The sequence below is a fragment of the Salvia splendens genome, chromosome 10 (assembly GCF_004379255.2).
Source record: "Salvia splendens isolate huo1 chromosome 10, SspV2, whole genome shotgun sequence".
NCBI lineage: Eukaryota > Viridiplantae > Streptophyta > Magnoliopsida > Lamiales > Lamiaceae > Salvia > Salvia splendens.
Genome location: NC_056041.1, coordinates 1,252,162 through 1,376,534, shown reverse-complemented (window position 1 = coordinate 1,376,534; position 124,373 = coordinate 1,252,162). Strand labels below are relative to the sequence as shown.

The window sequence follows — 124,373 nt, the reverse complement described above, 5'->3', positions numbered from 1 at the left end:
TTATGAGTGAAGATGCTATAAATGAGCTTTGGTTGAACTTCGTTAAATGTTTTTCGAAGAGATAAATGTTGAGGGGCAAATTGAATATTCGAATACATGTCGTTTTCTATAACTTACGAGCATATATGCAAGTTGCAATAATTATGAGTGTATAGATGGTTTGGACGCGTGTCAGTTTGTATAACTTACGATCACGTATACAAGTAGTATTAATTAGTCCATGAGTGAAGATGATATAAATGAACTTTGACTGAAGTTCGTTAAATGTTATCCGGAGAGATAAATATTGAGCATTACCACCAGACAAGTTGATTATTCCAATACGTGTTAGTTTTTATAACTTACGATCACGTATACATGTAGTATTAATTATGAGTGAAGATGGTTTAAGGTTCGGACGCGCGCCAATTTTTGTAAGTTGTGATTATATAAATGCTATAAAGTAGTAGGAACTATGAGTGAACAGATTGCTCGAGCACGTGTCAGTTAACATATAATAACGGTGAGCGAATAGATGATTCGACCACGTGTCAAATTCTCTTAACTTTTAGTAACATACATAAATGTTGATAAATATGAGCGAAGAGGTTGTTCGAGCACGTGTCGGTTTTATAACTTAGAACCGCATGCATAAATTCTAAACCCATGAGCCGATAAACGATTCGAGCACGCTTTCATAAGTTATAATCAATGCATATAGTATTACAACATCTAAGCATAATAGTAATCAGTTTATAATCACATTTTATCAAAATTTAAATATTTGTAAATTAGGTCATAACGTACGATTACATATACTAGTAAGTAATAATTACGTGAAGATGCTATAAATAAACTTTGATAAAAGTTCGTCGAATTTTTATGACGATATAAATGTTGAGCATTATGGAATGAATAGATTATTCGAGTACATGTTAGTTTTAATAACTTACGATCACATATACGAGTAGTGGTAATTATGAGTGAAGATGCTATAAATGAACTTTGATAGAATTTCAATATATATTTTTCGAAGAGATGAATGTTGAGCATTACGAGTGAATATTATGTGTTAGTTTTTATAACTTACAATCATTTATACGACCAGTGCTAATTATGAGTGAAGATGGTTTGGACGCATGTTAGTTTCTGTAACATATACTGATGTAGTGTAATAGCCGTGAATGAATAGATTTTTTTTAAATTGCGACAAATAATTATACGAGGACGGGGAGTGGGTGCTAGTGCAGCTAGTATCATGTGGCCGCCGGAAAACAACGACAAAAGTTTTTTTTTCCTTTTGTTCTTGTTTTTCGTCTCTCTAATTCTATGCATAATCCTTTCTTATGTATGCATATTTGGGAATTGAGTTTGGGTAAATGAACTATAGAGTATGGGTTATGTTATGTTAATTTTTTTATACAGAAAATATAACATCCCATCTCTATTAGTATTTTTATTCTTTTTTTTTCATTTCTCTGCTAAATATATTTTTTTCCTTAACCAAAAGAAACAAATCAAATAAGATGAGATTGATGGAGTTAATGAATAATTGATATATTGACACTTCTAGTATCTGCATTTCATAACGCACGTGGGCAAAATATATTATACTCCTTATAGTATTTTTTTTCCCACTAGATTCTTGTATATTTTATTACTCCTTATACTTGATGTGTCCAAATTAATAGTTAATGGACTTAATCCACTTTTTTTTAACCCATGTATTATTATTTGTTAGAAAAAAATATGTTTTTATTCTAATTAGAAATTTCATAAATTTTGCAAACACTTTTTTAACAAGAATCTTTCACGAAACTATTCTAGTAGTAGTAGTACATCTTTAATTCATCCTCTCACATTTCAACGTCGCACGGAAAAATCTAATTCTACAATTCTACAGTAGTTCAAATATCTAAATTAATTAGTTTTAATTAATTTAGTTAGTTGAAGGTTTAATATACTCCTTTAATAAAGGGATGGCTTGCCATTGATTAACAAAAAGATTAAATAATTTGTCAAAAAAGATGTTTTTTATAAGTAAATAGTGAAATAAAATTATTATCATACCAAAATTGGTGAAATGATTTTAGATTGTGATTTGTCAAAATAATTATCATACCAAAATAACGAAGGATTCTATTTGAATATTGGGACAGCTAATGTCCCGTTGTGAATTTTGAAATTGCAATTCTAGGTGGGATACACCTAATTAGATTTGTATTTTGCAGAATATTTATAGGTGAGTATAATATGTACGCTAGTCCAAAAAATAACGATTTAAGATGCTCAGGAGATGAATGGCAAATTGAAATTAAATGGGATGAGGTTGTTTGATTTGAAATGAATGGCAAAATGAAATAAATGGGATGAGATTGTTTTATTTTGAACATTTATGAAAAGTGGACTTTCAAATCATCCAAATAAGTTAGTTACAAGTGAGAATAATTTGTATTTTTTTGGGGAGATGAATGGCAAATTGGAATAAATGGGACGAGATTGTTTATTTTGAAAATTCCTTAGATGACTGGCAATTTGAAATAAAGGGGTTGAGATTGTTTTCTTTTAAACATTAAAAAAGGGGACTCTCAAAGAAGTTACTTATATGTTGTTTGGAGAGATAAATGATAGTATTACGAGTCGAATAGGTTATCCGAATACGTGTCAATTTTATAACTTATAATCATATATACGAGTAATAATAATTGTGAGAAAAGATGCTATTAATAAACCCTGATAAAGTTTGTTAAATTTTTTTGGAGAGATAAATGTTGACCATTACTGAGCGAGTAGATTATTCGAGTACGTGTCAATTTTTATAATTTACGATCATGTATATGAGTAGTAATAATTGTGATTGAAGATGCTATAAATGTGCTTTGATAGAAGTTCGTTAAATGTTTTCTGGAGAAATAAATGTTGGGCATTATGGGGCGAGATTATTTGAGTACGTGTCAATTTTTATAACTTACGATCACATATACAAGTAGTAATACCTATGAGTGAAGATGGTTCGGACGCGTGTCAATTTTTGAAAGTTATGATTGGGTATATAAATACCATATGAGCAAACAAATTGCTCGAGTACGTGTCAGATATGTAGCATGTATGATGCATAACTATGAGTGGATTGATGGCTCGAGCACATGTCAGATTATGTAACTTGTAATAGCATGCAATACATTACTATAAATATGAGCGAAGAGATTGTCCGAGCATGAGTCGGTTCTTATAAATTACAATCGCATACATATATTTAAAAGAGAAATATTGAACACTCCAACCATTTATATAAAGTGAACTTCGATAGAAGTTCGTTATATGGTTTTTGGAAACATAAATATTAAGAACTAAATGTCATTAGTTGGTTCCGAACGTGTCAATTTTTATGATTCACGATCGCATTCATGTACCAGCGGTAATAATTATGAGCGAATAAATGGTTCGAACGCGTGTCAATTGTTAGATGAATGGCAATGGGCAGAGATTGTTTTATTTGAAAATTCCAATCATTTACACAAAGTGGACTTTGAAAGTAGTTTGTTATATAATTTTTGGAGAGATAAATGTTATGGGGTGAATAGATTGTTCGAGTACGTGTCAATTTTCATAACTTACGATCACATATACACGTAGTATTAATTATAAGTAAAGATTCTATAAATGAACTTTGACAAAATTTGTTAAATGTTTTTTGGCTATGTTAATACTGAGCATCAGGGAGCGAATTGATTATTTGAGTACGTGTAAGTGTTTATAACTTACAATCATGTATACGAGTAGTAATAATTATGAGTGAAGATAGTTTGGACGCGTGTCATTTTTGTGTTATGACTGGGTAAGAATTAGGAAGTGGAGTAGGAATTATGAACGAACAGATTGTTCGAGCACATTTTGTTTCTATAACTTATATGAGTAGCAATACTTGTGAGTGAATAGATGATTAGTGCACGTGTCAAATTATATATAAATGCTATTAACTACTATGAAGCAAGAGATTTTAGAGCACGTATTGGTTTTATAACTTATAATTGCATGTATAGATGTTAAAACCACGAGCCGATAAATGGTTCGAGCACATGTTGGTTTTCATAAGTTATAATCAATACACAAGTTATTACAACCTCTAAGCATAATATTTAGTTTATAATCACTGATGGAGTACGTACTAAACAAGCCCAACAGCAGTAAAGCCCAAGAAAGAGTATCAGTTCGGCATGACTAAAGAGTTCAGTTCGGCACAACCAAAGAGTTCGGCCTCAGCCTACAGCTCGGTAAAAGCCAACCAATCAAACTCTGCTCTCAGGTCGGCATCAAGCTCTACTCTCAGATCGGCAAAAGCTGCTCGGCAATAATTCAGCAGTTCGGTCTCAGTATTCGACCGAACTGGGAGATAGTGGACTCATGCAGAACCTCCACGACCTCCACTACACCCACGATCTATTTAGTGGTGTCAAGCAGTCATTAACTCATGCAGGATAGTGGACCCATGCAAGATCGCCACGATCTCCACGACATCCACTACCTAGTAAATAGCTGCATGCCACGATCTTGGTCCTTTGTATAAATAGAACCCAGATCAGATAGATAGGGTTACATTCTCTCAATCTCTAGAGATAAAATACAAAATAGCAAGTCTGTATTGTAAGCTGTAGAAAGCAGATCAAGCAATACAACTCTGCCCTTTTTTCTTCCCGTGGACGTAGATTTACCTCAGTAAATCGAACCACGTAAATTCTCTGTGTCGTGATTTGCGTTTTTCCTGCATTCACTAACATCAAATTTTCGCCGAATCATCACTGGCGCCGTCTGTGGGAAACAGAGAACCAAATTTGTGATAAAAGCGAATTTTTGACCCTTTTTCCACCCCAAAAAAAAAAAAAAAATGCATACCAGATCACACACTACCTGTAATACCGTTCGTGATAACCGTGAGGAAGCTAGTCCAGCTCGCAGGTCTGAAAAACGGCCTCGGGAGACATCTACCTCCAGTTCTCACGAAGAAGGAACAAGCCCCTCCAGGAGTCATCGCACCGAGTCTTCCCAGCAGCCCGATTTAAATGAAGCTGTCAAGCTGTTCTTGGCCGAGAAGCAGGAGGAGTTCTTAACCTTCCTGCAGAAGAGCCAACAGCCGGAGAAGACAACGACGGATTCTCCCTCCTCATCTAGGCATGAAAGTCACTACCGCAGTAGTGACGTGTCTTCCAGGAGAAAGAATCCTCAACCCCGACATGTTCCTGTTCCTCCTCGGTACCGGAACCACAGGAGAACTCCATCTCCTCCGTACCGAAGAGATGTCGGGTTCGCCATGTACGGAGCATTAAAAACTCCGTTCTCGGACGATATCACCCGAACTCCTTTGCCGCGGAACTACCGAACTCCGTCGATAACCTACGACGGACTCGTGGATCCTCATGATTTCTTGGGACGCTATCAATATAACATGGCGAACCAGGGTCTCAACGAGGTCCACATGTGCAAGCTGTTCCCCGAGCTGCTCATCGGGAACGCCAGAAGGTGGTTCGACAGCCTTCCTCAAGGCAGCATTAGATCCTACCGAGATCTAATGGATGCTTTCCACAGGAGGTTCTTTCAGAAAGCGGAAGTCCGGATCACTTCGGCTCAGCTGCTTTCTATACGTCAAGGTCGCGACGAAAAGATCAGCGACTTCCTGACGAGATTCCACAAGGAATGCCTACAAGTAGATGATCTCAACGATCTACTTGTCATTTCGGCATTCCAAAATGGAATCCAGCCCGGAGCTCTCTACAGAAAGCTCGTGGAATGCAGTCCGCAAACAGCTCAAGAGATGTGGGACATTGCGGACCAGTACTCCCGGGCCGATGAGGCAGACCGTCGCAAACGGTCGTTAGACAGCTCATCGTCCCGAGGAGACAGAAGGAAGCCCGATCATAGCGATCAGGGGCATCCTCGCCGGACTCCATTTGAAAGAATTCAAAGGGCTCCGGTGCAAGACAGATTGGGACCCCGTCTCAATCCCGAGAAGCCGCCCGCTCAGTTCGTACCGCTGAACAAGTCAAGAGCGGAAATTTTCGAACTACATTCCGATATGTTCGAAAGACCAAAGCGGATGACGAAATCAGCCGCGCGGCGACCTCAGGATCAATATTGCTCCTTCCATCAAACCCACGGTCACGATACCGAGGAGTGCCGAGATTTGGCTGCAGGTATTGATGTTCTTGTGAAAACAGGAACGTTAAAAAAATACCAAAGCAAGCAGCCGAAAAAGAACAAAAGGCAGAGAGGTGCGAACTGCAATCCTCAGGATCCGAAAAGGCATGAGGATCCCGAAGACGACGACGAGCCGCAATATGATGGAGTAATCCTGACTATTGATGCTCTCCCTGCCGGGAAGACTAAGTCGTCCCTAAAAGCAGAACGCAGAGGTTCCAATCAAGAGGAGCCAACACATAAAAGGCTGAAGAAAGACGAAGTGATTACATTTTCAGATGCCGATCCCGTCCCAGCCATCTCTCCTCACCAAGACGCTATTGTCATTCAAGCCGGAGTGGCAAACAAACTGATCCACAGAGTATTTGTGGATACAGGAGCGTCAGTCAGCATTCTTTTTAAAGAATGTTTCGATAAAATGGAAGTGGATCCAGCTCGGCTCAGTCCGGCTCCACTTCCTCTGAAAAGTTTCGCCCAGGAGGACACCCGCCCTGAAGGTATTATCAGCCTTCCGATCACGGTGGGAAAAGCGCCTACAAGCTCCAATACGATGATCGAGTTCTTTGTGGTGAAAGCTCGGTCCCCGTACAACATCATCCTGGGGAGAGACTGGCTCAACACAGTTCGGGCCGTTTGCTCTACTTATCACCTCACCATCAAGATCCCCACTAAAGGTGGGATAGCGGTCATCCGAGGTGATCAAAAGAGAGCAAAAGAATGTCTGCAGATTGCGCTTAAAAATGCCGAGCAATCAGTTCGGCACCATCAAGCATAGCAATCACAGCAACCGGAGTCAAAGGCAAGCGAGATGACCGAAGTCACTTCAGAGCCGAACTCAATGACCGTTCAGTTATACGAAGATGATCCATCCAGAACGATCAAGATCGGCTTCGCAGGAACGCCTCTACTCCGGGAAAAAACCATCCAGCTCCTCAAGGAGTATAAAGACGTCTTTGCATGGTCTCCGTTGGACATGACCGGAGTGCCCCCCGAGGTAATCACTCATCGGTTAAATATTGATCCTTCAGTCCGGCCGATAAAACAGAAGCAAAGACTCTTTGCGGCAGAAAGAAGCCAAGTCATCCATGACGAAGTCCGCCAATTACTAAAAGCGGATGTACTATTCGAGGTGAAATATCCTTCCTGGGTGGCCAATCCTGTGATGATCAAGAAAAAAGAAGGAGGATGGCGGATGTGCATAGATTTTACCGATCTAAACAAGCACTGTCCTAAAGATTGCTATCCCCTTCCGAATATAGATAAAAAAGTAGAAGCTTTGATCGGCTTCGAAATTTTCTGTTTTCTTGATTTATACAAAGGATATCACCAAGTATTGATGGATGAGAGTGACGCTCCGAAAACAGCTTTCATTACCGATTTCGGCATTTTCGCTTATAAAAAGATGCCATTCGGTTTAAAGAATGCCGGAGCCACTTATCAAAGGATGGTAGACAAGCTTTTTCGGCACCTGATCGGAAAGGAGGTCGAAGTGTATGTTGACGATATCGTCGTCAAAAGCAAAAGCACTTTGGAGTACGAGCACAACCTCAAGTCCACTCTCAACGTGCTCAAGAAAGCCAACCTCAAACTTAATCCCCAAAAGTGTACCTTTTTGGTAGATTCGGGAAAGTTTCTGGGTTGTTGGGTTTCAAAGGACGGACTCAAGGCAAACCCCTCAAAAATTCAAGTCGTTCAGAACATGGCAATGCCAAAGTCCATACATGACGTGCAAAGGCTAACCGGATGTCTAGCCGCACTGAATCGATTCCTTTCCCAAGCAGCCGAAAAGCAACTGCCGTTCTTCAAGGTGTTGAAAAAGGCACCAAAGTTCGAGTGGGGAGCCGAGCAGAAAAAGGCCTTTGACGAGCTCAAAAGCTATCTAGCCGAGCTTCCTATTCTCTCTGCTCCAACCGAAGCCGAAGTAATATTCTTATACTTAGCGGCTTCAGATCAAACTATCAGCGCGGTGCTTGTACGAGAAGAAGGCCTAAAGCAGTTTCCCATCTACTTTACAAGCCGAGCATTAAGAGGTCCAGAAACAAGGTATCAACCTCTGAAAAAAATTGCTCTGGCGCTAGTAAATGCAGCAAGGAGACTGCGGCCATACTTCTATGCTCACAAGGTATGCGTCTTAACCGATCTGCCTCTTCGGCAAGTTTTGACCAAGCCAGAAGCATCAGGCAGAATCGCCAAATGGGCCATAGAGCTGGGAGAACACTCAATCGAGTACTTACCTCGGAAAGCCATCAAGGGACAAGCCTTGGCAGATTTTCTTACAGAGGCCAAGTTCGATCAAGCAATCCCTGTCATTGCCGAACAGAAAAATTCTGCCAATGCCGAACTAGCACAGCCCTTGGAATCCGAAGTAGAGCCGCCAGACTGCTGGAGCGGATTCGTAGATGGAGCTTCAAACAAGATAGGAAGTGGAGCTGGTATTTTACTCGTCGCTCCCGACGGACACGAGGTAACCTACTCACTTCGGTTCCTATTCCCCACTACTAATAATGAAGCCGAGTACGAAGCCCTCCTGGCCGGACTCCAGTTAGCGCAAAGTCTGCTCGTCAAATCTCTCAAAGTCCATTGTGATTCACAAGTCATAGTAAATCACATGTTGGGAACAAGTGAAGCCCGTGACGAGAGAATGAAGAAGTATTTGGACAAAGCGCAAAGCATCAGCCGAAGTTTCTCCTATTTTCGGATAATCCGCGTTCCCAGAGCGGAAAATAGCCGAGCAGATACCTTAAGTAAGTTGGCCTCAGATCCGAGCTCAAAGGCGGAAGAATTAATGCATCGAAGCATTGATGAAGCCGAGGTACATTCAGTATCCAGCTCGCCGAACTGGATGACGCCGATCTTGCAGTATCTGGATCAAGGACAATTACCCGAGGATAAGAGAGAAGCTCGGAAGATCACGTGCCGAGCACTTCGGTACGAACTTCATGAAGGAGTCCTCTTTAGAAAGTCTTACCTCCAGCCGTTATTGCGGTGCGTAGGACCAGAAGAGACGGACTACATCCTCAGAGAAGTTCATGAAGGATCGTGCGGCAGCCACATCGGAGCTAGAGCTTTAGCTAAAAAAGTTCTAAGATGGGGATATTATTGGCCAACCTTGGTACAAGAAGCAATGCAGCTCGTCAAGACATGCCCGAAGTGCCAAATCCATGCAAATATCCCAAGGATGCCGCAGACCGATCTATCCACTATGCAAAGCCCTTGGCCTTTCATGCAATGGGGCATAGACATAGTGGGACCACTTCCTCAAGCTCCTCGGCAAATGAAATTCCTAATCGTTGCCGTGGACTACTTTACGAAGTGGGTGGAAGCTGAACCATTAGCTACGATAACGAGCTCGAAGGCATTGGATTTCGTCTGGAAGAACATAGTGTGCCGATTTGGCATACCCCACATCCTCATCTCGGATAACGGGACTCAGTTCACCGACAAGACGTTCAAGAATTGGTGCCAAGAGCTGAATATTCAACAGCGGTTCACTTCGGTCTCTCATCCACAAGCAAACGGACAAACGGAGGTAACAAATCGTATCCTGGTGAAAGGGTTAAAAGCTCGGTTAGAACAAGCCAAAGGACAATGGGTAGAAAATCTCCCTCAAGTCCTATGGTCCTACCGAACTACACCTACAACCTCCAATGGTGAAACTCCGTACAGTCTGGTGTACGGCACTGAAGCCGTAATTCCGGTGGAGATCGGCGTACCCAGTCCCCGAACTCTAAATTTCTCCTCAGAAATGAATGACGACGGACTGAGAGCCGAGCTAGATCTTACCGAAGAAAGAAGAGAATTGGCATGCATAAAAGCAGCCAAGTACAAGGAGCAAGTAGCCCGGTATTACAACCAAAGGGTGAAGAAGCTGCAATTTCAAGTGGGAGATCTCGTCCTGAGAAACAACGAAGTAAGCCGAGTAGAAAAGCTGGGCAAGCTCGAACCCACATGGGAAGGTCCGTATCGGGTGTCAGAAGTCCTCGGCAAAGGGTCTTACAAATTGGCTCACATGTCAGGAGAACAGGTACCCCGAACATGGCACATTTCCAACCTCAAAAAGTTCCATTTGTAAGAGACAGTCCGGTCAGTCAGTCTTGAGTCTTGTTTGCTCAATGTGCTTTATTTTGGTTTACTTGGTCTTTATTTGTCTCTGAGCGTTTTGTTTGTGTTTTTTATCTGTCTCTGTGCGTGTTGTCTCTTACAAATGTTACTGAGGTATCTTGTTCTTCGAAGGCTGATCCCCTTCTTAGAACATATACAAGCTAAACGATTGTGAGTCAAAGCTTCTACAGAAGATACAAGACCACAATTCAGCTTAAACAAGCAGTTCGTCTGAAACGAGCTGCAACAAGCCAACGATTGTGAGTCAAAGCTTCTACAGAAGATACAAGACCACAATTCAGCTTAAACAAGCAGTTCGTCTGAAACGAGCTGCAACAAGCCAACGATTGTGAAGTCAAAGCTTCTAAAGAGGATACAAGACCACAATTCGGCTTAAAAATCAAGCACTTCGTCTGAAACGAACTGCAACGAAAGTCCGATTCTCGCGATAAAACTTGCCTGAATTAGGACAAGGGAAAGTCCGATCCACGCGATAAAACTCGCCGAATTAGGACAAGGGAAAGTCCGATCCCCAAATTAGGACAACGGAAAGTTCGATCCGAGCGATAAACCTCGCCAAATTAGGACGCAAACCAAGTCCGGTCAAAGAAGAGTTCACTTCATCAGACCGAGGACAAACATCAACTTACCCCGTACCTTTATCCAGAATGCCGAAGTGATTCACTTCGCTTTCCGAGGGGGGTAGTGATGGAGTACGTACTAAACAAGCCCAACAGCAGTAAAGCCCAAGAAAGAGTATCAGTTCGGCATGACTAAAGAGTTCAGTTCGGCACAACCAAAGAGTTCGGCCCCAGCCTACAGCTCGGTAAAAGCCAACCAATCAAACTCTGCTCTCAGGTCGGCATCAAGCTTTACTCTCAGATCGGCAAAAGCTGCTCGGCAATAATTCAGCAGTTCGGTCTCAGTATTCGACCGAACTGGGAGATAGTGGACTCATGCAGAACCTCCACGACCTCCACTACACCCACGATCTATTTAGTGGTGTCAAGCAGTCATTAACTCATGCAGGATAGTGGACCCATGCAAGATCGCCACGATCTCCACGACATCCACTACCTAGTAAATAGCTGCATGCCACGATCTTGGTCCTTTGTATAAATAGAACCCAGAGCAGTAAAGCCCAAGAAAGAGTATCAGTTCGGCATGACTAAAGAGTTCAGTTCGGCACAACCAAAGAGTTCGGCCTCAGCCTACAGCTCGGTAAAAGCCAACCAATCAAACTCTGCTCTCAGGTCGGCATCAAGCTTTACTCTCAGATCGGCAAAAGCTGCTCGGCAATAATTCAGCAGTTCGGTCTCAGTATTCGACCGAACTGGGAGATAGTGGACTCATGCAGAACCTCCACGACCTCCACTACACCCACGATCTATTTAGTGGTGTCAAGCAGTCATTAACTCATGCAGGATAGTGGACCCATGCAAGATCGCCACGATCTCCACGACATCCACTACCTAGTAAATAGCTGCATGCCACGATCTTGGTCCTTTGTATAAATAGAACCTAGATCAGATAGATAGGGTTACATTCTCTCAATCTCTAGAGATAAAATACAAAATAGCAAGTCTGTATTGTAAGCTGTAGAAAGCAGATCAAGCAATACAACTCTGCCCTTTTTTCTTCCCGTGGACGTAGATTTACCTCAGTAAATCGAACCACGTAAATTCTCTGTGTCGTGATTTGCGTTTTTCCTGCATTCACTAACATCAAATTTTCGCCGAATCATCAATCACCTTTTATCAAAAACTTAAATACTTATATTAAGTCAAACTCAATATAACGAAGGAATGTTCTCATTACTTTTATTCATAGTTGGATCCATGAAATTATGATTTACCACTGTACAAATAAATACAAATCCAATTTTTGTCGAGTATATTGTCGTTGTGACGGTATATAGAAATTTTCATTTAGAGTTACTACAAATAATTAAACTAGGATCATGAGGCGATGCTAGTAGAGCTACTAGCATAGTGTGGCCGCCAACATCACTTTGGATCACCTACTTCATCCCCTACTCCACCCCTCACAAACATACAATATGATGGTGGGCCCCACACTTATGTTTGTGAGGGGTAGAGTAGGGGATGGAGCGTTTTTTTTTTCTCTTGTTCTCGCATTTAGCCTCTCTCATTTTATGCATAATCTTCTCTTGTGTATGGATATTAGATAATGAGTTATGTTATGTTAATTATTTAAGTCATTTTTCATTTTTCTCTCACTTCATTCTTTAATTTTTCTTTCTATTTTATTTATTTTTCACTTAATATAGCTTTTCAAAATCTTGTACCTAAAATATACAATTCAAATAAAATGAGAACGATGGAGTAATCAGTTATTGAATAATTGGTATATTCACATCAAATATTTGCATTTCAACACATGGGCAATATACATTATAAAGTCCTTGTACTCTCCTTTTTTCCCACTAGCTTCTTGTACTGTACTGGACCTTTATACTCCATTTTATATGTCCAATTTAATTGTTAATGGGCTTAATTCACTTTTTTTAAAAAAATATATGTCCAAATTAAAAGTTAATGGGCTTAATTCACCTTTTTCAATATATGTCCCAATTAAAAGTTAATGGGCTTAATTCACTTTTTTTAATATATGTCCAAATTAAAAGTTAATGGGTTTAATTCACCTTTTTAACCCATGCCACCCATCTATTATGGAGTGACTAAAATATTCCATATAGAAATTTCATAAATTTTGCACACACTTTTTTCACAAGAATCTTCCGCAAACTTTCCTAGTATTTCTTTAAATTCATCCTCTCACTTTCAACGTTGCACGGGAAAAATCTAATTCTACGTTAGTTCAATTACCTGAATTAATTAATTTTAATTTATTTTGTTAATTGAAGGTTTAATAATATATTAACAAAAAGGATGACAAGTCAAGGATTAACAAAAAGATTAAATAATTTATCAAAAAATATGTTTTTCATAAGGACCTAGTGAAATAAAATAATATAAATACCAGAAAGACATAATGTGCTTTGCCATAAAATAATTGTCATACCAAAATTAGAGAGCTCACATGCATCCCACTCTACTTCAACTATATTAAGATAGAATTTTAGAGTAATTTATTGCAAAATCTAATAATTGTAGTACTTGATGACAAATTAATTGCATAAGTGGAACTACTTGTTAATGAGAGCAAAATATGTTTGTTTATAGTCCAATTGTGTAACCAATTTTAGAGATGCAAGTTTTTCTAATCCAAAAGGTTGCTCTCTCTTCATAATGAGACTCATGTGGATGAGAATGGGGGAGGACATAGAGTGGGCCAAAATAAAGGACCATGTTTATTTCAAATAAATTTGTATAAATAGAAATAGGTGAGTATCATAAATGTTCATATGATTGAAATGTTAAAATATACTACTACTAATATTATTCGAATGTGACTGCAACTATAGCGTGTCACCATTGACTTATATTTGCATATGAATGTCGTGCCACTCGAAATTTATACTACATGCTTAGTTCTAGTCCATTAGGATTAGAGCAAATTTTTGTGCATACACTAAGAGCATGAAATTCCAATAATTAACATTGCAAACACAAAATCAAAACCGATGCCACTAACACTAGTACTACTAAATACTTATTTATCCATCCATCTAAGTCAAACTATGCAAAAACAAGTGCAACATACAAATGAAAAAACAACCTAAGTTAATCAAAATATTGCACAAAATCATCAAAAGGGCAAGCTTTTAGAAGTAGAAGTAGCAGTGAGCGACCTCAGATGTTGAGATGGAACAAAATCATGCGGCAGATTAGCCCTTTTCACCATCCTATTCATGTTGCTGTGCAAGCTCTGTTGCACCAGCTGCTTCACCGCCATGCTCTCCTGGCTCATTTCCATCGCCATCCTCTCCTCCTCAGCCGCCTCGGCCGAGTAGGCCGACAGCGGGGCTGAGGCGCTCCCCTTCCCCTTGAAGCTCTCCAGCATCCGCGACGCCCTCTTCTGCGCCAGCGTGCTCCCGAGCAGCGTGAGCTCGAGGAGGGCCGACATAATGCCGGCCTCAATCATCGCCTGCCGATCGATATACGACTTGTGCGCCATCACCATCAGAATGTAGCTCGATTTTTCTTGGCAGATTGGCGAATCGATCCAGTTGAATACGTCCATTAGGATCGGGAATGCGTCAGCGATTTGACTGATTCGCTTCCTCCCTTCGGAGGCAGAGGCTAGGTTGCCGAGGATGGAGAGGATCCGCTCGCTCATTTCCATTTCCCCAATTCTGGTGAAGAGGAACGGAATCAGGTCGGTTTCCGCCATTGCAGCGATGTTTGAAGGTGAGATTGAGAGATTGTACAGCGCTCTGAGCGAATCCTGCTGCGGTTGAGTCTGATTCGATTTCAGAGCCTCCACTAGAAGAGGAATCGCGCCAGAGCAGCCGATGATCGGTTTGTTCGAGTCCAGCGCGCTTAACCCTAGGAAATTCGCCACAACCGCTTCGACGACGGCGGAATCGCCGGATTCGCTCAGCTTCACCATTTTATCAACCGCACCTGCTTTCACAATCGCCGCCTTGTTCCTGAAAAATCAATTTCAACGAGATCTGCCTAAATCAGCCTCCGATTTCGGAAAAAACCTAGCTCAAATTTCAATTTAGGGAAAAGTACCGACGCGTCGTTTCCAATGGCGAGGTTGAGCAAAGCATACATCGCCGCGATCTGAGATCGGAAACACAGATCTCCGTCGTCAAACAGAGAAACAAGCGGCGGAATCACTCCGAGCAGCGCGAGGGTAGTGCGAGCGCCAGGATCGTCCTTGGTCAGCCTCCTTACATCCACCGCCCCCTCCACCATTGTCTCCTCCACCTGCAGCTTCCTCGCCACATTTTTCAAGCACTGCAGCGACTCCTCCTTCCTCCTCACATCCTCATCGCCCTCCCACCACTCCGGCTGCTTGAGCAGCTCCGACAGCTTCTCCGATCCCTTCCTATCGCCGGATTTCTTCCGCTGAAAACCTCCGCCGCCGCAGCGCACGCTGTCGAGGATGAGAGACCACAGGTTGAGAGGACGCTCGAGCGCGACCGATCCGGCTTCGCATTTGCCCATGGCGATGGTGATCACTCGCACTCACACTTGTGACAGCGCATTTATAAACGGTACGTTGATGCATTACAGTTACACACACAATGGTCTCCGTTTCTATCGTTTATTAATAAATACATTACAGAATAGTGGAGATGTGAGAGAGACTGACAGTGGAGAGAGAAGTTTTTTTTTTATCTGTGAGTTGCTCAAGGAGATGGAATTATTATATGCATAAGTCCGACACGATATTATATAATGTCTCCTTTACTTTATTTGTTTTGTCATTTTACCGTTTCTCTAAATATATTTTCTTATTATAACTTGTCAGAGTAAGCTTCTTTTCTTTTATATCATTATCTACCATTTTTCAAACTTCTCTATTAAATAAATAATGTGTGTCGGTAAAAATTAATTATCATTTTTTTTATTTATTCAACGTAAATTAATAATGTTCTAACAAGACATGTAGAGATGTGGAAGGCTAGTAGGCTCCAATATTAGTATATAGTTAGTTTAATTAATGATTATTAGCAGTCTTAATAATTCACAATACGTATTTTAAGTAGTACTATCAAACTGATACGGGATGTGGAAGGCTAGTAGGCTCCAATATTAGTATAAAGTAACACATCCAATTATTTCTTCTTTATCAAAGAAATGTCCCTTTATCGGTAAGTGCATGACCCAGTGATGCCCCAAATTCACCTTTTCTCATATACAAACTCACTCAAAACTTTTGCTTTGCATGTATATCCAGGTAACATGTTTTTCATGGTAGTAGGTTATTAAAGGAATAATATCTATTTAAATCACGAAAATTTTTGATCTGTCCTGTAAATTTTGAAACTCAAACTCAAAAATTTTGAAAATGAAATATAAAATTAAGAAGTTTTAATTTGTCTCAATTGTCTTATTCATGCATTAATCGACATATTTTTGTGATGTTAAAAAAGACATATTTGAATTTAATGAGAAAATGAAGGAATATAAACGAAAAAAAACTATTATTTTAATGAATCATGTTGTTTGAATATCGTTAAAAGACGACATTTTATGCATGGATTAAATTGAGAAAATTGAAAAAATTTTCGTGATTTAATATTTCAAATTCAAAATTTATGGGACAAACTAAAATTTGACCAAACTTCATGATTTAAATAACTATTAACCATTTTATAAAATCAAACAACTTTGTTTTTCAATATCTATGTCCCCACCTAAATATGCTGTTAAGATATTCAAATACCAAATTCAGAATCGTAACAAATTAATTAATTATGGGAATGTAACATCGAAGCGCATCTGGTGTAGTGGTATCATAGTACCCTCCCACGGTACTGACCAGGGTTCGATTCCCTGGATGCGCATTTTATTTTTTATTCTTTTCCTCTTTTAATTTAATCATTTTATTTAAAAGACTGCCCATTGCCCAACTTCATTTTAAAAGAGTACATTTCACAAGTTCAATTTGTAAGATTTTCATTTTAACGAGAAAAAACTCATCCTTATAATACTTGATTACGTAGTCACAAAGAGAATACTATTGAATATAGAATGAAATTAAGAAATAACTAATGCTCTGCCTCCCTACATGATTTTATCCACTTGATTCTTAAACAAGACAACATTACCGTTAATCCCAATGCCACTTCCACACTGTCTCTAACTTAGCTTTCTTCCTAAAAAAAATCTCAAACAAAAACAAAACACCACAGGAAAAAGCTGAATTAGAAACAAACAAAAACAAATCCTCACTTGAATACAACATTACAAAAACCTAGAGATGGCATCCAAAGCAATTGCAAGTCTTGGGAGTGAAAGAGCAGAATCCAAAGGGCCTGTTTGGGATATTGCAATTAATCGCATAGCAGCATGGCGTCGCCAAACAGTAGCTTCTGCCTCCTCCGCCCCCGCCGCCGCCGCAGCAAGTGCACAGAGCACATGTCTGAAACCCCCCCAACTTCCTCCTCCCCATCATAATCTCCGCCACCGGCACCATCGTCTCCTCCACCGCCGCCGCCTGCAATTGAATCAACACCACGCCATTAATTTTTAGTAAAGATTCGATTTTTAATTAATGGGATCTACGAATTCGAAACTCACGTGGCGAAATCCGGTGATGGTGAGTGATAATGACAAGATTAAGAGCAGCCCACCAAGAATCGGACGCCGCATCTGCAGAGGCTCTTGTGAGAATTGGGATTATTTTGTGGGAGGAAATAAAAATGAGATCTTGAAAATGGTGAGGATGTTTGTCAACAAGGATTTATTTATTGGGAAATGGATTCTGCATTTCCATTTCTTGAATTCACATTTGGCCTTTCTGGAAATTGAGATTGGGAAAATGTGAATGTGGGGTGGATGACAACTGCCCCATAACTAGTCTTAGTTTTACAGTGGGAATAACAGTGATTTTTTTTACTGAAGTGTAAATTAGAATTAGTAAATGAGAAGAGAAAGAAGCCAAAAAAAATAAAATAAAAATCGAAGTAAAAGTAGCTTCATTGTAGTGACTTGCGAGTCCATAGCCATGTGTTTATGTATGACTTTTGCCTTCGTAGTAAATAGAAGTGTGAAAAAGAGAAATTTTGATAAATCAGTGAAAATGCTATAGTATGATTTTAGGAAATAAGGTAATAAACCAGTGGAATTGGGAAATTTGTTGTTGGCTAGGATTATGGAGTAGAGACTATACCGGTGATATTATAAGTAATAAACATATATAGAGCTAGCTAGGATTAGAGATACTATATCAGTGATATTAAATGTCAAAGATATTACTCCTAGTAAATTGCAAACACAAAAATAACTAAGGCTAGCCAATAAAATAATGTAGATTCAGTTTTTCACCACTAGTTTTAAATGTGGAAAAAAAATACATTAAGTTTTAAGAGTAAAGCAAATATTTCTCATGCTACAGTATTCCTGCAAAATGAAATCTAATGTAGACTTATTATAACGACATCAGTTTAGTAAATTATGGACAAAATGACATAAACATTCCGATACGCCGTATATGAGTGAAATTGGATTCAATGGGAAATTGGTTGCACTCTCAATGTTAATGTGTTTTCCACCACAGTTAATAATTAAAATTTGTGGTGAAGACCATAATTACGCTATAATTGGTGTATTTATTATTGGCTACTTATGAACTAAAAATTAAAATATATACATGGAATATGAGGTATTGATATAAAGAAACACATGAAGTAAGTTAAATTAAAATATGATTATTTGTAATAGTATGCAACAAATATATTTATAGTAACCATCCTTAAGAAGCGCCAACGAAACAACAAATTTACATTCAACCATTCCCCAAAAATTTGGGAGAAATTCAATCCATGTCACATTTTTCCAGTGTCTTATTTTCGTTTACTCTCTAATTTCCAAACAAAAGTTATCTTCAGAAACATGATTGAATAAAACAAGGTTGATCGATCAAGAAAGCAGTGCAATGGCGTCGCTGACGAATCAGCCATCGAAGAAGGGTGGAAAAGGAGGCTCCTCCGGCGTGAAATTCGCGAGGCGAACCTCCAGCGGCAAGTACGTCAGCCTCTCCAAGGAGGAGATGGAGATGGAGGGCGGCGACCAGAGCAACTACACGGTCCACATTCCGGCAACGCCAGACAACCAGCCGGTGGCCGCGAAGGCAGAGGAGCAGTACGTGTCGAACTCCCTCTTCACGGGGGGTTTCAACAGCGCGACGCGGGCCCACCTCATGGACAAGGTGATCGACTCGCAGGTCTCTCATCCCCAGATGGCCGGCTGTAAGGGGTCGTCATGCGCCATGCCGGCGTGCGACGGCAAGGTGATCAAGGACGAGCGTGGCGAGGACGTCATCCCCTGTGAGTGCCAGTACAAGATCTGCCGCGATTGCTACATGGATGCGCAGAAGGACTCCGGCCTCTGCCCCGGGTGCAAGGAGCCGTATAAGACTGATTGTGACGATGAGATACCGAACTATGCTAGTGGGGCCCTTCCGCTCCCCGGCCCCGACAAGGATCCTACACAAATGTCAATGATGAAGAGGAACCAAAATGGGGAATTCGATCATAACAAATGGTTGTCCGAGACACAGGGGACTTACGGACATGGCAATGCCTATTGGCCTGAGGATGGGGATGAGAATGGAGGGATGCACCAGGGCATGCTCGAGTCGTCAGATAGACCATGGAGGCCTCTCAGCCGAGTCATCGATGTCCCCAATAGTATAATCAGCCCTTACAGGCTCCTCATTGTTCTTCGTTTTATTATTATGTGCTTCTTCTTAACGTGGAGAGTGCGTCATCCGAACGAGGACGCTGTTTGGCTCTGGTTTATGTCTGTCGTCTGCGAACTATGGTTTGCTTTCTCTTGGATTCTTGATCAGGTTCCCAAGATACACCCCATCAGCCGGAGCACGGATTTGCCTCTCTTAAGAGACAAGTTTGAAGCTCATTCCCCTGCGAACCCCACGGGAAGATCCGATCTTCCTGGGATGGACTTGTTTGTATCAACTGCTGATCCTGAGAAGGAACCCCCTCTTGTTACTGCAAACACCATTCTCTCCATTTTAGCTGTGGAGTACCCTGTGGAGAAACTGGCTTGCTATGTTTCTGATGATGGCGGCGCCTTGCTCAACTTCGAAGCAATGGCCGAGGCCTGCAGTTTTGCTGACCTGTGGGTGCCATTCTGTAAGAAACATGACATAGAGCCTCGGAACCCGGAGACTTACTTCAGTCTCAAGGGAGATCCAACCAAGAACAAGCGTAGAGTGGACTTTGTTAAGGATAGAAGGAGAGTGAAAAGGGAGTATGATGAGTTTAAAGTGAGAGTCAACGGCCTCGGAGATTCCATTAGGAGAAGATCAGAGGCTTTCAATGCTAGAGAAGAAATGAAAATGTTCAAGCACATGAGGGAGAGTGGGGCTGACACATTGGAGCCTGTCAAAGTTACTAAAGCTACATGGATGGCCGATGGCACTCACTGGCCGGGGACTTGGGCAGTTCCATCCCGCGAGCATGCCAAGGGTGACCATGCGGGGATTTTGCAGGTCATGTTGAAGCCTCCTAGCTCCGATCCACTTATGGGAACCTCTGAAGACAAGATTCTCGACTTCAGCGATGTGGACATACGTCTACCTATGTTTGTGTACATGTCTCGTGAGAAACGCCCTGGCTACGACCACAACAAGAAAGCCGGTGCCATGAACGCTCTTGTTCGAGCTTCAGCTATTTTGTCCAATGGGCCATTTATCCTCAACCTTGACTGTGATCACTACATCTACAACTGCAATGCCGTTCGGGAAGGAATGTGCTTCATGATGGACAGGGGTGGCGAGGACATTTGTTACATTCAGTTTCCACAAAGATTTGAAGGCATTGATCCATCAGATCGTTATGCTAACCACAATACTGTCTTCTTTGATAGTAACATGCGAGCTCTTGACGGCTTACAAGGTCCTGTTTATGTCGGGACAGGCTGCATGTTTCGCAGATTTGCTCTTTACGGATTCGAACCCCCTAAACTGGACAAACTTCCTCCCAATATAGACAAAACTGTGGAGCTCAAGGCCAGCGATTTTGACCCCGAACTCGATGTCGAATTACTACCTAAACGGTTTGGGAATTCCGCATTACTAGCGAAGTCCATACCCGTGGCTGAGTTTCAAGGCCGTCCGATTGCTGATCATCCGGCCGTCAAGTACGGACGCCCTCCAGGTATTCTCAGGGCTCCCCGCAAACCTCTTGACGCCACCACTGTTGCTGAAGCTGTGTCTGTCATATCATGTTGGTATGTTGTATATAAGTTAACACTTAGTGTAGTCGTTGCGAGCGAGGTTTACCACATTAATTATAAGCCAATGTTGGTTTAATTGTAGGTACGAGGACAAGACTGAATGGGGTGACCGGGTCGGATGGATCTACGGTTCGGTGACTGAAGACGTGGTGACAGGTTACAGAATGCACAACCGCGGGTGGCGCTCCGTCTACTGCGTGACAAAGCGTGATGCCTTCCGCGGCTCCGCACCCATCAATCTCACCGATCGCCTCCATCAGGTCCTGCGGTGGGCCACCGGCTCCGTCGAGATCTTCTTCTCACGAAACAACGCAATCCTAGCCTCGACTAAGCTCAACGTCCTCCAACGCCTCGCCTACATCAACGTCGGCGTCTACCCCTTCACCTCCATGTTCCTGATTGTCTACTGCTTCCTCCCAGCCCTCTCCCTCTTCTCCGGTTATTTCATCGTGCAAAACCTCGACATCACCTTCCTCGTCCTCCTCCTCAGCATGTCCCTCTGCCTCATCGGCCTAGCCATCCTCGAGGTCAAGTGGTCCGGGGTCGGCCTTGAGGAATGGTGGCGGAACGAGCAGTTCTGGCTCATTTCCGGCACCAGCGCGCACTTGGCCGCGGTGGTGCAGGGGCTACTGAAGGTGATCGCGGGGATCGAGATCTCGTTCACGCTCACCTCCAAGGCGGCCGGAGATGAAAATGAGGACATATATGCGGAGCTCTACCTGGTGAAGTGGACGTCCCTGATGATCCCACCAATCGTGATCGGAATGGTGAACATTATTGCGATAGTGGTGGCGTTCTCGAGGACGATATACGAGTCGGTGCCGCAGTGGAGCAAGTTCATCGGCGGCGCGTTCTTCAGCTTTTGGGTGCTGGCGCATTTGTATCCTTTTGCGAAGGGATTGATGGGGAGGAGAGGGAAGACGCCCACCATTGTGATTGTGTGGTCGGGACTTATTGCGATTACTCTATCTTTGTTGTGGGTTGCTATCAACCCCTCCGCCGGTGAGAGCCCGGCCGCCACTTCGGGCGGCGGCGGGTTCTCTTTCCCCTAACCGCTCTCTGTCCACTGCATTGTGTTTGTGGTTAATATACTATATATATATACATATATATATATATATATATATATGGGTGCATTATATATATATATATGTATATATGGGTGCATTACCCTCCTTATCACCCCTAGGCGGTACATTATGGTACTAGTTTCATACATTAAAGGACACTTTTGGAATCAATACATTAGGCGGTTCATTTTTATAAAACAACATTCACGAGATTTTTGGAAATTAATATAAGTGAAGATCCAATTCCCTTCCACACTCTCTCTCACCCTTACTTCCAACTTCTCTCTTCCCTCATTAATCGTCACTCACCAAAAACCCTAACCGCCGCACCATTCCACATCAGTTTTTCCTTCTCTCTTCTGGAGAATTGTCAGTTTTCAAACAGAAATCGGAGGTAACCTCTATCGGCGGTGTGATAGGTAAGGCCAAAAATGAAAACTTTGTTTCAAATTGTAGTCGATTCCGTCATGAGGAACCTGTATTTCATATCAATAGCTTCAGATTATATGATATATTTTCGTGCTACATCATGGTAACTTATCTGTACATCATTGGTTACTGCATTATTCTTTGATAAATGTACATTATTGTAAACCAAATCTGTTAATTTATTCATACTACCACTGTACATTTAGGGGTTGTATATGCACATCATTGGTTACTACATCATGGTAACTTATCTGTACATCATGGCAGTGTTTTGATTAAAAAGCTACATTTAGGGGTTGTATTTGTACATTATTTCAGTAGGAAACAATGCTACATTATATATGCATACTTGTAAATGACTTTAAAACATTATTTACTGTTACATAATACATCAATTGATGCTAATTTTATGCATCATGTTCTGTTACATCATGTAGCTAGATTGTACATCATGTTCTATTACACTATTTAGCCATGGATGTACATTAACTGATACTACATTGTATGTATTTTTGAATAGGTTCAACGAGTGCAAGATTCAATTCAATGACGATTTTGACGATGATATGCCCACTGCATTAACGCAACGATAAGCTTTAAAGATGTTAAATATGTGCAACATTATTATTGTGTTGTAGATTATAATGTGCAAAAATTATATTTTAATGTAGACTATAATAGTTGTTTGATGAGGGGCAGAAGTTATATCCATTCCCCAGGGGTTTAATAGTCCATGGGGCTAGGGTGTAGTACCAACCCAGCAGCACAACATTCACTAAGGGCAAGGAGCTAGAGTCATTCTTGTAGGATTCAATTATTTATTGTTTTGTGTAGTAGTCTTTGTTGTATTCTTACACTTATTAGGTACATTATTTAGGTTAATTGTTACATTATTTGCTACTAATGTACTGTACATTAAAACCATAAATATGTACATTACCAAAATGACTGAAACCAAATTGACGAAAAATATACATTAAACTACTAGATTCGTACATTATTCACTGTTAGACATATACATTATAAGACTATATTTGTACATTATTTCCTGTATAAAATCCAAAACACACATTAGAAAGTGAAATTTTATGCATGTGGTGGTATTATACCCTAGCCCCATGGATTGTTAAACCCTAGGGGAATGATTCAAACTCCCTATCCTTGGCGATTGTTTCATTTTGTAAGTGGGTACTACAACCTAGCCCCATGGATTGCTAAACCCAAAGGGTATGGATTCAAATCACACTAAACATTAAATCCAACCATAGGTACATCATTTAGTATGATGCATGTACATTAACGCCAATTTCCCTACATTATTTATGTTAGAATTTGTATACTAGAAATCAAATTTCAAGTGATTGAATATTGTAAAACTCTATATTTTACTTTCCAGTGGATGCAACATATTATTTTTGTCATAATGTTGTTATGTTTTACATTTAATGAATGTTATTGCATATTTAAATGTATAAGCAACGTAACAAAGTCTAAGTCATTGTTTTAGTAGACCGACTGTGAGCGTCGTCCACTTTAAGGTAATACGGCCAGTTCTGAACAAAGAAAAATAAGAATTTCACAACCTAGATAGGCCTAGACTACCTATCGTGAAAGGTTGCAATGTCAGTTCGCATATTTATAAGCCTTACTGAAATAAGATGACATTGGTGTGGTATAACACTAAATTAGATCTAACAGAGAGACAAGTCTTTGTGCTATCTACTGAAAGAAGAGGTCTTGATAATTAATTTCTTAATCAATGTACGTTAACATTGAGCATACGGTATTGATTATGCACTACCTTGACTTGCAAAATGCTACGGGTTTTTCACAACCCAAGAATCCTGGTATATTGGGTAGTGCTGATTAATATCTAGCGGTGCTAGGATTGCTATTATATTGAATCATGCGCGAGGTGAGTCTCGTGTGATAACGTCCACAAGAGGAGCTCGAAACAAGGTTTTATTATTCAGAACCTAACTAGTTGGAGTTTGATTACTCTATGAATAATAAATAAGTGTTTCTTGCTAAGTCCACTCTTGGAGTTAATAATATATTAATTAATTAAGTTTATAGCAAACATCAATTAATTAATGGAAGTTTCTATCTTAAGCACAAGAAATGAACGACAAACAAATGGAAACCCAGAATACTTGTAATTTCGGATTTGGATGGGCAGTGCAATATTACTTCTGTAGTGTCTGCTCGTAATATTACAATATAAGTTTATATTAAATTGTGGGCTCAATTTAATTAGTAAGAAGCCATTTGGGGGAGGCCATATCCAAATTCTTTCATAGATCCCTGACTGGACCCAATATGTGACTTAATATAAATAGGAGAATAAAGGAGACAGAAAAGAGACTCAATTATGATCATAATTTTCGTCCCCCCTTCTTTCTTCAAGAGAGACGATTTTTGAGTCATAGTATTCTGGTGAGATCAGCCCACACTGATATCAGTTTACAGTTCGGGAACCAGTCAGAAGATTTGTGGTTTAGTACTCAAGATCTTCACGTGGAGAAGTCGCTAGCCAACTTCGATTCTTTGGAGAATAAACGAGGTAAATTGGCTAACTCCGTAGTAAGCATGTTTTAGGTTTCAATTACGCTAAAACATTACGCTAAAACATGATTAAATTCAAGTTATGAGCATGATACATGTGATAATTACGCGAATAGATTTTGTCTAAATAATCTGCTAAATAGATCTGAATTATTATGTGATCAAATTGAATGCACGCTTTCACTGTCAACCCTTACAATTTACCCTTTGAAATCCTAAATACACATAAAAAACGAAATTCAATGCATGTGGTGGTACTATACCCCAACCCTATGGATTGCTAAACCCCTAGGGGAATGATTCAAACACCATACCCTTGGTGATGATTTCATTTTGTGAGTGGTTACTACAACCTAGCCTCATGGATCGCTAAACCCAAAGGGTATGGATTCAACTCCCACCAAACATTAAATCATTACATAAGTACATCATTTAGTATGATGCATTTACATTAAAGACCAATTTTCGTACATTATTTACTGTATGAAATCCTAAATATACATAAAAAACGAAATTCAATGCATGTGGTGGTACTATATACCCTAGCCCTATGGATTACCAAACCCCAATGGGAACGAAAGTTTAATTTATTCTCCAAGGGTTTAATAATCTATGGGGTTAGAGTGTAGTACCAACTTTGTAACGTTATATAAGTACATTACTCACTTATTCAATGTACATAAAAAACAAATTGAATTCATATTCTAGTCAGGGAACATAATTGTAAAATAGTATAAATATGTTCATTTTTAGATAATATTTAATAGTCAAGGAACATATCAAATATAAGAATAGTGGATTAAGGAGTTGATGATTAATTTAATATAATATGCGTTTATTTAGGGAATGAAAATAACTTCCAATGATTAATTTAATATAATAGGCGTTTATTTAGAGAATGAAAATAACGTCCAATATGTAATCTTCCTTTTCTGCCATTTTTAATATTTTTTTATTAATTTATATAATTCCAAGTGGCTCCATATCAACCATAAGATCGACCATAATCAATGGATGGGATTAGTTTTCTTTTTTAACCATTTTCAACTTATTAATATGATTACATCCATATATATATGACTCATGCTAATTTTGCAATCAAAAGTGTCACCCACAAGTGTACGGGATAAGTAGCACGTGACAATCTAAAATTATCGATCCACGAAAACTAAAAGCCGGTTTGAGTACTATGATGCAACTTTGAACACTATCTAGACTAATAAAAGGGGTTTTTGATTTTCTTAACTAAGATAAAAGAACAAATAAGCAATAAAGGCAAATTAACTAAGTAAAGCAAATAAAAGATTATTTTCACACAAATTGGTAAAGGTAGGGATATGGATCTGTCGGTATGGATCACGGGTGTCACCTAGGAATCATGCTCATCTATTGAGTCTCATGTGTGGCTAGGAAAGTCGAGAAGATTGGTTAGACCCCCCCTCGAGTGCATCAAACAGGTGGGTCAATCTCTAGTGTAGGAGTCTACTCCATACAATTCGAGATTGACTCCCTAAAACAACGGACCCAAGCCCCCTCTCTAGCTCATGCATCCCTCGATCACATGTAAGGCACAGAGTTGTTGATTACCTAACTATTCTAATAATGCATTTCTCAATGTCAACAATTAGAACAAGATATATCAAATTGGTAGCTAATCAATTGGATAATAAAAGCCCAATAACCAACAAAATCAACACAATGAGATAGATAAACATAAATCTAGGTTCAACCCAAGGATTCCATACAAACTTCACCAAATCCCTAAAGAAATCTAGCTACTCATGATCAAAGTCAAAACAAAAGGAAATACAAAGGAAATGGAAAAATAACATAATAGAAAGATAAACTTGGATTCCCTATAGGTGAGATTGATGGTGGGGAGTCTTCTCCTTCAATCTCTTGAGAGGAGAAGTTCCTTGGCCTTCAAATCCTCTTCATTCTCTTGTTTCAGTTCTTGATTTGGTAGTGTGGGAGTTAGAGCTCGAATGTGTGAAGTCTCTTTTATATTTGGAGTGAAAAATGGGCAAAATAAGGAAGTTGTCAAAAACACCCGACCGGGTGATTTGTGACTGTCAAAACACCCGACCGAGTGTTTTGTCTGGAACTAGCAACTCGCTTCAAAACACCTGGGCGGGCGTTTCTTCTGATGAAAACACCCGATCGGGCGAATTCTCTCTCCCTATGTGCATTTCCAGCCAGAACGCACGTTCAACTCCGTTTAAGCTCGTTTTAGACTTGTTTTTGCATCAAGACTTTGATACTATCGTTAGCTCTAAAAAATCTAATAAGTGGATGAAACCTAAACTTTATACCTCAAATTACTCAACAACTTGTGTTTATCACCCACCTAAACATCCTAAATTATGAGTTTGTCAATATATATAGGGGAGTGTTATATTGCTAACTCAATATTTAATTGTTAACTACAATTAAATAATAACCATTAGATATTTAAATCAAGGGCCTAGATCATCAGCCCCGGAATGTCAATAAGATCAACAAAAAACGTCAATAATGGTATTAAGGTCAATTTACAACAAATTAGTTATAACTAACTTTTGAAAAATATCTCATAACTTTAAAACACATATTAGTTTCTCGATTTAAATTATGTTTTCGCATAACATATATCAAATTACAGATAATTTCATAAGGATTCTAACGAGATCTCACTTGCATATGTTCCGATGTCAAAATTTGAAAAAAAAATAAAAAAATTTCAATTTTTTCGTACAGCAACAAATGTCAACATAGTATATAAAATATGTCAATATAATACATGTAGAATGTCAATATAAGCATTGTGTTGACATTCTCAAAGCATCGTGTTGACATTCTCAAAGCATTGTGTTGATATTTTCGAAACATCATATTGACATTTTCATCCAAAATCCTAATTTGGTATTTTTTTAATCTTTTTTATTTAATTAATAAAAATGAAAATTACACGTGACAAATTTTAGATCACAAGATTTCTAAAATTCTATGGTCTTAAATTAGTTGTAGTTAGGAATTAAATGATTAGTTAGCAATTGATCACTCCCCTATTATATATATGTAGTTTGGTTAATCGTGTTTTCTTTCTATCTGCATACATACTTTTTGTTTGTTCCTATCTCTCTCTATTGTTTGGTTAATCGTGTTTTCTTTCTATCTGCATACATACTTTTTGTTTGTTCCTATCTCTCTCTATTGTAATTAGCAGGAATTATTTGTTTATGAAGTAAATCTCAACATCTTGTGTAATTACAACCATGAATATCAAGTTATGTTATATTCATTTTATTTAATCTTTTATTAATAATAATTCTTCATATACATCGTAATGACTTGAAGTGATAACTTATACTCTGATATAATAATTGGATGATATAATAATTGGATGAGAAGTGTCTTGCCAATTATATTTCATTGTCATGTTATGTTATATTCAAAACATAGAAAAATATTGGTTGGAACTGTTATTAATTTTTCCTATTGTTTTAAGTTCACATCAACTAATTTTTACTGCTAAATTTCTTAGTTCTTTTATTTTTTGGAAATCTCTGTCAGATTTTATGAAATTTGTTTGTTCTTTAATTTTATTATAGAAAAAAAGTTGACATGAGTCTCTACAATCTTTGAATATCTGTCTTTATGAATAATTAATTGCAAATTGATATAATTCCGAGTTTATAATATTTTCATAATGAAGAATGAATTTTCTTAGGATTTAGGACGGTAATTACCACTCCAAACAAGAAGAAGAAATGTTTGACAAAAGAAGTCTACTCATAAATGTATTGGTAAGTGGTAACTTATATAAAAAGTTTTTGCAAAGAAGTACTAGCATATTCATAAAATATATGAATCCCTTATAAATTGTAAATTGTAGGTATTTGTTAAATGAGTCCTCGATTATAGTATCATAATCCAAAATTAAGATCAAATTTACACTTTTAGATTTTAAAATGAGTGGATAGGATCAAATCTTACGAATTTCAATAAATACAAGACAAAATATTAACAAAATGAGAAGATCGTCATTTTGTTATCATATCATTATTTTCGTGTTTTTTTATATCAATATAGTGTATTACAAATATCAACACAATGACATGCGTATTTCAACACAAGTACACGAAAATATGAACATAGTTTTATTGAGATTTTACATGCATTATATTGAGATTTTTTGATGTATTTGTTGATAAAAAAATATGCTTATCAACATATACGAAAACTGAAATAAAAATCATCAAATTTCATCATCCGAATGTCGTCGGACGTATGCAATTGAGATCTTGTTAGAATCTTTATAAAATTACCTTTAATTTGATATATTTTTTACGAAAAATAATTTAAATCGAAAGAGTTACGTAAATTTAAAGTTTTAGAATAATTTTAATAAGAGAGAATTGACATTACAATTTAATTTTATTTAATAATTATTTATATTTAAAATATAATTCACCTATCATTATATCAATTACTACATTATTTATTTTTTATAAATAAATTATATTGTTAATAAAGGACCGTGATCAATTACTAACTATTCATAATTAGCAATTTAAAATTAAGATAATAAAGGAATGTGATCAATTGCTAACTATTTATAATTAGCAATTTAAAATTAAAATTGCTAATTTTAAATTACTAATTATGAATAATTAGCAATTGATCACGTTCCTTTATTAATAATATAATTTATTCATAAAAAATAAATAATGTAGTACTAGTAATTAATAGTACAAAATTTTCCACAATAGAATAATTTCGAATGAAGTAAATTTCATCATTATTTTGTCGGTGATTTGCTTAATATTTAAGTGATGAGTCGAATTGAATTCACCGCGTAGTTATATGATGGCTCAAATCCTAATCGAAACCATAAAATGCCCATAAATTTTGACTCAGTGTAATGATTTTCGCACTCTCTCTCTAGCCTCATCGTTCGTTAATGCCGGCGCAGATCCCAACCTGCAATCACCCATTTCCGATCGAGATCCCCCCTAATTTAGCTGCGAGCTCTGAAATTGGCTTCTCGCCCATTCATCAGATCAAATCCAAAAACATGGGGGATTCGTTTCGAGGGAGATCGTTCGTTGTCGCATTTGTCCTATTCGTAACCCTCTCCGTTCCTCTAATTTCAGCTGAGGTACAATTTTTCGTAAATTTATGATTTCATTTATTCTGGATTGTGTGTAATTTGATTCTGATGCTTCGGATCTAATTTAGGAGAGTGGAATCGACGAGTCGGCTACTGGAATTAAGGATCTGGGCCGGCGTAGTAAAGTGAGTCAGTTTTGTTCCCTGATTCTGATGTTATTGCTTGATCAGATAGTTAAGCTTTTTGTAATTGTGAAGTAGCTTGATTGGAGAGGATATTATGTTATATGTTCCCTTTGTTGGTGGTACTTGTGATTTTTGTGATGATTCATTGATTGGCATGTTATCGGAATTTGTCTAAATTAGATGCATTGGATGGAGAAACTCAAGGCGGGTGACAGCGAAAACAACGATCCTGATTCTTATGGCGTGGATGTGGACTCTGGTCTTGGAGTCTTTGATGCTTTCTTTGCAAGTTTGTCGATGATACTCGTCAGTGAGGTTAGTGGATTCCTTTTTATTGCATTAGCTTTGCCAGATTTATCTTAACAAGCACTGTTAAATTTCACGTTGGTGTGTATTTTGATGGTATGTATTAATTGATTTATCATTCCGGGTCTTATTTGTTGAGTGATTGGTATTGTCTATCTGTTTTAACATCTTAGAGGTTGAATATCTAACTGTAAATGTGAATGAAGCACGTGCTACTTTTGCAACAAACTCTCATTAGGGATATAATTGTCGTTTTTTGTGATCACTTGGTGTCATATTGTAATACTTTTTTGTTCTGATGCTAGATTGGAGATGAAACGTTCATCATTGCAGCTCTCATGGCTATGCGGCACCCTAAGGCGATTGTTCTATCAGGTGCACTCAGTGCCTTGTTTGTGATGACGGTAAGTCAATATTCCTTCTCTTGCTTTGTTACATGGATTGAAAGTTATGGGCTCATGAAGGTACTTTTGATGGATCATACTAATTATGTTGATAACAACTCCTACCAGATACTTTCAACCGGTCTTGGTAGGATTGTTCCAAATCTGATATCGAGGAAGCATACCAATAGTGCAGCAACAGGTTTGTTTCTGTTTGTTTCAATAAATGTGACGAAAAGTTTGTTTTATTTATTTTACGGGGTGTAGTTAAAAAGGTTCGAATGTGTCTAAAGACTCTCCTTGAAATGGGTTATAGTCATTTACAGGACCTAGCTGATAGGAATGTTTTGTAGTACCTATGTAGGAACAGCATGCTCATTCGTGAGTGGTTTTCTTATGTGCAGGTTGTTTATAAATCTGACATGAAACCCTTATTGCAGTTCTTTATGCCTTTTTTGGTCTCCGATTACTTTACATTGCGTGGAAATCTGACCCAAAAGCTTCCCAGAAGAAAGAAATTGAGGAAGTATGTCGAACCTTCCAATTTTAATCTATTAGATACTGAGTATTTGATTTCTCTGCTTCTCTAAATCCTGTTGTACTCTGCTTCTCTAAATCTGTTGTACTATCCTGAAGATTTAGAATTGAAATTGGTATTGTAGTATTTCTTTACTGTAAAACTATTATGCTTGCCTTTATTGTAGTATGTATTTTTGCAGGTATCTTTAAGTGTTTTGCTGTTTATTTCTTTTATTTTTTAAAATATGGTGGTTAAGTAAATTTACTTCTCATACCTGCACTACTGGTGCTCTTTTTGTTTTCTTTAATTAAATTCTTCCCAGCTGGTTAATACACTATGTGCTGATTTTAAGACTGATTGCAACAGGTAGAAGAGAAACTTGAAGCTGGACAAGGGAAGACGACTTGGCGACGTTTCTTTTCTAGATTTTGTACACCAATCTATCTAGAGGTATAGCTTAATATTCTTTGATTTAGTTCCATATACCATCTTGATATCTTCTGCCAAAAATCTTAACAGTTTTTAGTAAGAGCACAAAACCGATCTCCACGTTGGACTGTTTTAGTTTTACATTCTAGACACTAATATTTTTTTCTCTCCTATGATTTCATTTGCAGTCATTTATATTGACATTTTTGGCAGAGTGGGGTGACCGCAGCCAGATAGCAACAATTGCTGTAAGTTTCTGTGTGTGTGTGTGTGTTATACTGCCAATGTTCTTACTCTCTTATCTCTATATTTGTCAAAGTTCAGACTAGCTGGAATTATGTTGTTACATGTCAGAATCTATTCAAAGGCCATTTTAAACCAAATAATCACTAAAGCTTTTAGTATTTATCTAGAGACTGAAGTAGCTAGAATAGCAGCACACCAGTAGCATGAGACTAGAACTTTGCGAATTTGCTGAATTACATAAACTTTGATCGAAAGATTCAGCGAGGGTAAAGCAAATTTACTTCTTTTTATGGGCATTGAGAGTGTATTTGTCTCTTCTTCCACTACATATGTATATCCATTACAAAGATCTCCCAGGGACAGTTTGACACATCTGGGGCTTCTGCCGCTGATACTCTTATAATTCATCATCCAATTCTTCTCAAACTTGACCACAGCAATGGGGTGATTGGTGTCCGGCTCTGCATAACAACTAACTAAAATAGGTTATCTTCTTCCTCTTTTACAGCTAGCAACACATAAGAATGCAGTGGGAGTTGCTGTAGGAGCTACCATAGGGCACACCATTTGTACGTCCGTAGCAGTGATTGGTGGAAGTATGCTGGCTTCGAGGATCTCACAGCGCACTGTTGCTACAGTCGGGGGCTTGCTTTTCCTGGGCTTTTCCGTGTCCTCATACTTCTACCCTCCTCTATGATACTGAAAGTTTTGTAGATTAACTTGATACTGCCCACATTGTGATCATTATTCAAGAAAATTCTAACAAAAAACATTGTTGGGCATATATATATTTTTTTGTATGGATTGGAAGTATATTTTTCCAATCTTTGACACAATTTCAAATCCATTATTAATACAATAGTTCACAAGTTGTCCAGGAAAATAGCAAATGACATCATCTACATTGGCGCACTTCTATAGAAACAAAAACTTTATTTCTTTCCTCATATTGTATCATTAAATTTTCAGTATTTCGTGTGAATCTTTGTTCAAAACAGCTCAATGAACATATACATATGATAATTATTATCTCAAAATTTTGAATGCCAATTTCAGAATATATAGCCCCCATTATCACAGTGAAAAATACGAATTTTAGAATATGCAATCCAACAGCTATGAATTCTACGGCGCCGGCGAAATCGCTCACCACCTTATATTCCAAAGTCAAACACTGCCGCAACTACTCTTCATTCCCTTCTCCTCCCTCCAATCCACGCCCATATCACTCCTCACTCATCAAGAGCGGCACTATCCATTTTCCCCACGTGGCCAACCATCTCCTAAAGCTCTACCTCAACCACCTCGATTTCGAGCATGCCCGCAACCTGTTCGACGAAATTCCCGAACGAGATGTCAGAACCTGGACCCTTCTCATCTCCGCCTTATCCAAATCCGGCCACCACAGCATTGCTTTGGATCACTTCGCCGCAATGCAAAGAGAGGGAGCCGTCGCCGCCAACGCCTTCACCTTGTCGAGCGTGCTCAAGTGCTGCGCCTCCCTTTGCCACGGCCTCCGGGCTGGCAAGGCAGTTCATGGCTGGATAATCACGAATGACATCGATGTGGACGTCGCGTTGGAAAATGCGGTTCTTGATTTTTACGCGAAGTTTCGTCTCTTTAGTTGGATGGAGAGATTCTTTGAATCCATGGATGAAAGAGATTCCACTTCTTGGAATATAGTCATGGCTGCGAAGATGAGCGAGGGTGAGGCGTGGGAGGCGCTTGATTTATTCCGGAGGGTGCCCGACAAGAGTTGCGCGAGCTGGAATACGGTCATTGATGGGCTTCTGCAGCAGGGGTTGAAGGGGGAAGCACTTGAGCTTTTGTACCAAATGGTTGAACTTAGATATCCTTTTAATGGAGTTACCTTCTCCATATCGTTGGCTCTGGCGTCTTCGTTGAAGAATTCGGAGATGGGGAGGCAGATCCATGGCCGGCTGGTTAGGGCCGGGATGGATCAAGATTCATTTGTAGGCATTTCACTTCTTGACATGTACTGTAAGTGTAGGGAGATGCACAGGGCTTCTGTGGTTTTTCGACGGAAGAGAGGCCGCGGTGATTCAATGGTTCGTTGGAGTACGATGATAGCTGGCTGTGTTCAAAATGGTATGACAGAAGATGCAATTAGTTATTTTAGATCCATGATTGTTGAGAAGCTCAAGATAGATCTGTTTACTCTGACTACCATCCTTACTGCCTCTGCTGACCGCGCTCTTTTGGAGCTTGGCCAGCAAATTCACGCACACACGCTGAAACTAGGGCACGGAGAAGATGTTTGCTTGTGTTCGTCCTTAATTGACATGTACGCCAAATGTGGGAAGTTAGGCAGCTCTTGGTCGTACTTCAGGGAGACGAAGACTAGAAACGTTGTGCTCTGGAGTGCAATGATATCAAGCTACGCAACACACGGATTGGGAAATGAAGCGATCCAGCTGTTTGAGTTGCTGCGAAAGGAAGGTATCAAACCGAATGAAGTGAGCTTTCTTGGCGTTCTCACTGCCTGCAGCCATGCTGGTTTGGTAGACGACGGCTGCAGGTATTTTAACATGATGAGAGACGCATGTGGGATCCGGCCGGGTGTTGAACATTTTGCTTGCGTGATAGATCTGTTAGGCAGAGCAGGACACCTTAAGGAGACGAAGGATTTTATTTATGAGAATAAAATTGATCATTTGAAAGAGGTGTGGAAAGCCTACCTATCTTGTTGCTGGCTTCACAAGAATGTTGAGATGGCGAATTGGGCGTCTGAGAAGCTGCTTGAGCTGGATCCGAGCCAACCCGAGCCTTACCTTCTCAGCTCGAATACTTACTCAGCTAACGAAGTGTGGGATAAGGCGGCTAAAGTTAGGGGTTTGATGCTGGAAAAGGAAGTGAGGAAACTTCCTGGTCAGTCTTGGATCTAGCGAAAAGCGTCATGACAGTGGCATAACGCTTTTCTGTGGCGGGATTTTGAAAAAAACGCCATAGCCATGGCTATTTGTGGCAGATTTTGATGGCGGCAGCCATGGGCGTGGCGCAAGATGTTTTCGGACTTCCTCCACATTTAAACACAAACCATGCTACCCTATCTATCCGCGCCCCGGCCCCGTAGCTCAGCGCCGTCTGGTCCCTTTGATGCGTGTGGTATTGTATGCGTTGATATAACGGAAATTCGATGGATGTAACATGATTGCGAAGGTGGGTTTGTGAAGTGTCCAACCCCAAAAACAAATGTTAAATTTTGTTTGATACGTCTGATATAATTACTTGACTGGGACACTATGCAACGAGATTCATTGCAACGAAAATTCAAGATGAATGCTCATGAACTATATATAATTATATATATGTGGAGACATAAATCCATTTTTACGAAATTTACAACGTCATCTATCTCCTAGTACAACATAACAATTACTTCCTCCGTCCCACATAATTTGGGACACTTTGATCGGACACGGGTTTTAAGAAATGTAATAAAAAGTGAGTTGAAAAAGTTAGTAGAATGTGGGTCCTACTTTTATATATTAGTTTTATAATTAAATGTGAGTAGGAATGAGTTAGTGGGATGTGGGGTCCACTACCAAAAATGGTAAAAGTGAAATGAGTCAAATTATGTGGGACGGTCTAAAATGAAAAACTGAGTCAAATTATGTGGGACGGTCCAAAATGGAAAACTGGGTCAAATTATGTGAGACGGAGGGAGTAACAAAGTAGTCTCCTAGTACTCCAACATAACAATTAACAAAGTATTTACTTGCTTCGTCCAACTCAAAGCGAAAATTTTATTTTTGGTAAGATTGTGTCGGATTAATTGATTGTATTTTTTTCGAGAGGCTTCAAATTAATTAACTCATTTTATTATTTTAGCAAAAATTAAATCTAATCTCACTCATATTTGAAGCACTAAATATCTTCCCTTTAATTCCTTATCTAAAAGGTATCAGTATTTAGTCGAGAAAGAATAAGATAAATAGATATACTTCAACAGTTCAACTAATCCACTATAATTAATAAATACTAAAATAATGATAAAATAGAATAATTTATTCCGTGGGATTTATATAATTGGATAATAGAAAAAGTAAATTTAAGGATTTAATGGTATAAATAGGCGAACAGAGAGAGGTAAACCGTAAACTAGGGCTAAATTTGTTGCGAATCGTTGAAGAAATCCCTTTCGCCCCCAAATCAAAAATCAGCACAAAAGTCCAGCTGCTGCTCTCGATTCTCCGCCATGACCGGAAAAGCCAAGCCGAAGAAGCACACCGCGAAGGAACTCGCCGCCAAACTCGACGCCGCCACCACCAACCGCGGCGGCGGAAAGGCCGGCCTCGCCGATCGCACCGGCAAAGAGAAAGGCGGCCACGCCAAGCTGGAGTGCCCCCTCTGCAAGGTCACCGCCCCCGATATCAAGTCTATGCAGATCCACCACGATGCTCGCCATCCTAAGATCCCCTTCGACGATACCAAGCTCAATAATCTCCACTCCACCGCCCCCGCCGCCGCCGCCGAGACCTCCAAGCCCAAGCCTGGCGTCCGCGGCAGCTTGAAGAAGTGAAATTTTCTTCTCTATCCCCTTTTCCCCTGCTTTTATGCTCTATTTTCACGTCAAACAGGGGAGAGAGAAAGGAGAGAGAAGAGGCCGCTGCCTGTTGTCTGTGGCTTATAGTAATAATTGTTTGGCTCCGTTGTTCCGTCTTGCTGTATTATCATGCTTGCTTATGACTTGTTACAGTTGTTTTGTATTGATACTTGCAGCTGCCTTAGTTGGATTCATGAATCCATCCTTCTAGTTGTGTGGTTTTTTGCTAATCGATGTCGCTTATATTTTTGCAAATCTGCTGTGTTAACTGTGCCATTGCCAATCCTGCTTTCTGATACTATACTTGTGTTAAACATGTAGAGCGCAGCTGTTGAGTTGAACTGAATTCTCTGTTTAAATAAGTTAATCAATGCCTAAGTGGTGTCTTTTGTCGATTTTGAGTTTCCATTTGTATTGGATGTACATGATATTTCTCTGATACTATATTTGTGGTAAGTATGTTTCACCTTATGTAGAGGGCAGCTGTTGTGTTGAACTGAATTCTATGTTTAAGGAAGTTAAGCAATTCCTAAATGGTGTCTTCTTCGATTTGAGTTTCCATTTGTATAGGATATGCATGAGATAATTCTCTCTCCAATGGTTGGTTGCTTGTTTTATAATATTTGTGGTATGATGCAATGTTGGTCGGATTATATACATACACATACGACTACATTCTTCCTAGTCTGGGATTTAGGATGTATGTGCTCTGGATATGGCATTTGGCTAAAACTATTCAAGAGTCTGCCCTGTCTGAGTCTGATTAGTGTGATTAGAATTTCTCAGTAAGAGTGGTGGTTGGAGCTGTTGAGGTGTGATTGTTGAATCCATGGACATGGATTATTTGAAGAGTCTGCCCTGTCTGCGTTTGATCAGTGTATTGCTGAAGCATTAGAATTTCTCAGTAAGAGTGGACATGGATTATAATAGAGTGATTTAATTGGGTGCACTTCTCTAGCATATGCTATAGAATATGGGCGCCTATGCTTTTTCTTCGCTGTCCCTTTTCATATCATTGCCTTTTTTCATAAAAAGTACTCCCTGGATATCATTTGAGCCCATTATTCCATGTCTGGTCACTTTGCCTTTATTTTATGTCAAGTAATTATGCCATGTAGCTTATTTATCTATGTCTCATATGCATATATCCACACAACTCACACAAAAGGTAACTAAAGGAGAATTGATTCCTCTGTTTGTATCCTCCATTCAGTGGTTGTATGAATTCGGTATTTAGTTCTAGTTCTAGTTCGTTTAAGAAAGGGTGTAGAATTACGGAGCTTCAGAGCTAGGTGTGGTTGGAGAGGGGATGTGGGTGAAGAATGAAGGTATGGATTGGTTAAGAGTGTAAGATGAAACTTGTTTTAACTATGCCCTTTTTATTGTCTTTTTCATCAAGTCTGCCTATTTAACTGTGTGATATTTTTTTGTGTTAGTCATGTTTTTCTTATTTTCCATCTATGTTCACAAATTTGTACTGATACAGAAGAAATTTGTGAAGGTAGTATGTTTCTTTCTGTTTCATATTTGAAGTTTGTACATAAAATAGGAGTTCCAAGTTTGTGATGCAGGGATAAATTAACTTGGGGTGGTTTTGATTTAAATGTAATGGGCATTGAAATTTTGTCGTACTTGCGATTTTATGGAATTGAATTTGAAGATTTTTGTGATGAGAAATGTCTTTTACTAATCAAGTTGCACTTCATCGTATCGTCAAATTACGTATCCATAGTTCTGTCCATATATATCACTAAGAATATACAACATCTAAACTAGGGTGACTGCTTCATGTTTAAGACACACAATCTAAACTAGAGTGGCTGCTTCATGTTTGAGACAAGAAAAGTGTTGAGGCAAATTAATTAGCATTAAAAGCATCCATTCAGTGTGGCGGCGTGTACAATTCACATACTCCTTATTTATAAGAGGCCACAATCCATATTGTGTTTGAGAGCTCAATTCAAGAAACATGTTTATGTCTATGTCTTCATCCTCAACCTTGATTCTCCACAATTCCTTGCCCGCATTAACTCCTCGTCTCCCCATGACCCGTCTCTGCCGTCAGGTCTACTCCTCTGCCATGGATGCCGTTCGTCTCCCCATGACCCGTCTCTGCCGCCAGGTCTACTCCTCTGCCATGGATGCCGTTCAAAGACGCCTCATGTTCGAAGATGAGTTTTTACTCTAACCTTCCCTCTCCAATCACAAACTTTGGTTTCAAGGCATCATCAACTAAGTTCATGCAAAAACACTTCTGCCTACCTTTGATGTTCATGCAAAAACACTTCTACAAGCAGTCATGTGCAAGCAAAAAATATATATTTTAAATACTACATACAATTTTAAAGTACAATTTATGACAAAATTAAAAAATTAATAGTTTCATTAAATAAAACAATTAAAAATTACATATATGAAATAAAAATAAAAATAAAATTTAAATAAAATTACATTTATAATTCAGATTTTAGGGAATTGCAGTAATAATTTCAATTTACCCAATTTTATGTAAGTTATTATTATGTAAAATCTCCCGTAATTTGCAATAAAATGATGAAAAGACAACCCCTACCAATCTTTTTTTTTCTGCATTCGCTCGTGATGATTCTTGTTTGCAGGTGTATTTTGGTTGATGAGAACGACGTCGTGGTCGGCCACGACACCAAATACAACTGTACAACCTCAAACCCCTTCAGAAAATCACTTCAAAATCAAGGTATGATAAATTTGTTGCAGGCCACTTGATGAAGAAGATCAATTCAGAAAATCTGCTGCACAGAGCATTCAGCGTGTTTCTCTTCAACTCAAACCACGAGCTACTGCTTCAGCAACGATCCGCAACGAAAGTGACCTTCCCTCTCGTCTGGACCAACACCTGCTGCAGCCACCGCGAACTGTCCGGGTAGCCGCCCAGAGAAAGCTCTCGGACGAACTTGGCATCGCCACGGACGAGGTCCCGGTCGACCATTTCGTCCCGTTGGGCGGTATACTCTACAAAGCCCCCTCCGATGGAATATGGGGAGAACACGAGCGTTAGTTTAATTTTTTAAAATTTATTCGATTTTATTTATCAATCTATCGTGTCTCTCATAGTAAATTAAATTTTGATTAAATTTAATTTTAAATATTGAATTTTTTGTTTTATTAATATATCATATGGCGAACATTTCCTACAGTGGACTATCTTTTGTTGATCGTCGGAGACGTTAGGGTCGATCCGAACCCCGGTGAAGTAGCGGGTGTGAGATATGTGGACCGCGAGCAATTGAAGGAGCTCGTGAGGAAGGCCAATGTCGGGTAAGATGGCGTTCGGGTGTCGCCATGGTTCGGATTAGTGGTGGACAAAATGGTGGGATCATGTCGACAATGGGACTCTCTCCCAAGCATCTAACATGAAAACTATTCACAAGTTAATCTAGTGATTTAAAGTTGACGACCTGCTTTAATATCAGTTGATTTTCATTTTAAAAATTCAATTGATTTTTGGAAGAGTAGCTCATGAAGTTCAAATTAGTAATTTTAGTTTTCTCGTTATATTAATATAGAATATTTATTGGTAAAACATTTTCACTCCAACTAATAAAAATGGTGTTTTTTTCACCGCAACTAAATAGATCGGAAATCGAGTATGAAACCACACCTAACTCAAATATTTTAAAATAAACCAAAATTAAATAGCTGTCTATCGTTGTTATTTTATTTGTGTTTGGAATAGTAATTAATTAGGTTGAAGATTAATTATTGGAACTATAATTTTAGTGTACGTAAGATTCCTATAAATAGCTTGTGCTCAAGTCACTTTATTGATCCCCCTAATTAGGATATTGATTCTTGGATCTCTTTCTTAAAATAGGATCAATAATGACTTCGTGAATGTTATTTTTCTTAAAATAAGATTCTTGGATTACTGGAACCCTAATTGTTACAGATGAATTAAAATTAGGATATGCTTAATTAACTTAAAACACAAAAAAAGATCACATACTATAAATTGTGTTTAGATTAACAAATCTACGATCTAGAAGGTCTTGTCAAACACGTGGCTCTAACATCCTTTGCCTTCCCCTACTAATACGGACCATAATTTATTGAGAAACCATGCATTCTAAACTTATTTTCTATACCTATTAGTAACGACGTTTTTCATGTTATATTATGGAGTAATTAAACATTTATGTATTTAATTATCTTGAAGATAATATTATCATATGGAGTATCTGTATTCACCAACCTAATCCTAACAAATTCCTCACCACTTGAGGTAAAATAAAACTTTTCATTCCAATTTGTTTCTATATAATTTATTTTGTTATCTTGAAGATAATATTATCATGATATATATTCACCAACCTAATCCTAACAAATTCCTCGTCACTTGAGGTAAAATAAAACTTTTATTCATTAATTAAGTACTCTATATGCTCCATAATGGATGGTACACTTTCTTATTAGTTTGTCCCACAACAAATTTCACATTTCATTTCCTTAAAAAAATTCTATGTCACATTTATATGAATATACTATTTTCTCTCTTCACTTAACACATAAAACAACATTACCTAAAATTTTATGTCATTACCAAGTGTGTCATCTATTATGAGACGGATGGACTAATACTTTCTTTTAGTGCAAATTGTCGGCAAAATCATAAAATTTGGTCAAATTTTTGTTCACCCCACAACTTTAATAATCAGATTGAAAAATACTCCCTCTGTCCACACAAAAATTGACAAAGTTATACATGGAACGAGTTTTAATTCACAACTGGTAAAATAAGGGAGATGGAGCATTAATGTGGTGGGAGTAGTGTTAGTGGGTTGTGAGGTCCACTTTTAGAATGACGTGTAAGATTAGTATTGGTTTAAAAGTTTTCATTTTTAGAATTAGTCTAATTTTGGTGGATAGCCAAAAATGGTAACGAAAACAACATTCCTCAGATTTTTTTTTCATTATGAGATAAAACCGAACAAATAAAAACAAAAACATAATGTTTGAATTTATTTATCGTAAAATCTGAACAAATCCAAAAAACTATGAACTTCAGATCTGAAATAAATAAAACGACATCATTAACTTGAAAAATGTACACGATCAAATAAATCCCAACAAATCTAAAATAAAATGTTTTTTGCAGCTAATATTTAAAGTTGCGAGAAAGTGACACGTGGTCCAATCTGGTTATATATAGCATGCGAAGGTGATGAGAGAGTGGAGTTGTTGAGCAACATTCACATTGGTTTAATCGGGTTTTTTTCCTTTCTGTCCAAGTCCGATCACCATGTCATGTACCACCCAGTATCAATCATATTTTTGAACAACTCGCTCGATTATTCCTAGATTGATACTGCGGGAATCATGAATCATCATTAATCTAACAAGTGCAGATCTATCTATATATTCATTCTGATTGATTGATCCACCGATCCATGGCTGCCAACCGGGGAGGCTCCTCCCCGTTCATTAAAAAGGAGAATTACGGCGTTTTCGATGACGCTTCGCCCCCGTCGTATATAACGTTGTCGCCCGGCCTCAGCCCGTCCGCGCTCTTCGATTTGGATCCTCCGCTCTTGCTACCGAATGATGAGGTGAATTGTTCATTTTTATACAAATATATTTTGATTTTGATATATATATATATGTATGTGTATATAGGCACAATTGTCTCCAACCACTGGAACATTTTATTCTGCGAATTTGAAGGATGCACTCAATATTTGTAGCAACGGGATGGAGATTTTCTCTGAGGAAAACAATTTAATGGCTGATGATGTTTATAAGGTATACATCTAAGACTTCCTAATATACATACTACTCTCTTCACCGGCAATAAGAGTCCCGTTTTTTCCATTTCGGTGTACTCTCTTTGCCGGGTCCTGTTTTTTTCCATTTTGGTCCACCTTATAAAATATGGTATTTTGGTGATCCTGATTGGATTTCAATAAGGGCACCTGCAACACCGGCCTAAAAATTGTACATGGCATGCAATGACGCAACACATTATTGCGGAGCTGTATTACACAGTGCTTTTGCACACACCGCGGACATCGTTGGCCCGGGATCTGAGAGCCAATCAGCGCCTCGTGTGCAGCACAAGCCCGCCATGAAATTTTAGGGCTTCTTTTTTTTTTGTATAATACTATCTTTTTATGAGATGAAAAAGAAATAAATTTATACTTTAATTATATGATCTTTATGTAATTTTATTTTAATTATGTAATTTTTGATTTTATTGGGAATTTTGTTTTTATTAACAATTGAAAATATATAAAGTTCGAAAAATAAAAAGGAATTGTACTTGTGAAACACAAGAGTACACTTTTGCGAAGTGTTTTATAGTGCTTGACTGTTGTCATTGCCCTAGTTGCTTATATACGTTAAGCACGGCAAAGCCAGCCTTTAAGCATAGGGGTATATGCCCCCCTCACCCTTCAAGTCTTATTTTTTTTTCTATCACTCACTCTACTACTTTATCAATTTCGTATTAATACATATTTGCACCTCGTGAAGTGAATTTTTGACGTTAGGTGCCATTACTTTGGTGTATCTTTCATCGTCATTATAGTTATATACAAATTTCTATACATATACAACTACACCAAAGAGTCCTTTCCAAGTAATACTATAGTATCGTAAAATGAATTTTGATGTTAATGCAATTACTTATGTGCAAAATAAAGCTAAAAACAGTTGTTGAGGATTGTAGGAATTTGAGTATCCAAAGGAATGTGTAGAGAGCAGTAGAGACGAAACGATGATGGACGATTCGAAAGCAAACATCGACTACGAGCAGCAAAAGGCGAAAGACACGACGAAAAACTCAGACGACGGATTCTACTGGCGAAAATACGGACAGAAGCACGTGAAAGGAAGCGAGTATCCGCGAAGCTACTACAAATGCACCAGCACAAAGTGCCCGGTAACGAAGAAGGTCGAGCGCTCCCATGAAGGCCACGTGGCGGAGATTGTGTACAAGGGCAGTCACAATCACCCCCAGCCTAAGCCGGTTCCTCAACCTTCGCTGCAAGATGCGGGATCATTATCCGTACATAATCACGACGCGTCTTTCAATGACTTCCCCGACCCCCCGGCTGCCTTCTCGGACAACGCCTGCTTTAACGAGGAGCTTGATGATGCTGAGTTCGAGACCGCTAGGAAACGGTGCTCCATTTCTTCCTCTAATATTTTTGAATTGATAAATAAACATAAATTTTTGGAAGGTCGGGTTAGTCTTATTAAGTTTTTGGTTTTGGTTATGGCTGTGTAGGAAGAGAGATATTGAGTCGGCCGCTGCGACGAGGTCGACCGGCCGGGAAGGTAACAAGGTGGTTGTCCAGCTAGAGAGCGAGGTCGACATTCTTGAAGATGGCTACAGATGGAGAAAATATGGCCAAAAAGTTGTCAAAGGAAATCCAAATCCCAGGTAAGATAAATAGGGCGAATTGTTAAATAAAACATGAACAAATGAGTCTCTCAAAAACTGAATTATAAATCATGAAGTTTTGTAATTTTCACAATTATTTTTTTCCCGGAAGAAATACGCGAATCTGTTTTAAATACGTGAAAATATTATGGCTATATAGGAATGTTGATTCGCTTCCTTATGGTGATATATGTCTATGTGGTTGGTAGCGTGTTTAAAATCGGCTACCACTACTAGATTACCACGTATTTTGGCGGAAATGAAATGGATGAGATAATTGCAAAAATTTGCAAACTTTCGTAATTAATAATTCAGTTTTTAAAAAGTGATATACTAGAATTTTACTTCTGTAATTTATTTGGCAATTTTTCGTCGTAATTACGTGTTTAAAGTAAATGATTGCGTTATGCAGAAGCTACTACAAGTGCACGGCACCGAATTGCACCGTGCGGAAGCACGTGGAGAGAGCTGCGGACGACATTAAGTCGGTGATCACGACCTACGATGGCAAGCACACCCACGCTGTTCCTTCGAGCAGAACTGGCGTCAACACTGAGGGTGCGGCCTCGGCCTCGCCAAAACCAGCCGTGAAACAGGTGGCTCAACAAGATCTGCCCTTGTACTTGGACAGAAAGCCAATGCCGTTCGACTACGCTAGCTTGGGCGGAGGAGATCTCGGCTTCGGAGGCCCTTCATCTTATACATTCAACATTCCTTCATTCCACTCCGTGCCTTATGCCTCCGTTGTCCCTATGAAGCCCAATTACTCGAATCTTTATCCCGAGTATATGCTAATGCCTATGCATATGCAAATGCCAATGCCAGTGGCGACGCCTGTCTCAATGCCAACGTCAATGTCGTCGTCCACTGCGTCAATATCGTCATCCACGTTATCATCGACCTTGTCTCATACGACTCACCAACTCCAACCAAAGGAGGAGATGCAGGATGTCCTCTATCGTAGTTGCCACATGCCCAAAGGAGGAGCTGCAGGATGAACTCTATTATTTTTTTTCCCACTAGAGATGGATCTAGGATACATTTGTAGCTAGCTAGAAAATTGGTTTTGTTCATTTACTTTTCATTTCTCCTTTGTTGCTATTTACTATATTCTTTTTTGCCCCCTAGAGATTGATCTAGGATTCATAACTAGTTATCTAGCTACTAGTTAGGGCAATTTACATTTATTCATTCTTCCTTCATGGCTTGGTGATTTTTCAACCACCAAAAGTTTATTAGTGAAAATCAATTGGTATGGCTTTGTATTAGTTATGTGAAGCAAAACAAAATAACAATCTCTAAAATATGCTTCATCAATCGGTTTGGTTTGACATTAGTTATGATGTCTTTTGTTTTGTTGAGTATTAGTGGTACTCCAGGATGGATTATAAAAACACATAAATAAAAATTTATTATACTTGACAAGGATATATGAAATATCAAATAAACGGCAAGTTGGTGACTTAGTGTACACTGCACAAGACCACACTGCAATACTCGGGGACACACCTCAAATCTCTCAATAACTATTATCTCACCAAACTTATTTGATGCAAATGAAGCCGAACGAGAAATAGACTGAACGGATAATTAATCAATGAAACCCTAGTTTCTGTGAAAAATGAAAATAATATTATTAATCAAAGTTTGTCTTTTAAGTTCAACAATAAAGCTTTTATATAGGCAAAAGGAAATCCTAAACTTATGGAAAATAAAACTTAAAGGAAAATAAACAAAAAATGAAAACCTAATTTGTAGAAAGAAAAATAATTAATGTTTAACTAGGAAATAAATAAAACCCAAAATATATCTTGCTTAGTCTCCAAGTCTTATCTTCCAATACTACATCATTATTTACTTAGCTTTTTCTCTACACACTTTCCACTCTTTTGCTCAACACTTCTTGCACAAGGCCTATTTACACAATTCAAGGCTGGATCATTGTCGAAATAGATCGATTAGATTTTTTAGCTAATTATGTTATACTGTACTAACGTAGACTTTGTAGTGAAATTTTCACTAAATTAGTTTTTTTTAAAGTTATGAGAAAATTTAGTTAGAAAAATCATGAACTCAGTCTAAGTTCCCCATGAGTTGGAGAAAAAAATTAAGTAAATTTTTTGAGAGATTCACTATAAAGCGCTATAAAGCATAAGTTTATAATATTTGGGAAAACTTTACCGATAGCTAAAATTTGTAATTTTATGTTAATAACTTCAATTATAGGGACCGAAAAATAAAATTAGACGCTACCTAGAAATCGTATTTCATAAAGTAGAGCTGTGGACCTTGAGGTCATGGGTTCAAACCCCATCACCCGCTGGAAGACTTTCGGCCTTAATAATTCGCAAGCCCGATCGAGCAGGCCCACCACCCGCTGGAAGACTTTCGGCCTTAATAATCCGCAAGCCCGGTCGAGCAGGATTAATCTGATTCCACCGCCCGAAGGCGATTCCGAACACCGGTGGTCAAACACAAAAAAAAATTAAAAACAAGTCCACATGCTAAACGAAAATAGGAGAGAGAGAGACTGAGAGAGAGGGCAGCAGATCTGAGAACTCAGCAGTGATTTGTGATTGATCATTCCCCCTGCGCAAAACCGTCTCAGATAATCGCTCGGTAAACTTGGTTTTCATCTTGTTCACATTCGTTCTAGATCTGAATTGTCTGGCATTTCGCCTTTATTTGTGATTTTATAAGCGCATCCAACAATTTCTTAGTTTGGTTACTTAATTATCGGGTCTATTCACCGATTTGGTTTCGTGTTTGTGCATTGTGTTTGGGTATGCCTGTTGATGCGTGAAAAAAACAATAATGGATCTATTCGATTAGGTTGATGGTTTTGTCTTCTGGATTTAATGCTATCTTGCGATATTCAATTTTCGTGTTGAAATGTTAGTGTGTCCTGATATGCTGATGGATTATGCATCTATGCAGTGTCTGTTAGTCAACTTTATTGTTTCAACGGTTTCCTGATTATGTTTTGTGTGTGTAATCTGATAAGTACTTGCCAAATTGCCAATATTTAGTTAATTCACAAGGCTGAAGGACCATTACACTTGAAAATACGCTTCATGCACAAAATCTTAGTAGTAAACTTGATTGGTTCAACAGTTTTGTGATTATGGTTTGTATGTGTAATATGATACAGCTTGTTAGCTTGGGCGATTAGCTTCCACTTTTTATATAGGTTGTAAATACTTTCAAATTGCCATTATTAAGTCAAAAGTATCGTTACATTTATATGTTTCGTGCACAAAATCTAGATGAAATGTCTTGTTAGATTAATTGAATAATTGAACTTGATTATACCAGATAGCCAGTGCCGAATGGAGAAGACATGCTCTCTGCTCGTACATTTTGACAAGGGCACCCCGGCCCTTGCGAATGAGATCAAGGAAGCACTTGAAGGGAATGATGTTCCAGCTAAGATTGATGGCATGAAAAATGCAATCATGCTTTTGCTAAATGGTGAAACCCTGCCTCAGCTTTTTATCACTATCGTGAGATATGTGCTGCCCTCGGAAGACCACACTGTTCAGAAACTGCTCCTGCTTTATTTGGAAATTATTGATAAGACTGATGGAAATGGACGTGTGTTACCAGAAATGATCTTAATCTGCCAGAATCTTAGGAACAATCTTATCCATCCCAATGAATATATCCGGGGTGTCACCCTGAGGTTCCTTTGCCGGCTCAATGAAGTGGAAATCATCGAACCATTGATACCCTCCATTCTCGCAAACTTGGAGCATAAACACCCTTATGTCAGGAGAAATGCCATTTCTGCTATATCGTCAATCTACAAACTCCCAAACGGTGAGCAGCTCTTGGTTGATGCACCAGAGACAATTGAGAAATTTCTCTCGTCAGAGCAGGATCAATCAACTAAGAGGAATGCATTTCTGATGCTTTTTAACTGTGCACAGGATCATGCTATTAACTACCTACTGGCCAATGTTGACAGAGTATCAGATTGGGGTGAGTTAATGCAGATGGTTGTCTTGGAGCTGATCCGGAAAGTTTGTAGGACTAACAAGGCTGAAAAGGGGAAATATATTAAGATCATTATATCTCTACTGAATGCTCCTTCTGCTGCCGTTGTCTATGAGTGTGCTGGAACCCTTGTCACTTTGTCTTCTGCTCCAACTGCTATTAAAGCTGCTGCCAACACATATGGCCAGCTTCTTCTTTCACAGAGTGATAATAATGTTAAGCTCATTCTGCTTGATCGCTTGAATGAGCTCAAATCTTCCCACCATGAGCTTATGGTTGACTTGATAATGGATGTCCTTAGGGCACTATCTAGCCCAAACCTCGATATCCGAAGGAAAACACTTGATATTGTTCTGGAACTGATTACACCTCGCAATGTCACTGAGGTGGTTCTTACTCTGAAGAAGGAAGTCATGAAAACTCAAAGTGGGGAGCTTGAGAAGAACGGGGAGTATCGGCAAATGCTCATTCAAGCAATCCATTCTTGTGCTATAAAGTTCCCTGAAGTGGCAAGCACAGTGGTCCACTTGTTGATGGATTTCTTGGGAGACAACAATATTGCCTCTGCAATGGATGTTGTTATTTTTGTTAGAGAGATAATTGAAACCAACCCTAAGTTAAGGGTTTCGATTGTCACCAGACTTCTGGATACTTTTTATCAAATTAGAGCAGCTAGAGTTTGCTCCTGTGCTCTTTGGATTATTGGAGAGTATTCTATATCTCTTTCTGAAGTTGAGAGTGCTATTTCAACTATAAAGCAGTGTCTTGGGGATTTACCATTTTTTTCAGTCTCCGAAAATGAGGAAGATGCTGATTCTTCAAAGAAACCCCAGCAGGCTTCCTCAATCACCGTTTCATCCAGAAGACCGGCTATCCTTGCTGATGGTACTTATGCAACTCAAAGTGCTGCCTCTGAGACTGCTTTCTCCGCTCCAGCTGTTGTTCAGGGATCTTTGACCACGGGAAACTTGAGATCTCTTCTTCTGACTGGTGACTTTTTTCTTGGGGCAGTTATTGCCTGCACCCTTGCAAAACTCTGTCTAAGATTGGAGGAGGTTCAACCATCAAAGGTTGAAGTGAATAAAGTTTCAAGCAATGCTTTGTTGATTATGGTCTCTATGATGCAGCTCGGGCAATCTTCGGTTCTGCCGCATCCAATTGACAATGATTCTTATGACAGGATTCTTCTTTGTGTAAGATTGCTGTGTAACACAGGGGCTGCTGCCAGGAAGATTTGGCTGAAGACTTGCCGCGAGAGTTTTGTCAAAATGCTCTCTGATAAACAGCTTCGTGAAACTGAAGAAAATAAGGCTAAGGCTCAGGTTACTCATTCACAACCTGATGACCTTATTGATTTCTACCATTTGAAGAGCAGAAAGGTAAAAGGCTGCATTTTTCACTCTTTGTTTGTTCTGCACCAGAGTTCTGTAGGCACACTTTGTTTTGTTACTCCAAATGCTTATTCTTTCTAAGTATTTCTCTGTCTCAATAGTCGATAGCCCATCGAATGTTTTTGACTTTCTAAACGTCGAATTTGGTTCTTTGGTTTGAAGTTGCTAACCACCTGGTATGAGATCATCCATAAGATCTCTTTATATTGGAAAAAAATCCATTCTCTCTTTTGTGATTGTTTTTATACCTGCTCTCAAGATTCTGAATGCTTATAAGTAAAAGTCTAATTAGTCTTTTAGAATGCTGTGATTTGGAAAGAGAGTAGATCTACCACTCTCTAAGACTGCTGCAATGTTGTATGTTTTGTGCACTGGATTTTAGATAAGCAGTTTATATTTATGTCTATCATTGTTGTTGAAATTCCAGGGTATGAGCCAGCTGGAGCTAGAGGATGAGGTTCAAGATGATTTAAAACGTGCTACTGGGGAATTCGTGAAGGATGCAGATGATGCAAATAAGCTCAATCGCATCATTCAACTCACAGGATTTAGTGATCCAGTATATGCTGAAGCTTATGTGACAGTTCATCATTATGATATTGTCCTGGATGTCACAATTATCAATAGAACAAAAGAGACCCTTCAGAACCTGTGTTTAGAGTTAGCAACTATGGGAGATCTAAAACTTGTTGAGCGCCCTCAGAATTATACTTTGGCTCCTGAATCAAGCAAGCAAATAAAAGCAAACATTAAGGTTTCCTCTACTGAAACTGGAGTGATATTTGGAAATATTGTCTATGAGACATCAAATGTGCTCGAGCGGACCGTTGTTGTCCTTAATGATATCCATATTGATATCATGGACTACATATCTCCTGCTGTTTGTAGCGACACTGCTTTTAGGACCATGTGGGCAGAATTTGAATGGGAAAACAAGGTATTCCTAACACATTTGGCACTCTGCAATCAGTGATAATCAATTGCTTGAACTTACTGTGAGCATTGTAGTTCTGTAAATTACATTCTTCTTTTTGCAGGTTGCTGTAAACACCACAATAACAAATGAAAAAGAATTCCTTGATCATATCATTAAGTCAACCAACATGAGATGCCTAACTCCATCGTAAGTAATTTTATGCTGTCTAGTTTATTTTCTGCTGCTTCAATGCAGGGAAAGCCTTCTGCTTTGTTTATGGGTTTAAAATGGAACTTAGGCTGTGATTGATATCGATAATGCTGAATCAGTAACTCTGTTGTGCTAGATATTTATATGGTTTAATAATAGCTTATGTCTTATGTGAGGTGCTGATCAATTAGATTGGCTTCTATTGAAATGGTGTGAGCATTATTATATCCATTTCTACCCGAAAATTTAGTCCTTTCATCTGATCCAGGAAGCATAAATCCAACTTAATTTCATATGCAACAGAGATCAATATGCTTTTAAGCTATTTTTATAGAACGATCAATATTTGTTCTATTGCTTATGTATGGAAGCAAGGCCAATAGAAAATAAGTAAATGAATGATTTTTTCAGCTAATCCATTCTTCACTTGCCAATTACTATGTTTTACTCTATTTCGTCTCGTGAAAATCTAACTGGTGGCTCATAATATGTTTATCCCCAGTTCTGCTTTAGAAGGTGACTGCGGATTCCTGGCTGCTAATTTGTATGCGAAGAGTGTATTTGGAGAGGATGCTTTGGTGAATATCAGTGTCGAGAAGCAGACAGATGAGAAGCTGAACGGATATATCAGGATAAGGAGCAAAACTCAGGGAATCGCACTCAGCTTGGGTGACAAAATCACTCTCAAGCAAAAGGGCGGAAGCTGATGGTAAATGCTATTGACTTTTTCTTAGGCGTGACTTTGCTACACAATGTATATTCAACTGATTCATACTCCGATAAGAGTGGTAAACAATGCTCATGCAACTTACCCTTTCCCAGCTATACTACTCCATATTAAAGAGTCCTTTTCTAGCATTGCTGTGTTTCTGTTTTTCTTGTTTTGTTTAACCAAGCCGTCTCTCGTATGATGTTCAGGTTCGTGCACCAAGTATCTCCGACTCATTGATGCTCGCTCCCTTCGGAAACCACCTTCGAGAGGATACTGAGTGTATACGTTTACCTTTGGTATTTACGCCTTGTCGTTTTTATGGGGGGATACTACACAATATGAGACAAATTGAACTGTATTTCAGAATTATTCTTTTTGTAGAGTTGAGAAATGATTTTTGTAATATCTACCTTTTTACGTCGCATCTGTGGCTGTTGGGCACTTGTCTGTTCAGAAAAGTGCTATATGAATGTCTCAACATTATCTTGTTCCTTTTAAATATTGACTAATATAATCAAATTCGATGGATTTGTGTATATAGGTGTGATCAAATACATACTCTTTTTTCATTAAAAATTACCAACAAAAAAAAACTACTAGTAAGTTAGTAAACTGCAGAAGCATATACTACTACAACTACTAATATATTACTGTATTCGGAGTATAAGTTACGTCGCTAATATCAACGTCGGTAAAATAATTACCAACAAAATTAGTGGCCTAATATAAAAGTATTGTGTTATACTTCACCATTCATGGTAGTTTTCATTCATGGATGACAGGGGTTTTAATATTACTCCATCCGTCACACATTAGGAGTAACACTTGCATTTCTGCATTCTTCTCTACATTGTTCTCCGTTTTGTCTTCGGAAAGGCAGAAGCCCCAGCCGCTTCCACCTCCGGTTCGCTCCGGTGTGGCGGCCCTTGTGGCTGTGTTAAGGATAGCCTTCCTTAATGTTCGAATTCCACACAATCAAGAAACACATGCCGAAGTCGTCAAGCGCCCAAAAGGTTTGGGTAGGCGATTACTTCCGGCAAAGGGGGTGCTAAGCGCGAGAGAGATTCTCGTCGGCAGCGATAGAGAGGTTTCTTGTTGCACAATTAATTGGGCCAAATAAATGATTTCATATATTGATTGATTGAATATTATGGAAGACTCCACACATATTATAAATATGCGTGGATACAAAAAAGATAAGATAATCCCTAAAATATCTCAACAAATTAAACAACTAAAGGCCCGTATCAACTCCCCACAGTTGAAATCCACCTTGTCCTCAAGGTGGGAACCATGGAACAACGGACAAAGTTGATGATAACAAAAGCATTGAGACTTTCCCTCCTGGATCGAACGCGACTACATACACCACCTCCAAATCTCGGCGCCCTTTCCCAGCCAAGAATCTCGGCAAAACAAAGTCAGCCCTTGTTTTGCCTGATGTGAATGGCTTAGGTTCCTTCAATTGCAAGAAACAAATAGCAGCATGTGATGCCCGGTAATTCAAGATGTCCTGTTTTATCATTTCTTTTGTATAGCTCTTGTAGAATCTCTGGATTCCATCCATCACATCCTTGAACCTAATCGTGTGATCAATTTTATGAAGCCTCAAATTTTCAATCATCTTAGGAGTTACAGAGTCCTCAGATATCGTTGGAAGACATCCGATTTCGCAGCTCTCGAGCTCCATAGTCATCGGTTGTACCAAATTATGTTGTTGGGACGAAACATCTACCCCATCAACGTCATCTTCATCATCTGAACCCCAACCCCTTTGTTGTGAACTATTATCAACACATGATGGTGATGACGATGAATCTCCCTCTCTCTCCAAATTCAAATCCACATCATCGCTCACCTTCACAAATTAATGCTCATCTCTATTAACTCACCATCATCAAAAGTGACCTTATTGTCATAATCATCATCTAATAGAGATGATTTTGATTTATCAACCTTATCAAGAAAACTACCCATCCGGTTCAAGGAATTATTTTTTTTCCACTTTGTAACGAGCATCCAATACTTGATCAAGGCTTGAAGAATGGTGGCTGGGAATCAATTCGGTTTCATAGCACCATTCTACATCTACTAATTTCATCCCGTTGAGCCGCAAGTCCCCTTGATTTAACACTTGTAAATCACCTTCAACTCCCAAGTGCATCTCTTCACAAGAAACAAGCTGCGTAGTCGGACGGGTGCTTGGTAGATGCGAGGAAGGAGGTGGGACAGCAGCAGAGGCCATCGGTGGTATTGCTGAGCGTTGGAGACTTGTCGGACTGAGCAGCGACTGCAGCACAACAGTGGGCTGCTCGTGGCAGGATCGGCTCTGGGTTGTGGCTTCCGGGGAATCCGCCGAGGCTGTACATGGCGGGGCTGAACTCCGGTAGGAAGGCAATCGCGGTGTCGGTGGATGCAGCGTTCGGTCAGGGAGAGGGAACCCTGGCTGCCACAAATTATACCGGGCAGATGAATTTCGTGGCTGCCCATATGAGTCCGTATATGGCAGATGAAGGGGCAGGTAGTTAGATTGCCTCACATAGTATTCGGCTTCGGGATTTTGCTGCGCCGCGTCTGAAAGCGTGCAGGTGTACGACGAATGCTCAAAGACTGGTGTTGGATTTGATTGATGTCGAGGTTGGGAATTGCTAAACCGATTGAGGGGCTCCATATGTGCAGCAACAAGTTCGTGTTGCTGCCTATAGGCGTGTGTCTGCTGCTGCTTCTCGTAGGCGTGCCGACGCCGCTGTGCGGGCCAGCAACTTGGGGGTGAGCGTTGCGGTGGCGGCCAGCCGGGAGGCTGTTCGTGGCAGGGGCGAAAACGAGTAGGTTGCTGATAGGGATCAGCATCGTAGTTGGAAGAGTAACGTCGATACGCTGCTTTTGATGTCTGTCATTTTGTCACACGTCGATCGATTGCTTCCCAACGTGATTCCAACATGGAGAAAGCGGTATCCAATTGATCGAACAGTTGTTCATAACGCCCCAATCCGATGTAGTTGCGTGACATGATGATGTTGAATGGCGACGGTGAAGCTCGGCAGTGGGAGGTGATCGGTGGTACTTTTTTTTTTGGTGAAGAAGATATATATATATTTTTTGGTTGATGAGATTTGGGTTATGGATGAAGAAGATGGAGGATGAGCTCGGGATGAAAGCACCAGTTGTTAAGGATAGTCATCCTTAACGTTCGAATTCCACACAATCAAGAAACACAGGCCGAAGTCGTCGAGAGCCCAAGAGGTTTGGGTCGGCGATTACTTCCGGCAAAGGGGGTGCTGAGTGCGAGAGAGATTCTCGTCGGCAGTGATAGAGAGGTTTCTTGTTGCACAATTAATTGGGCCAAATAAATGATTTCATATATTGATTGATTGAATATTATGGAAGACTCCACACATATTATAAATATGTGTGGATATAAAAAAGATAAGATAATCCCTAAAATATCTCGACAAATTAAACAACTAAATGCTCGTATCAGGCTGCCGTCTTCCTCCTCATCCTTTGTACGCTCTTCGTTTTCTTCACTTCGGACGATTTAGCCAGTTCGGAGAATCTGCTCTCAACTTTAAGTTTTGTTGCGGTTTTCGTGTTTTTGCTCTCGAGAAACAAGGGTTTAGTTAGCAGGAATGTCAATTTCTTCAAGCAAATCTGCGATGAGTATGGGAAGAGGTTAGGGTTTTTGCGTTTCGCTTTGAGAACTCACTCAAAGCCTGCGCAATGGTTCATCGGCGAGGCAGAATTGGAGGAATTGGAGAGTAGGAAGATTGTTCGGAAGATGTGGGGTTTTACAGCAATGGCGATTTCTACGAAGAGGAGTTTCATAAGGGGACATGTAACGGGAGCGGTGTGTACAATTACTTTGTGAATGAGAGGTATGAAGGGGATTGGATCGATGGGAAATACGACGAGTATGGGATCGCGAGCTGGGCGAGAGGGAGCAGGTACAGAGGGCAGTATCGCCATGGCTATGGAGTGTATAAGTTTTACACAGAGGATTCGTATGCTGTAGAGTGGTGCAATAGGCAGAGCCATGGTGTTGGAGCTCAGACTTGCGGCGATGGGAGCTGCTTCGTCGGCGAGTTCAAATGCGGGGTTAAGCATGGCTTTGGATGCTACCATTTGAGCTTACGACTTACTTCTATGGTGGATTGATTCGTGTGGTGGTTGTAAGTGATATAGATGAGTGGGGATTATATTTATGTTCTGTAAGGATAATCGGTGATGGCCGGCGGTGGACCGGCGGCGGCTGAGTAGCTATTGACTTGCGAATTTGGGGCGGTATATTGGCGGCGATCTTCCATTGCGGGAGTCAGCAGCATGGGAGAAAGTTTTTGATGTTTTTGTAAATTTTTTTAGAATAATATTTTTTTAATTAAAAAATCTAATAAAAATGCTTAACTTGGTCGAAATCGGCTAAACAGCAGTTGACCGTTATGACAAAAATCGTAAAATAAGGATCAATTTTGGCCTTTACTCATTTTCTAAAATACTATTACTAAAACATAAACAAATGATACTCACTTTTAGAGGCTTGTTCAATATATTAAAAAAAAAATGTTGTATTAGAGTTGAACAAAATTGGGTGATAATGGGCCTTAGAGGTAGCCCAAGTTCGTTTGGTGGACTGTCCAATAAACATTAAAAACTAGTGCTAGTAATCACATTGTGTTTCAGAAATTAGCTGCACAACACAAGCAAGAGAGAGGGGAGAGATATGTGGAGAGACAAGAGTCCAGGACTGAAGATCTTATGGCTGTGGACCTTCGGAACTGCCGCCGGTAATACTCACATTCCTCACCACCTCTACTCTCCCTCTCATCTTAATTGATCTACTGCATCTCTTTGAATTTGCATCAGTGCTGGTTACAAATGTTATGTTCACAAGAATGAGGGACATGGACCAGATCATTAACGCCCAACAACACCAAGACCCACCACGCGCCGACGGCTTTCACAACACCTCGTCGGAGTCCCTTCGAGAGGAATCTTGATTGATCGGTTCCTTTGTTTCTACAGTAGTCTGTTTTGCACACCACCTGTTTGATCAATAGCCTCACTCACTCAATCAAAACCTTCTTTTGCCTCTTTTATTTAATTTATTATACTTAAGTGGTCTTCTTCATTTGAGTGCAATAATTCACCTTTGATTTAACTTGATGTTGTAATTGATTTTGTTAAGAGTTTTAATAGTACTACATAAATAACCTATCAATCCTACCATGTTTTGAGGGCTATCTAACATTATAGTAACTATCAAGACACAACCAATGTATCCAAAATCCTTGGTCATTTGCCTCTCTTTGGATGTGCTTATAAATCAACAAGGAATTAGTCACTAAACTATAGGTTTATAACATTTGCCATAGAATTGAATAGTACATATAAATAGCATTAGATTTATACCTTTTGACTTAGAAATGACAAACATTCTTATGCGCGCACCACATAGTCTAATATAGGTTTAAATTTGCTATAGAATAAAACAAATACATAAAGATAGCACAAGGCTTATAGTACTACTACTTTTCTTCAAGTGTTTTAGGAATGAAGTCTCCTATGTTGCACATCCCATCCTCCACCCCTCACACGCTGCCTAACTAGAACCGACGTTTCAGCAACACACTCGCGTCGCCCTTCCCTTCTAGCCAGGGAAAGCACGGACGCAAATCGGGTTTGACCCCGCGCGCACGCACGCACGTGTATGATCAGAGGCTTATTTTAAAACAAAATTGAGTACAACTCAATGGGCTAAGCCTAATACATGGGCTTTTATGGGCAAATGAAGCCCATTTTCCAGATCAGACGCTTCGAAAATATCTTAGAGCTGATTTGGATTTATTTTTAATGTTATTAATTAAAGCTACACTATTTTCACCAATAAGTAAACTCTTTTAATCTTTTCCAGTGTGGAGCCCACCAACCACTATAAGGCCATCCACAATAGGCACCCAGCGACCGCCCAGCCGAGCGCCGGCGCTGGGCGGTTCGCTGGGCGATCTATTGCAGCCGCCCAGCGAGCGATTGGAGAGAGAAACCGCGCAGCGCTGAGCGGTCGCGTGGCGCTGGGCGGTGCGCTGGGCGGTCCGTTCGGCGCTATTGCAGCGCCCGGATCGCCCCGCGCACCGCCTAGCACGAAAAAATAAAAAAAAAATTTCGAAAAAATAAATTTTTTTTAAATTTTAATAGTATTATTAAACTTTTCCCGTATATGTCTCGTAAATTAAATTTCGCATATTGTGTGATTGTTAATTATTTCATTTTGTATATATTTGTTAATAGTGATGTGGATATTAGTGGCTAGGCTATGGCTGGGCTATTGCTAGGCTATTGCTAGGCTATTTGCTTGTTTTAATGATGTGGCAGGAGGATTTTTAGTACTGCTGATGTGGCAGTGGCTGGGCTATGGCTGGGCTATTGCTGGGCTATTCCTATTGTGGATGGCTAAGCAAATAGTCCTTCCACCGTATAGTCACTTGTGCTGTGTGCTGAACGACTTGTACTTTTCTATAATTACAGTATTTCTCATTTTCATTTCCGGTATAAATATTGTTTTCCTTGTGCCGCTCAACCCATTTCTCAATTCGGATTTGCATCACTTCTCTTCATCCTCTCTCTAATCTCTACACCTCTCTCTTTGCTTCGCGAGAGCCCTGCCCTCTATTTGATTCTCTTAATATCGGTTTATGAGGTAATAATCCCTCCAAGATCCTATCTTTTTATCACCTTCTCGTCGTTCAGTGTGTGTGTGTGTTTTTTATTCAGATCTGCCATTTTTTTGGATTTGTAATCGCCAATAGATTCGTTTTTTCTGGATTTTTTTTTTCTGTACTACGATTTCGGCTCAGACTATTTACTTTGCAGAAGGGTTTTCTTGCGCTTCTTTGTTAATTTTTTGAATTTAGGTGATTCAGGATCTTGACTAGGGCTTTTTTTTATGTTTTAGTTTTGATCATAATTTTAATCGACGGATTTGCTAATTATTTGTGTTTTTCTTGGCATGCAGCTCGAAGGAGAAACCCACTCTCGGGTAAGTTTTTGAACAACATCATTAGCTAGTACACAATTTAGCTGTTTTAGGCAGATTCTTTTCATTTACGGTTAATTATTTTTCAAAATATTTTTGGATACAAGGCAAAGTTTCTTCTTTTTGAGCACTTAAGCAGCTCGAATCTTGTTTTTTTTACTTTTTAGCCGAGCTCATCACTGAGAATCTTTATCTGCATATTATGTTTTGACGAGTGGCGTTGCTGAATTATTTATTTCAGTGGTACGCGGATTAAGACCCGCAAACGGAATATCGCCGCGCCTCTGGACCCTGCAGCATTCTCGGATGCAGTGGTCCAGATTTATTTGGATAATGCTGGTGATCTGGTACTTGTGTTGTCACTGTCAATTATTTCTCTTTCAGCTCAACCCTTGTTTGTCTTCTTTGGGATCTACTACTATGTTTATTGTTTTGCCAAGTGTCATAATTTGCATGATTTGGTAACTTGATGTTTGAGTGATAATCGATGGAAATGTCTGTTGTGGATGCAGGAACTTATTGCAAGGTGCATTGAATCTTCAGACCTTAATTTCTCAAGATACGGAGATACCTTCTTTGAGGTTGGTTTCTTAAGCCTTTCTCTGCTCCCTATGTTGTTTTCTAATTTTGAGGGTTTAGGGATTGAATAGTGGTGCATGATTTCTTTTCTCTGAATGATGAGTAAAAAATTGATTTATCAGTACATGTCATGCGAGTTAACTTCTCATATGCATATATGCAGTCTTGATTTACTTGAAAAACATTTGGCCATTACTTGGAGTATCTTTTACTGCTTAGATTTTGATTTGAATTATAGCTTTGTAAATGCTTAGATTTTGATTTGAATTACTTATTTGATATATAAGATTGTTTTGTGTGTTTCACTCATTATTTACTACAAACTTGTTAGTTGAGAGTTATTTTGGATTTTCGAAAATTGATGAATAATGTAATGTTGATTGGTTTTGATGACGAGTTTGCAAAACTCTTAAGTGGCTTTGACTGGTTTCTATGTTTTGTGGGGGGAACTAATGATTTTGTGAATGCAGGTTGTATTCAGGGGCACCCGTACACAACCTGGCACTATCAAGCTCGATGAGGGGGAGCGTCATCCATACTCTATATTTGACTGTGAACCAAGTCGTGAAGTGATTTTGCCGTCAGTGATATATATACAGAAGCTTTTGAGGAGAAGGCCTTTTCTCATAAAGAGTCTTGAAAATGTCATGCAAAAGTTCTTGCAATCTTTGGAACTATTCGAGCAGGATGAAAGGAAGAAGCTCGCTATTTTCACTGCACTTGCTTTTTCCCAGAAGTTGTCTGGTCTCCCCCCAGAGACCGTCTTCCAGCCATTGCTCAAGGATAACCTCATTGAGAAAGGGCTAGTTCTCTCATTCATCACTGATTTCTTCAAGGAATATCTGGTTGACAATAGTCTTGATGACCTCATTGCAATTCTGAAGCGGGCTAAAATCGAGGACAGCCTAATGGGCTTTTTCCCGTCTGCAAAGCGGACGCCTGAAGCTCTCTCTGAACATTTTACGTAAGTAACCTCCTTCCGCCCTTCTGGAAATATGTATTGAATTTCAGCTATCTTTAAATGATTCTGAGTTATCTTTGATATCTTCGTTTCTCAGCAAGGAAGGGCTTCTACTGTTGGTTGAGTACAATGACAAGAAGCTGTTTGAGGTCAAGCTTAAGGAGATGAAAACTGCGATAACAAATCAGATAAGTGAAGCAGCTGATGTAGCTGAGGTCATAGAAACAGTTAAACAACACGTGAAAGATGCTAAATTTCCGGACATTGAGGTTGTGCGGATTCTCTGGGATGTCCTCATGGACGCGGTGCAATGGTCTGGGAAAAACCAGCAGCAAAATGCTAATTCTGCTCTGCGTCAGGTATGGTCCGAATGCTATTAATGTTGTATGCAAAATCGTTATATGTTTCAATTTTCTTATGATGTCTGCTGCTGAATATTTATGATTCTGTTTTCAGGTGAAAACATGGGCTGCACTGCTGAGTGCCTTCTGCACCTCAGGAAAGCTCGAGCTCGAACTTATTTACAAAGTTCAGGTCCAGTGCTATGAAGATGCTAAACTGATGAAGCTATTTCCTGAAATAATAAGATCACTTTATGATCAGGATGTTCTTGCAGAAGATACAATTCTTCACTGGTTCCGCAAAGGAACCATCAGTAAGGGCAGGTAGGCTGCGTTTTCTAGTTCTGTGGAGGAACAAACGAAATCATTGGGTCTACTTGGTTGTGCAATTTCTTATTCATTATTGTTGTTTTCTTGGTGTTCCTAGGCAAACATTCGTGAAGTCGCTGGAGCCATTTGTGAAGTGGCTAGAGGAAGCCGAGGAAGAAGAGTAACTTGGGTGACGCAGTCAGCCTATCTGCACTGGCTGGTCCCGTTTATGTTTTATGCACGACTTCCTTGAATTTTTCTTGCTGGAGAGGGCTGTTCGTGTGAGATTCGATAATGGATGTCGTTTTATCGTAATGTTTCTGGATTCATGTTACGAAGACTTGTTACAATCTAGTTGTCTGTTTTCATATATTGACTCTTGCTTTTATGCCTCCTAGTTCATTTCATAGGGATGATCGTTAGTTGCAAGTAAGAAGCTTAATAAAAAAATAGAGAAAAATAAATTATCCCCACAAAAAATAGGGTATTAAATATGTGTGTAAGAGCGTCCACTATGGAGTGGACGCGGCGGACGCCGCGAAGGGGGCGGTAGGCGCGGCTATTATAGTGGAGGGGGTGTCTGCCGCGAGGGTGGACGCGGCTGGTGGGGGGGAGGGCGGCGGACGAGGCTTCGCCGCGAGTGGGGCGAGGACGCGGCGGTGGGTGTATAGGCGCGGCTATAGCCGCGGCTATTATAGTGGCGGATATCTGCCGCGGCTATAGCCGCATTTTTTGATTTTTTTTTTTCGTTTTTTTCATCTATAAATACCACTCCCCCTCCTCCCCCACTCTCATTTTCACAAAATTCATACACCTACTTTCTACAAAAACACTCTCTACAAAATGCACCGAGGAGACGACGAATCACCCGACACTGAGGAATCGGGATATGACAGCAATCCATCTCAGCCGTCGGCCCATCATTCGCCGCCATCGGGTATTGGCGGATATGCTTCTCAGTCGTCGGGATTTGGCGGATATGCGGCTCCGACACCGAGTAGACGGTGCCGGAGTTTTGTAGTAGTATTTTATTTTAATTATTCGTTGTATAATTTTACCGGTTTGCAATACAACGAATATTCTGGCTTAATTACCTCGTATTCTAGTTATTTATACTGCGATTATTTAAATTACACTTGATTGAAATTAAAAAATATTTAAAAATGAAAATTGATTATAAAATTTGGAGGCTATTGGAGTTGTCCACTATAGTGGCGGAAATAGAATTTTGGAGCTATGGACAACAAAATTGGGGCTATGGACAAAAACTGGGGCGGGGCTATTGGGCGTGTCCACCTTATAGTGGACACCCTAAGAGTATCTCCAATGAAGAAAGGTATATTGAGAAGATATATTTTTCATTTACCTTCTCAAAAAGGTTATTATACCTCCTTGAAAAGTAATGGACTCCAAGGAAAGAAGGGAAATTAAAAGGCAAACAAATTAACTAACTTTTTACCTTTTCTGTCAAAAAGAGGTAAAGATATTTTTCATAAGGTATAGCATGAAATTTGATAAAAAAAAAAGGTAAATATGATAGTTATTTCTCTTTACCTTTCTATTTAGCCTCTCCGTTGGAGATGCTCTAGTAGCAACAACAACTAGAACAAATGATAGACATCCATCCATTTCAATTCTTCTTCATCCGGTTTATACTTATACCATTTCTCTCTTTGCCTTTTTTTCCCCAACTTTTACTTCTCTTTCCACAATCTTGAGTTTCACATCTTGACCCAACCTTCATGTCACATCCTCGCCTCCTTCAAGCTACCATCTCCTAGATGAAACAATAAAATTGATTATGCATTTTTATTGTTTCATCTAAAAGCTTTTATAGGAGAATAAAATTCTTCTTAATCATCTTTTCTCGATTTATTGATAGATGATTGATTAGCAGCATTTTCACGCACGTGTCTTTATCAAATATTAAACCTTTTTATATTTAACTTGCAATTTTTTATAAAATGTATATTAAATTTCTTTTGAAAACCTTTTCATTTCCACATCCCTCCAATTTAAAAATAAAAAATAAAAAAATCACTTCCCTAAATGTTTATTCCATGCACCTTTTATATATGTATGTATGTATGTATTGATTGACATTGATTGCGAAGCAGTCATAAATTGAAGAATATGAAGCATCAATCGATAGTTTCAACAGTCAAAGTAGATAATGCGCCAAATAAGTAATGCATTTTGGGATATATGGAGGAAGAGTGTGACATCTCATCCATTTACACAACAATGTCAGTGGTGAAGGAAGAAAGCGGAATGATCAAGTTTCAAATCCAGATTCAGGAGGCTGGCTGGAACAGGTTGTTGATGCTTTGTATGATCAAATTGGTGGTGGGATCACCTTGTCTCCTTAGTCATCCATTTCTTTGTAATCCCATAATATATCTACCAATTAATTGAGTGTTGTTTTAAGTTAAATTTGTTACTTGTCAATGCTTTCTATGAACAAGTTTGGATATCATTTTGGGCGGAGCACCGCTACAGATGCTCTCAAAATAATTATTGATTGATATTATTATGATCTAATATGAAATTATTTTAGTAAATCAGCAAATTGGCGACTTAACTTTCCATGTGATGACATGTTATGGTGTTCCCTTGTCATAATGGCCATGTCATGCTTATGTGTTCTCCTTTTTTTTTATAATTATATTCCCATCTTATTCACATTTAAGGATATCCTGAGCGATGTCATTATACGTCCCTTAAAATACTATTTGCGGGTTCTACTGTACTTTTTTACTCCATCACTTTACTAAGGGACGGAACCTGCAACTCTCCGCCCCTTAAATTACTATTCATTCAATTTCATTTTTTTACTTTTTTTCCACCAAATTCAATTAATAAAAAACACATTTCATTAAAAATAAAATAACATTACAACATAAAATAAAAATACAGCTTAAAATTTTAAAAAATAAAAAGAGATATAATTAAAATCCTAAAAAAATAAAAATGACATAATTTAAAATACAATTTTATAGAAAATAAAAAAACTACTCTACCGGCGAATCATCCCCCGAAGGCGGTGGAGGTGCCCTGAGGCCACTCGGAGGTGGGATACCAAGTTGTGCCGCCATAAACAGAACTCCGTTAAGCCAGGCTTCGTATTGGGTGGGCGTAAAGCGGGAAGTGTCCGCCATTGTGGCGGTCATGTACATGGACATAAGTGAGTTCGAGGGTCCCCCCGAGCCCGCTTGGCTTGATTCGGCCGACGGCACCCACGGGAGGACCCCCCGACATCATCTGCCGGGGTCGTCTCCTCCTGCGAGGTAAACTCTTGTGGCCAGATGCCCGAACCGCCCTCACCAGACGAGTATTGGCCACTCGTCGTGTGCTTCGTGCGCTTCGAGGTCGAGCCCGAGCTGGACCGCACACCGCCGGCCCACCTTTCCTCGTCCCTGACGACCTCCCAAACATCGGCATATTTGAATTGTTTGCCGGCGTCTTCGTAGTAGACCCGCAAAGCCGACCTCAGAATGTCGGCTCCCGTGACTCCGCTTTAGTACTGAGCCGCTTCATTCTTGTAGATGCCGTAGAATCGTTTGACCTCTCTATCGACTCGGTCAAAGTGAGCGCGGAGCATCTTATATGTGCGGCGGAGGGTCTTTTTCGGCTTAATCTCGTGGTAGGCCTCGGTGACCTTTTCCCAGAAGCACTTCCGGGGTTGTTGATTCCCGACGATGGGATCGTACGAGACGCTGATCCAGGCGTTGTACACCGCCAGCGTTTCTTTGGGGCCGTACGGATGCCGGCCTAGATCCTCTTCCTCTTCCTCTTCCTTTTCCTCCTCCGCCTCCGCCCTGGAGCATCCCCCGCCTCGGCCTCCTCCCCCGCCTCGGCCTTCTTCCGGAGTGGGTTGAACCGGATAATCCTCCCGAATCTGAGATAATCCCTGCGAATACCGCGGGGCGGAGGGACGGGCTTATGCATCAACATCAAAATTGAGTGGTTGGTACCCCCCGGCGTGCCCGAACCCTGGGTGCCCGGCATCGACGAACCGGAACCACCCAATGTGTTGTACATGCTCCCCCAGTCGCCGAACGCGTTGAGATCCCACGCGCCGGAGCCGTCACCACCGGAGTTTCCGTCTCCGGAGATTTTGTGATTAGATGTTAGATGAAAATTGGAGAGGAAATGGAGATGAATTTGGAAGAATAGATGTGTAGTTGTGTGTGAAATGAGGGTGAATTATGAGTATTTATAGAATAAAAAATAAAAAAAAAAAACTAAATTTTTTTGAAAATGGCTCTTTTAAACGGTAACATTACCGTTTAACTTTTTAAAATTTTTTTATTTAATTCGATTTTTAAAAAAATAATTATTGCGTCAGCGTGACGCCCACTCGCTGGCCGGCGAGTGGGCGTCACGCGCGCGCCACGTCGCCGCGGCGCGTGGCGAGCTGTCCCGCATTACGTCCCGGCGGAACGGGTTTCGTGACGAGATGGTGACGAACTGGGGACGAGACGGGGCGCCGCAACGCATCGCGCTGCTGTCACGTCCCTGCGTGACAGGTTCCGGGCCACCCGCATGACAGCTATTATGCGGCTATTATCATTTTTAAAATTTCAATAGTTAAAAATTAATTTTTAATAAAAATTCATTTCTTTAGAAATCAAATACTTAAGGCTATAATTATGTAGTTTTTATTTTTCTAGATTTTACATTGCGTAACCATAATGACTCGTACAACACACTATAATAACTCATTCCACTCGCATTCCTTCACATTTCTTAAAATTCATGCCGATTCTAATTGGTCACTTAATGATGGACGTAGGGAGTAATAGCAAAATACGAGACGTGACACGAAAGCATATTGAGAAAATCTCACACAAGTCAATAGTCAATTTTCATGCCAATTTCTGAACTTGGTTTTCCTCTTTCTCGTTGTCTGCATTTGAAGCAGAATTCTCAGCCAGCAACTCAGATCTCAGCTGCATCAGCAGTCTCCCGAGATAGTTCAGCCCTTCTCCGTCCCGTCCGCCTCCCCAGAACAGGTCGTGTGGTGAAGCTTCAACGAGAACAGATCCAGCACTCGAGAGCAGCATGGAACTCAAGTAACGATAGGTCGTGAACTTACACTTCAACGCTCTATACATTACATCGATCTTCACAGAGTCCCAATCCGCCCTAACCTGCTCGTAACAAAACAAGAACTTCAAGAAAATGACTACCGAAGGACAAAAGTAGTATATCCATGTTCCACTAAACAAAACATGGAACGGGGTAGCATATCATCACGTATCAATTGAGGCGTTGAACTCATCTTCATACAAAACACAAAAGTAATTACGGATATAGCCAGCTATTTTACTATATAATTTTCATAAACTCAGTCGAGTAGAAGTAATACCAAATCTGGCCGTTGCCTCTGTGTTCGCCTTCCTAGACGAGCTGCTTTCTCTGGACTTCTCGCACTTTTTATCTCCTTCAAACACGTCTTCGCAGCAGGGTCTTCTGAACCCATGAACTTATTAGCCTGCACGGTGAAGAAGTTTAGAAACGAACGGGAAAGAAATATTCACAAAATCGGACCACGAAAGGACCTGGTAATAATGCTCCACACTTGGCCAGTGGTAATACTCTCCACTTTCATCATGCAATCGAATCGGATGCAAAGAGAAGTTTGAAAAGGCACCATAAGGATCCCATGTCTTGTAAAAGAAAATGATGCTCGACTCGTATGGAGAAACAGTAGGATCAATTGCAGAAGCTTCGTCAACTGATGGGATCACTGGCGACAAGTCAGGCACCGGCTGGAGAAATCCGGTCACGAGTATATCTGGACCGACCTGCGATTGGATGCTAAACAACGTTGGTTTTCAATAAATCAAGTGCGAATACTACTATATCAGCATATCAGTATTATTTTTAACCTGCTCGTAGTTTACATCGATCAGTTCCAGAGCTTGAGACATCTCCACCATCCCGAGTTCCCCCACGGGAGATGGTGCGTTTTTCCCACCAATAATTTTAGGGGCAACGAACGCATGTACCTGCAGCAACATAAGGTGTACAACTTATTATAATCACATCAACTAAACATTTTGTATCTCAAAAAAATCAATCAACCAAGTCCTTGAAGAAAAGCTGAGGTTTCACAACCGAACCCTGAAAACCAAAATCTGAACTATAAAAACTGATTTGAACCAAGAAACTGAAATTGCATAATAATATTCAAAAACCAGAAAAGCTGAGGTTTTCGATTTTTTTCTGGTTTTTATATATCCAAACTGAACTGAACCGAAATCCAAAAAAACTGGACCAAATTTTGAATTTGGTTTGGTAGATATTCGGTTTTTGGATATTTTGATCACCCCTATAAGTAAGCACAAATAGACAACGTCCATATACTCAACAAGACGTTAGGTCGTTGTTAATCACAATAATGGCCACATATACGATCCGACGAAACATACCTTGTGTATGATACCCGAAGAAATAGCAGAAGCAGCTAATGTACCTCCACACTCCCACAAAACCGAAAGACATCCACGATCATACAAGTAATCCATAACGACTTTGGGGTTCAAAATTTCAAACTCAACCACTTCAACGCCTTTTGACGCGAGGAATTTCTGGAAGCTTCTCTTTGCTCCTCTTTGTGTCATAACCAGGGTGGAAAACTCAGTAACATCCCACAAGTTTGCCACCTCGGGGAGATCAAGAGATTTAGACATTACAATCCGTTGAGGTGAATGCCCGCCTCCATGTCGTGCTGTGAGTAGAGGATCTACATTTCAACATCCAATTAGAATAGAATAAGACTAGTGTATATGAAAAAATAACATCCATTTGTGAATCATACTATCTCGGCGCACAGTGTTTCCTCCTACGATAATAGCGTCACTCCTGCCCCGTAGTTCAAAAACACGGGTTCTTGACTTTTTGCAGCTTATCCATGATGCATGTCCACTACTTGCAGCAATTTTTCCTATAGCACCAATACTACATCACTATTTTCTCAATTGGTGTGAAACTAGTTAACAAGATTATGAATCGGCTAAGCGAAAAACAACTACCATGTACTGACCATCGAGGGTCATTGCGTATTTGAGAACAGAAAATGGAACTTGACTAGCAGCTCTATATAGTAAAGGGGCATTGACAAGAAGACATGACTTCAAACTTTCCTACACGAAAGAGTCGAAACGGCAAGTTTGGTAATGAAAAATTCAACGAGAAAGACCGACACATCAAGAAGTTTTAATCAAGTTCTCATACCTCCATTGCTTTACACTGGAGATCCTCGCCAAGAACATCAACCAGCAGTCCTTTGCTTCGAAAAACACGAATAGCTTTGCCCCGAAGATGCTGCAAAGGATGTCTGATTCCAATGACAACTCTAGAAATTCCTGCCTAAAATCCGTAATAGGGAGCTTTTAGAGAGGAATCAATATGGAAGTATCATCAAACATAGTTTAACTAAGAAAACAAAGAACCAATATAGACTGAAAAATAATTGTATAAAGCTTAAATACAGATTGACTGTTAGGAACTAATCACAGAAGTAATCACGAATATACATGAACAAACACATAAATTGTTTACTTAGTTCGATACGATGTACTGCATCTGGGGACGATACCAAGCCTGACATTTCACTATATAATTTTCCGGATACAATAGGAATCGAGCGAATTGGGTCTTTATAGCTTTACAATTGCCACATTAAGCTATTCACTGCATTCGATCATATTTTTTGAAACACAACGAAAAAACTCTTTTCTAATTAAAAATCCTAATCCATCATTCACATAAAAGAAATAAATTATTTCCTACAAATTAAACTAAAAACATTGCAATTCAAAGGCACCTGAATCAAAGCAGAGACAGCAGCCTGATCGCCGAGGCAATGATCGGGCTCCATGTTGAGATAAGCGGTGGCGCCACGGCAGCGTTCTCTGGCGGCCTCCGCCGCCTCGACCTCCGGGGGAGAGGTGCCCTGGGCATACAAATACCCTTCTCCGACCACAACCTTTTCTCCATTACCTGAGCTAGCGGCAATGACGCAGCCATAGTTGGGGTGCGGCGCCGTGAATCCGGCGGATTTGTCGGCTAAATCGGCGGCGCGTTTGACGTAGGCGGCGTCGAAGGCGAGCGACGACGGCGGCGATGAGGATGAAGTTGCGAGAGATGCTCTGCAGGTGAGGCAAGAAGGGACTTTCACGGGTGCGAATGAGAATGCCATCACAGCCGGCGACGGCTTCCGCCTTTGATTGCCGGAATTATCTCGCCGGAAAAAGTGGTGGGAGTATAGCTAAATTTCACGAAAATGGAATTTGGGGTTTTGCGATACTAGTAAAATTTTAAGTATTTGAAATAATTTGTTTTTAATATTCCAATTTTGTTATGCATTATGTGAAACTTTATTTCATTTTATTTATTACTAATATTCAATGTCTAAATCACTAACTCCGCCCTTGAAATTATTATCCAATTTTTGACGCAAAATTTTATTTCGGTTAAGTAAATAGTAACCACATTCATCCAAAAATCATAACTTCCAAAATTTCCCAAATTTTCCATTTTATCAAATCCTGATTTTATATTTTAATTGTATTAAAATTAAATTGGAATTGTATATATAGTGATAAATAATGACTGCTTCGTAGTTTATTAATACATTGAATGAGATTTAGAATAAACGTGATGACTGAAACTTCTAAGCTATTGATTAAAGGAGAAGCGTCTTATCAAATGAGCTGCATTTGATCGTCTCTTTAGTTCAAAAGGTATGGCTCTTACAACTATAAGAGCAAGGAAAAATCTCACCCAATACGGAATTATTTAGGTGTTTTGATGATTTGTTGATGTCTATATCTTTTTCCCTTCCAACCAACTACTAAAGAAATGTAATGACTCTCTAGGCTTGTATTCAGGCACAGTATGTCCAGCTCCCTGCACCAATAAATTTCTTTCTAAACAAATCATTGTAATTATTTGCATTTGTTCCAAATTGAACAATTAGTAGATCATACCTTGACAGTGAGGAAAGTGAAGTCATTAGCATACTCTTGCACATATCTGCAACTTCACACACAACACACTATGAACAAACACATAATGATTCAAGATATTGACAAGATTCAAGATAGAGACCAACCCTGCAATTTGAGCATTAGACTTCCAAGGCCTCCACTCTTCAACTATGTCATATCCTAATGATTGAGTCCATGCTTGTGTTCCGGTAAACGGAACACACATATCATGGTCCCCGCTATATATCAGAGCCCGGTATCCAGCCAATGTTAGGTTCTTGTGGTACGCGATCATGCTCCCTGCATCGTGCGTGTAGTGCAGATCCTTGCACAAGCTCCAATGCCCGCTCTCCTGCGCAAAAACACACATAACTTCTTCAAAATTAGGCCGTTTCAGAAACCTTAAAAGGGGCAAAGTACGCACCGGATCAGCATGGATCGCCTTTCTAACGCCCTTGTCGTTCAGCCATTTAGTCGCTTGCACGTCATCCTGTGTGAAACAAGAATGTTAAAAAAAAGTTATCATTTTTTGGTTAGGTTGAGTGCTTGATTCTTACTATGCATGGGACTGTGACCTCTCTCATCAGCTGAGGCCACATCGGGATGACTCCGTCTGCTACTGGTGCGCGAAAAGGCCAAGCGCGCCCGAAGATCCTCTTTCTCACAGCAAGAGGCCTCTCAGTAGCTACCCCAAGCTGCTTGAAGCTCTCTGGTATGAGGCTTGTGGTGCTGTCGTTTTCCGCCCCTCTGTGGAAGCACGGCTCTAGGATGTCGTACCTGTTCAGACCCTCTAACGCCTGAAACGAAAAAATGTGTGAAATAGTCAAAGATTCAAGATTTTTCCATCACAAGAAGTGTCTTCTTACACTGTCAATCTTGTAGAGAATGTTCTGGCAATCAATGCTGAGGGGGTTGTGGTAGTTTCCTCCGCAGACGGCCTCAGCTTCCTGCATAACAAGGGCGCGTGTCGTTTACACTAAATGAATGCGGATGCAGCAGTATGTTACTATCTATACAGTAATGTCAAGAATTAAGATTACCTTATGCATCATATCAGATATTAGGCCCATCCCGTGGGCGAATGGAACGAGCGCGTTGCCATCAAAGTGGGAGTCACAGACCCCGTTTCCAACCATGTATCCCTGCAACAGATCTCAGATCTCAATCACTGAAAAGATAGAGGAGGGATTAGGAATGAACCTTGAAATTCATCTTTAAGTTGGTTCCACTTTTGATTCCTACAAAGCAAAATGATCATTGTACTGAAAAGTTCATTTTATGATTAAAGATCAAAACTTTATTGGATTTTGATACCATTGGCAACATGGGAAGCAAGAGTAGGGACATAAATGCCAGCATAAGACTCCCCAGAAATGTAAAATGGATTGGTAATAAACTCTTTGAATTCCTCAAACCACTGTAAGAATTAAAACAAGAATTGGACCAGTTTGATTACTAAATTGTCATTCTTGAATGTAATGAGATGAAGAGACCTTGAGAAGGAACTGATGAGTTTCGTCCGCAGTCTGAAGGTCTCCGTTTACATAATACGACGTGTTGGCAGAATACGAGAATCCAACGCCAACGGGTGAGTCCAGATAGATGATGCTTGCAACCTTAGTCCGCACAAGCATTAGCCTGTGTTAGATGGAAAACACAGGAAAAAAGAGGCGATTTTTGCAGAAAATCTCAACCTTAGACCAACTGTACGGATTGAGATGCAAAACCGGCAAGCCCCCGGCTTTTGATGCTTCGAAGTTGAAAGGCCCTGTTCATGAAAAGTACAGCTGATAAAGATGTCATGTTTTCTGCAGCAAACACACAAACAGGAGCCATTCGTTGTGGCACGAGACGTCTATTAGTCTCCTAGTGGAAGTGCTTTTCTAACTTCTCTTTTCTGTTTTTTTTATCAACAAGACTTATCAATCAGATGCAAGTACTCAATCAAGATGTCATGTTTTCTGCAGCAGCACGACAAACAGGAACCGTTCGTTGTGACACGAGACGTCTATTAGTCTCCCACAATATGCAGTGGAAGTGCTTTTTTCTAACTTCTTTTTGTCTGTTTTTATGCAAGAAGTCAACAGGAAGTGAAGTTTAGAGAAAGGTTGTACCATGTTCGTAGACAAAGCCATCAAAGCTCGAGCACCCGGGTCCTCCATTCAGCCACAGGACAACAGGATCGAGTGCAGGACTTCTCTCGGACACCACAAAGTAGTAGAAGAGGTTCTTTGGAGGGCTCCCTTCTAGTGTTACATACCTTCACATGGTGTCAAAATGAGAACATAAGAGCGATCCACGAAGATAAAGGTAGGCGAAAACAATCATACCCCGAGTAATGTTTCGAAGGGAAGGCTCCTTTGAATCCCGGAAGACTCCTCACCAGAGAAAGCTGAGGAGCTGCTTCAGCAAACTGCAACTGCAGAAAGATGCATACTAACATACTCACCGGAATCAGGCGTAGTTCGTTCCGGGCCATGGTGGCTCAGTCGTCTCACCGTGTGTGTGAGATAAGGGAGGGAAGGAGAGGGGGTGATGAGAGAGAGGTCTAGAATGCACTTGGTGTTTTGTGAAAAGCATTAAGATGGGGAAAGGTGGAGAAACAGAAAGATAAGACAAAGTTTGTGTGACATCATAGTCACTAGAGCCCACACTACTTTATATGGGAGTGGAAGAAGAGATAGATACATGAATAATAACCTTCAAAAGCATCTTTTTTTATCCCATTACAGAATTTCTTCTGAAAAAGACAGCTATTTTGGATTTGATTTGCAGTGAATGTTTACATAAGGACAAGATTAAGTTGGTTGCCAATCACTCTCTATCACTATATAAACTTTTTCATTATTTTTTTACTGTTAAAACTGAAACACTTTAGTCTAACTTAATAAGTACATGATGTTGAAGTTTCAAATCTGTCAAAAACAAGAAAATTAAGCATGATTGAACTGCCAGCCAGCACTAGCAAACAAATTAAGTTTCTTGAAAATAGGCAACATGAAAATGGCATGATTGAACTGCCTCCAACAAAATTTCTTCTACTAAATCCTTGACCAAAAAAATTGATTTTTTCTCTTACACACACTATATTATGAGAGCATCATTAAGTGGAATAGATAGATAGTAAATAAGATACAAAATGACATTGGCATTAACTAAATTAACTCCTTGAAGAACACTATTTTACAAGATATTGAGTGCACCATAACTATCATCTCCAAGCATGTTGTGCATAAGCCTCGAGCTGCTTCATTTGGTCATCCTCACCACACCGATGTTTCCCTCCGAGGTCTGGTACTTTAGGTTTATGCAGAAGCTTGTTCATTGATTGTAAGAAACTATCAGCTTATGTTGCAGTTGAAAATGAGAGGGAAGAAGCTTCTCCCAATGCAAGATCAGAGGCTGACAAGATAGATGTACGATGTTGAAATGGTTGCAGGACAGGATCCAGCTTCTTTGGCATGAACATAAAAATGTATCCAGTGCAAACAGTTTGTGATATTTAGGACCAATTTTAGAATTCGTAGGAAATACCAAAATTTGGCCAAAGTTTATGGTTTTAGAGACCAATATCCTCAAAGATAAATGATTCAACTGCATTAGGACAACCAAAAAAATACTATGATGGAACAAAGAGAGTACTTCTTGGAAAAATATCTCCAAACTACGACAATGTTTTCGACAACAAAATAAAACTATCTAAAAAGTATTCGATCTATCTAAAGTTACACAAATATAAAATGATAAATTCCGTGTGATCAAAACGACGTCGTTTTACACACCATTTGGAGGGCAGCTGCTAGAAGCAAAAGGAGTGTTGATTTGAAGAGAGTGAAAGAAGGAGCAGCAGATATAAGATGTGAGCCAACACCATAACCATTCCCAGTTGCTTCATCTCTCACTTTGATACTTGATGAACCTACAATCATCAACACAAAATTGATCAAAATTCAATTGTTTCATTCATTACCTTAATAGTTTGAAATAATTACTCACAGTTGTATTCTGTACATCCAATGGTCTGATTTTCCAGATCATACACAACAAGCATGTTTGATAATACTATATCTGCAAATTCAAAAAATGATGGGGAAAAAAAACCTAAGAAATCTACATGTAATTTGCTAATAAGATTCATTCTTTACTGAGGTAAGTAGTGAAAGGGGACAAAAGTCTTAGCATCAAGGCAAGTATCATAAAGGATGTTTCTAAATAATGATTTACTAATTGTTAAAAAGTCACAAGAGACAATAGTCGTTTAAATCATGAGGTTCAATACAGAATAGTAAATCACAAAGTCAATTTTTCACAATTGTACCATCCACGAATAAACGATGTCATTTGGTGATGTTCAATGAGGCATCGTTCCATTAAAATAACATTTTTTCTTTTCTTGTCATTTCATTTTTTTTTTCATGAAATAGTGGTATTTTCACCATATAAATTGTCATTTTGTACACGAATGAGACTATTGAGAGAAATTGAATTTTGTATTTGATATTCCGTTTTCAAACTAACTAGAATTTGACCAAACATCGTGAATAAAATGACTAACATCCATGTGAAGTGCACAACTTATGTAAACGAGCAGGCATGAAATATACCTCCCAACAAAAATATATCGCTTTCGGTGCTTGGCAGCATGCTACTATTATTTTTCCAGCCGATACAATATTCGTTATCCTGTAAAATTACATTCACACCATATATATGCATTACTTGGATGTTGGGGTGTTTTACAAAGACGAGCAAACGAATTGATGAAAACAGACAAAAGAATGGCTTACTTTGAATATAAAGAGATAACTGGGGGGATGAACTGGCAAAACGAGAGAGTTTTCGAAATGAAAATTTACTATTGGAAAGCCATCATCAACACGTGAAACGGCACATTAGTCATAATGTGTATAGCGTCAAAGACCTTCTACGAGCTCGCACACGAATGAACACATTCTTCAACAGTCACGAAACTTACGTTCCATTGTACTGAAAACATGTGAACCCTTTCTCTAAACGAGTCTGCAGACCTGGATGCTTCGTCATCATCTAGTTGCAGATATAAATATAGACAAATAATCAGGGAATCGTGGAGAAAGAGAGGCAAGAACAAAGAAAAAAATGCTATTCAAATTTCATACTTGGGATGAAGACATATGTTAGCATACCTTTTCCAAAACCTGTTGATAAACCTCAGATGGAAGAGGGGCCAATGATGAGCTGCTGTCGATTATAGTCCTTCTACTCGATCTCATTGCAGGCAAGTTTGTCGAAAGGTTTATAAGTTGGCCACCTACCTCCAGTAACTCCAAATTCACTCTGTAATGTGACCTAAGATAGTCCAAAAATGTCATAAAATTTAGTAAAACAAATGTCACTCCAGTTTTGTCCAAGATAAATAGAGCTAAACAAACAAATCACATACTCATTTGGGACCAAAGGTGTTCTATTGACTTTGGATCCATTACTTCTCCAATAGCAAAAATTCCACCTCCCCGGTTTCCGTCTAAGCAATGTGAAAAGACCTTTTTCACCTTTCCAGAGGAAGCAAGTTGTGCAAGAATGGTTTCATTTGCTCATCCAAGGCCAAGTAATCCATCAACGTCCTTAGTGGGGTCTTCAGACATTGAGCACCAATGAAGATGACAAAAAAAAAGTTCAAACAATGGAACGAGAACCCAGCAGAGACATAATAAGATCAAAATTGAATAACTACCCAAATGCTATGGAGCCATTCGTTGTTGACGTTTGAAGGTTTTCAGTCACTTGGTTGAATCCAAAATTATCTCTGACAAAGAATCCCGCAGTTTTGTCGCCATCTACATAAGCAACGGATTATTCACATTGCTTTCCGGATCCAGCTGGACAATTTTTATTTGAGCTGCTCGATGCAGCATGACAAAAGTCCTCATCGCAAGTGACATTCTTCCCAGTGGAAGAGGCCGCCAAGTCATACCGCTTGAATTCTACCTGGAAGATTCAAACAATAACATACACCAGTTGTTTTAGTGGTGCTCAGATTTCATTAAAGAAATGAAGGAAGAAACGAACATACACCAAATTTATTTTTCTTGAGACAGCTTTCACAGTCGTGGCAATTCACCCATAGTGTATTACTTCCCGTATCTATATGGACATGATAGTCCACCGGAGGAGTCCCAATCATAATATTGGTGAAATAGAGCCTGAATCAACCTAGCAAAATCAACATCAAGATTCACAAATACAGTGGGGCAGAACCAAAGAAATAGAAATTTCTGTAAAGCAAAATAAGCATTGAGATTTACATTATCAACTACAACAGCTTGTAACATTGCGTATAGAGCAATATATAAGTGTTTCCACCAGTATATCACAATCAAGAGCAAAATAGCCTTCCTTCATCAGGAGAATCCAGGTACAAAAAGGCTTAAAATGTTGCAACTCTACAAGGAGTCATATAGTCCCTTTGTCCCATAGTAGCTGAGTCGCTTTTTGGTCACCCCACTATATTTGAGTCGCTTCCCTTTTATGGCAACGTTTAATCTACTCCTCTACTTTATTACTTCCTCATTTATCTACTTTATTCTCTCAACCTAACTTACTAAACAACACTTTCTTAAATCTTATGCTTTAATATCCAGGGGACAATCCTTCACCACTATCCCAACACAACAAGACAAATCAACATATTGGAGATTCCTTTTTTTTTTCCTATAGTGGCATTTCAACATTAAGAAAGGAGGCAAACAGTTGATTTAATAACACAACAAAATCACTTACAAAAATAAAACCAGCAAAAGTAAACATTCACACAAGAAATTTGAAATGCAAATTCCAAGTCAATGTGAAACATACGAATGTAAAGCTGGGGAATAATGGCCGCCGAGCTGAAACTCAATGGCCGCAAGGTTTCTGCCATGGCGATGCAAATCGTGATCTCTCATAGCTCCCAAAACCGTCTCTCCCTCGCCATCAAACTTGTGATGAACTTCAAACACAAAATGCCCTACCACATAACACATCAACTCTACCAAAATCAACGAAACCAGCCACATTTTCCTGAAATCCATCGCCACCGGAAATAATTACTTGAGAAATTGAAGCTTTAAGCATACTGAAACAACAGCCAAAAACAGCCAGCATATATGAACGAATCTCCATCTCCATCTCGGGAGAAGACAAGATTGTTGATGATAAATAAATAAACAAAATGTGAATTCTGACAAGATTGTCGATTGTATCATTTCGATTGTATTTCCATTCAAAATCACCGTTTCTCGCTGAAGTTCAGTGAGTGATTCCATCGAGCAGTTGGTGGGCATACCCCGCAGCAGAGTCTTTGTCGCGCATTTGCACCTTTTCTAATTCGACAACTCATTTTGCTGAACGATTTCCAGTAGCGATGCTATCCCGCGCGGCGTCGCTCTCACCCAAAGCCTCTCATTTTCTCTCCCACTTATGTAAGAGCTCCAGTTCCCTTCTTCGCCATTCAAAACGTTTCACTTATTTCCCGCAGCGCTATGCATATTCAAAAATACCCATGTCAATGCAGAGAAAAGCTAGGCATTTTTCCTCCGCTTCCTGATACGATTCTGCGTGTGAATCTTGATCGCTGCTCGAAAAACGGAGACTTGGCCGAGGCCCTTCGCCTCTACGAGGAGGCGAAGGCCGACAGCGTTGAGTTCAATCAGCATCATTACAATGTGTTGCTTTACTTGTGTTCTTTAAATACTGAGGAGAGTGGAGAGAATTTTGATAGATTTGATAAAGGATTTGAGATTTTTAAGCAAATGGGAGTTGATAAAGTTGATCCAAATGAGGCAACATTCACAAACATGTCTAGGTTAGCAGCTTCAAAGGAGGATCCTGAATTAGGTTTTGGTTTAGTTAAAAGGATGAAGGATCATGTCTAGGTACTTAACCGTATTCCTCTATATACTCCAGCAGTCATGTGCGTTTGTGTGCTGTGCGTTATTAAATGCTTTGAATCGACCATTTGTGTGATTGTGTTTCGTTTCTTTTGTTACTTTCCTTAGGTATTGACTGTATGCTGCTGTGAGTTCAAAGTGTTTGCTTGTGACAAACGATGAGATGAGAGATCACTTGTTCAACCTTTTAGGCAATAGCTTCTTCCCCAGATGGAAAGAGAAGCACCAGGTAGTTTCTCTTCTTTTTTTCTGATTTATTTCAGTCATAGGATAATAGTCCTTCAAATTACGAAGTTTGTCAAAATATGATCAATCTTACAACAAGGTTTTGAAAACATAATGAAATTGATCATAATTTGAACAAACTTCATAATTAAAATGGTTATTATCTCTCTATTTGTTTCCCTAGATTATGCAAGGAGGCTAATTAGAACTATTTTATCAGGTCCGATTAAAATATTCCAGTGAAGATGGGCTTACACTGCACATGCCACCACCATATTCAATCGTTATCCAGGTTAGTTTTTTCAAGATGTTGAATGGAACTAACCTCATGTTACATCTCGGGTTTCGCTCAAATTCCACGAACATGATATCAGGAGTCGGAACAAGGCAGGTGGCACATACCAACTGTCACCGGAGATGATCTTGAGGCCCCGAGACAATGGATTTGCGCGACAAGGGCAAGACCGGACATATAGCTACATTCCGGCACTAGCAACTAGAATATTCTTTTAAGAAGATAGTAGCAAATACTACCATACATGTGGATTAATATATCAATGAGTTGCAGCTGTCTTTGATCTATTAACATTATATTACAATCTAATAACAATAACAGTAATCTAAGTGGATCTTACAGAATCTATGGCATGAATTAGATTGTCAATTTTGGCTCCTGTTACTTCTTTGACAATCTTGCTATCCTTCAAAATCTTGAACGTAGGAACCACCTTGATACCTAGCTCCTTTGCAAGTGGCTGCAAAGGAAATATATACACATCAGATCAAACTCCATATTCAAATACGAGTGTATATCAATGCAGAACTGAAAAACTAAATATCAGTCTCTTAGAATTTGTGAATCGGATGGCCCACCACGTGACATTCTAATTTAAGGGGATTATTGTCAATCAAATAATGGTCTAACTATGTATATAAATCGTCACTCGCCTTGTTTTCATCGTTGCAGTCGAGCTTCAAGAACAGGACATCGTTGTATTTTTCAGACAGCTCCTGATATCTGGGTGCAATTATCTTACACGGTCCACACCTGTACAAATCATATGTGAATTATTATTTCAAAACCACCAAAATCATTTACAAAGGTTATGGGTTATACTTATATGATCAAACAACTGAGAAGGTGCTTGGTTTGGTTCCATTCATTTGTTTGGTATGACTCTTTCTTAAGAATCATCGTTCCTACTATATCAGGCATCGTCATTCCTTCCTCAACATATGGAAATAGTCATTCTATTTCTCCCTCGTTCCATTCTACCTAAGTCCTCACTCACCAAAACCATCAACTAAGCACATTTGTGCAAATATGCGCCAAAACCGCAAAGGCCCGCCCTCATGTACATTTTCCTTTAAAACCAAAGGAAACGTATAGTTTCTTAATTGATAAGATATTCACCATTTCAGTGTAATATGAATCAAGCAAAATTATAACTCAAATGAGAGAAATTATCAATTGTCTTATGATATTTTAAAGTTTCAATACACCTCAAGGAAACAATGAGTTAGTTTATACTCAAATTCCTAAGCTAAAGGTCACAACCTTCATTTTCCTTCCTCAATCAATCAAAATTATGCTTCGTTGAATCCATTTCCCTCTAATCCTTTTTTACCTCATTGATATCTAATTTCATTAATCCAAACCAGCAAAACTCCTCACAATGCAGCAGTAAAAACGAGTCAAAAACTATTAAAAAACGCAAAGATGATAAGCTCACCACTGCGTGTACATATCAACGACGACAGTTTTATCGCCGGCGGCTTTCACGATCGGCCAAAAGGTATCCTTAGTAACAGCCGTCACCTTCCCCACCTCCGCCGATTGCGCAGCCACATCCAAGCTGCACCTCACTCCCGCGCTCAATCTCAGCCTCCTCTTCATCACCAGCTGTGGACAATCACCCCCCACAAATAGCTGCTTCTCCGCAACTCCAAGCACCGGAAAATTCTGCACCATTGAATTCCTCGGAGCTGCGCTGTACACTCGCAACGCCATTAATCGAAGTTTAATTTACTGTGTGAACAAAGTGTGTGTGTGTGTGTGGAGATGAGGATTGAGAATTGTGGAGTGGTATGGTATTTATCGGAGAGGGAGTTGGAATTTGGGGGGCGATGAAACTGGACCGTTAATTTCTTTGGGTGGTCCGGAATGACGAAATTACCCTCGAGATCTTTTAGTTTGTTGGAATATTTTGTGATTTGCCCCTAATTTTTGTGGCAATGATATTTGCATCACCAAGTTCCTAAATTCAGAATTTATGAGAATTTTGTGATTTACATGCAAAACCAAAATACAAATCATCAAACTGTCAATCATTTGATGAACACAAAAATACTGCACATAAATTTAACTGAGCTTTAACCAAACATAACTCTCCAAATTACAACCAAAATGGTGCATAGTTCAGCAAAATTATTCGACTGCGTGAACAACGTTATAAAGAGAAAGAAAGAGAGAGAAGAGGAAAATTAAATTAAAAAAAGGTGAGAAATTCATTATTCTAGCTGGCGGCCAGCAGCTTGAGCAACAATGGGCAAATACGGAGTCTTCCCAAGCACACTCGACACCAGCCCATAGACAAAGCAGGCCACCACAAACAAAAAAAGCCCAGAATAGGCCCACGCCGTGACCTTCAGCCCAAGCCCGGTCCGCCCGGGGGAAACTATCCTCTGCAGCAGCACGGGGAGCACGAGGAGCACGTCGAGCACGAGCGCCTGCAGCGCGTTGAACCTGGCGTAGCGGCTGAAGCTAGGGTTCCTGACGACGCCGAGGTAGAGGCCGAAGAAGGTGACGAAGCTGGCGTAGGGGACGGAGTGGTAGAGCGAGAGCAAGGGGATTAGGGGCTCGAAGGGGGCGGCGAGGAGCGGGTACTTGGCGAAGAGGAATCGCCCGTATTGGAGGCCGTTGAAGAAGGGGATGAAGTAGGACGCGGCGGAGATGAGGCGGTCGGTGGCCGGCGTTGGTGTGTAGGAGCATTTTGTTGTCGAATTGGGGATTGATTTGAGGCGGAATTGGGGGAGGGGTGTGCGGAGGGTTGATTTGAGGGGGTGGGGGAGGATGGGGGAGGGGCGATTGGGGAGGGAGAGGCGGAGGAGTGGGATGGAAGCCATGGATGTGGAGAGGAAGGGTTTTTTTAGGGGTTTTACTTTTTTTTGTTTGAAATGTCTGTGATTTCAGTCATTTCCAAATTTATATATAGACTTTAATTTGTTTTGGATATAGCAAAATTGATTTGCAGTCTTAATTCTAGTTTAATGAAGATCAAAAGTCAATTTTGATCTTAAATATAGGATCAAGATACGAATTTGATCCAAAATACTTTCTCCGTTTCATAATAAGAGTCACTTTTGTTATGGACACAGATTATAAAAAATGTAAAGAATAGTGGGTAGTAAAGAATAGTGGGTTGAAAAAGTTAGTGTAATATGAGACTCTTTTTATAATAATGTAATTGGAGTGAGTTAGTGGAGTGTGGAACCTACTTGCTATTTATGGTAAAAATGAAGTGTAACTCTTATTTGGAACGACCAAAAATAACAAAGTGTAACTCTTATTGTGGAACAGAGGGAGTACTCACTTTTTGAAAAACAGGTCAATAATAAATGAAAATGTTGTTGAAGTAGTTTTTTTACGGTTCCGTCAAAAAAATAACAGTCGACACTAATTGCACAGTGGCATGACAGTCTATTTTTTAAAAAGAGGATATTTTGGACAAAATTCGTATTTTTGTGGACCAAAATTGATCTTTACTCTTTAATAAAATGGGCTAAGAAATCTGAACAAAACAACACAAAAACAGCTCTATACAGACATAACACATGGATTAAATTATAGATTAATTATCATCAACTTTATACATCAATAATTTTTCAATATAACAATTCAAGAAACTATTAGGAACACCATACCTATATCAATACAAAGAAGGGGACAATGAAACAACAATTTGGAACCACTTTACTATTCATACAATCTCTTCACTAAGTTATCCTGCATCACTCAGTAAAATGGAAAATGGCTGCTTGCATTGTCAAGACAATGAACAAATCTGTAGATACGTAGGCCGGTAATTAGATCAAGGATCCATACCACAAGCATAGTAGTAACAACTCATTTCTCTCTTGGTTCAAGAAGCCGCTCTCTGTCCCTCATCTGTCACTCGCTCCATCTCCAAGTGGCCATGAAGATCCTGCAATGTCATACAATGAGTTTAGTACATAATCCTAAATTTTGCTTTTTGATATTGGCAACAGTACCAATATTGAAGATACCACAAAGAATCCACACAATCATCAACAAATACTAATCCAATGAGAATGAGTCCTACTTTGTGGTTCTACATAAGCATTAAAAACATTCTATCCGGGCAGTTTACAGACTATTTTTATACTTTACGTCCAGTAAAATGATTCCAATAAATAGGAGAATCGTGGATAGGAAACTATAATAACAGCTACACAATTTATTGTAGAAATTTGCAGACCAATGATTACATATGAATGCTACAATGAGTTATACCTCAGCTTTGTAGCACCATATAGATGCAAGCCAGGCTTCCCAACTACAATTTGCCGAAATAGAAGATAAACATAAACGCTAGATCACCAACTGATTCCAATACCAAATCCAATTGCAAATAATAGCAACCCAATCCAAACACTATATTCTCCATATACAACGGGAGAGAAAGCAAATCGCATCAAAATTTATTAATGTACCCTTAAATCAAGATCCAAATCTATTGCCCTACCACATTACAACAAGTCAAAAACAAGAAAACACGAGCACACAAATCAGCTAGTACATATACTACAACACAACATACTGTTTCAGCAAATCTTCATCTTGCAAGTCAAAGCAACTCGTCTTGAGACTATTGTTAACAAAATGTTGCATTCTAAACTGTTTATCATCCAAATCGTATCAAACCTAATCAATTTATCCTCAATTCCAAACCACAACAGACAGAGCAAATGCAGAAAATCAATTCCAAACGCTTATTCATAAAAATCGCAGCAAATTTACAAAAACACAAACCTCAACAGGACGAGTGGCAGCACCGCCTTTCTCAAACAGAAACACCGTCTCACCGTCGCCGAGGACAGCATTACACTCCTTCGGCGTCTCGAAGAACGACAAGGAGAACTGCTTGAACACCATGCCAACGTCGAAGTAAATCAGGCCGGAGCTGGGGATATCGACGCGAATGCTCTTCACCGGCAGCCACAGGAACAGATCCTGCGCGGCGACGCCGGAGATATCGGAAATCTGGCCATAACTCAGCCTGCCGGTGATGTTGCATTGGTATCGCAGCGGCGTCTCGAACTTGGCGTCGCACGGCGAAGCGGAGAGCATGCGGATCTCGAAGGCGCCGGAGAGAGGATCGACGGAATATTCCGATATGCCCTTGGGAAAAAGGCCCATCGGCAAACCGTTGGATTGCAGGACGTCGTAGAACGAGGTGTGGGAATCGGAATTTGCGGCGGCAGACGCTGTTAACAGGATTACTATCGTTAGGATTGCTGCGCGATTTGTGGAAGCCATTTTTGGGGGAAATTTGGACCTAAAATACAGAATTCTGAAGGTTAGGGATGGGTGTGTTTTTATATGTGTGAGAGAAAGGGGGAAAAGAAGGGGGGATTTTTTTCCGCTTTTGAAATGATTCTGTCTATATATAATTATATATACACATACCTTATTTCTCATTATTCAAACTGCTCCAATTTTATTACTACTATTATTTTTTAATTACAATTCACACGTTCAAATTCATGCATATCGAATGACTCAATCTGTAGTCTAATCTATTGATAAAATAACTTGTACGTATAACCGGAAGATATATCATAGAATCTTAATATATTAATGGAAGATATATCATAGAATCTTAATACCAAGACAAATGAAAAATAATCACTACTCGTTGAAAAAGAAATTAACGACGATGATGACTTAGTAGTATCATATAATCACTAATTGTTGAAAAAGAAATTAAAGACGATGATTACTTAGTAGTATCATCTTAAAGTTCATAATAAATATTAGTGAAATTTAGAAGAAATCACTCATACTACATCTTTAGGAGGCATTGTTTTTACAATTCTCAAAACTTTGTCAAGTTTGTCGATGGTTTGAGATGATTTTATACATTAAGAAAATCTCGTTTAATCTTTGGAGACAATACATCAACAAGCACTAGCTAGAGCATTTAGCCTTGTAGGACGACTATATGACTAGTGTTGGAGGGCTATTCCTTAAATGCAAACGATACACCTCTTGAATTGGAGTGTGTAAGCAAGAATTGGCAACCAACAACTGTGGACTTCTTCTTCCACATTTGCCTTCAAAAGGAGCATTGAGGAATGGTTTTGAGGCACACAAAATTCACAAAGCATTTGAAAGCTTGTATTCTCTATTCCTTTGTCTTCTCATTGTTTAGTCTTTCTAGTTCCTCTATCCTAAAATAGTGGTGTTAGCCTTTTTGTAATCATCTACACATTATTAGTGAAATTTCCTCCTCTGACCATTGACAGAACCACGTAAAAATTATGGAAAAATCTCAAGGAAACGTTAATTATTACAGTGAAAGAAATGAAACAAAATAAATGAAACGGAAATTACAGCATAAATAATGGAGTACTCCTAAAACAATTTATTGCAAGTCCGTCGAGGAAACTTATGAGCAAATAGCTGAAAAACTTTACCTAAATTTTTGTCTTAAACTTAAAACTCTCATTCAGTTAAAACCGTTTTAACTCGACTCAACTAATAACAGAAATATACTCGAACACGAATCCTTAGAATCTGACAACAGTTATAATAATAATAGCAACAATCAAACAGCCTAGCCTAGCCTTCACTTTCCAAATGGAGCAAAACTAGATTTTCTCCAAGCTTTACTGATGCAGAACAAGTGAAGTGTAACTCCACAGGTCCAGAGCTTGCTTGTAGACAGATAGTAGTAACTGGGCTTCCTTCTTTGTACAGCTAGTTCCGATCGCGACGCCTGCACGGAAAGGGGACAGTTAGAGATGCACACAGAGAGTGAAAGGAGATGAGATGAGGCATTAGATACAGAACCTGTTGCGGTCATAATCTCTTGACCGCTCTCTTGACCGAGAACGAGATCTTCGGTGACTCCTCGAATCGTAGTTACGAGAACTCTCCCTCTCTCTTACACGCTCGCGGTCACTACCACGGTTGCGATCATAATGCCTATCTCGGTCTCGGCTCCGACGATCATAATCCTTACGATCACCTCTATCAACTCTTTCTCGATCCTTGCTAGATCCTCTCTCATGCTCCAGGCTTTTCCTGAATAGATGTGTATAAAGTCAACAATCCCATCACTGAAGCAGAGAGTCCAAGGAGATAATAACAAAAAAAAATTACTTACCTTCTCTCTTCTTCAAGGGTTCTACGTTTCTTGTCTCGCTCTTCCTGATAATGATCCAAAATAAGATACATTTGAAATGACACATTATAGTTGATCCGAGTTAAAGTATAATCGAAATAAACAAACATATTCTTCCCCATGGGCCCACTGAAGGTGCAAACCAACTGAAGAAATTTTACTGCCCCTTGGTATATCTGTTTTATCTTACCAAGAAAATGTAAACTTATCAGTTTGAATCATTTTCTGGGTCTCTTATTTGTTAAGTATAAATCTCAAGACTGTTCCCTAGAGATACATGCTGTGCTGCTAAACCCGAGAGATAAAAACAGCATGTTTTCGTCAGAGATACCCTCGAGATTAATCAATCATTTGTGTACTATCAACTAAAAGTCAAATTGGTACCTTCTTAAAGGTAAGGCACAGTATGCCACAACAGTGATAAATTATCATATTCAATTGGCGTATCCAGCTAAGGTTAGAGCAGAAACAGCTAGTCGGTGCAGATTAAAAAGCAAATGTGAATCTACACTGGTTTGCAGAAAACTACAATAAGAATTGTGTCTGTTTCCTGACTAACAAACCTGATTTTCAAAGGCATCAAATGTACCCCTTTTCCCGCAGAAAAGGCAAATTACTGTCCCCTAAGCAGCATCTAGATACAGTAAAACATGATAAATTCATAATCTTTATCTAATCGGTCTTAATAACTCCAATCAGCTAAAGCCTCTCATTTTTATTTTCAAATTAGCTAATAAAATGATTTTCATCTGTTCGAATTCTACTTTAGAGAACTTCAAACGTCATACCAGGAAAACTTACAGATGGTCACCAGCTGTTACCTTACCCTTTTGTTTCCTGAGATCTCAAATATGGCCGGGATGAACAAGATTTTCATCAATAATCCAAATTGAAGTATTTATGAAACACACTTACACTAGGATAAGGAAAACTCACAGAGGACATATAAAGTGAGACTCTCTATAAGAAATTGAAAGATTATAGCAGCACCTGAATAAAAATATTACCAGCTTAGGAATTGAAAGAATTAAGTACTTTTAGATCAATTGAACAAACACAAAGCCATCAGATCACGCATAGTAGATTAAAGATAAACTTTGAACCCCAACAACATTAATAAATGGCAGATTGAGAATACATACTTACGTGCAAGCACAAACAACAATTTACAAAATTTCTACCTTTAGTTGTGCAATAACAAGCTAAAGACCTTATTAATTTGAAAGTGAAAGAGAAGAAGAGAGATAGTTGCGAGAGAGAATGATCATCCGTTGGTACCTGGAGTTCAACTAGCTTTTCACGGATTAGCATATACCCTAAATGGAGCTTTCCACCAAAATGATCAGCTAAACGGCGGTCGCTGAAAATCAAATTCACATAATCACTTTAACAACTAGCTCAAGACAACCATGAATTATTAATAAAGTGTAATACATCCTAATAAGAGTTCTCGTTACTACAGCATGACTACAAGCATAAAACATAAAATAACGCACATTCTTTAGCTGCAAAAGTTATCCTCGTAAAACTGGGCCCAAAAGCCTGCTGGTGACAAGGAGGTATAATTGCCAGGTCAAAAGATGAAGTATGCGAAGCTATAACTACTTTGTCATCCTAATTCTAGAAGTAGATCATAATTATAAGATCAACAAATAATGTACCTGTCATAAACACTGAGGAATGCTCCACAAATGTCACAGACACGAAGCTTCTGATCAGTCTGCAAGTACAAGATTAATTTATTAGATACAGCGCCAGTCTCTAATTTCATAGTACTATATAATTTGGGAAGCTTAATGTTAGAATAGACATCATCATGCATTTCCACTTCTAGAGTGCCGAAATTATTTCAGTGAAGTTGCTAAAACACTTTCTAGTCAACATTGTTGCTGATGGCAATCAAACTAAAATTGTCAGATAGAGAAATGGAGACTCACAATGCGCACATCAGCAGCTGTGTACTTTGAAGAATCCAGTACAGGTTCCTGTCGAGCTGGCAGCTGGATCAAATCATAGTAAGTTAGAAGATAGTACTCATATTCAGTAGAGTTAGCTCAACAGTAAAATGTTAAGTGTAATCTAACAAAGCAGATTGTAACCTTTTTTAGTGCTTCGGCCTCTTCTAATGCTTTCTGTGCTTCATCTACCATTCCTTGTTCACCTGTAAAATATACCAAAAGCACATTCAGTAATGTATTATGAATACACCTAAAAGCAAACACAGTACTGAAGTTTGAAGTTGAACACAATGTTTGAACAGAAATACAGAATCACTTCAGCATTTTCCATTTCATTATGACATGCACTCAATAGTCATTATTTAGAAATCATGTATATTTAGCATGATTATATTTATAACCAACGAATATCTGACCAAGTTCTTCAGCTTTCTTTAGCTTTTCATTGATCATCTCCTGAATGTGAGGATCTGGAACAGCTGCAGGCATAGGTGCACCCTGCGAAGCATTCGCCATAGGCTGAGGAAGAGATGCACGATCTTTGTTGAAGGCATCCAAAAGAAGCATAGACTACAATTAAAGAACAAACAACAGTTAGCCTTCCACTGCATCGTCTTTAGACATACTATAAAGGTAAATTTCAAAGCCTTTAAACCTGTTTATCTGCTCTTTGAGTTCTTAGCTCTTCAATCTCTTCCTGGACCCGCATCTTCATGTCCGTCTTGCCTTCAAGATCTATAATATCAAAAAATGGTCAGTAGCACCAAAGTTGAATATCAGATGTAGCCAGATTTAAGAGAATGCAGTTTACTGGAATAGATTATGTTCACGTCAAGATTATATAAAATGTTAAAATACTTGATCACGTTAGACTGGGATAAGTTCAAGCCAGTAGGACAGGATTGACACAGGCAACAGGAAAAAATCGATTATTTTAAGATTTTCTGTATTGTTTGGTTCCACAAGCCTATTTTTAGACTGCACAGCATACAAAAAGATTATTCAGAGTGAACCATAAATTTGAAGTAGAAAGGGAGAATAACACTTTACTTACCAAATTGATCGTGTTCATGCAATTTCTCCTTAATTTGCTTTGACATCTCATCAATCTCTGGTGTCTGCAATACCACAAGATTAACTAATACAATAGATGGCCAGAAATGGAAGACAGTGAGTTAAGAAGTCTACCAGGGTAACTTCCGATACAGAAATTGCAACAGCTGCTTTGGCATCCTCTTCATCGAGTCTCTTCAGAGCCCTTTCAATTTTACGATCACACTCAACAATAAGTCTGTCTATGTTATCCTCTAAATCCCTATCATAATTGTCAACACCCTTTGCTTTTGCATCCTCATATCTGAGATGAGTTAAGTGTAACAAGATAACTAAACTTTAAGGAGTGAGTACACACTACATATCCCACAACAATACTACCATTCACTTCATCTCCAAAACAGTACACTTTGCCAGACATCATAACATAGAAAAAAATTTATAAGCAACTCCAGTTACATAAAAACTTGCCCAGGCACTAACTGGCGACTTCTCTCATTACAGCAACCTATTTATGAAACAAAAATATCCAGCATCTAAGTGAAGCATTCTCTTGTTCAACATCATATACCTCCTTCCCTTTCAGTAACAAGCAACCAACCATCAAGGCCATAGGATATTTTACTAAGGATATAAGTAAGTTCTAAGATAGCATCAAAAATAATAGCAAGTTTCCCTTCTCAAGTAATAGCTTCTTCAAATTTTCGATCGTAATTAAATTTAGACTCGCCAAGAAACAAAACACAGCATAACCTTCAAACAAATTAACAAATTCTGGTGAAAAAAGGATACTCTTTCCTCAGCTGCAATGAATGCACCTTGGGGCATGGTCCCTTGTCCATTTTCTACACCAAAAACCAATAACTCAATTAGCAACCAACCACCAAAAATCTATATGTACAACAATTCGGTGAATCAATCAAACACCATTATCAATCCAAAAACCACATAATTCACAAGTTCAATACCATCAAACCTTCGAGATTTATACGCATTCGCATAGCAGCATAAATAATTGACAAATTACGCAGGCTCATTCATAAAACATATCAATTTCAAACTAGAAAACAAACATTAAACACAAAAAAACACGCACAGTGAGCTGGAAAAGCTCGTGCGGGCAAAGGCCGGCGAGGAAGAGGCGGCAGACGTCGCGATCGTAGTACTTGTGCGTCACCTCCTGCGCGTCGCCGTTGCGGTTGGCTCCCATCAGCACATCGAGCTGCTTCCTTAGCGCATCCATGGCTTCCGTTCCGAACGTGAGCGCGTTCGGTAGCAGCGAATTGTGAGTGTGTGACTGTGTGAGGGTTTGGTTTGGCCCTAGAATTGGGAAAATTGGTCGAATGAAAGGGAAAGCGTTGTTTATTTTGGGCGTTTTATTGATTTGTTAATATAATTAATTTTCTATGAAGTTTCTTATTTACCCCTCTGTATATAGAGGCTTGTTTGATTGGGGCTGCTGGTTGGTAGAGTTGATTGGGTGGCAAAAATAAATTGAATTAACAGTATAATTATAAGATTATTAATCAAGAAAAGTTTTATATTTGTCGTTTGAACTTTGATGCAGTACTATATAAGACAAAATCAGGATAAATGTGTTTGATAGATTAGTTTGTTTTGTAAATAAGATATAAAATGATTTTTTTTGCCCATATTACAATTACAAATACAAATACTACTCCATGTTTTATCTCGCTTTAAAAATGATTGATTTATTAATTAAAGAATTAAAATAAAATTAATGTGATATTGGTGCCAACAATGGTGAAAGATCAACCCATTTTAGGGGAGCACCGCCCTCTTCGACGACGGGACACCCATGTTAGGCGACTGAGAATCAAGTTGCAACACGAATAATCTATGGCAAAAAATTGAAAGGCATACAATATATGTGCACTATTTGTAGAAAAGGTAGTAGATCCGATAAATCAATGCATACATTAACAGTTAAAAAAATAAAAATAAACGCATTATGATCAGTGTAGAATTAATTCATTTTATTAATCGAGTAAAAATATATTTATATCCAAAATCAGAGTAATATATATTAAGTGCCATACCATTTTGTAGGTAATATTAATAAGGTATATCATTGAAATGTTATATATGATCACCGATATTACCTCTATTATCATTTTTAATTTCACATCATTCACCATCTGGATTTTTTATATATAAAGTAGCTTACACCCCAACCACATAAAATTCTTTTAATTTTTTTTTGTAATTTTAATTTTGTTAAAATTATTCAAAATCATCTCTAGCCCTTGCTAATTGACGCAAATGAAGACCAGTTTTCCGAGATTGTAAGATTAAGAAAGATTGAAATCAAAGAGGAAAAAAATAAGAAAAATATATACAAAAGATTGATTTGAGAAATGAATGAGATAGGTCTGTTTAGTGATTTTGTAAATTAGATAGGAAAAGCATGAAGTTTAATGTTGTTTGCGATGTCTCGCGTCGAAATATTCAGGTCGTCTATGTGGATATATTGTTGATGTGATATGTACGTGCTTCAACTGATGATGTGAGTGGATAGTATTTATGCATGTTATCAAATTGACTATTTATATGGTGAAATACCGAAAAAATTGTGAAGTATGGTCAAAATATTTTTTCGCTGGAAGAAAAAAATGGAGTTTAATGTTGCTTGTGATTATCCATGTTGAAGTATTCAGGTCGTTTATGTAGAATATATATTGTTGACGTGACATGTACATGTCTCAACATGATAATGTGGTTGAGTAGTAATTAAAATGTAAATGTAAAACCAAATATCAATTGGCACGTCAGATACGAAACAATTTCACACTAATTAGAGCCAGCGATGGTATAATTGTGAACACTTTTAAACTTCGTGATTTTTCATATCAATATTTTTAAATTTCAGATTGATCGCAATTTGACTAAACTTCATTAGTTTTGGTAATTTGCCTATTTTTATTTATTGTAATTAAGAATGGTTTATATATATTTTGTGTTGCTGTTAATTCTTTTTTCTTTTTCTTGTATAGCTTATGGATCATGCCAATATCCATGAATCCAACAATGGACGACTCTACGAACGAGTACACTAGAAATAAATTGGTGCTTTTTTACATATTTAGTTGGATGGAAATCAGCTTTTGATTGATGATAAAGCACAATAAAAGGGATTGTGGTTGACATATACTCATGTAAAAACAATAGTCAATTTAAAAGGTCTTCTATACATAAATGCAGGTATTTAATTGCATGAATGTGGTGATCGATGGTTGGACCATTTATTATTGTATGTAATAATTTCCCTAGTCAACTATAAAAAAAGGTCCATGAATAATTGTATTTATTCTATTTTCAGACTTTTTGTTACCATTTTTTTCAATTTTTGACTTTGAGAGCATTTTAGTCAATTTAAAAATATCCTGACCTTCATTTTTTTTTGCTCGATTCTATTTAAGCGTGCTGATAATATTTAATGCCTTTATATAGCTATGATAAATCATTTTTTTAGCAAAGCTATCTTACCATGCCTCCCGTAAAATATAGTAGTACATTTTATTAATACATGAAAATTATGGTCATTTCAGTATCTCTTTAAATATTCCAATTGTACACATACAAAAAGAAATGTTATGCATGAATTTATTTTCTGATCACTTCCAAAACATCGAACTAATTATAGTTAAATGTTTCCAACTTTTTATATACTCTCATATACCTTTTGAATTTTACATTTATTTTCCACCTAATATTATAGTATTCACTCTCTATATATAACATAAAAGTCTTAATACATCAACGAGTGGATTTTCATTGTTCAATTTTCATTTTCATCATGGAGAAAAATACTTACTAGTTGCTTCTCTCTTGTATATTAATAATTGTGTGTGGAGTAGATGGACGCAACGAAATAGTTGTCAAAGATGTAGTAAGTATACATTAAAAATCATATAATTTCATTTTTTTTATTTAGTGTTATAAATTTCTTTAGCAATTGATGAAATAAATTTGATTTTATTTAGGGGGTTGGTGCATCGCAAAATTAACTGTTGATCCAGAGAAGCTGCAAAAATTTACAGCTTACTACGGCAAATTAATGGACTTTTCAAGTATTGAAATAGGAGGTGAATGCTTTGATCCACCCCTCATTCCAGCCCATGCAAATTATGTCATCGATCTTGTCTACAGGCGTACTTCTGAATGCGATCCTGATATCGCCAATATTGTCTTAATCGATCCTTGTAAGTTCGCTCGTTTTAATTGTTGAAAAGTTATGAAATTTGGTTGAATTCTGGTTTGGCCCGCAACTTTAAAAATCAGTTGAAAAAAATATGAAGTTTAACATATTTCACAATCATCTCACCTCGAAATATTCGAGTGATTAGGTAGTTGTTAAGTGTTTTTTTTATCAACTTCCGGATATCATGTCAAAAGATACGATATCACTCAAATCAAGGCTCGCGAGACAATTGTGAATAATGCTAAACTTCACAATTTTTCCGGCCAAGTGCAAGTGGATCAGAATTTGATCAGTTTTTTTTTTGCAATTTTCCCCTATTTTTAATATACGTGTTTTATTTTTTGTAATTAAGAATTAATTATTAGAGCTAATTTTTGTTATTTTGATTAGGTAGTAAAGGTCATTAAATTTGTAAACCAAATAGTATATTTGAAATTGATCATTGATTTTTTTTAAAAAAAAACAATTTCGCTTCTCGCCTAGTTCATAACGTGAGAGAGTGCATTACATAATATAAATCAGATCATTTTTATATATAAGTAAGGCCATTAAATTTATAAATCAATGACATATTGAGATTGACATTTGAATCTTATAAGTAAGGCCTTTATATTTATTATTTAAAGATCATAAAGTTTAGATTTGGTGATTATGCATTAAGATTACTTTATTTATTATCATAAATATCAAGATAAAGGAGAATCCACCAAGAAAACCAAATATTAAATGTCCATAAAAAATGAATCAGATATATACATGCAGACAATAAAATTTAAAATTAAAATTAAAATCTGAAACTAAGTGACAAAAAATTTTAAACGTAATTAATGTGAATCTTCACCGGCTTGCTCTTTACAGATACGACTGAGCTACGCAAACACTATCTCAGTATTATTTCTGTAAGATTATGAATTAAGATTAATTTTCATTTTATCAAAACTCTCCTTATATATATAACCTAAGTCTTAATACATGAATACTTGGATCTCATTTCATTGTTCGATTTCCATTTTCATCATGGAGAAAAAGACTATCTATTTGCTTCTCTCATGTCTATTGATGATTGTATGTGCAGTAGATGGAAGGAACAAAATAGTTGTCAAAAATCAAGTATACATTTTTCATCTTCAATTAACATCAATAATAGTTTTATTTTGTTTTTTAATCAGTGTTATCTAATTTCTCTATAGTAATTGATGAAATAAATTTGATTTTATTTAGGGCTCTTGGTGCGTCTTGAAAGTAATGGTTGATCCAGACAGGCAACAAAAATTTGTAGATTATAATTGCAGATTTGAGGATTGTACAAGTATTAGAGAGGGAGGTGCATGCTATTTTCCACCTGTAATTTCAGCCCATGCTAATTATGTCGTCAATCTTGTCTACAGACTTACTAATGAATGCGATCCTGATATCGCCCATGTCGTTCCCGTCGATCCTTGTAAGTTCATTCATTCAATTGTCGGAAAAATCATGAAGTTTGGTTTGTTTTTGTTCCAGCTGAGAATTCTAAGAATCAACTGGAAAAACATGAAGTTTAACATTTTTTGCAAGTATCACAATTCCAAATATTCAGGCTGATTACACGTAATATATTGTTTTGTGACATATACGTGTTTTAACATGATGATGTTGTTGGGATGAAGATTATGAATATGAAGATATATATAAATTCAAATTTCGATTGTCACATCAGATATGAATATGATGTTTATGGTGACGCTGGTAATCTGCATTCTCCTTGTCACTTCATATATGAATATTAAGATATAACTTCGAATTTTTTAAAATTGTGAGTGTGATGGAACCGAAATTTGACCAACTTAATTATTTTCTTGAAATCTGCCCTTATTTTTAATACATGCATATTATATTTTTGTGATTAAGAATTGATTATTAGAGCTAATAATTAATAGTACTATATTTTTGGGTGTATATATATTCTTGAGTTGACGACCTTGTTTTTTTTCTTTTTTTTTGTAGCTTATGGCTCATGTCACTATGCGTGAATGGATGAACCTTCAAGGCTACAACAAGTACACTAGAAATAGATTATTTGAACTTGCTTTATATATTTTCGAATTAAGTGAGGATGATCAGTCCATTTTTTAATGGAAAAATATCCAGACACTAGAAACAAATTATTATTGTTTTATATATTTTCATGGTTCTTAGATACAAATTTTTAAATTGAGGATGAGCAGTGCTTTTCTATAATGAAAAAATGTTTAAAGCTAAAAAAATGACTAGTTAATTAAGCACATCAAGATCAGTGACAAATGACAATACATATATTAGCAACACCAATAAAATAACAAGAATAAATTAAAAGAATAACAAAAACAAACAAAGCTTTGCACAATAATGCGAATAGATATCGATCTTGCAGCATATAGTAACTTCTAGCAATGCTCATATGACCATCGAACATCGATACAAACTCGTTAAATCACAACTGAAAAATTAAATCAAATATATACATGAAGACAAGAGAAAATTAAAATTAAAATCTGAAAATAAGTGACAAAAAGTAACAATGTGAATCTTCACAAGCTTGCTTAATTGCTTTGTACAGATACGACTGAGCTACGCAAACACTTTTTTAGTACTATTTCTTTAAGATTATGAATTAAGATTAATTTTTATTTTATCAAAACTTTCCTTATATATATAACCTAAGTCTTAATACATAGATTTCATTGTTCGATTTTTATTTTCATCATGGAGTAAAAGACTATCTATTTGCTTCTCTCATGTCTATTGATGATTGTTTGTGCAGTAGATGGAAGGAACAAAATAGTTGTAAAAAATCAAGTATACATTTTTCATCTTCGATTAACATCAATAGTAGTTTTATTTTATTTTTTAATCAGTGTTATCTAATATCTCCGTAGTAATTGATGAAAGAAATTTGATTTTATATAGGGCTCTTGGTGCGTCTTGAAAATAACGATTGATCCAGACAAGATGCAAAAATTTGTAGATTATAATTGCAGATTTGAGAATTATACAAGCATTAGAGAGGGAGGTGCATGCTATTTTCCACTAATTGTAATTTCAGCCAATGCAAATTATTATGTCGTCAATCTTGTCTACATACGTACTATTACTATTGAATGCAATCCTAATTGTGCAACCTTTGCATGATATACATCAACAAATCATCCGGAAGTTCGGTCTATGGCGCCGCGACTGCGGGAATTAGAGGTTTGGATTTCTTTCCCATGCTCAGCTCAACGTTTTTCATTTTGAGAGTTCATTGTTTATGTAACACTCATATACAAGAAGCTCGCTTTTGAACTGTCTCATCATGGTGGGCGGGCCATCCGAATGAACTTGATAAGATACTCGACTCTGAGATGCACCAAAGCACTGTCAGTGACAGTGATGCATCCGAGCTCGGATCTAATCAAGTTATGATGAAACATTATTTAGTAAAATGAAAAGGACGGTCCCACCTCCATTGCGTATGGTAGGTTTTTTGTCTAACCTCCCATGTTCTTGGTTCCTTTCCAATTAATGGCTTTACACCATGTCTTCTCCCCAATTGCTCCATCATTGACAGCTTCTCACTCTGGTTTTCTCTTGTTTTATTGGATGAATGACAGGAGTTGGTGCCTGAATATCATGTTTTTTTTTCAGCGTACATCTCTTGCATTTTGGTCGTCTCACATAAAAAAGAGAAGTGGTCAGTCAATTTGTAAACACGATAGAATAAAATTTGATGTGCTTTTTACGTCCTATGAAGCGATTAACACAAATTCTACACCTTTGAAGCCTATAAGGTGGGAATACATGGTGAGATGATCAATATCCATTAATGCTGATTGGTTTTGATCCCATCTCATACTTTCTATGAAAGTAAGTTGATTACCTCTTTCTAGATTGTTTATGAAGGCCAAAGACTTTAAATTGTTTTTGCATTGAAACAATACTCTACCAGACATCGTGTCCTGCTCATGGGGCTCCTCTTTAGGTTAGCTGATTCCATCATGACAAATATTTAAGCATCCTATGTGATTTTTTTTTAAAAAAAACCCACTTTCTAGTGCAATACTGTGAAGAGAGTTAGTATTTTTGAATCCGCTTCTATTGTTATATTAGTATCTAGGTAGTGCTTGGTTAAATAAGCAGATAAACAATTGGAGATACATTTGTGTCTGTCCGAAAAGTTTTTAAGAACCTTACTGACTTAGAGTCCTAGGTTTTTGAGAAAAAAAGAATCACATGTTGTTAAGTACAGGTAAAACAAATCGATTGACATTTGACCAGAATGAGCAAAGGAGGTGACAAGCAAGCCGGAAACACAGATAGAATGTCAGAGAGCTAAATGAGCAAAAACCTCAGCAATTGTTTCAGAGACAAGATATCCAATTTCAAGGGAACAACAAAGACCTAATCAGAGGAATGCTATAGCACTTCAATTGATACAAAAGATATTGGAAATCATGACAAACCCCATGATTGTATGATGAAGCAAGTGCATAGCAGTGAATTCAAAAAACAAGATGCAATATTACTTGACTAAAGCCTGACATATTCATCAACATTTAGAGCTACATCTTCATGAGATCCACTTTTGCCACCCACATTTCACACATGCAATAATCAAATAAACAAAAAAAATCTTATTAGCAACCTATACAATCCACTTAACTAAAAAACAGTCAAGTCTCACATAAAATTTGAGCTGGTACCTAAGGAGGTGGGATATGGCCAAGCAGCTGCAGTAAATCGGGTCTGGTTTGTCCACCTAGGCATAGATTGGCAGGCTTGCAGCACCAGCCTAGTAAGGGTAATAATTCAAGAGCAAGCTCTTCCTTACTTACTAGTATATCCAAGACTTTGAAATGGAGTATACCCTGTGGATCTTATGCAATAACATCATCATCTTGGGGGCATGGGCATCCTCATAAGAGATCCTGACTGTTAAATGCACTTCTGCTGAGCTAAATTCTTCAAGAGCGTCCTCAAATTTGTGAACCATGATATCATGCCCTCTGCACACTCTATGTCTAAATTGCACATCCATACAACTGAACTTGTTTTGAAGTAATCAACTACATGATATCATGCCCTTTGGGTTAAGTTTCTTTTGCTAAAAAGTGTAAAATTCAGGACATTGCACGATGGATTTTCGTGCTGAGGTAAGCTTACTGAATTGAGCACTTATGGTGACATATTTGATGATTTGACTTTAAAATGCTCTAAAGTGGAGATATAGGCAACATAGAGAAAATTACTCAAGAAACCAAGACTCTTAGCCCAATTGGGAATATAAAATTGCAAAAAGCAGGCTGCACTATCTAGATCTCGTAGGTGTTGATAACCTAGAAAATATTTCTAGGTATGACCTTTGTGTTAAGTTTCCCTTCATTAAAAGTGTAGAAATTCAGGACATTCACTCCAGGTTTAACTGGGATGGTCTATCCATCTGTAGCTCCTCCTTGGAACAAGTTACTCTTAACTTGTTTGCAAGTCAACTCAGTCATGCCAAGTTTGAACTTCCCAACATTCAGGAATTCAAACTGGTGGCTAAAAGCTGGAGTGAATGTCCTGAATTTCTACACTTTTCAGCAGGGAAACTTAACCCAAAGGTCATACCTAAAAATATTTTCTAGGCTATCAACACCTACGAGATCTAGAGGGTGCAACCTGCTTTTTGCAATTTTATATTCCCAATTGGGGCTAAGAGTCTTGGTTTCTTGAGTAATTTTCTGTGTGTTGCCTATTTCTAAATTCTCCAGTTTAGAGCATTTTAAAACTAATTCATCAAATATGTCACCATAACTGCTCAATTCAGTAAGCTGAAGAAGTTGGAGGTCTAGACATTTTACCTTTGCACGAAAATCCATCGTGCAATGTCCCAAATTTCTACACTTTCCAGCACGGGAAACTTAACTCAATGGGCATGATATCATGGAGTTGATTACTTCAAAACAAGTTCAGTTGGATGGGTGTGCAATTTAGACATAGAGTGTGCAGAGGGCATGATATCATGGTTCACAAATTTGAGGACGCTCTTGAAGAAATTTAGCTCAGCAGAAGTGCATTTAACAGTCAGGATCTCTTATGAGGATGCCCCGCCCCCAAGATGATGATGTTATTGCACAAGATCTACAGGGTATACCCCATGTCAAAGTTCTGGATATCCTAGTAAGTAAGAAAGAGCTTGCTCTTGGATTACTACCCTTAGTGCTGCAAGCCTGCCAATCTATGCCTAGGTGGACAAACCAGGCCCGATTTACTGCAGCTGCTTGGCCATATCCCACCTCCTTAGGTACCAGCTCAAATTTTATGTGAGACTTGACTGTTTTTTAGTTAAGTGGATTGTATAGGTTGCTAATAAGATTTTTTTTGTTTATTTGATTATTGCATGTGTGAAATGTGGGTGGCAAAAGTGGATCTCATGAAGATGTAGCTCTAAATGTTGATGAATATGTCAGGCTTTAATCAAGTAGTATTGTATCTTGTTTTTTGAATTCACTGCTATGCACTTGCTTCATCATGCAATCATGAGGTTTGTCATGATTTCCAATATCTTTTGTATCAGTTGAATTGCTATAGCATTCCTCTGATTAGGTCTTTGTTGTTCCTTTGAAATTGGATACGTTGTTTCTGAAACAACGGCTGAGGTTTTTGCTCATTTAGCTCTCTGACATTCTATCTGTGTTTACGGCTTGCTTGTCACCTCCTTTGCTCATTCTAGTCAAATGTCAATCGACTTGTTTTGCCTGTACTTAACAACATGTGATTCTTTTTTTCTCAAAAACCTAGGACTCTAAGTCAGTAAGGTTTTAAAAAACTTTTCGGACAGACTCAAATGTATCTCCAGTTGTTTATCTGCTTATTTAACCAAGCACTACCTAGATACTAATATAACAACAGAATCAGATTAAAAAATAATAACTCTCTTTACAGTATTGCACTAGAAGGGGGTTTTTAGCCACCAGTTTGAACTCCTGAATGTTGGGAAGTTCAAACTTGGCATGACTGAGTTGACTTGCAAACAAGTTAAGAGTAACTTGTTCCAAGGAGGAGCTACAAATGGATAGACCATCCAGTTAAACATGGAAACTTAACACACAAAGGTCATACCTAGAAATATTTTCTAGGCTATCAACACCTACGAGATCTAGAGAGTGTAGCTTGCTTTTTGCAATTTTATATTCCCAATTGGGATTAAGAGTCTTGGTTTATTGAGTAATTTTATGTGTTTCCTATTTCTAATTTTTCCACTTTAGAGCATTTTAAAACCATAAGTGCTCAATTCTATAAGATGAAGATGTTGGAGGTCTAGACATTTTACCTCAGCACGAAAATCCATTGCGCAACCAACAACGCAGAGGGTCAAGAGCCCAGGCGACCCATGCAGAACTGCAAACTTGTGTGTGCCGTTAGGCCCCATGAAAATCGAAACGTCCCGTGCTCCTAAAATCATCGCGGCCCTAATACAGAAGCTGGCTGATTTTTTGACTCCACAATTTAAAACTCTCCTCTCCACCCTCAGATCATTTTTCAGGAACATTGAATTAGCCGTCAAAGCATGATTATCCCTAAACTCGACGTTCGAGGACAGATAGCGTCGACCTTGCACCATTTTGAGATAAGCGCGGATGGCGCTCCTTCTTTTTGGCCCAACACCGCTTCCACTCTCTGTATTATGTCGGTGGATAAGTGAGAGCTAGGGTTTTTGCTCTTTTTGGGGATGGTGAGTCTCCTGTTGATCTTTATGCGTATCATCGACATGCTCATCCATCTTAGAATTGTGGAGGCGATTTCCAAAACGTATGAGTGAGAGCTAGGGTTTTTGGGGATGGTGTTTTTGTTTTACGCGGCAACGTGGAATTGGGGGTTTATGCTTACATGGCATATAAAACAAAAAATTATACTGTACTAGCTAATTAAATAGGGATTTTATTTATTTTTCTTCTCACGAAGTATGTAGTAGTATATTTTATTACTCCACAGAAGGCTCTCACACGATACTACAAACTTACATTTGCAAATCGTAAATTTGCTATATCTCTTTCTTTCTTTCTTTTTTTATACTAGCATATTTTAAATATTTTTATTTAAGCACTAAAAAATAAACTAACTTTCAATGAAATATCTATGTATTCTAATTATAAATCAAAGATTATTCTTAAAATAAAAAAATTAGCTTTGAGGATAAATCCATTTTTTCTAATAAAATTTTACAGTTGTAGTCAGCCTGCACCAAAGTACATAAATTTCAAATATACTAGTACTATTTTGTAAATGCCAGTTGTAAACAGCTACTACTATAATTTTGGAAATGCAAGTTTCATAGTTTTATGAGAGCCACGTGTACTAGTTAAATATAGTATCCTCAGTAAAGTAGGGAGAAGAAAAAGAATTTGAATGCCACACTTTAAGTCCTGCGTTTCATTTTTCTATTGCTGCGTTTCATACTACTAGTTTAAAATAATGATGGAATTTTTTTATTAAAATGAAACAATAATCAAATTTTTTATATATTAGATTAACATTATCTAAACAAAAATTTGATATAATTAAGTAAATGTGATTTGATGTTTTATTTTTTGTCAAAAAAGAAATTACTCAATTTAGTTGGGACATCCCAAAATAGCATAAGACTCAACTTAATTGAGACGGAAGGAGTACAAAATTTCCGACATTGTAGAATTAAGATGGGCTAAAATGAAGAAAAATATATTACAAAAGATTAGTTCGAGAAGTGAATGGATATTGTCAGATTGGGCAAAAGAAAGTAAAATAAATAAGTGTTTAAATATATTATTTGTATGATATTTCATGCCATATACATATTCAACTCAACGGCGGACGCAGAAAAAAAATAAAAAACATTTGCGTCCACCGTTGTAAATGTTCGTCCATAAAAAGTAGGCTCAATAAAACCTATACTAAAGCCTATGCTTATATTTAATTAAAATTATTAATTCATATATTTATTATAAAAGAGTTCTAGGTGAGTTGGTTGCATAATTTTATTTTTATATGTATATAGCTATAGGACCAGAAACAACACATAAATTAATAATTTTGATTAAAATAATTTATTGATATTTAAAATTCTAAATTTTAAATTTATTTTTATAAAATTAAATCTAATATTGAAATAAAAAAAGTAAAGTGAAGGATGACGAAGGGATGAAGATAATTTTAAAATAATATCAGATTTAGTACATCTTGAAATAATATCATATTGAAAAAGTTAAAATGTGAAAAGACTAAATTACCCAAATGTTCAAAAGGGCATTTTCAGAACAAAAATAGTCAAAATGACCAATTTCAAAATAACCCTTAGTCCAGGGATGTCTGACGATATTTTTTAAGTTCAGGGACTATTGGCGAGATAAACCCATAATTAAGAGACCATTTTTATTGTTCACTCAAAAGTTAATAATATATGTAATGTACATCGCCAGCCGTTGTTAGTTCTATACTTACATGCCATACAAAACAAAAATTAAGTAGTATGGAACCGTTTTTTTACTAAAATGAAACAATTAATCAAATTTTTTATATTAGGTTAACATTATCTAATATGTATATATTTGATTCAGTATTAATACCGATACTTTGCTATTAATATCGATACATTGCTCTCGGATCTCACACATTACCCATTTTATGAACTTATAATCTACTGTTTTTTTTTGGTTATCTATTAGTATATATTAATGTTGCAATGCTATTCTTCTCATTTAATATATATTTAATTTATTTTATTTTACTCCAATTACATCCTAGGTATCGTTTGCCAAATATGAAATGTTTGATTTAGAATGAGTTGGGAGGAGTGCATTTTTCTTTTTGTTATTGTTTATATTTATTGTAATTAACACATTCTTAATTATAAACGTCATTATATTCTTATTATCATGTTTTTAATCTATCTATCTTATAATTTTTCTTCATTATTTGAAAATCGTTTGTCCCGTGCACAACGCGGGTGTTAACACTAGTTCTACTAAATGCAGTGTTTGAAGCTACCGAATACAGACAACCTGAACAAGAAGACTACTTGTTTAGGAATTGGAAGACTAATAACAATTCAACAAAGTGGCAATTACTCTCAAGAATCTCTTATCTTCCTTTGATTCCAATTTCCATTACACAAAATGGTACTCTTACACTTGAACGATTTCAGACAGAGAAGGCGGCCTATGAAATGATTTCACAGTTATGCACGAAGACGGCGTCTAGAGTTCATCCTGCCAAACATAACAAAAAACATAACTTTGAGTTTAGATTTTCAGATGGACATTGCAAAGGTCACTGATCAAACATCAAAAGGTAGATGCATTATTTGCTCACGGAGTCACGGCTTTAGATTCCTAACTAAGATATATATTCTTGAGCTGGTTCTAACATGTAGGTTGCTACAACAGAGCCTTTTTTCGTAAAAAAATATTACTCGCATCGTTGGGAATCCAATGCCATTATTGACAACTAGATGGTTCATGTAAGTTTAATAGTCATTTAGTAAAATAAAAAAAATACTTACGTGATAATCGTCATCCATGTAATCACGGTGCTGCAAAAGAAAAAAAAAATCCAGATTCAGACGTTGGGTGCTTCAAGAAAAACAATTGGCAGTAATTTGAGCAACAATGAATCATGAGCACTCTCTTCGAGCCTTGTCTTAACTATTATATTATGAATCTTAACCAAGCCAGGGTGTGTTAAAGGCTGCCATTTACCGATGCTAATCTTATCCATTATGAAAATGAATTATTTTTGGAAAAAAAGAAAACTTACCCTCCTGTATTTGTCCCTATACCGGTCCCGATGCCTTCTGTCATAACCCCTTTCCTTTCTCCTCCTTTCACCGTCTTCCCTTGCTCTCTGTGCTTCCTGCATATGAGATAAAAAAATTTATACGTCCATCTTTTCATGAGAAATGAAATAAGTCATTATTTAGTTAATGCGAAACCTCTTCCTCTCTAGCTTTCCTGATCTTCTCTGCTTCCTCAAAGGCTTCTTTTTCAAGCTAAAGTTCCAAAATACAGTATAGATTTAGAAGCTAGTTCATTATAATGAGCTTTTAAGACAGATAGGAGAAGATGCCAACCTCCCTATTAGCAAATACTTCCTCGACTACGCCCTTCGCATAGTCAGGATCGTCACAAATCAAAATGTTGTCAAAAACAGCACCTGCTTTGACCTGCAACCACACCAAAGTGAAACTCCAATTTCAGCTATGCTGAAAAAGGAAAATACATTAACGTAGCAATAGAACACGTAAACCCACCTGCCAAACTTCAATGCCAACATACTTTATGGGCTTCAGGACATATAAATCGGGATCATCTTCAAACTCTGAGAAAGACGAGAAGCATATAAAAGAATAAGTAGAATTCAAACAACCAGACATAACTGCTCAAACTCAAAAGCACTGAAATGAGAGTCAATGTTACAATGTGCTTTACCAGGATTATCAATCCAAGGGATCTTCCATTTTCCTTTGTAATTAGGATTCTTGATTCTCTGTGATAAGAAGAAATACCATCAATATGAGTTTAGTGCGAAAATGATCAGAGTCTCTGTAGGTGATGTCCTGAGCAGGTGGGTATACCTTAGGCTTCCATGGCCCTCTGTATTTTGGATTCGGAATTCTTGGTGGTCTCCATTTTCCATCTTCATCTTCATCCCAATCATGAGGCTGCTTGGAGTAATACAAATAATTAAGATCAGATTAAAAAAAGTTTTATGCCAAGAGAATTGATGACAACCATGCACAATCAAATTGCATGTGACGAGGTTATGATATTAGTAAACCGAACTAACCTGTTTTGCCTTTGGATCAGGTATTTCTCGTGGAATAGTATCATATCCCTACAATGTCATGCACCAGTAAAAATCTTGACCAAGAAGAGAAAAAACACACACATGCTGACAAAATCTTATGAAAACACCATTATAGATGTAAATTGTAATACCTCAGGCTTGACATCGTCAGGATCATTTATGTATTCTTTATCATCCCAGTCAGCAGGCTGTCATCATAGTTTCGGAAACAAATAAGTCATTTCATATATAATAGTTGATAGATGTGGTGAAGTAATACTGGCCTGCAAACTAAGGGCAATGAGAAAACATTATAGCCAGCTGGAAGATAAGAAGCAGATAACAACCTTTTTGGCATTCACAGCTTTAATTTTCCGGGGAGGCAGAATATCCCAATCCGTGTACATGCTTCCAGAATCTCTTTCTCGACCATCAATAAGAACGCTATATGATGCATCAGGCCGAAGAATGAAGGTGTAAAAATGTGTTAGCTTGTCCGTTTCACATTGCAAATCCTTCTTGATAGGGTAATTTTGACCCTGATAAGACAGTATGACATGCAGTTTCTTTGTCTGGGTGCCGCATATATCAGGTCCAAACATCATGCTGATGAAAAAGAGAGTTTCAAATAGGTTAGAAGCTTGAAAACTGGCGGACTTGAGATCCAACTAACTTTAGATGAAAAATCTAGTTGTAAGAGTTTATACACATATATCTAAGTAAAGGAAACACCAACAAAATAAAATATAACTACTGAATTGGTATATTATTGTTCCCTTACATGTACTTTTTGGCAGAAGGAAAGACTTACAAAAAAACACTTAAAACATGTGAACGACAACATGATAAAGTAAACAGCTTCGCATTCAATAAATGGAGAGATGTAGCTGAAATGCAAAGACTACATACCTGTAAGGCGTGTCACCACCAAATTTCTTTTGATTAACATAACCAGAGAGAAGTTTGATATAACCCCCGCCGCATTCAATGTCCTGTTCAAGCCTAATAGAATACTGAACAACCATTGTTCTATTTTTATTGCTGAACTCCGGGATTTTCGCTGATATGGCATAATGCCTAGCATCAGTGGTAGTCTGGATACCTGAGACCATATAATAACAAAATCACATTCCATTTCACGGACCTTTAACAAATCAAGGTATGCATCATCAGTTTACACAAAAGCATTATTCAGACAATTATAGCATCATGTATTGCTCCAAGCATCAATCATCATCGAATCAAAGAGTTGTACGCAAGGAAATCGAACCTCTGTCATCGGGATCACCATGCCACTTCCCTGCCGCGTGCTTAAATGTGCCGGCTTTACCCTCAGCCTTCTTCCAATCAGAGTGAACCCACCGGCTCCTCCATCCCTCTTTCCACACAGCAAACAAAAAATACACACACACATTAGTGTATACAACACACTGTCTCTCACCCCTAGAAAACACAATAATAACTAGTAATTGAAGAAAATACACTCTCTCAACAAGTTTTACAACTTTCACACACAAAAAGCTAACTCAAATCCAAAATCAGCCATCAGCATCACTTTAGATCCTCTTTCAAACAAGTTATCAAATCCATAAATTAACTCAAATAACCATTTAGCAGCTGAAAAGGGCAATAAATTCCATCATTATTATTCAGTGATTCACCCAGAAACACACAAAAACACTGAAAATTGCACTTTTTAGAACAGTGAAAAATTTAATAAGCTCAAACACACTCAAACTCTTACCCCTACAAAACACCATAATAACCAGCAATTGTAGAAAATACATTCTCTCAACAAGTTTACAACTTCCACACAAAAAAATCAGCTCAGTATTGCACAGAAGCTAACCACCTATAACCCACTACAATCGCCAAACAGCTAACTCAAATTAAAAATCAGTCAACAGCATCACTACAGATCCTATTTCAAACAAGTTAAAAAATCCATAAATTAACTCAAATAATCATTTATCAGCTGAAAAGGCGATAAATTCCATATTATTAAGTCAGTGCTTTAAATCAGCAACACACTGAACAATGAAAATTGCTCCTTCCAAAACAGTGAAAAAAAGTAAGCAACGTACCATCAAACCTCTCCTCGAATATAATCTCAGCGAACGAAGCGCGAAGCAGATGAAGTGAAACGATAAAAACAGATAACGATTGCAGCATTCTATGCTTAGATTTTCCCATTTTGAGTAAGAACGTTGGAAGTGGGTAACTATGATCTGGTTTGATTTAATTATAGAATTTGATTTTTATTTATGACCACTTATTTTCTGTTTATTACGATTGTGCCCCGGTTTGGAAAATTTAATTGACTTTGAAGTCCACTGTGGGCCCTATTACCACGTTAGTTCATCCAATAGGATTCCTTGAGTGACATTCTTTTGTCCATTAGAGTAGCATTACTTTTTTTTGCTTTTTATTGCTTCATTTTTTTGTGACTTTCCACTTCATAAATGACTTTTAGAGATGTGTGGATCACATGTAAATGTAATTTAAATTGAGTATTTAAAAAAAAATTCGGAGGAGGCACCCCAAAAACATTAAAGTGCGCATTAAAAAATAAAATAGATTTAAGACGAATGAAACATCTAAAAAAGTCCTGAGACGAATAGAGTAATATAAAAGTAACAATAGCTTGTTTCTAATATATTTGTTGGGTCATTAATATACTTATTCTATCAACGAGAAACAGTGTTAATGGTGAATGATATAAGTTTTATAATATGACTTTTAAAATATATGCATAAAAAATGTCTAAATTGGTGGACTATATAGGTATAAGTTGTAAATAAATAGATAATATATCGAAAGAAAATTTTCATAAATTATTAACTATTTTGATGAACTAATAAAAATGAAAAAAAAATGAAAAATTTTCATAGTAGTAGTGCTATTAATTTTCGTGCAAGTTGGTCGTGCCCTGCAAAATGGGTCAAGAAATGTGTTTTTCGTAATAATTAGGAAAACCGTGGCTATTGACGAAGTCTCGCAACTAGTAGAAAGACTTGATTTACCGAAGACTTTCACAATCACACTTCAAGTCAAAGTCTTCCTATTTGGAAAAGTATTCTATGTATGAAAATTACAAAACCATTTTTTTAGTAGTAGTAGTAGCATTTATGAAACAATTTACTTTTCCACTACCAATATCGTTGCAAAAATAGTGTGTTGTGAAAATTGTAGGCTACTACTATATGATTATTAATAATGGAGAAAATTAGATTAACTGAGTGTCTTGAGTTACGCTTCATCATAAAGTTGGGGTGAATTTTTTCCTATATTTCACAACATCTCTTACAAAACAAAAGAAATGGCGTAAAAATAAGTGAATGGCAATAGTAGAAAATAAACAGACATATTTATTACAGTGAAAAATCATTGCCAAAGTGTGGACAGTTATAATGAAGGAGAGATCTAACAGAGTTTTGATAATAAATGGAGTATCCCATCAACATTAATTATGAAGAACAAAGTAAAACCCAAATTACACATGGAATCTGGAGATAATGAGACATAATAGTAATAAAAAAATTATGGGGTGATAAAGAAAAATGAAAAAAGAAAAATTCAAACATCATCTCAGCAGAGCTTTTATGGGAAGGAAGAGAAGAAAATCAAGTCCATATCCCATTATTTTGCCTGGGGGTGGGATGAGATGAAGTCGACAGCGAGATTGAGCGATTGGATCTTGTCAGCTTCATTGTCAGGAATCTCGAAACGGAACTCTTCTTCGAGAGCCATCACAATTTCCACAGTATCTAAACTATCCAGTCCAAGATCTTCCTGGAAATGAGCGGATGGAGTAACCTGCAATAATCAAATTGTATCACCAAAGTCACTAGTCGAGTCGAATCAATGTCTTCCAAGAACAAAGAAAAAATAGAATGCGAAACCAGAATTCCAACACTGTGATGCATATGTTATAAGAGAGGAGAAGACAAGTTGTGAACTATGAATTTCTTGTGAAGATGACAGCAGCCCTAAATTTTGACTTAATGAAAACTATGAATGCTATGCATTTCATATCTGGTTTCCGCAACTATGAGGATAAATGTGAAACTACTGATTTAGCGGCTGAGCCAACCAAAAACCATATATAATACAGACGCATCTCTATTTCACCCATTCAAAAGTATTAGGATTAACCAATGCAAGTAACAATATATCTTTGATTGATCCCGAGGATTCTTTCATAGTAGTCTCTGGTGTCAGAGTTTCCGACTGAAGATTAGTCATTGACAACATTCAACAAGATCGCAGCTTCCAATAATCTTCTATCTGATTTGAGTTGGAAAACATACAGTACTAAGTTTTGGAAACAACAAAACAAACTATTTTAAGTAGCATATAAACTTTGATGCTAAAACAGACATTTCTTACAGTAGCAACATAGAAAGATACAACCTCTCAATTCTTTCACAACCTCAATCAATCAAGAAATTCAATACAATAGTCTGCCATTCCTAAACTAGTAGATGCTTCAAATTAACTATAATCATCTGAAACGGAATTAATTGTAACAAAGAGAATTGATCCCAGAATGCACCACCATCAATATTTATGATACGAGCCTATATTGATACTTCAATTTCAGAACATTACAGACAGTAAGCTACAATTGTCTTTACCATGAATACTCATCAATACAGTTAAAACTTAGAAAGCGACACAGTTAGCATACTTTGCTCACAATAGAGTGCCTTAACCTATCCTATCGAATTTTACTGCAATACACATTGTCAAATTATGAAATTACAAACCCTAATATCTGCAGCTTGATAAATACTAATCAATTCCAAAAACAGACGATCCTTAAGCCAATAAAACACTAAGGTACCTCAACACATTCCATATCCAAACAGTATACCTAATTATCAGCTCTCGACCTAAATTGATAACACTAAATGAAACAAAAACCAAAATAACCACGAAATAAACTTCACCTTAGACGGATCGACTTTCTGAAAGTTTTTGACGACGTTGAGAACCCGATCGGTAACCTCTGACTTCTCAAGGAAAGAGCCCCTCGGTTCATCGGAGAAATTGCGTCTGAACAGCTGAGACAGGCCGCCGGTAGGGTTTTGGAGCTGCGGCAAAGCCGTGGCGTTCACTCTGAGGTGCTTGAGTAGAGCGTTTCTCGCCGCCATTTCGATCGCGGAGGTGTGGAGATTGTGAGAAAACTGGGAATTTTCAGCTGCTGAGCAGATTTCAGAGTTCAATTTGGGTTTGGGTTTGGGTTTGGGTTTGGGCTTGGGTTTGGGCATCAATGTACAACTCCCAATCCAAATAGTACAGCTAAATCATTTTCACTAAAATAGTTTAAAATTTTAAAAATATTTTATAAGAAAATAGAAGTCGAAACTGTACCAGTCCGGCCTAGTCCTGCTCACAAAAGCCTAATTAAATAATCAAAGAAATTATCTTTAAAACTAATTTTTCTAGCATTTATGAAAATACTTTACTTTTCCACTACCAATAATGTTGCCAAAAAATTTCCTCCCACTACCAATATTGTTGCCAAAAATTGTGTGATGTGATCATGTGAATACTCTCCCTTCTTTAAATTAGAAACTATTTCTATTTCGATCCATCCCTTAAAATAAAAAATTTTCATTTCAAAAAACATTGTTCAGCTATTAAATTACTAACAATACTTCAATTAATTTTTATATCAATATCTCTATTACTTTAACAATTTTACATTAAAACTTCAAATATCTCTATTACTTTTAAAAGAAGGTTGTACTCTGAAAGTTTTGTTAACAGAGTCACACGCTTCATCGTCATAATCATCGAATTTGGGCCGAACTCTTCCTGTATTTCACAACAGAGAGAAGAAAAGAATCTAAACGTGATATCAAACAGTTTATTCATTACTTCCCTTGAAAACCAAAAAATTTGTTGTGGCAATGAAGCCAACTGTTTTTCAATTAGTACCACTATTACAATCTTATTACATTAAAAAAGTACACACCCGCCTCAACCTCAATTAGTCTACTCTCCCTCTCCCATTCTATATCCAATATGTAAAAATCATACTCCATTTCCAAGCAAAAATTTAATAAAAATCATTACCAGAAAGAGTGATTTCATCACGCCTTCACACTAGCAGCGTTTTTCCCATTCTTCTCATTCTCCTCAATAAACTTCTTGTTCTTCTCAATAGCATTGGCAACCTCAGCTGGCATATACTTCTCGTCGTGCTTCGCCAAAACTTCTGTCGCCGCAAAGTAGCACTCCAAGGTCCTCGCCTTCTCAGAAACCCCAAATTTGCTAGTGTTCTTCAACAGCGCCTTCTCCTTCTTCTTCATTTCCTCGTTGAGTGGCCTGATGAATCCCTCGACCACCGCAGAGTGCCCCTCGCGGAAGAGATCAGGTAGGCTACCCTCGTACTTGACTAGAATGTCGTTGATTAGGTCGGTGATGACGAACTGGATCTCCGGCGACGAGGGAATCTGCGCGACACTGTTCTCGAGGACGAGGCCGCCGAGGCGGAACTTGGATTTCTTTGGATCGGAGGTGTACTTGTCTAGGGCTTCCGTGGGGGTGACATAGAAGACCAATTGGTCCTGAAATTGGTTGAGCACGATGACTATGAATCCGGCAATGCAGCTGATAGTGAGGGCGTAGGTCCAGAGTCTGCGGTTCTGGAGCTGCCGGGCGCGGGCTCCGATGTCACGCTTTTTGGATCGGGTGGAGCGGCCGGGACGGGTCGATAGAAACCGGAGAGTTGGGTGTTGGTGGTGGTTGAAGAAGATGGTTGGGGTAACCTGCAATAATCAAACTGTATCACCAAAGTCACTAGTCGAATCAAATCAAAGTCATCCAATAATGAAGAAAAATGTATGAATAGAATAGAATAGAATGTGAAACCAGAATTCCAACAGTGTGATGCCCATGTTTCCATGAACCATGAACTTCTTATTAAGATCACAGCAGCCTTAAATTTTGACTCAATGAAATGTTTTACTGCTATTCATGGGGATAAATATGACACTGCCGAGTTAGCGGCTGAGCCAACAAAGTTCCTCTATAATTCAGAGGCATCTCAATTTCAACCACTCGAAAGCAGTAGGATTAACCAATGCAAGGATGAATCCTTTGGCTCTTAGATTGATCTCTGGGGACACTTTCTTAGTCTCTAGTATCAGAGTTTCTCATTGAAGATCAGTCTTTGACAATGTTCAATATGTTTGTAGCTACCAATAAACTTCTATTCAATATGACTAGCGAAACGACACAAATTATAAATAGCTTATAAATTTGGATGCATCTCAAGACATGCACTGTCAGAGAAGCTAAAACAGGCACTTCTTATAGCAACTTAGAAAGATACAACCTCTCAGTTCTTTGACAAACTCAATCAATCAAGAAATCCAATACAATAGCCCATCATTCCTAAACTAGTAGATGAAGTTAATCATAAGTGCATAACAAACGAATTCGCCACCCGAGATGCTTCAATTGACTAAAACCGATTGATTGTAACAAAGAGAACTGATCCCAGAATGCACCACCATAAATAGCCGAAAGCCGCTATTGATACTTCAATTTCAGAACATTACAGACAGTAAGCTATCATTGTCTTTACTAAAAACACTAACCAAATTAAAACAGTTAAACGCGACACAGTTAGCAAACTTTGCTCTGAATGCAGTGCCTTAGCCTATCCTATCGAATATTACTGCAATACACATTGTCAAATCATGAAATTACAAACCCTAAACCACAAAACCTAATCTTTTACCTATTTCCAACATCATAATATCTGCATCTTAATAAATACTAATCACATTCAAAAAGCAGACAATCCTTAAACCAATAAAACATTAAAACTACCGCAACCCAAATTAATTACACTAGATGAAACAAAAACCAAAAATAACCACGAAATAAAGTTCACCTTAGACGGATCGATTTTCTGAAAGTTTCGGAGCTGCGGCAAAGCGGTGGCGTACACTCTGAGGTGCTTGAGTAAAGCATTTCTCGCCGCCATTTCGATCGCGGAGGTGTGGAGATTGAGAGGAAACGGGGAATTTATTTTCAGCTGCTGAGCAGATTTCATAGCTCAATTTGGGTTTGGTGTTGGGCTTTTGCAAGCGAATCAATGTACAACTCTCAATCCAAATAGTACTGCTATATGATTATCATAGTCCTGCACTCTAAACTGGGCCTGCTCGCAAAAAGCCCAATTTAATAATCAAAGAAATTATCTATAAAAATGCATTTTAATATGATTTGAAGACTTGCATTCCATAAAGTATACTTCATTATTGTGAATAAATAAATGGTAGAAAAAGTTTGTGGAATGGGGTCATATTATTATATATTTGTTTTATAATAAAATTTTATGAGTAAAATGAGTTAGTGGAATATAAAATTTATTTATTAAAAGAAGAAGAGTTGTCATAAGATTCATAACAAACCCTATAAATATAGCTAGAGATAATTTCATAATTCGTGTTTACATATTGATGGTCCTAGTCATTAACAAATAAACTTAAATTTATTACTGGTATAGTCTATGCTGATAGCTTTTCACGAATATTCTAATTTTTATTCTATTTTGATAGTCCAAAAGTTTAAAATTTATGGAGTTCTCGAGAATTAGGGTAGAGAAATATGGTAGGAGTTGGTGATCTAAAACTATAGTTTATATCTACACACATTAATAAAAAAAATAAAGTTCGTTTTCAATATCCAATACTTGAGGTTTCTAGTCCATGATTCACATGAAGAAAATGACAAGTTTAAGCTGTAAATTTTGACACTTAAACTGTGGGCCCCAAACTTATGTTATAAAATGCGGATAATTCTTGATTAAGGAAAAAAAAAGTCCTAGAACTTGGGCTTCATTTCATTAATAATTTAATAGGATTGTCCAATTGATGTGCAAATGGATAAGAAAAGGATATAACTTTGTAAATTTATGAAATTTCGTTAAATTCTTGATTTGCACATAAAAATTTAAATTAGATTATAAATTGTTGAATTATTAATTTATGTTGTTTTTATATAATAACAACAATTATTTTGGTATTGATGTCACTTAAATACTCACTTGCGTGATACTGAACGTCAATTAAAATGACTTTACATTGTAGTTAACCACACAACATCATTATACGAATAATTTCATTTTATTTGTTATCACTTTCATCATATTTATCTGGTTTCTTATTTCAAATTAATTATTTCTTGAATGTCAATTTACAAGAATATTTTCAATGTGACATGCAAAATTAAAATTTAACAAACGTTACACTAATAAATATTTTTGGAACCATTTGCAATATAATACACTTGTATTTCATATTTTCTTCACCGTATCTACTAGATTCCTATCTCCACATTTTTCTAGTTTTAAATAAAGTCTCCACGTGTAAATCAAAGTCAACATAACTCCAAAACAAAATCCAGTTTCTTCAAGAACCGGCATTTTTTATTTTTATTTTGGAAAAGCAAAAAAGTGGATAAAAAGAAACGTGCTAAATGAGCTCTAGTCTTCCACCTGCCCATTCTAGCAACCTCCATTTTTTGCAGCCTCCAACTAATTCCAAACCCGACCCGAATACCTATCCGGGTCGCAATGTTTCGAGGCTTCCGCAGCTGCTTCCATGGATCCCGGAGCTCCGATTCGGCCAGTGTCGCCGACCGCGACCCGGTTCTGCTGGTGTCGGGTATAGCCGGCTCAATTCTCAACTCAAAATCCAAGAAAACCGGGTCCGAGACCCGGGTTTGGGTCCGGATCCTTTTAGCTGATTTGGAGTTCAGGAGGAAGCTGTGGTCCATTTACAATCCTGAAACAGGTTCTTTACTTTCTTGGTGTTTTTTTAGTTTGTGTGAAGTTTTATGCTTACTTTTCTTGAAAAAAGATTACATTTTTATGTTTGTTGCTTTCTGATTTTTTTTTTATTTGAGTGTGAAGATTTCATAGTTACTTTTCTTGAAAACAAGTTTGTTTTATGTCTTTTCTAGGCTCCTAACTTTCTGGGTCTTGAAAAAGATTACATTTTTATCATTGTTTTATGTATTTATAGGTTTGTTACTTTCTGGGTGCTTTTTAATTTGAGTGTGAAGGTTTTACAGTTAGTTTTCTTGAAAAAAAGTTACATTTTCATGTTTGTTTTATGTCTTTTTTAGGTTCATTATTTTCCGGGTGTTTATTTGTTTGAGTAGTGTGAAGGTTTTATAGTCTTTATTCTAAAAAAGATTGCATTTTTTAATGTTTTTTTAATGTGTATTTTTTTTCCTTTTTGTGCAGGATATACAGAATCATTGGATGATGACAGTGAAATAGTAGTGCCGCAAGATGATTATGGGCTTTATGCCATTGATATTTTGGACCCTTCAACTGTAAGCTTTTTTTTTCCTTGTTTTTTTGTCATTTTTAATTTTTTTTTATGCCTAACTTACACAAGAAAGATTTAATTTTCATTTTGTGCTCTGTTTAAATTTACTTCTGTTACTTAGCTATTTCCATTTTGCTCTGAATTTGATTGTGTTTGAGTATCTTTGTCAGCTTAATTCACTGAAGTGTGTGTTGTGTTTGTTTCTTGTCTTGCTCTCCAGTTTGTAAAGTGTCTTCATGTATCCGATTTGTACCATTTTCATGACATGATTGAGATGCTTGTTGGATGTGGGTATGAGAAAGGCACCACATTGTTCGGATATGGATACGATTTTCGACAAAGCAATAGGTAGACCATCATTTTACATGCTGATTTCCTCCATTGATGTGCTTTTATAATCAGTGGATTCACATTTAGATGAAATGTCATATGCCTTTATAGATATAGATACATATACGACGTTTTCTAGGCGAAATTGGTATACTTATTTGTTGTGTGGATGCAGAATTGGTCAGATAATGGATGGTCTTAAAGAGAGACTGGTGACAGCTTATAAAGCTTCGGGTGGAAGGAAAGTTAACTTGATTTCGCATTCAATGGGTGGATTGCTCGTCTCGTGCTTCATATCTCTTCATAATGATGTATGCCCTATTCATCTTCACTGAGTATCTTAGCCTTTACTAACTCTTCGATTGTTCATATATTCTCTGTTTCTGTATAAAGACATGCTTTAGTTTCATTGCAAATGGATGCTTGATTTGGTAATTTCCTTCAAACTGCAGGTGTTCTCCAAATATGTTAATAAATGGATTACTATTGCCACTCCTTTTCAAGGTAATCTTTTTGCTGCATTTTGTAACGATTTCGTGTGCCAATTTCAAGAATCGTGCTTACTGCTTCGTTTAAGGATGCCATTTTTCGAGATTAAAAGTGCGAGGCATAGAAGCAGAAGTCTTATTTGCTACATACTGTATTAAACAGGTGCTCCAGGATGCATCAACGACTCTATACTTACTGGAATGCAGTTCGTTGATGGTTTCGAAAGCTTCTTTTTCGTATCAAGATGGTCAATGCATCAACTTGTAATATCCTAATTATACAATTATACTTATATAATGAACGGCCCTCACAACCATTCCTTGCACGCATTTGAAAGTTGTGATATTTTTTAAGTTGTGTACTTATATATTATGATTCTTCGCTTTCTCTCATCATTCTACATGACCTTTTTCGGATTCATATGCATGTAGCTGGTAGAGTGCCCATCTGTTTACGAGATGTTACCAAATCCCGGTTTCAATTGGAAGAAAGAACCTGAGGTTCTTGTATGGAGATCAAACTCGAGTGATGGAGAAGCTACAGTCACACAGGAATCTTATGGCTGCAACGAATGTGTCTCTCTTTTCGCAGAAGCTTTAAAAAACAACGAGGTACTTGCTTTAGTCTTATCGTAAATTAGTTTTATAACACAGCTTCAATTAGGATTGTGAATCATGCCATTTTGCCTTTACAACCAAGGTTTCCAGTTACAGAATTTAACATCCAAATTATTTTGTTGTCTTTTACTCGATATTTGCTACTTTTGTTGCCCTGTCCTCATTATTGCATACGGATTCCTGCATATTCACAACCTTTATGCTCAAACGCGTGCCTTGTCTCGTTTCCTTTATACTGCAGCTAGACTATGACGGAGATACAGTACCTCTCCCTTTCAACTTTGCCATTCTTGAATGGGCTGCTGACACTCGGGAACTTCTTAATAAAACTGAAATCCCCACTGGTGTTTCGTTTTACAACATATACGGAACATCTTTTGAAACACCCTTTGATGTTTGGTAGGTCTCGAACATCACAACTTTACTATCCTCACACACATTGTCTCGTTCCATGTCATGCGATCTCTCTGAGCTTTTACCTTTAGCTCGTGTTTTTAGTACAAAAATATCAGTCTCTTTTCTGTGAATTGCTTTTGTTCACATAATCTCTCTCTTCTGCAGCTATGGCTCAGAATCATCTCCCATCAACGAGCTTTCTGAGATATGTCACTCAACGGTAAGCAGACACACTTCTTTCAGTCGTCTCTTATGTTCGATCTATAGTCTAAGTCTTAGTACATTTTTTTTCGTGGATGTCAAGTTTAAGAGCCGGGTATATTCTCTCATCCTCTGTGTATTTCCAATTGTTTCAGCCGGAATACTCTTATGTAGATGGAGACGGAACCGTCCCCTCTGAATCAGCAGTGGTACAATATCTTCTTCCGTTCCATTTCCATTTCGACAATTCTTGCACTTTCTAGTTACCAAAACGCATCCTCTGCGCTGTGCAGGCGGATAAATTTGAAGCTGTGGAACGAGTTGGGGTGTGTGCGACTCACCGGGGACTATTATGCGACGAGAATGTGTATAACCTCATCAAGAAATGGTTGGGAGTTTCTACAGAGGAAGTGAAGTCAAGGAAGTCCAAAACTTCAAAAGTGGTGCATGCAGATTTAGTATTTTCAAACCAATCTTGCAAGTAATTAAGCCATCATACTGTAAATTTGATTATCTCTATCTTTATCTCCAAATAAATCTTATGTGTATAACTTTAATAATTTACTGTGTAACGTAAACATACTAATTTGCTATCTTTATCTCCGAATGCACGTTTGTGAAATCAAGAAGTTTGTAGAGTTTCGCAGAGATCACAGTCATTTGCTACATGTTTTTTTTAAATCTTTTTCCCAGTAAGGATAGAATAACCGATTTGTGTGTGTGTGTGTGTGTGTGTGTGTGTGTGTGTGTGTGTGTGTTTTGGAATTCAGAAGTCGAAATTGAGACTATATAGGCATTATAAGAATAAATTTTTGCACACGTCCTTGGGAGTCCATACATTGCGAATTATATATGATAGTAAAACTAATGGTGTAATTCACTTATTTCAAAAGATACGAGAGTAAGCACAAAACAACTAAAATTTATGGTTTAAATGACAATATTTTCTCATTTATAAATTAGAATTCAATAAACACACATGCATTTTATTTTTATTTTTTTTGGTTTGACCACAGGTGTACCGAATCCGCCTTTAATGGAATTAGACTAATCCTGCTCGACCGGACTTGCGAATTAAGACCGAAAGTCTCCCAGCGGGTGGCTGGATTTGAACCCGTGACTGCAAGGTCACCACAACTTCGTGCTGCCAACTGCGCTACGACCCGTTGGTAACACATATACATTTTCTATGCATGCACCAAACAAGTACTATCAGCTAAGCCATAAATAGAAATAATTAATAAATCTACACATATATATACATACATACGCACACGACTTCTACTTTTAGGGTTTCAAGAACAAGACTTGTTTTGGCTTTGCATGTTTACATGTGATGATTTTATAAGTTCAAGAGCACTAGTTTGTTTTCTTCTACTACACATAGTATCTTATTCATCTCACTCACACGTCATTTTTTTCGAAATAGGACAAATATTTATCTTGGCCATGATTTTTCACTAAAAGCAAATCTTTAATTAAAATCATTTAGAAACATGATGCTTTAATAAAAGGTAAAAATATTAAAATCATGGCTAAAGTTCATGCAGAATCTTCTAACAAAAGTAATATCCTCGTGCAAATAGGCCATGCACGAGTAGGCGACACACACAATTTAGTACTCCCTCCGTCCCATATAATTTGGGACGCTTTGACCGGGCACGAGTTTTAAAAAATGTAATGAAAAATGAGTTGAAAAAGTTAGTGGAATGTGAGTCCTACTTTTATATATTAGTTTTATAATAAAATGTGAGTAGGAATGAGTTATAGAAATATGAGGTCTACTACCAAAAATGGTAAAAGTGAAATGAGACAAATTATGTGGGACGGACCGAAATGGAAAACTGGGATAAATTATGACACATGGAGTATTTACTTTATCATGTCATATAAAAATATATATTATAATAAGTATATAATATTATTTTATAGAGTGTGTGTATATATTGAAAGAAAGGAGGGATTGGGGAGGTGGTATTTTCAAGGGTGGTCCAGTCAAAAGAATAGGGTAGAGAATCCCAACAAGGTGTTTTTGAGTTTTGATCATCAAATCAACACACACACACACTCACAATATTCATCAAAACCAATGAATCTAAATGAGCATTCCCGTATTTGTGTCTACTAATACAAGAGGATATTTCCAACGGATTACTAGTTTTTTTACATTTTTTTATTTTCATTTTAGGGCAAAAAAGTGCACCAATATGATTGAATGTCATTGATATTTTCGAAAGATTTACTCTTCAATTCTTGGTTGGAAACTTGTGATTGAATAGTAAAAGAAAAAAAAGGTAGTAATTAGGGTTGGAACGGTACGGTATACCGTGCCAAAATTGCCATACTGAAAAAGTGTGGTATGACCAAAAACCTTACATTTATCGTACCGCTTTTTTCGGTATACCGCATACCGGTATACCGAAAAGTCGGTATACCAAAATTTAGATATCGTTACCTTACAGACATTTCAGTATACCGTATCGTGATTTCGGTATACCGCATATTGCGGTATACCGCGGTATATCTGCGGTATATACCGCCAATTACGGTATATACCGTATTTGCGGTATACCGTGTTATATCGGTATGTACCGTAAATTTACGGTATATACCGCAATTGCGGTATAACGCGGTATACCGCGGTATATACAAAATGCATACCTTTACCATACCTAAAACTGTCGGTACGGTATAATACCGTACCGAAAAGTACGGTATACCAAAAATTCGGTATTTTCAGTATTTTTTTCGGTACGGCAAGTGCGGTATTTCGGTATATTTTCTCAGCCCTAGTAGTACTAACAAAACTCGTAAAAGTGGAGCTTTGAAGGAGAAATTAACCAGTATGCACTTACAATGAAAGTAAAATTACTAAATTACGCCTAAAAAAGTAACTATAATTTGTACAATTTAGAACTTAAACAAACATGTAATAAAGTTTATTTAATAGTAAAACAGTTTGGAGTTCACAGTCAAGAACCATGGAATAAAGGTTAATTAATACAGTACTATAACTAATGTTTAGCCGTTTAATTTACCTCTTGAAGTTTTCTCATTTTTAGCCTTTCTCCATTAATTTATTATTCCTAAGATCAAGACAAATCTTGTGGTATGTTTCTAAATAGATGCACAAAATACAAACAACATTTTGGTACAACAACTACAGAAGCAAAAATAGGAAATAAGTAGTGAACATAATAATAGGAGTAGTACCATTTAGATATGGATCTAAGCTTTAGTAGAAAAAAGAAAAAGATATTTTCTTTGGTTTAATAAGGTACATTAATAAATGGAAATGGCGTGGGGCAAAGCCTCTTGGGCTCTCTAATTAATAAAGTGACACTTTTATCTTGGATTATGGTTTAGAAAGAGGGAGGATTGATATGCACTGAAGACTGTGCAAAGAATTGGCAATTAATAATGACTCAACTCAAATAAATCAAATAATAATAATAAGTGGGAATTATTTAATTTTGAGATAGTAATTGTTTCCGAGGAGGCACGGGTGCTCTCCGACGATTTCTCCAACACAATCCCACTTCCCACCACTTCCTCTCTCTCTGTCCAAATTTTATTTTACTAAAGCAAGTTAGACAAAATATTTGAATTAATAGCTCCAGGATGAATTTTTGGTAATGAAATTAATATGATGGTTATATATGATATATTAGTAGTATTTATGTTAGGAGTGGTGCTAAATGGTCATATTATGACTGATCATAATTAGATTTTTCCAACCAAATTTAATGCACTTGGAAAGTATCAAAAATTTCAAGATTAATCTACCCTTCCTTGATTCTCCATCTATATTTTCCTCAACTTTCGATAACGCTTTATACTTATTGTAGTATAATGCGAGTAACTTCTCAAGAAGTTATCAAATTGTATAAAAAATGTTACTATAAAATGTTGTTCTAGTTAAACTTTAAGGATCAAATATATAATTAACGCCACCTAATATAAACATAATTTTATAAAGTTTATTATAAAATAAAAAAATATGAATAATATTTTTAATGTATTAAAGTTGAACTAAATATATAAAATAAAACAAATAATGTTAAAAGTGCGTCGAAATAAAGTAGTGTTCACGTATGTAGCATATCATTTTCCTTTAAACTATTAGATCATTTCTTAATTAAAATATGTAAGAATATTCTTTGTAAAATAAATACTCTTAAAAAAATCATACACCTAATTACTAGATTCTAACCAATTATAGATATTAACATTAAAATAGAGATCTACTAATTCCTTTCATCAGGTTATTATCTTTTTTGACTGATTTGAATAAATAGAATAATTTTTTAAAAAATTATTTTATTTGAGTCTATATAGTGAATTAGATATTAACTTTATTTGATTGGGTTAGTTTAGAATTAGATGAATTGAAATTTAGCAGAAAGGAGAAAAGGACTAAAAGCTGGGAATTTAGCAGATTGTTGGTTCATGGAAGGATATGTGGGAACATAGAGTGGAGAATTTTTTTTAAATTCTCCCGCAAAGAATTGAAGAGGAATGAATGAATAAAGACTTGTAGCAATTTAATATAGATTGGTTAATAAATAAATGCATAAAAGAATCGAAAACAAAATTTTGCTGTAAAAAGGGCTATTTAGTAAAACCACTACAACACTCACAACTAAACTTATTATATTTAATGTTTTAGAAGCTGGAATTATTATTAATATGTAGTGTCACATCTTTTTACTAGTATAATGTTACTTAATTATTTGTCATTCAATAATTGAACTTAATTGAAAACAAAAGTGCATTAATTAATCTTTAGTCGTTCAAATGTATAACATCTTTATTGATACAAACCAACTCCTAGGTTTAGTGAAACTCAATCTCTCAAAATTTACACAATTTTAAGGAGTGTATCAAAATTTAATTTATGTATTTCAAATTTATTATTTTGTTAAAGCACGTTAGACAACTACTTAAATTTATAGTTCTAGGATGAATGTTTGGTAAAGAAATTAATACTACTATACTAGATAAATACTAATATGAGCTTGTACATTTAGTAGGTTTTTACTAATGAAAAACCAATTAAAGTGCATTAATCTTTATTGATACAAATTAAATCTCTCTCTCATGTGTGAGCTATAGGGTTAGAGAGAGAGGAAGGTCAAAAGAGAAGGGCAGAAGCAGTTATATCTCACATGGATGTAGTAGACAAGCTTAATTTCTGCCATCATTATGATTGCATTACCGAGATAATAATTTTTACTAGTTACCATATGTAATGCTACTATATTACTATTTCCCCTTTCTTTTGACCATCTTATCATCGAATGCCCATTCATAGTAAATTTTATTTTATTTTAATTTTAATTTTAATGTTACCCTTTTGCCCAATGCCCATGTGTTTTTTTACCGTCTTTTGATTCTCTTCTTCTTCAACGGTCAAACTTAATAGTGTTTTTTTCTTTTTTGAATTCCACCTCTCGAGATATATCATCATTTATTAAAGCAAATATGTGGCCATATTATGGCCCGTCATAAATTGATTAAATAGCAAAAAAATAATTTTTTTCAAATTTTCGGTTTAATATTACTTGGTTTTACTTTTATATCATTTTTATTATTTGTTGTTCAACATGTTAGTGTTGCTCTTTCGTAGTTTTTACTTAACTTATTACTACTGTCATTTCTTGATTGTTGCTCAACGTATACAGTAATTCGTGATATTAATGTGTTTTACATAATAGAATTCAAAGATAAGTACCAACTCACAAGTTCATTCACACGCATATAAGGTTATATCGGTAATTCTGATTTTTTATATATGTAAGTGGACTAAATTAATTCTTTATGGCCGGTCATAATAGGACCATTTAGCATCACTCTTTCCAATATATCTACTATGAAAATTAAATATATAATATTGCTATTAGGCTAGCTAATCGAATGAGACGTAACTAGGTATAGGAAGGTCTCCGATCCAATATATATGTATCTACGAAGCATATGTACATGCCATTTTCGAATATATCTTCTATTTATGATGTGATTAATAAATCACTACTAGTTGGCCAATTAATATATCTACCCCTTTCCTAGAAAATCATACAAACTCCAAAATTAAATATCCATATACGCTATCAAACAATCAACAACGACGCAGCAGATCAGCTAATTAAATCTATTTTGATCATTTTTTTGAGGTAAAAATAAATCTAATTTGATCCTATATGACATATAAATTAATGAGATACGGGTCATAAAAGACAAATTATCGATTCTCTCTCTCGTTTATGAAAAGGGTCTTGTGAAAATATTGCACTACTATAAAGATGAAAAAGTTAATTATACTCCTATAACGTAATAAATGCATAAAGAGGTTGTTAAACAAGATATTTGATGGGATAAAAAAGGTAATATGATAAGGCCAAGGGCGTAAGACAAGGGTTAGTGTCCTCAAATAGGGAGCTAGCACCTACATAGTTTTTACTTCACTCTTATTTTTATCCAATTAAATAATTATGCATTCATGCATGCATTTATAAGTACCACATATATGCATACATCGCCATATTGTCAGGCCATGCATCAGTTATGGCTGTCTGCACACCACCACAGCACATCATGGTTTGTATAATATATGTATGTATATATACGATGAGAGAGAGAGAGAGAGAGAGTCCCCCGTCTGCAGCGGGGGGAGAAGATTGAATAGTAAATGGTGGAATGTGATGTGGAATTTTGGATGGATTTTGTGTGAGATAAAGTTATGGGTAGTTTCAATGTAGAGCCTGCCATTTTCCTGTCATGCCCACCTGAAATTGGAGATAGATTAAAATAAATTAAAATAAAACACTACTCAATTTCAGACATATTTACCTTCGTTTTCTTTGATTCATCGCATATATAATTGAAATTTGGGAACAAATACTCAATTGTTCAACTAAAGTAAAGCAATATTGCTTGTCAAATTAGTTTGATTAGTGCTAGGCTTTACGGTTGTATAATGTAGTGCTACTCGGAGATAGAAAAAGTACTAATTGAAATAATAATGAAAAGGGAAAAAATAGTTAAAATATTAATAATGGTTTTTTTTAATAAATGGAGTTGTGACATTTTTGTTGGGATATAAAAAAAGGTAGACGAATGGGTGGAGTATATGTTTAGGTTTCATATATTTTTGCCCTAATTAAACTTCATTTATATACAAATTGATTGAAAGATCTACTTCTTTTTAAACAAAATTCAAGCTTTACTTTTAAGCTTATTAAGTGTTATTCAAATTCTTTACCAAACTTTTTGGGAATTTCAAGATTTCTATTTTAGAGTATTAATTGTTATTAGTGAATGTACGTGGATTGATTAAAACGTGTTGAAGATTATAATTTTGTAATGTAAGTGAAATGCATATGATGAGAGGCATATAAGAAGGGTAGGTTTGGAGATTGGGGGTGGCAGATTTCTGACAGTGACAAGGACTTGTGTCCATATAGACACCAATCAATAGATACATAGATACATGGGAGTAATTATAGGAGACCTTATTATATATCGATATGCTTCAATTATTTGTTCTTCTATCTTCATATCTTAGTAATAAGTGCAAAATGTAATGTATAAACTCC

The 124,373-nt window shown here is 37.6% G+C and overlaps 18 protein-coding genes, 3 long non-coding RNA genes, 1 other non-coding gene and 3 pseudogenes across 29 annotated transcripts; 12 read left to right on the top strand and 13 right to left on the bottom strand.

Moving 5' to 3' along the window:
* Positions 1-13,828: 13,828 nt before the first annotated feature.
* Positions 13,829-15,603, bottom strand: LOC121753184 (U-box domain-containing protein 45-like). Its single transcript, XM_042148385.1, has 2 exons — positions 14,941-15,603; positions 13,829-14,848 (listed from the first exon to the last, which is right to left on the bottom strand). The coding sequence occupies exons 1-2, from the start codon at positions 15,372-15,374 to the stop codon at positions 14,005-14,007; spliced, it is 1,278 nt and encodes a 425-aa protein (XP_042004319.1). The 5' UTR covers positions 15,375-15,603; the 3' UTR covers positions 13,829-14,004.
* A 1,046-nt stretch (positions 15,604-16,649) lies between these two features.
* Positions 16,650-16,720, top strand: TRNAG-CCC. Its single transcript has one exon. It is a non-coding gene; the product is annotated as a tRNA-Gly (tRNA).
* Positions 16,721-16,876: 156 nt separating this feature from the next.
* On the bottom strand, positions 16,877-17,920 carry LOC121751222. Its single transcript, XR_006040027.1, has 2 exons — positions 17,457-17,920; positions 16,877-17,373 (listed from the first exon to the last, which is right to left on the bottom strand). It is a non-coding gene; the product is annotated as an uncharacterized LOC121751222 (long non-coding RNA).
* An 893-nt stretch (positions 17,921-18,813) lies between these two features.
* Positions 18,814-22,189, top strand: LOC121751242 (cellulose synthase-like protein D4). Its single transcript, XM_042145954.1, has 2 exons — positions 18,814-21,131; positions 21,220-22,189. Exons 1-2 carry the CDS (start codon positions 18,814-18,816, stop codon positions 22,187-22,189), a joined length of 3,288 nt encoding a protein of 1,095 aa, XP_042001888.1.
* Positions 22,190-30,025: 7,836 nt separating this feature from the next.
* On the top strand, positions 30,026-35,692 carry LOC121750084 (putative pentatricopeptide repeat-containing protein At3g23330). The gene is made up of 10 exons (XM_042144540.1): positions 30,026-30,341; positions 30,422-30,478; positions 30,659-30,793; positions 31,090-31,188; positions 31,297-31,369; positions 31,608-31,693; positions 32,054-32,137; positions 32,305-32,364; positions 32,871-33,057; positions 33,545-35,692. Exons 1-10 carry the CDS (start codon positions 30,144-30,146, stop codon positions 35,266-35,268), a joined length of 2,703 nt encoding a protein of 900 aa, XP_042000474.1. The 5' UTR covers positions 30,026-30,143; the 3' UTR covers positions 35,269-35,692.
* Positions 35,693-36,474: 782 nt separating this feature from the next.
* LOC121750178 (protein METHYLENE BLUE SENSITIVITY 2-like) lies at positions 36,475-37,159 on the top strand. Its single transcript, XM_042144658.1, has one exon. The coding sequence runs from the start codon at positions 36,582-36,584 to the stop codon at positions 36,903-36,905; it is 324 nt and encodes a 107-aa protein (XP_042000592.1). The 5' UTR covers positions 36,475-36,581; the 3' UTR covers positions 36,906-37,159.
* A 1,751-nt stretch (positions 37,160-38,910) lies between these two features.
* Positions 38,911-40,348, top strand: LOC121751757 (annotated as a pseudogene).
* Positions 40,349-42,171: 1,823 nt separating this feature from the next.
* LOC121751292 (probable WRKY transcription factor 26) lies at positions 42,172-45,551 on the top strand. Its single transcript, XM_042146008.1, has 5 exons — positions 42,172-42,514; positions 42,582-42,707; positions 43,633-44,087; positions 44,194-44,349; positions 44,762-45,551. Exons 1-5 carry the CDS (start codon positions 42,356-42,358, stop codon positions 45,345-45,347), a joined length of 1,482 nt encoding a protein of 493 aa, XP_042001942.1. The 5' UTR covers positions 42,172-42,355; the 3' UTR covers positions 45,348-45,551.
* A 1,285-nt stretch (positions 45,552-46,836) lies between these two features.
* LOC121752232 (coatomer subunit beta-2-like) lies at positions 46,837-52,110 on the top strand. The gene is made up of 6 exons (XM_042147187.1): positions 46,837-46,968; positions 47,665-49,724; positions 50,164-50,673; positions 50,774-50,859; positions 51,365-51,571; positions 51,781-52,110. Exons 2-5 carry the CDS (start codon positions 47,679-47,681, stop codon positions 51,567-51,569), a joined length of 2,847 nt encoding a protein of 948 aa, XP_042003121.1. The 5' UTR covers positions 46,837-46,968; positions 47,665-47,678; the 3' UTR covers positions 51,570-51,571; positions 51,781-52,110.
* A 2,930-nt stretch (positions 52,111-55,040) lies between these two features.
* Positions 55,041-55,986, top strand: LOC121751753 (annotated as a pseudogene).
* A 262-nt stretch (positions 55,987-56,248) lies between these two features.
* Positions 56,249-56,797, top strand: LOC121751113. The gene is made up of 2 exons (XR_006039997.1): positions 56,249-56,355; positions 56,435-56,797. It is a non-coding gene; the product is annotated as an uncharacterized LOC121751113 (long non-coding RNA).
* A 1,317-nt stretch (positions 56,798-58,114) lies between these two features.
* On the top strand, positions 58,115-61,161 carry LOC121752341 (basic leucine zipper and W2 domain-containing protein 2-like). Its single transcript, XM_042147350.1, has 8 exons — positions 58,115-58,265; positions 58,581-58,604; positions 58,843-58,948; positions 59,114-59,182; positions 59,651-60,144; positions 60,239-60,500; positions 60,598-60,806; positions 60,910-61,161. The coding sequence occupies exons 1-8, from the start codon at positions 58,261-58,263 to the stop codon at positions 60,974-60,976; spliced, it is 1,236 nt and encodes a 411-aa protein (XP_042003284.1). The 5' UTR covers positions 58,115-58,260; the 3' UTR covers positions 60,977-61,161.
* A 4,252-nt stretch (positions 61,162-65,413) lies between these two features.
* LOC121750374 (riboflavin biosynthesis protein PYRR, chloroplastic-like) lies at positions 65,414-69,279 on the bottom strand. The gene is made up of 10 exons (XM_042144897.1): positions 69,168-69,279; positions 68,626-69,098; positions 68,034-68,168; positions 67,843-67,942; positions 67,618-67,743; positions 67,229-67,542; positions 66,686-66,805; positions 66,356-66,601; positions 66,163-66,288; positions 65,414-65,944 (listed from the first exon to the last, which is right to left on the bottom strand). The coding sequence occupies exons 2-10, from the start codon at positions 68,998-69,000 to the stop codon at positions 65,660-65,662; spliced, it is 1,827 nt and encodes a 608-aa protein (XP_042000831.1). The 5' UTR covers positions 69,001-69,098; positions 69,168-69,279; the 3' UTR covers positions 65,414-65,659.
* A 223-nt stretch (positions 69,280-69,502) lies between these two features.
* On the bottom strand, positions 69,503-72,589 carry LOC121750375 (serine carboxypeptidase-like 20). 3 transcript variants are annotated; one of them, XM_042144898.1, is made up of 13 exons: positions 72,121-72,589; positions 71,905-72,050; positions 71,485-71,558; positions 71,284-71,406; positions 71,105-71,207; positions 70,991-71,028; positions 70,831-70,932; positions 70,657-70,737; positions 70,348-70,587; positions 70,215-70,280; positions 69,916-70,142; positions 69,791-69,842; positions 69,503-69,710 (listed from the first exon to the last, which is right to left on the bottom strand). In XM_042144898.1, exons 1-13 carry the CDS (start codon positions 72,267-72,269, stop codon positions 69,627-69,629), a joined length of 1,485 nt encoding a protein of 494 aa, XP_042000832.1. In that variant the 5' UTR covers positions 72,270-72,589; the 3' UTR covers positions 69,503-69,626. The 3 variants fall into 3 exon arrangements, with proteins under 3 accessions (XP_042000832.1, XP_042000833.1, XP_042000834.1); XM_042144899.1 differs by having other exon boundaries at positions 69,791-69,836; positions 72,121-72,585; XM_042144900.1 differs by lacking the exons at positions 70,991-71,028; positions 71,105-71,207 and having other exon boundaries at positions 72,121-72,588.
* A 771-nt stretch (positions 72,590-73,360) lies between these two features.
* LOC121750381 lies at positions 73,361-76,839 on the bottom strand (annotated as a pseudogene).
* Positions 76,840-77,289: 450 nt separating this feature from the next.
* LOC121751752 (proteinaceous RNase P 1, chloroplastic/mitochondrial-like) lies at positions 77,290-78,416 on the top strand. Its single transcript, XM_042146545.1, has 4 exons — positions 77,290-77,676; positions 77,813-77,926; positions 78,143-78,214; positions 78,297-78,416. The coding sequence occupies exons 1-4, from the start codon at positions 77,290-77,292 to the stop codon at positions 78,396-78,398; spliced, it is 675 nt and encodes a 224-aa protein (XP_042002479.1). The 3' UTR covers positions 78,399-78,416.
* A 13-nt stretch (positions 78,417-78,429) lies between these two features.
* LOC121750380 (thioredoxin F-type, chloroplastic-like) lies at positions 78,430-80,016 on the bottom strand. Its single transcript, XM_042144908.1, has 3 exons — positions 79,656-80,016; positions 78,871-78,970; positions 78,430-78,677 (listed from the first exon to the last, which is right to left on the bottom strand). Exons 1-3 carry the CDS (start codon positions 79,931-79,933, stop codon positions 78,543-78,545), a joined length of 513 nt encoding a protein of 170 aa, XP_042000842.1. The 5' UTR covers positions 79,934-80,016; the 3' UTR covers positions 78,430-78,542.
* Positions 80,017-80,318: 302 nt separating this feature from the next.
* On the bottom strand, positions 80,319-81,063 carry LOC121750378 (protein TIC 20-II, chloroplastic-like). The gene has a single exon (XM_042144906.1). The coding sequence runs from the start codon at positions 81,046-81,048 to the stop codon at positions 80,434-80,436; it is 615 nt and encodes a 204-aa protein (XP_042000840.1). The 5' UTR covers positions 81,049-81,063; the 3' UTR covers positions 80,319-80,433.
* Positions 81,064-81,742: 679 nt separating this feature from the next.
* Positions 81,743-83,578, bottom strand: LOC121750379. Its single transcript, XM_042144907.1, has 2 exons — positions 82,976-83,578; positions 81,743-82,127 (listed from the first exon to the last, which is right to left on the bottom strand). The coding sequence occupies exons 1-2, from the start codon at positions 83,480-83,482 to the stop codon at positions 82,065-82,067; spliced, it is 570 nt and encodes a 189-aa protein (XP_042000841.1). The 5' UTR covers positions 83,483-83,578; the 3' UTR covers positions 81,743-82,064.
* A 1,069-nt stretch (positions 83,579-84,647) lies between these two features.
* On the bottom strand, positions 84,648-89,737 carry LOC121750377 (putative RNA-binding protein Luc7-like 2). Of its 5 annotated transcripts, none has more exons than XM_042144901.1 (13): positions 89,460-89,736; positions 89,156-89,208; positions 88,499-88,667; positions 88,365-88,428; positions 87,966-88,045; positions 87,727-87,880; positions 87,452-87,513; positions 87,290-87,352; positions 87,014-87,072; positions 86,631-86,712; positions 85,335-85,378; positions 85,019-85,252; positions 84,648-84,944 (listed from the first exon to the last, which is right to left on the bottom strand). In XM_042144901.1, the coding sequence occupies exons 1-13, from the start codon at positions 89,604-89,606 to the stop codon at positions 84,926-84,928; spliced, it is 1,230 nt and encodes a 409-aa protein (XP_042000835.1). In that variant the 5' UTR covers positions 89,607-89,736; the 3' UTR covers positions 84,648-84,925. The 5 variants fall into 5 exon arrangements, 4 of the variants coding, with proteins under 4 accessions (XP_042000835.1, XP_042000837.1, XP_042000839.1 ...); XR_006039861.1 differs by lacking the exons at positions 84,648-84,944; positions 85,019-85,252 and adding exons at positions 86,141-86,189; positions 86,289-86,342 and having other exon boundaries at positions 85,336-85,378; positions 89,460-89,737; XM_042144903.1 differs by lacking the exons at positions 84,648-84,944; positions 85,019-85,252 and adding an exon at positions 86,289-86,342 and having other exon boundaries at positions 85,336-86,189; positions 89,460-89,737.
* A 5,886-nt stretch (positions 89,738-95,623) lies between these two features.
* On the bottom strand, positions 95,624-100,409 carry LOC121751215. The gene is made up of 2 exons (XR_006040025.1): positions 99,895-100,409; positions 95,624-96,566 (listed from the first exon to the last, which is right to left on the bottom strand). It is a non-coding gene; the product is annotated as an uncharacterized LOC121751215 (long non-coding RNA).
* A 2,082-nt stretch (positions 100,410-102,491) lies between these two features.
* LOC121753107 (calreticulin-3-like) lies at positions 102,492-106,625 on the bottom strand. The gene is made up of 14 exons (XM_042148284.1): positions 106,469-106,625; positions 105,655-105,762; positions 105,294-105,486; positions 104,732-104,990; positions 104,537-104,593; positions 104,385-104,432; positions 104,173-104,259; positions 104,027-104,084; positions 103,849-103,916; positions 103,669-103,761; positions 103,531-103,587; positions 103,356-103,451; positions 103,102-103,131; positions 102,492-102,808 (listed from the first exon to the last, which is right to left on the bottom strand). Exons 1-14 carry the CDS (start codon positions 106,575-106,577, stop codon positions 102,797-102,799), a joined length of 1,275 nt encoding a protein of 424 aa, XP_042004218.1. The 5' UTR covers positions 106,578-106,625; the 3' UTR covers positions 102,492-102,796.
* Positions 106,626-107,732: 1,107 nt separating this feature from the next.
* Positions 107,733-109,639, bottom strand: LOC121753383 (acyl carrier protein 2, mitochondrial-like). The gene is made up of 2 exons (XM_042148673.1): positions 109,337-109,639; positions 107,733-108,200 (listed from the first exon to the last, which is right to left on the bottom strand). The coding sequence occupies exons 1-2, from the start codon at positions 109,538-109,540 to the stop codon at positions 108,024-108,026; spliced, it is 381 nt and encodes a 126-aa protein (XP_042004607.1). The 5' UTR covers positions 109,541-109,639; the 3' UTR covers positions 107,733-108,023.
* A 600-nt stretch (positions 109,640-110,239) lies between these two features.
* Positions 110,240-112,477, bottom strand: LOC121750139 (cytochrome c-type biogenesis protein CcmE homolog, mitochondrial-like). 2 transcript variants are annotated; one of them, XM_042144611.1, is made up of 2 exons: positions 112,297-112,451; positions 110,240-111,163 (listed from the first exon to the last, which is right to left on the bottom strand). In XM_042144611.1, the coding sequence occupies exons 1-2, from the start codon at positions 112,387-112,389 to the stop codon at positions 110,486-110,488; spliced, it is 771 nt and encodes a 256-aa protein (XP_042000545.1). In that variant the 5' UTR covers positions 112,390-112,451; the 3' UTR covers positions 110,240-110,485. The 2 variants fall into 2 exon arrangements, 1 of the variants encoding a protein (XP_042000545.1); XR_006039820.1 differs by having other exon boundaries at positions 111,035-111,177; positions 112,297-112,477.
* Positions 112,478-113,862: 1,385 nt separating this feature from the next.
* Positions 113,863-117,404, top strand: LOC121752933 (phospholipase A(1) LCAT3-like). The gene is made up of 11 exons (XM_042148037.1): positions 113,863-114,202; positions 114,658-114,749; positions 114,966-115,093; positions 115,251-115,386; positions 115,528-115,579; positions 115,727-115,827; positions 115,996-116,175; positions 116,423-116,580; positions 116,743-116,797; positions 116,934-116,987; positions 117,072-117,404. The coding sequence occupies exons 1-11, from the start codon at positions 113,983-113,985 to the stop codon at positions 117,261-117,263; spliced, it is 1,368 nt and encodes a 455-aa protein (XP_042003971.1). The 5' UTR covers positions 113,863-113,982; the 3' UTR covers positions 117,264-117,404.
* The last annotated feature ends 6,969 nt before the right edge of the window (positions 117,405-124,373 follow it).

Coding starts and splice junctions, on each gene's coding strand:
- LOC121751292 (XM_042146008.1), top strand. CDS start 42,356: ATGGCTGCCAACCGGGGAGGCTCCTCCCCGTTCATTAAAAAGGAGAAT. Junction 42,708..43,632: donor TGGCTGATGATGTTTATAAG/GTATACATCTAA, acceptor TGAGGATTGTAG/GAATTTGAGTATCCAAAGGA. Junction 44,350..44,761: donor AAAGGAAATCCAAATCCCAG/GTAAGATAAATA, acceptor TGCGTTATGCAG/AAGCTACTACAAGTGCACGG.
- LOC121750377 (XM_042144901.1), bottom strand. CDS start 89,606: ATGGATGCGCTAAGGAAGCAGCTCGATGTGCTGATGGGAGCCAACCGC. Junction 89,209..89,459: donor ACGAGCTTTTCCAGCTCACT/GTGCGTGTTTTT, acceptor TTTTTGGTGTAG/AAAATGGACAAGGGACCATG. Junction 85,379..86,630: donor AAAAGCTAGTTGAACTCCAG/GTACCAACGGAT, acceptor GATCATTATCAG/GAAGAGCGAGACAAGAAACG.
- LOC121753383 (XM_042148673.1), bottom strand. CDS start 109,540: ATGGCGGCGAGAAACGCTCTACTCAAGCACCTCAGAGTGAACGCCACG. Junction 108,201..109,336: donor AGAAAGTCGATCCGTCTAAG/GTGAAGTTTATT, acceptor TGATTATTGCAG/GTTACTCCATCCGCTCATTT.
- LOC121752341 (XM_042147350.1), top strand. Junction 58,949..59,113: donor TGGATAATGCTGGTGATCTG/GTACTTGTGTTG, acceptor TTGTGGATGCAG/GAACTTATTGCAAGGTGCAT. Junction 60,501..60,597: donor CTAATTCTGCTCTGCGTCAG/GTATGGTCCGAA, acceptor TTCTGTTTTCAG/GTGAAAACATGGGCTGCACT.
- LOC121750380 (XM_042144908.1), bottom strand. CDS start 79,933: ATGGCGTTGCGAGTGTACAGCGCAGCTCCGAGGAATTCAATGGTGCAG. Junction 78,971..79,655: donor GTTGATATGTACACGCAGTG/GTGAGCTTATCA, acceptor TGATTTGTACAG/GTGTGGACCGTGTAAGATAA. Junction 78,678..78,870: donor ACTGCAACGATGAAAACAAG/GCGAGTGACGAT, acceptor TTTCCTTTGCAG/CCACTTGCAAAGGAGCTAGG.
- LOC121753107 (XM_042148284.1), bottom strand. CDS start 106,577: ATGGGAAAATCTAAGCATAGAATGCTGCAATCGTTATCTGTTTTTATC. Junction 103,762..103,848: donor TTGGCATTGAAGTTTGGCAG/GTGGGTTTACGT, acceptor GTGTGGTTGCAG/GTCAAAGCAGGTGCTGTTTT. Junction 103,588..103,668: donor AAGTATTTGCTAATAGGGAG/GTTGGCATCTTC, acceptor TTGGAACTTTAG/CTTGAAAAAGAAGCCTTTGA.
- LOC121750178 (XM_042144658.1), top strand. CDS start 36,582: ATGACCGGAAAAGCCAAGCCGAAGAAGCACACCGCGAAGGAACTCGCC.
- LOC121752933 (XM_042148037.1), top strand. CDS start 113,983: ATGTTTCGAGGCTTCCGCAGCTGCTTCCATGGATCCCGGAGCTCCGAT. Junction 116,798..116,933: donor CTGAGATATGTCACTCAACG/GTAAGCAGACAC, acceptor CAATTGTTTCAG/CCGGAATACTCTTATGTAGA. Junction 116,988..117,071: donor TCCCCTCTGAATCAGCAGTG/GTACAATATCTT, acceptor TGCGCTGTGCAG/GCGGATAAATTTGAAGCTGT.
- LOC121751242 (XM_042145954.1), top strand. CDS start 18,814: ATGGCGTCGCTGACGAATCAGCCATCGAAGAAGGGTGGAAAAGGAGGC. Junction 21,132..21,219: donor GTGTCTGTCATATCATGTTG/GTATGTTGTATA, acceptor GTTTAATTGTAG/GTACGAGGACAAGACTGAAT.
- LOC121752232 (XM_042147187.1), top strand. CDS start 47,679: ATGGAGAAGACATGCTCTCTGCTCGTACATTTTGACAAGGGCACCCCG. Junction 49,725..50,163: donor ACCATTTGAAGAGCAGAAAG/GTAAAAGGCTGC, acceptor TTGAAATTCCAG/GGTATGAGCCAGCTGGAGCT. Junction 50,860..51,364: donor ATGAGATGCCTAACTCCATC/GTAAGTAATTTT, acceptor GTTTATCCCCAG/TTCTGCTTTAGAAGGTGACT.
- LOC121753184 (XM_042148385.1), bottom strand. CDS start 15,374: ATGGGCAAATGCGAAGCCGGATCGGTCGCGCTCGAGCGTCCTCTCAAC. Junction 14,849..14,940: donor CTCGCCATTGGAAACGACGC/GTCGGTACTTTT, acceptor TTGATTTTTCAG/GAACAAGGCGGCGATTGTGA.
- LOC121750375 (XM_042144898.1), bottom strand. CDS start 72,269: ATGGCCCGGAACGAACTACGCCTGATTCCGGTGAGTATGTTAGTATGC. Junction 71,407..71,484: donor ATCCGTACAGTTGGTCTAAG/GTTGAGATTTTC, acceptor GTGCGGACTAAG/GTTGCAAGCATCATCTATCT. Junction 69,711..69,790: donor TCACTTTCCTCACTGTCAAG/GTATGATCTACT, acceptor TTATTGGTGCAG/GGAGCTGGACATACTGTGCC.
- LOC121750084 (XM_042144540.1), top strand. CDS start 30,144: ATGCCGGCGCAGATCCCAACCTGCAATCACCCATTTCCGATCGAGATC. Junction 30,479..30,658: donor ATCTGGGCCGGCGTAGTAAA/GTGAGTCAGTTT, acceptor TGTCTAAATTAG/ATGCATTGGATGGAGAAACT. Junction 31,189..31,296: donor GTGCCTTGTTTGTGATGACG/GTAAGTCAATAT, acceptor AACTCCTACCAG/ATACTTTCAACCGGTCTTGG.
- LOC121750374 (XM_042144897.1), bottom strand. CDS start 69,000: ATGGCATTCTCATTCGCACCCGTGAAAGTCCCTTCTTGCCTCACCTGC. Junction 68,169..68,625: donor CTGTCTCTGCTTTGATTCAG/GTGCCTTTGAAT, acceptor TACGGATTTTAG/GCAGGAATTTCTAGAGTTGT. Junction 66,806..67,228: donor CTTCGGGTATCATACACAAG/GTATGTTTCGTC, acceptor ATGTTGCTGCAG/GTACATGCGTTCGTTGCCCC.
- LOC121750378 (XM_042144906.1), bottom strand. CDS start 81,048: ATGGCTTCCATCCCACTCCTCCGCCTCTCCCTCCCCAATCGCCCCTCC.
- LOC121751752 (XM_042146545.1), top strand. CDS start 77,290: ATGCATATTCAAAAATACCCATGTCAATGCAGAGAAAAGCTAGGCATT. Junction 77,927..78,142: donor GATGGAAAGAGAAGCACCAG/GTAGTTTCTCTT, acceptor CTATTTTATCAG/GTCCGATTAAAATATTCCAG. Junction 78,215..78,296: donor CATATTCAATCGTTATCCAG/GTTAGTTTTTTC, acceptor ACATGATATCAG/GAGTCGGAACAAGGCAGGTG.
- LOC121750379 (XM_042144907.1), bottom strand. CDS start 83,482: ATGGCTTCCACAAATCGCGCAGCAATCCTAACGATAGTAATCCTGTTA. Junction 82,128..82,975: donor CTGCCACTCGTCCTGTTGAG/GTTTGTGTTTTT, acceptor ATGACATTGCAG/GATCTTCATGGCCACTTGGA.
- LOC121750139 (XM_042144611.1), bottom strand. CDS start 112,389: ATGGCGGCGAGAAATGCTTTACTCAAGCACCTCAGAGTGTACGCCACC. Junction 111,164..112,296: donor AGAAAATCGATCCGTCTAAG/GTGAACTTTATT, acceptor TGATTATTGCAG/GTTACCCCAACCATCTTCTT.